At 40.5% G+C, this 144,179-nt stretch overlaps 1 protein-coding gene across 2 annotated transcripts; it reads left to right on the top strand.

Annotated features, from left to right (window-relative positions):
- Positions 1-27,192: 27,192 nt before the first annotated feature.
- HTR7 (5-hydroxytryptamine receptor 7) lies at positions 27,193-137,454 on the top strand. Of its 2 annotated transcripts, XR_010085446.1 has the most exons (5): positions 27,193-27,319; positions 27,503-28,308; positions 101,066-101,815; positions 108,110-108,220; positions 137,321-137,399. XR_010085446.1 is itself a non-coding variant. In XM_063433599.1 (4 exons), exons 2-4 carry the CDS (start codon positions 27,728-27,730, stop codon positions 137,379-137,381), a joined length of 1,392 nt encoding a protein of 463 aa, XP_063289669.1. In that variant the 5' UTR covers positions 27,193-27,349; positions 27,503-27,727; the 3' UTR covers positions 137,382-137,454. The 2 variants fall into 2 exon arrangements, 1 of the variants encoding a protein (XP_063289669.1); XM_063433599.1 differs by lacking the exon at positions 108,110-108,220 and having other exon boundaries at positions 27,193-27,349; positions 137,321-137,454.
- The last annotated feature ends 6,725 nt before the right edge of the window (positions 137,455-144,179 follow it).

Genomic DNA, 144,179 nt, shown 5'->3' with positions numbered 1-144,179 from the left:
AGCTATCAATACTAACAGCTGGTAGTTCATTGTGGCTATAAAATATCAACAGGTTTTCATGGTTTTATCATGTCTTTACTATCTAAATGCAGAGCATGTTAAATCTGCAATCTGTCTGTAGGACCTCTAGGCGCGTTGTCTGGAGCACATCGGCAAGCCATAGAGTCCACCACAGAACAGCCCTGATAATGCTGGCTGAAGGAATCACTACCTGTCATCAGCTTCTTAGTTTCTGATGACTGGTCTTGTGTCCAATCGGTTTATGTGCTTAAGAGGGGGGCAGGCAGGAGGGGTGATGCGAGGGCGACGCACACTTGTGAACATGCACAATGCCTGTGCAATGTTTCTCTGTTTGTAGCATTGGTTTAGTCAGTTGTGAAGCGCTTAAATGGGCAATGTCTATCACTAACTAGCGGTTAGTGCTTGTCAAAAAAAGAGGTGAATAGTTATTAGCTGCAGAAGCCAGTGACTAATTTTCACTGTGCATATAAAACAGAAAGATAATCTATTTAAAAATAAATTGTTTTGGGGGGCGTGGCCTGGACACCGACCGAGATGGCCGCATAACTCCAGAGCTCCGCTAAATCCACTCTCAATCCGGCACCAGCCATCAGCATCGAGGCCAAATAACTGGCTCAACACCCTCTACTATGCCAGGCATGCACTCCGGCATGAAGCAGAGCACAAAAAAAAGAGGCGACAGGAGAGAAATCGGCAGATCTGTGGCGGACATGCTGACAACTCCACGAGGCAGACAGGCCTCACAAGATGGCCGCCAGCACAGCCCGCGTGGATCCCTCTCCCCGGCCTCCACAACGGGCAGCGACCTGCCAGAAACGCAACCTGGGGACCCCACACAAATCCTGGCTAAGCTACAGGAGGTGAAAAGCTTTCTAGCCAAAGAAATCTCCAACAGCACGAGAGAGGTCAAGGCAGAAATCCAGGCGTTGGGCGCCCGGACGGCGGCCCTAGAGGAGAAAATGGATCAGGTCACACAGGCCCATAACAGCACCGTATCACATTCCAGAGCAATGGAACAACGGATCTGTGACCTGGAACTCACAGTGGAAGACCTCGCCAACCGTTCCAGATGCAATAATGTGAGGCTTAGGGGCCTCCCCGAAACAGCCACTGAAGGAAATCTGGTGAGCAAAATGGAGCACTATTTCAAGCACTTAATCCCAGACATCCCGGATGCCTACTGGGCGATCGATCGAGCACACAGAGCGCTCCGAGCCCGCAGAGCGGAGGGTCAGGCCCCGAGAGACATCATCATCCGCTTTCATTACTATTCCACAAAAGAAGCGGTGATGAAATTTGCCAGGACCAACGAGCTAAATTACCAAAACGCCATCATTACCTTATACCAGGACTTTTCCCCATCCACGCTGCAACACAGGCGAAACTGGAGACCCCTCACAACACTGCTTCAAGAGCAAGAAATCAAGTATACGTGGGGGCACCCCTTCAAGTTAGTGGCGTTTAAGGCCGGGACTACCTACACCCTGCAACCGGGAGGAGATCCACTAAGATTCTTAAGGAGCATCCAGATAGAACCACCAAGAGGTTTTGCCCTATCCGGAGAATCACTACCCGAACTTAAAGATCTGCCCGAGGACTGGACAGTTACCAAAGCAGCTAAAGCCTCCACGGACCGCCACACCTGAGACCCTCAGCGGACACCTCACGACCACTTTCGGTTCACTCTCCCAACTAGCCGGGACCCGGTTCCACAGGGGAGAAGGACTCTCTTGAACTGCCTAATACTCTGTCGCTGACAGCTAATCGGTATCGTATGTAGCCCATACCTAGATATATTCTTTTACAGGAGACTCGCACCCAGCTCTGAGGGGGCGATTACCGGTGGTGGGTTGTGCTTGTGTACTGTATGTTGTAGGTATGATGACCCCCACACGGAGGCAAAATGAACACTGGGGAAAATAAGGCCTAACACATTCGCCTCCGTTAGAGTACCCCAGCATGCGATACTCTACCAGTTATTGGGGCACCTCCCCCCCCCCCGTTAGGCAGTGGTACACAATCCATACCAGCAATATGCAAATATAGAAAGCACATAATGGGTACTGGAAAGCACCAAAAATATAAAAAAAAATATATTAAAAAAAAACCAAAAAAAAAAACAGAAAGCATAGTTTTGTAACCCGTTAACTACAAACCTGCTCCTGAAATAAGCGTACGTGAGACAATAGGGTTCATTATATTAGCATGTATAGCAGCACCCCAACAGTTTGCCTGTTATCAGTACAATAGATCGAATAGGACACTGGATCAACCAGAGACTCAGAGTTTCACACATAGCAATGGGTAATGTGTTCACCTTTATTGAGTAGGGCTGATAATCTGCATACCCCACTCCCCCCCCACCACCCCCCCCACCCCATTACGCCCGGAGGGCTTCAAGATATGGAGCCTGGCTCCACAACCTTATGGCAGCATAAGAGGCCTCATGCCGAGGCACAGTGGATTGGAGACATCCCCCCCCCCCCTGCGCAGGAGAAAATTTGGACCTGCGAAGGTGGGGGGCACCCCCAACCAACACTGGCGAACTATAAGACCAGTGCGCACAGATTACTATGTTACTATGTACAAAAGGTTAACAGTTATTTTATGTTTATGTTCATGTTTTCATTTATGATTTTGGGTATGACCAACGCAACTGGAGGACGGAACCAACTCTTATTAGAGGGCCAAGATATGCAGTTTGTCGAAGAGTGGGTGACCAACAGACAACGGACAGGTAGGGGAGTAACACATCCAGCAATCACACGCCACACGAGAGTAATAGACACATGACGCTGAAAATTCTATCCATTAACGCCAAAGGCCTAAACATACCGACCAAACGCAGACTTCTCCTAAGAGATCTAAAGGCAAAAAAGGCAGACATAGCAATAGTACAGGAGACTCACATACCGAAGGCCTCGCCAACCAAATTAGGGGATAACATTTACAATATTATTCACGAGGCCAGGGCGTTACATAAACACGCAGGAGTGGCTGTACTCATACATAAGCGCTGCCCTTTTGTGGTCACACACACACAGAAGGACCCTGAAGGCAGATTCTTGGCCATCACAGGCAACTACTACAACACCAAAATGCATATTGTAAATTTGTACGCACCTAACAAACCAGATAGCGATTACTGGAACACCATAGCATCCCTACTCTCCACCCTACAAGGAGGCATATTGGTGGTGGGAGGGGACTTGAATGCCGTACCCAGCCCAGCGACCGACCGTAGCTCTAAAGCAGGGACTCAGCGCTCACAGGGAAGAGGGGGTCAGGACAAACTCCTTCACACTTTTCTCCAACGCACCGGACTTATGGATGCGTGGAGACTCCAACACCCAGACACCTTAGACTATACGTACTACTCGGCACCCCACACTACATACTCCAGAATAGACAATCTGCTCCTCAATGGAGCTGGCATGGCTAAACTAATCCACTCAGAAATAAACAATATCACATGGTCGGACCATGCAGATGTAACTATAACCTTAGGTATAGGCCAACACCGCAACGCTTGGACATGGAGACTCAACACGGACCTACTCACTGACAAAGACATATCCACCACGACCCGACTGAAAATCTTAGACTATTTCACCACTAACGACACGGAAGATATCAACCCAACCACGTTATGGGCAGCACACAAATCAGTGCTAAGGGGACACCTCATACAGGCAGCCACACATAAAAAACGAACCAAAACGAAACACCTCCTAGAATTACAAACTACAATGCGGAAACTTGAACAACAACATAAGCAGATCCCCACCACCACCATATATACAAGACTGCAAACCGTACGCCACGCTATAAAAGAACTCACCATAGCAGACATAGCACACTCCTTAGTCTGGTCAAAGCGCTTTTTCTACGAAAAAGCCAACAAGATGGACACACTACTAGCACGGACCCTCCGACCCAGACCAGGACGTAAGCCCATAACCACACTACGAACCGCAGCCAATGACCTAGTCCACACCCCTAAAGACATCAACAACACATTCACTGAATACTTTCAGAAACTATACAACCACACCCCAAGAGAAGGGGACGCGCAGACTCAATATATCACGCGCATAACAGAATTCCTATCCCAATTAAACCTGCCCCAGGTGTCCACAGTGGAGGCCAATACCCTGGAGAGCCCCATCACACAGGAGGAGGTAGAATCGGTGATATCTGCCCTTAAAGGTCGCAAAGCACCGGGCCCAGACGGGTATGACATGGGCTATTACAAAAGATATAAGGTGGAATTAGCCCCCTGCCTCACCAAATTATACAACCACTTCCTCCAAGGCGGTACTCCGGACAGCGACATGGCCACTGCCAACATAATTCTAATCCCTAAACCCGACAAAGATGGTACACTAGCCACTAATTACAGACCAATATCCCTTATAAACACGGACTTAAAAATATTCGCGAAGATATTGGCGAGGAGACTAACCCCATTACTTCCAACATTAATACACCCAGACCAAGTAGGCTTCATGCCGGGACGCCAATTATACGAGAATACGCGCAGAGGCGCGGATCTGATGTGGCTCATGTCTAATTCTAAGTCACCAGCCCTGGCGCTTTCCCTTGACGCCGAAAAGGCCTTTGACAGGGTTCAATGGTCTTTTCTGTTCCACTTATTACAAAAACAAGGCTTCCCGGACACATACATCACAGCCATAAAAGCCCTATACACGGACCTTCAGGCACAGACCATAATAACAGGCGCCCCGAGGACACCGTTTCGGGTGAGCAATGGAACGAGACAGGGGTGCCCCTTGTTGCCGCTGTTGTTCGCGATAGTTCTAGAGCCACTCTTACATCTAATCAGAACTGATCCAAATATTAAAGGGGTGCAAATTGGGGGGGAGCAATTCAAAACAGCAGCATATGCGGACGATATTCTCCTCACACTCACAGATCCGATTCCCTCAATGGCGAATCTGGAAAAACTACTTCAAATTTACGGGGAGTTAACCGGGTACAAAGTCAACCTCACCAAATCAACAGCATTGCCATTTCACATTCCAGATCACGAGATACAATACATCAGACAAACGTACCACATTAAAACAAATACAACCATGCTCACATATCTAGGCGTTAGACTAACTGCGGACCACAAATTGCTTTACCAACACAACTACACACCACTGCTCAATAGACTTAAGACAGACCTAGACAACTGGACAGACAAGCCGATTACACTCAGTAAAAATGAATGTACTGCCAAGACTGCTATTCCTCTTCCAAGCGCTCCCAGTCCGGGTCACCAAAAATGACCTAGCAGATACACAAAAAGCAATAGATGCCTTTATATGGCAAAGAAGGAGACCCAGGATAGCCAAGGCAACATTATATAACCCCAAATGGAGAGGAGGATTGGGTATGCCCCATCTGCACCATTACTACACCGCCGCACAAATGGCTCAAATAGCCCACTGGCACTGCCCGACTAACCAACGCAGATGGGTGGACATAGAATCCCTCATGACTGGGGCAGACCTACCACAGTTCCTCATATGGGTGCCCAGAGAACACAGGGTACTCTTACGGACCGAATGCCCGGCAATCCTTAACTCCCTTAGCTTATGGGACCGAGTCGCAAAGAAACTTAAATTAACAGATTTACCGTCCTTAATGACTCCGGTCTTGCGCAACAGGGCATTCCCACCCGGATTGAGGGCGCAAGGTTTTCACGGCATAGAAGCCACAGGCCTACAACGTTACACACATCTGTTCACAAACAACCAACTAGTATCCTACCAACACTTGCAAAATTTGGCCCCACTAAAAACAAGTGACTTCTTTAAATATGTCCAGATACGGGACTTCGCACAGACTAGAGAAGTCAGAACGGCAATTGCCAAACCGATCACTTTCTTTGAGAAAATATGCTTGCAAGAGCGTATGCCAACCAAACTAATCTCACTACTATACAACCATATATGCCTACAATCGGGGACCTGGGGCACTCAGACGTACACAGACAAATGGGAGATGGACCTGGGGGAGACATTAGAGGGGACAGATTGGCAAGATATCTGGGAGGCTAACGCAAAAGTTTCCATATGCACGGCCCTCCAGGAACAAGCATACAAAATACTACTACGGTGGTACACGACCCCTGTCAAACAGTGCCACATGCAATTAAGCCCCACAGACACCTGCTGGAGGCTCTGCGGAGAAAAGGGCACGTACATTCATATGTGGTGGCACTGTGCCAAGGTTAAAGTGTACTGGGGGAATATTGCAGACCTAACCTCAAATATCCTACAACGCAGGATAACACCAGACCCTTGGGCATGCCTATTATCACGGCCAACAGAGGGACTAAACAAGCACGACCAAAAACTACTAAACATGCTTAACTTGGCAGCTCGTAGAGCGTTAGCACAATATTGGATTAAACACGAAGTACCCCCGATCTCCCTAGTTCTCTCCAAAATCAGGGATAATTACCTGATGGACAAGTTAACCGCACAGGTTCGCGACTCTAGCGCCACCTTCCAAAAAACTTGGGCACTCTGGGAACAATATGACATATAACATACTGAGCATAGTCCCAACTCCGCTTGTTCAGAAGTAAGAAAAACAGCATGACATACCCACTGTTACAGGTTTTAAGTATTATGTTTTATATTGTATATATATTATATTTTGTTTGTTATTTTTCCTTATCTATGTCTCGATGCTCAATTGTCACCGATGTATGCATAGAACCAGCGTATTGAGACAAAACCCAAATACACGTGGACTTGGCACAACACAACAATATGCTTAAAAGGCTTCTGCGCAAGCCTTATGTAAAGTATCATTATATGCACTAACATACCCTTCCTTTCTGTAATACACCTACTAAGATACTTCTTGTGATTGGGCCTCTGCGTAGGCCAAAAGTACTCTGATGCAATGTGCCGGTCGGCGTTTAAATAAAGAATTGAAAAAAAAAAAAATTGTTTCATATATGTAACAGAAATATTTTAGCAAATATATTACTTTAGTTGCTATGGAAATTAAGGAGCATGACCATAAACCTTTCACAGGCTTAGTCACACAGGCTTAGTCACACAGTCCATCCACCTAATACTGCTGTAGGAAATGTTTTTATAGTCTGTTTAGCAGTCATTCAATATTTATTAGAAGCAAAGTATAGTTTGTTATTTTGAGTTGTACACCTTATGGCCAGAGGGAACATTTACCTCATTATGTTTTTTTTTTTTTTTGGATTTATGTTTCCACAGTTGTTTAAATGGATATATAACCATTTCCAGTTGGCTCATGTACTTTGGCTTTTTTTCCTTTAAAGATGGGTTTAAGTACCCGTTTAACCACCATGTCCAAGAGGTTTCTGAAGGGCTACAAATAAGACAACCCCCAGAAAGCCAGGCGCATGGCAGAATCCATGGACAGGGCGAGTCCACTAGACCTTTCATCCAAGATGCAATCAAATTGCATGCCTTTTGTAAGTACATACTCCCCTTTGGCTACCAAAATGCAAAACATAAGTTGGTCACATTGGTACATCTTGCAATGTGACAAAGTGTGGACATTTTTTTATGGAACCCCGATTTTTGCCACAAAAAGATTCAGGAAAATCAGGGACATAGTTACAAAAGTTGATTTTCAGTCTCAAAAGAAACTTGTGTTTCTTTTAAAACCAGTCAATGGGACATATCCCTGTTTGAATGTTAGTCACTGTAGTGATATCATCAATGAGGGAACATGTATCTACCCAAGAACTGGGGAACAAATCCAACTGTGAGGTTTCTTCACGTTAAACTGACTTAAAATGTGAAAAACTGTTCGCCCATTGAAAGAACATATTTCTGAATACAACAGACTCTTCAGGGAGATGTGCCACAATGTGTCCCAACTCTGATTTCAAATCCTTGATATGGCTCCTCACTTAATAGAGGCAGAAATAGAGAGAATATTTTGCTACAAAGAGAGGTCAAATGGATGTGTAGACTGGACACGGTGTCACCTCATGGTGTTAATGAGAAGCTGGACTGGCACTGGTTCCTGTAATGCATATCCTTCACCACTATTGAGGGTGATGCAAGGTGAGTTTAGGTAGCCTCTTTTTTTATTTTTATTTACATTTTATTGGAGGTTTGATACTCAAAAATACAACATTTTCATTATATGTGGAAACAATAAAAATAAGTTTCTATAACTGTTATTCTGTAACATCGTTGGGTAAGCGTCCATTGCTGGTTACTCTATACAGTTATATATCTTTTATAGATCTTTTGTTTGGAGTTCTGATGGGGGACTCTTCCCTGTAAGTGACCCGTTGTTGTAATTTGTCTTGGGGCTGTATTGAGGCAGTTAGTCCACGCTTTTGGGGTTCTTGCGGGGTCCCCTGTTCTGTGCTCTCTGTAATTGGAACGTAAGGAGGAAGAAATTCTCTGACTCTAATTAGACTAGTGCACTCTCTGTGTTTTGGGGTATTTAACTTGGTTAGATATATGTTTCCTAACGTTGTGTTGTTGCGCGTGTGTTCCTGAGACTTTAGTGGTCCTCAGGGTGGGTGCTGTGGTAATCTGCTCAGGTGAGGGGTTGTCTATTCAACGTAGCTGGTGTATGGTAATTCTTTGTGGGCCCTGATTTGCTCTGTGTCTGTGTTTCTGGGCGTCGGCTTCTCTGGGTTCATTATTTTCGGCCTCGTGTGTTCTCAGCTGGTGGAGGTGAGGGTGAATGCCTGGTCTCCCCTTGTCGCTGTTAGGGATCCATCTGCCCCCCACCGGTATTTAATTGCTTCCGCTCTCAGTTTTTTGGCTACTGGCGCTAGTTGCCTCCACTCCATCAGGGCTGCGAACGGGAGATCTCCATAGGACACTGTGTTACCCTCTAGTTGTACGCTTCCCATTTCTCAGAAGCGGGCCATGATCGCTGAGCGGGTTTGTATATCTTTCTTGACCGCTATGATGTCTCTTGGCGATTCCGCTGATGCTGTGGCGGCCTTGCGGATTCTGAACGCGGCTACTATTTTGTATGGCTCGGTGCGCCCCCTGATTTCCATTCTAGTGATGAGGCGGTATATGTACCTCATTAGAGCTTCTTCCCCGATGGTCTCTGGTACGCTGCGGATGCGGATGTTTTGCCTTCTGTGGCGGGCCTCCAGGGTTGTGACCGTCCACTTGTGCTGCTGGACCTGTATGCAGAGGTCTTGCACAGCGTCTCTGGATGTCTGTTGCTGGGTATTCTGACTCGGATTGATGTGATAGCTGGTTTATTCTGAACATGACACAACAGGAATACAGCAGAATGAATGGATTTCAGTATTATGCGGTCAAAAGATGATGCTTTCCTTAGCTTAACATGTGAAAAACAAGAGTCCTAGTTTCATGAGGCAAATGTCAGTCGCCATGACACCGGAAGTACAGCAAGAACAGGGCGGAGTTTACATAGCAGGAAATTATGTAAGATGCTCACAGGAGGAACAAGAGCATTACCAAAACGGGCCAGAAGGTGGCAGCAAATACCTACCCATAGAAAAAATACAAGGTAAATAAATCACAGAATATGCTATGTAAATTGCATCTACAATAACGAGAATATTAACTGTGTAACAGCACACTGGGCGTCCTTGGCACTTTCTCTGGCTTCTACTTCGGTGAGCCTCTTCTGGATGGCCCCTACCTCCTTCCTTGTGGTCTGCAAGTCTGCCCTCCATACCTCCCTCATTTCCTCCAGGAGGTCTATGATATCCCTCTTTGTTACCAGGGATGAGTCGTCCTCCGATTCGGATGCCCGACATCGGGCTCTGTCTTCTGCCAGAGATGATGTGGGGCTTTCTCTACCCTCCTGGGAGTCATCCGAGGCCTCCTCCTTGCTGAGTGTGTCGGGCGCCATTTTGGCTGGTGCCGCTAGGTTAGGCCTCGTAAAAGAAAGCCGCATATTGGGCATTTTAGTCGGTTCTGGGAGGTGGAATTTCTTATTTTTTCACCCCATGTCTGTCACTGTGTGGGGGTTTGTTTGTTGCTCTTGGAGGGTCCCGTTTGCGGGTTTTTAGACTCTCTTTTCCGGTCTCTGTAACGGAGCTGCTCAAGAACGCGTCCTCCTCGTTAGACAGCTAGCCGCCCCACCAGGTAGCATCTTTTATTACCCATTTTGTCTGCAACATTCCTAAAGAATGCTGTGTACTCGCTCTGGCTTTGTCACATCCTGTTCCTGTTGCGGATCATTTCTGGCCTTGGCTTCTGATATCCAGTACTCTTTTTACAATTCTTGTTTAGTTTTTCTTGTTTTTTCTGGTACTCTTTTCTATGTCTGTTTTTCGTTATGCTGGGTTTTCTGGGTTCATTCCTTTATTCCGTTCCTAGAATTCCCTTGTCTCCTGAATTTCTTTAATGTTTGTTTTTTGTTGACACACCCGTACCTTTGCCATTAATTATTTTTGTTTCAGTGTTCCCTGCTAGCAGTGGTTTCCTTCCTATGCTCCTATCCTTGCAGGAAAGTACTGTGTGTGTTTTATTATTGTACTTTTAGTCATGCTAGGACCCACTGTAATTGGAGTACTTTGGCACAGTGGTGGGCTGCATACATCTTGGCCATTTAAGTATGTCTAAATCTCCAATGTTTACTACGCATATAGTACTTAGTTATTTCTCCTCTTGTTTTGCATTGCATCTCTTGTCTTGTTTTATTATGTCTTGTATTCCCAGTTTTTTGTCCTGCCCTGTCCATGTCTTGTTCTTGTTTCCCTCATGTCTCGTGTACATGTTCTGCTTTTTGTCCTGCTCCGGTTCTTTGTTCTTCTAGTCTTGTCTTGTTATCTTGTTTGGTGCATATTCTAGTACTGGATACATATCTGCATAATATCAAGTTCCTAGGATCCGCAGTAGCTGCACCAGGCCCTGATTGTTCATTTCCACGCTGTAACTCCTACCATCATTAGGCATACAGGGGTCCCGGTCTACAGACCGCCACCCGTGACAGGCTTTGAGTCTGTTACACCCATGCTATCAAACAGTTTATATAAACTTTTATATTGGTTGTATATATGTATATTTAGTTCATGTTTTTGTGTCCACTTGTTTCATTTAAGCACATTTTCCCCTGTCTCTTCATAGCTTTATCTTACATACAACTCTCTTTATAAATAGTATGTAACTCCTTTATCAATAACTAACCATCTTTGTTTGGCTGTCTAGGTTTCATTTCCAAGTTTCATGTATATGACTGGATTATCCTTTGTCCCCTTCACCTCTGAGGAATATATATATATTTTTTTAACAGTAAAAAGTGGTGTGTATATTAGGTTAAATACAATAAACAAACAGAGTGCTACAATCACCTATGTGGGTCACTCCACCACACATAAATAAGTGAATAAAATGGTACAAATGGTGAGCGCACACAAAATAAAATAACAAATTTGTTACCCCTATGTTCAATTAAAATCCTGTAAAAAATAAAATCAGGAAAAAACACATAGGGTAATAATGTCCAGATAATAAATGTGTAATTAAGTAAATGTACAAACTCACATATTCCTGAGCCACTGAAAATAAAAGCTGGCTCAGACTAAGAACGTTGAACAGATGATATGGTAATAGCTGAAGTAAAGTGCCAACTGCTTACTCGCTCCTTCTTTCAAGCAACCCAGGATGCAGGATCTTCATTTAAAAAAGGTTTTATTTTTCAAAGTAAAAACAGCAGCAAAAGTAAAATTCAGCAATCACACTGTCCGCACACTGACGCGTTTCAGCTGAAGCTTTTATCAAAGTGTAAATTAATCCAGTCCGTTCTTAGCTTAAGTAAGAGACTTTTCGCGCCCTTTTTCCGATCGGCAGTAAGCTCCTCCCCTTCAGATTAGACGCAACCGGCAGCCGGGCATCCTTGCGTCCATGGTTACCTTCTTTTACTTCCGCATTCGTCATGATGACGTTGGGGGGATCTGTTTACTTTTGCCGATTAGACTCTAATGTTGCAGAGAAAATTCTCTGCTACAGAGTGCAATATACATGTTATCGGTCCTTTCAATTAGAGACAATGTTACACTGTCTTTTCTTATTCTACTTTAACCCTAGTGGGTATATCTACATATAATTCAATTTATTTCCATTTTCACTCACCCTTAGTAGTAACAAACTGTATTGTAAAGTGTAAATTTTAATGACTCTATATACATTCACAATTTACAATACCCTGATGATTACATTTTCAACATAGGGATTGATTTTTCGGTTTAATAACAGCCATATAGGTTCGGGAGCAGCGCAGGGAGCTTTTTTCTCCTTATACTTATAATGTCACATATGTTTCCCCTCACTAACAATTCAGCCCGATCACGTAATCTTTGGCTCCCCCCCCTCGTGACGTGGCGCTACACAATTGGCCACAACAGGCTCGTGACGTGGCGCTTCAGAATTAGCTACAGGACGTCACATAAGGGGGCTGGTCTTGTACCCTTTAAAACCGTGGCGGTTTCTCGTGCATCTTACCGCTCTTGATAAAGGCGCACATAGCGCCGAAACGTGCGTCGAGTAGGACGCTAGGTTTAGGTTTATTTTTAACCACTATGGGTTTCTAAGTCTAGGTTTACTATTTATTTTCTATGAGATGGGCATTAAGCAATAGGATTCTCTTTAGATTTCACAGATCTCTTTAGCAGATGCAGGCATTTGTAGCAACTACCGTCTGTGTGTATCTCTCTTAGCACTGTTGCAACATTGTATTCGGACCCAGGCAATTAGACTCGAGGATACTATATATCAGTGTGTACAAAGGGAACGATACCTTATACTTCACACTAGGCAGCCTCTGGGCTCTTAAGTTGTTTTACTCTTTAACCCCTTAATGACACATGACATGTGTGACATGTCATGATTCCCTTTTATTCCAGAAGTTTGGTCCTTAAGGGGTTAATCTGCTTTGAAGATTGAGACACTGAGGAGTTTAAAGATGTGGGGGAAAACTATTATTTAACTGACTCTATGGGATTTTCCCTCTCCATCTACTACATTTCCTACGGTGTGTGCCTATTTAGTCATCTGCAATAGTACGTCAGAACCCTGTATTTTATAAACATACAAGATAGTCCTCTGACCGAGACTATAGAGAATACATACCACCCTATATAACTTCACAAGTATACAGGATAGCTTTTGTGTCTTAGACCAACGGTGTGTGCCTATTTAGCCATCTGCAATAGTACGTCAGAACCCTGTTTTTTATAAACATACAGGATAGTCCCCTGACCGAGACTATAGAGAATACATACCATCCTATATAACTTCACAAGTATACAGGATGGTTTTTGCGACTTAGACCAATGGGGATATATACTATTCAGATTTAGTAAATAGGAATTTCTATCTTTTCTATTTCTGACATTTCCTCCAATATTAGTAGCTGTCAAATACATAGGCAGATACCCCTGTCCTCTGGTCTAACTTTATCCTACAATTTCCTTGCTGGATATTTACCTACTTTATGATACTTATTACTAAGATAATTTCATCTCATTAGCTAGACCTAAATCTAGACTTGGACCCAGTGTATATAGCACTTCCTTTTTCACGGTTCTTTTTCTTTATTTACTATCGTGTTTCTATTTAGGGTGTAGGTATTCAGTTTGTATGTACTAATATATGTTTATCTATTAAAGATTTATTATTTTACAATTTATATACCAATGGATCTACACTATATACTTGTGTATATGGGCACACCCGTTTGGCAGCGTGTTTTGTAAGTGGGACTTTTTTGGTCCACTTTCAGAAACCCTGACTTTTGGGATTTCTCTAACTATGCTGTGCCAATCAAAATCTCCTCAAAGAGATGCACTGAATTAATGCATCTCTATGGGAAGCATTCAGCCTTTCCATGCAGATCATAGAGATGCTGAACTGTCATAGAAAGCACCTCTAGTGGCCGACTGAGTTACTGCCACTTGATGTGTTACTATGCAACAATATAAACACTGTCTTTTCTCTGAAAATGCAGTGTGTTCATTGAAAAGCCTGTAGTGACATGCTGTAGACACCAGAACCACTACATTAAGCTTTAGTGGTTCTGGTGACTATAGTGTCCCTTTAAAGTAGGTTTTGAGGCTTTAAATAATCCCCCTCGCCCCTCCCCCCATCTTTTTTTTCTTGTTGCTGTTCATATTATGGGAATCAAATGTTTGTTTTGGAAAGCAAAAAATTAACATTCATCAACATGTCCAGCTAAATGGAGCTAATGACTTCCTCTCATACCCTTATTTTGCCCTCCAATGCTCTTCCACAACCCCATTGTCATAAAGATGACATAGATGTCACTTTTTAAAGAAAAAACAAATACTACAGAACGTTTAAATATTAGTTACACTTTTTAGGAACTTTTAGTTGTCAAGATTCTTGTGAATACGTAGGAGTGAAACAGGATAATTTGTTCACATTGTGTATATAATTTTTTTTACAGTTTAGTGATTAGTAGGGGCTAAACTCGATAGTCTTGAAGTGTTTAAAAGAAGTTCTGGGCTTATATAAGCTATAATTTCCATATACTTTAAAATAGTTTTGCCAATTTTTTTTTAGCATAATTCAGGAGTGATGAAAGAATTAGTGGTCTTAAGGGTAATGTAATTACTGTGTCCACCTTCACTGCTAAGTGGTGAGGTGAAGCACATTTGCATGCAGAAAATGTATTAATATCTTTATAGATTGAACAAAAAAAACCAAACTGACATGTTCAAACGGAATATTTTGAGAAGAAAAGGCATTTACTGGTGATGTTAATTTAACCCCTTAAGGACACATGACATGTGTGACATGTCATGATTCCCTTTTATTCCAGAAGTTTGGTCCTTAAGGGGTTAAAGGGGCACTCTAAATAACATAACCAATGTGCTGTGGATAAATTGCCACTTTCACATTGCCAAGTTTTCATCCCCCTGACAACTAAGGTATTGTTAATGTGATATAGGAATATGTATTAACAGTAGTCCTACTTTGGGGTAATGTGGGTTTCAGGCTTCACCAGCGTATTGACATAGGTATAGAGTGTGAGATAGAGGAATATCTTCCAAACAATAGTCTCACTCTGGGGTAATGTGGGTTCCAAGCTTCACCAGCATAGTCACATAGGTATAGAGTGTGAGATAGAGGAATATCTTCTAAACAATAGTCTCACTCTGGGGTAATGTGGGTTCCAAGCCTCATCACCGTAGTGACATAGGTATAGCGTGTGAGATAGAGGAATATCTTCTAAACAATAGTCTCACTCTGGGGTAATGTGGATTCCAGGCTTCACCACCTTTGCGACTGAGGTGTAGAACGTGAGATACAGTATTATCTTCTAAGCAGTATCCTATCTGTTGGATATTATAGGTCCCAGATTCCATTTGGTTTCTTTTTCCTTTTCACATGTAGATTTCGATCCACGATCTTAATCTAGGATTAAGTAGGTCATATGACATACGCAGTATTAATTGTGATTTTATTACTTTGGTAGGGCTTAGTGCCCCCGCAGGATATTAGTAATATTGTACCTACTTTTCACTATTCAGCAAGGGGTAGGGTTGGGTGAAAGAATTTTTTTTTTATATTCTAATTATAAGAATACTTACATACAGCCAATTCATATTTGTGACGCTTATATCAGCTCTAAATTAGTGACAATACAAATAGTCTCTTATTGGCACTATACATCAACAAAGCCAGTGCAGAAAGACCATTTCTTTCTGTTCATGAATTAGGTGATCAGCTAAAATAGTTTGTTGCCAAAAGTAATTTTGTAAATATTGTTTGCTTCTTCTTCGTACCTTTTTTGTGTTTTGTTATATAAGTACCTAATGTAAGATTTTCACTAGGTCTCTAGGTCATGTGAAGATAGAACCACACTTTATGAAAACATTCGGAGACACCACGAAAATGGTATAATCCATGTACTGGAAAATATATACATAATATAAATACTATGTATTTATTATTCAGTACACTGATAATCACATATTACTTCAGTTTGGTTCACAGATCCTGTGCAAAAGAGTAACCAATAGATAAAACCAATAGATAAAAAATATATATATTTCTATATTATACATTTAGCAAATATACATTAATTTACTGCTCCTCATTTCTCCCCTCTATTGTTCACTTCTTTGATGAATAAAATCAATATTTAGTGATGGCCCCTAGCTATCAATCATTTTTTTTTCATCAATCATCTTTTTTTTTTTTTTTTTTTTTTTTGGCGCTACAGTGGAGCTCTAACTCCGGAATCTAACAAACATGTTTGGTCATCACGGCCAATTAGCCCAAATTTATCCAAATCATAATTCGTCCAAATACAAATGCACATGTTTGGTAGAATCTAAGCACCATTTAGGACTGTTTTTACAAAAAGCAGGGTTCTCCTCTGCACCCAAAAAACGTCCTCTTCTTACTGGTATTGAGGAAGAATTGATAGTTCTGCAAAAACCCGTTTTTTTTTGTCAAAACACTTCTAAATGTTTTTGACAAAAATATATACGAGACATTGCACAGAGACTGTTATCAACCTCACGGCAACACTTGGCTCTAGTGATTGTGTTGTTTAGAGGGATTTTCAGCCAGTGTGCCATGAGACACTGTTGTGCCTGAAGCCACCTCACTTGTGCCAAGAACACATTGACTTCAGGGCTATAATAAGTTGAATAAATTACTCAAAATTTGTTGTAACTGAGTGTCAGCATTACAAATCAGATTCCTATCTGACATTTAATTAAAACAATTGAGTATATTTGGCTCGAGGTATGTATATCTTGTTAGTAAGGCTTCCAGTAAATGTAACATTTATGAGCTGCTAATGACGGTAAAAAGAAAAAAAAACATGGTATGCTTTGGAAATGTTTCTCTCATTTTAGTGTGCCTTGGGAGCTCCCCGCTAACAGTGCCCATTTAAGGTGGCTCTCATGTGCCAGAGCCAATACATACATTTTAGTTAGCCATGTTTAAATAAATATATTATCTACTTTTTATTCTCATGTCTACATCCATACTCAGAGGAGAAGATGTCATTTCTCTATAGGTACAAATCTATTATATATTGTTCTATTGTTGCATGTCAAGAGTCAGCATAGAGTAATTGACTGTTTAGAGAATACGACAAACCATTGGAAAGTTTTGGGTGATTTGAGAAGGGTCTATGGAAACAGTTTAAACAGTAAGTATTGCAGTTAGCAAGTTTTTGTCCATGTTAAAGTATAAGCATTGGACCCACTAATATTGGGGTACTTTGACGTAGTGGTGAGCTTACCACCACATGGCCATATGGTGTAACTACTCCCCATATTTGTTTACTAAGATTTCTAGTAAATAGGTACGATTTTAAAACTGTATTTTGTTTATGTGTGCTGTTCCTTAATGTGCATTTTGACCCTGAGTAAAGATTGATTGCAAGTCCGAAAAGATAGACCTGACAACGTTTCAGTATCTCAGTAACTTTGTCAAAGACTAACAAGGTTTATTCACTAAAGTGAGAATTGTCTTTAATTCAAGATGGATTTAAAGGGAATTTCAATCTTAAAATGACACTCCAGGCCACTAAAGCACGTCAGCTTGTGTGTGCCGTCTTTTTTTTTATTTTACATAAAGAGCAGAGTTCAATAGAAATTGGCACTTTTAAAAAGTAACGTTGTTACTCCCCTCCCCCTTCTCGGCTGTCAATGTTACTTCCTGTTTGTTTAGCTCAGTGGAGCTAAAAGAAAGAACAATGTAGTTGCTCAGATGACCTGCCTTGCAAAGACTTCTATTTTCAGTCATTAAGCTGTATTGTGAAGTCTGAGATTGGATAGTTAAAAAGTCTGGGGATGGTTGGAACAGGAGAGCTTAAAATGCTTCAGGCAAGAGATCTGCAGCTTTTGCATGCTGTTCTGAGTTATACACACAATGAAAACATGCATAATTACATATATGCATGTTTTTATTAGGGAACTATATATTAATCAGTTATTTTTCCATTTGGGCAGTAGAGTGTCCTTTTAAGGCTAAAGTAGAACAAGCTGACTTGGAGAATTTCTTCAGTTTTGCTATTTTGGCCATAAAATTTGAAAGTCACTTCAAATTCATTTCGAATTTTCATCAAATCTCAGGAAGTTTGAGAAAACCTGTAATTTTGGGGTGAAATGCCGTAGTGTTTATTTCTTTTATGGTTTAGGATTTTATTTTCAATATATTTCATTATTTTTTAACCATATTTGGACCTTCTGTATTTTATCTAGAATATTTTATCCAGTGGATCCTGACATCAATTTTTTTGATGGGGAATATACCACCCAAGCTATAAGGATTGAGCAAAATCCATTTTTGTTCTCCACCAGTGAGTATATTGAGGTTTTTAACATCCTTTTTAATTTTAATACAGAGAGCTCTCTATATTTTTTTTTTATTCTTTATATGAATGGTGAAATTCTTGGTGACACTCTGCTATCCATTGAACAGCGCTACGGAGTTCCATTGTACAGCACTACGGAATTTGCTGGTGCTACATAAATAATAAAATAATAATGTATACTGAATACCTTGAACTAGGGAGCTCATACCGTATCAGCTACCAAAAAGCTACCATTAACTCCCACGCAGGCTAATTATCAGCTCCAAAAACATGTAAGTGCATTTTCTTTATTTATTTGAAAATACTACACCATATTTCGTATCGTGTCCTCTCTTTTGCATACTGACTTTTCATGACTTGGATTTTGAGGATGTGTTTAAGGCGCTGCTTCCCTTTGTCCCTTTCCCACACCATTTACTACCAGAAAGAAGAGACTCTTGTTTGGGTTGGTTGCACTACAAACAAGCGCTGTAGACCTCACCCATTGTACTATTTTTGGTTATCTGTCAGCCCTTTTGTTCAACAGACCAACTTTTTTTTTCACAATTTGGTGCAAATTTGGACTTTTCTCTGCACATCAGTCCTTATCACTTTAGACCAACATTAGTTGGTCTATGTCAGAGATTTGAAGCTATTTTAGATTAAATAGGCTCAACTTCTAAACTCAATTTAAAGTTTGTATAAAACAATGAAGTCCAGCAAATTCTTTAGATCATTCAAAGTGAACAAACGTTTTCCTACCAATTAATTTCAACTGATTTTTGTCAACAATTCTAACAATAATTTAAAGCATTGTGGGAAAACCCTGTTTTCTATTCTGTTTAAAACACAACTTGAGAAATCAAAACGACAGTCAAAGCACCTTAACAACTAACTACTGTTGTAGTGGATAGTGAGAGTAGACTGTGGACCCTGTCACCATCTTGGGTAAAACTGTGGAGCTGTTTGACCAACACGAGGAGCCCCTGATGCATTTGTGGCCTAGCCATATTCACATGTCGACGGTTGGCTGAGAGTGTAACTCTCAGCCTATAATTGCTGTCTACGTATGAACATTGCAAATGCGGACGTGGAATGCTCACATTTACAATACAGCGTTAAAAACACAGGACTGTTCTGAGAAGTTCTAGCTGACGTACTTATAGATTATACAGCTAAAATGTAATTTAGAACAATAACAACGTATCTTATCTGCACAGACTGACTCCTAAACACATTTATTGTAGTTTGAATACACATTATTATAAGAAGGCTATTCAGTCTTGCATTTGTTTAATCAGACGTGATGACCAGGAAAACTTAAACTGCTCAATATTCCAGATGCAATGATAATATTTAAATACCATTTATCATTATTATTCCAAACGTAGTAATTTATGTCCTTTTGCAGCATTAACATCCTGTTTCTGGTAGGGAAAAAAAAAATGTGTGCCTCGCTCACACATTTATTTTCCAGTTGCTGGCACTTGTTTTAAATAAGTTAGAACCACTGCATTTTTTTCTATCATTTATGACAAAAGAACAAACCCTTTCTCTGCAGTTGAGACTGAAACAGACTGGTTAGTTGGGGGTCAAACTCATTATGGTCACATTCTCATAGAATATTTCCCATGTTTATCTAGAGCTGTCAGACTGCTCTATGCCATACTGTGCTACATGAAGCAGTACAAATAGACAGCCTCGGGAACTCCAGCAGTTGTTTGCCGCTAATTCCCATCATCCACAGCCACTGGCTTGGGAACATAATATTTTGTATCACAAAAGGTATAGTCAACTTCAACACTACTTTAAACTAAAACTCTATTTGCTTTGCATGGTAAGTAACCATCTGTGGTTTTCATAAGGTTGTTGCTCTAAGTAAATATGCAACAACACTCCTTCTATTGTAGACTACAGTACCTATTAACGTCTGTCACCAATATTTTTTCTATTTAGTCATCCTTAATTAACATATAAGATAACCAATGACAGATGAACCCCATTGTTTAGAGGTTCATTATGTCACTAATGAGATGGAGCGCATTGGCAAATGAAAGTTACATAGTTACATAGCTGAAAAGAGACTTGCGTCCATCAAGTTCAGCCTTCCTCACATATGTTTATGCTGTTGATCCAAAATAAGGCAAAAAAAACTAGTCTGAAGCGCTTCCAATTTTGCAACAAACTAGGAAAAAAATCCTTCTTGACCCCAAAATAGCAGTCAGATGTCTCCTTGAATTAAGCAGCTATTACCCCACTAATTGGAAATTATATCTCTGTATGTTATGTTTTTGCAAGTATTTATCCAATTGCAGTTTAAACATCTGTATGGACTCTGATAAAACCACCTCTTCAGTCAAAGAATTCCATATCCTTATTGCTCTTACTGTAAAAAAAACCTTTTATTTGCCTTAGATGAAATTTCCTTTCTTCCAGCCTAAATGTGTGACCTCGTGTCCTATGTATAGCCCTGTTTATGAATAGATTTCCAGATAATGGTTTGTACTGGCCCGAATATATTTGTATAATGTTATCATAACCCCTCTGAGGTGCCGTTTGTCCAAACTAGAGAGATTTAGATTTCTTAACCTTTCTTCGTAACTAAAATGCTCCATTACTTTTATCAACTTTGTAGCTCGTCTCTGCACTTTTCCTAGTGCCATGATATCCTTCTTTAGAACAGGTGCCCAAAATTGCACAGCATATTCAAGGTGTGGTCTTGCCAGCGATTTATAAAGAGGCAAAATTATATTTTCATCCCGAGAATTTATGCCCCTATTTATACATGACAAAACCTTACTGGCCTAATTTGTTGTCTATAACATTTCCCAAATCCTTCTTGTATGTGGTTATCCCTAATTCATTACCATTTAGGGTGTAAGTTGCTTGTGCAATCTTGACCGCGAAGTGCATAACTTTGCATTTTTCTACGTTAAATTTCATCTGCCATTTTAGTGCCCAATCCCCCAATCTATCCAAATCCCTCGGCAGCAAAGCAATATCCTGCTCACATTTTATTACTTTACAAAGTCTTGTGTCATCTGCAATCACTAAACCATAGCTTTCAATGCCTATTTCAAGATAATTTATAAATATGTTAAATAGAAGTGGTCCCAAAACAGAACACTGAGGGACACCACTTACCACTTTTGTCCAGCCTGAAAATTTACCATTAATGACAACTCAAGTGACAAGTTAAAAAATAAAGTTCAAAATATAACATATCACAAAAAAGTAGCAATCAAAACAGATTTATGGACTTTGTGGATATAATATGTTATATATTGCGTTTGTTGGACATCAAATCTGTCATAATATCTCTGGAAGCACCTCATGTTCTGAAGAACATACACAACTACATAGATCACAAGAGGGAAACAAGAGTTTGACATTGTTGGCTGTCTACCAAGCATTTGATGTCCTTCAAAGTCATCATAATGGTTGCCAGGCCAACTTATCAGAGTACATCACAATACCTATAGAATTATATATATTATATTTAAATGTCTCCTTGTTGTTAAAAGTATTTTTTATCCACTTGATTCAAGGTGAAGCTGTTCAAAAAGAGGTGTTTGTTCTCATCAGTGAAAAAGGCACTAACTTTGGAAATGTGCTGTCCATAGACATCCTATGCTCATAGACATAGGACTATCTATTATTTCGAACAACAACAAAAAATGTATATATTTCCAATCCCTTCCCTCATCAGTATTAACTTGCATAAAAAACATGGCTTGTTTATGGACTATATAATTTAAAATGTTAATAGATAGATGAAAGTGTAATTTTGAGCAACTTTGTGTCCGACCCTATTCCTAATGGCTCTAATGTTTGTATTCTATGTTGACTTAGAAAAAGGGTTAAAAAAAACTCAATTTAGCCAATCAGGAAAAAAAAACATTCACTGCTGCTCCTTGAGGTTTGGTCCATTGTATAGCATAAGTATGAACATACACTTAGCACCTTGATTTTAGACACTGCATGTTATATTGAAAACGAAACACAGGCAAGAAACATCACTTAACGACAGTGCTTTATGCAACAGAAAAGGAGAATATGAGATCTCTGAGAATCACCCAAAGCTTAGAAAATACTCAGTAGCATTCCCTTTGGTTAGTCCCCACATCCAATAATTGCTCAGTTGTCCCATTACAGAGGGAACCTGTACCATTTGCATATTAGACAATCCATGTGTAAAATGCTGGCAAGTTCTCTTTGTATGAGAGATACAGAAACCCCGGACGGACATTTCAGCCTTCTTTGGGCATCAGTAAGGTGTACTGATACCCCTCAGCTTGCCCATTTCAATGACAAGCCTCTGATTAGTGCATTTTCTGGCAGTGACTTAAGTCTATTCTAGGGAAAGAGGAGAGGACTTGCAAAGCAGGTCTGCAGCTTTTACAAGCTGGTTTTCAAATAACCCCAAAGGAAATATAGCTACTAAATTTATATATATATATAAACAAAGTAAATTAAATCTTCCTTTAATGGCATAGTACAGAAACATGATTTTTAAACTTTAAGTTTTTTTTTTATTAGGCCTTGCTTGTTAACACAGAATATATCCCCTTTATACCTATAGTTTAAAGCATTTGACACTCTTGGGTGCATTCTCCCCAGGAAAGTCGCCAAAGATCTCAATGCCTAAAACTAACTGGAGAACATGCTTCTATGATTAAATTGTTCTGGCCTCCAAACCGGTATTTGCACAACAAAATAGACACCTGTCCATATTGCTATGTTTTAAAGTAATGCCCTCTCTCTTTCTAAATCTTTGTAAGTGACATAATATTTTAATATTAAATGTATCTTTACCCACATGCTAAATGTTAAATGTATCTTTACCCTCATGCTAGAATCACACCAAGCGTGCCTTTGTTTAGGTATCCTATGCTTCCAAAGCCCACTCGCAAGTTTTCTCTTATTTTGATTTTGGGATTGATTAAGGGGGCAAGTTAATACATCCCCATATTTTTTTCAGAACTACTTTAATGCAATCAAGCCTAAAGAAAAGAGGGTCTCACTGCACGTGACCATTACGTCTCAAGTCCCATTATGGTCTGACGTGATCTAATTAACACACACAGGGAAACATTTATCAAAGTGTTCTGTTCTAAAAAATGGTGAAAAAATGTTACAGGAGAAGATTCACCAATGGAATGTGCCTGTTTGTTTCCACTGGTTTCTACTTTGATTGCCCCACTTTTAATGTGCAAAACTACTTTTTAGAACAGAACACTTTGATAAATCTTCCCCAAAGTCTCTCATAGTAGCTACATCCAATGAAAAGTCAACTGTTATGTTTTAGAGGAACACATGAGAGTCTAGATTGTATAGCATTTTAATGGGTCAATGCCCAATTACGATGTACTGTGAATGTGATGGTTTATTTCTCAAGTCTGTCATTTACCCCGAAAGGCAATTAGCTAGTTGATTCTAACAAGACTGGTTTCCCTTCGGATTATATTATACTGCATGTGTTGATAATTTCCCTTACCCTTGAGTATGTTCAAGTAGTTAATATTTGTAATAATTAAATTCTGCTGTCCCTTGCAAAAACAAATTAGTTATAACTTTTGTTCCTCGCCCCACAAACCACTTAAAAACCACTTATGTTATATGAATTAATATTAGTATCTGCAACATTCATTATCATCATTGCACAGCTCAGCATGTTTATTATTACAAATATGAAATAATATGTCGCTTACAAAGATTTAGAAAGAGAGAAGGCATTTTGCAACTGGTTGGCCAAGCTTTTCAAAAGTTTACTACTAATGTATATAGGTCAACATTTTAACGTAGAATATTTATTAAAAGTGCATATAAATGCTTTGCATGCATTTTAGTATGAATCTACAGAATGTACTGTAGTCAATGTATTAAAATGCTAATCGGGTTGTTTAAGTTTCATGTACATACCCAGGGACAAGTAAATTGTCATCATAACAAGCCAAGTTCTAAAGGTCATGTTGGTGCAAATTTATAGTAAGGAGGTATTAGCCATAAAGTTGAATACAAAATGATACAGGTCCACAATCAATTTATGGATTATAACGCATACTTGCACACACAGTGTAAAAAAACAAAAAACATCTGACTAATTTAATTGGAATGAAATAATAGAAAAGATTTACTGCTAAATGAAAGTAATATTAAATAAGTATTTTTGCATTAATACACTAAAATTCATGAGTTAATTCAAAACACATGTTTAAAGTGAACCTGTCATGACCTACATGATTGGGGTCACTTTATTAAAAATCATTTTTCATCTATGCAATGTGCTGGAAAACGGCTTACTATTAGGGTTTGAACCATTAATTAAAGGTTTAACCCCAACGTCTTCAATCCGGCACCCATCAGCTCTGCATCGAACTTCTGTTTCAGTCCGAGGATCTCAACCTACCACTAGCCACTCTTAACAAAATTGAGTGGAAAATAAATAAAAAACTTTGGGGTTAAGCCATTCGTAAATGGTTACGAAAAAATACATTTAATTCTGCTGAAGTTGTTATAGTGCCCATATTGTCCCTTTAAGAATGAAATATTTTGGCCTTCCTATGTTTTCTTGCTATTCAATCAGTTGTGTTGTCAGCCTGATTCCTTCCTCCAGGCTGCAGGGTGTCATTGTAAGGTTGTGCTATTTCTGCATTCTGAGCTTTCACAACTTAAAAGACCTCGTGAGATAATGAGATTAAGATGAACTTAATCTAACATTAACGGGACGTTCCAATCACCACAAACACTTTAGCTTATTGCTAAGGTTATACGGCTACGAAGCTGTCCCTGAAAAGCTACCTTGTGAACCCACGGTTACTCATGATATTGATATATACGTATAATCATCACTGAACACTAGTACAGCTTGGGTATACTGTGACTGCTGACACTCTGCTAGCCAGTCTTCTTTACTTGCAGAAACTGTTCTCTTTGAGTAGTTAAGGGTTACATATCAAAATGTATATGGTTTGTACTTTTAGAATACTTGTGCATTCTTGTTTTTAGCCTCTCTTTTTACTTCTACCCCTTACTAGACTTACTATAAAGGTGATTAACTATATGTGAATGTCTGATTTTATTCCATTTACTTATGCTCTCTCATGTCTGGCTTTTTTCCAGGTATTACCTAACTCTTTGTATCTCTCACTCTCCCAGAACCATCTCTGCTCTTTACAAAACACCATTCCCACTCTCCCTAACTGGTATGTCACCTACGGTGGAGGAACTATCAGGGTCACAATGGTCACAGGCCATGTAGTTCTGCCAGATAAGGGGCGACCTAGGCCAGGCTGATGCCACCAACCCAGTAAAACCAGTATTTAGTTTATTGCCAATTCAGCGATATAATTAATACCAAATTAATGCAGGGAGCACTTTGTGTGCCGGCGCATAGTGTATGAGTGATACCATGGCAACGCTCTGACCCATTCACTGAGCACCGGAGCAGAAGAGCATTTATGTGGACTGCACCTGCTGGATATGTAGACCACATACTCATCCACGGGATCACCAATGCAGCAAGCACAATAAATAACAGTATTCAACCAGTGCTGGAAATATTTATAGTGACCTCATAGAATGCTCATATATTGAGAAAGCACAGAAAGATAAAATCAAGAAGAGACATATTACCCCAAACTGGCATACGCTTGATTTTAATATGTGTGACTGGAAATAGTTAAATTGATGGAGAATGAAATTCACCAAATCGAGGAGCCCTACTATATGTCAGCTCAGCAGCACCACAAGTGGACCACTGTGGACCATACCCCATTCCCTGCAGAAACGTTATCAGGAGGGTAATAAACACTTTAAAGGAGCATACACACAACCACACACACAAACACATTCAGCCAACCTCACACACAATAAAACACAGCTAGCTTCAGACTAAATCAAACTCAGAAAACCTCACACACAATCACACTCAGCCAACCCCACACTTAATCACACTTAACCAATCTCACACTCAGCCACTCTCACACACAATCACACTCAGCCAACCCCACACTTAATCACACTTAACCAATCTCACACTCAGCCACTCTCACACACAATCACACTCAGCCAACCCCACACTTAATCACACTTAACCGATTTCACACTCAGCCACTCTCACACAATAACACTCAGCCAACCTCACACAACTCCATAGTCAATCACACTCAGGCAATTCTACACACAATCATATTCAACCAGCCCCACATACAATCATAATCAGCCAACTCATATCACACAGAACCAACCAGCAAAAGCACATTCAGCCATCACACACACCCCAATTAGTTGTATTCCTTAGGGTCCAACAACAGGGGGCTTTTTTTTTATTCTTGCACCAGGGCCCAGTACACCCTACCAATATCCATGGTCACCAGTGTCAAGTTACACATTTTAACCCCTAATGGACACATGACATGTGTGACATGTAATGATTCCCTTTTATTCCAGAAGTTTGATCCTTAAGGGGTTAAACTCCATCATATTGATCAGTATTGCTTCTAAGTGAGTTTCTGAGAGGAAACTCTGAAAAGCTGCTGGTTCAATAAACAAGTAACCTTACATAATGCAATATCTGTTACCTTGAAAAAAATATGTTATTATAATTATCATCTTGCCTTAAGATTTTGTTTTACAGCTTTTATATTTGTCTGCTGTGTTCCAAGCACAAATGATCTCTGCAGTCTCTAACACAAGTCCAGCTTGTACTGTATGGTCATATCACAAATTGTCCCCTAGATGGCAGTAAACACATAAAGACTGATTGAGGTGGTTTGCTGACGGAGATACATTACATTGATGGAAACGGTGGATGTTCTGGATCTCTCCTCAGTGCAGAAACTCCACACTGTGCTTCAGAGTTGCATGCGAGAGGTTCATTGAAAAGAAGGGAAAGAATAACAGGACTACTGGCAGTGAGAGTCTTTCTTCTGTCAACCTCAAGACTTGACATCATGAAGGGTACATTTGATAAGAACAAGGAACAGTAAAGGTAATTCTCTGTGCAAAAAACTTGAGCAAGGTGGGAAATTATTTTTCCAAAACTTAATTGTTGGACCTGGTTTAGTGTTTTTTTTTTTAATTGTTTTTTTCTTAAATTTATTTTTACATATATATACATACATTTGAGAGTTTCTGTTCAGGAACTGAATGGCTACATTTTTGTCGGTTCTAGAACTGTTCTGTATCATCAATCTGGACTGAGAAGAATGTGACCAGAAAGCCACCATAAGAAGTCCTCTCCTCCTAGAATGCCTGTAAAAGACACTCTTTGACCATGAATGTGTGCCCTTGCCAGGGGCCCATGCTGTCCACTCAACAAATATTAAAAAAGGATGGCAACCAGAGAAGAACTGATAGTTTGATCACTGGCTTTGCAAGGTGACTGTGTTGGACCTCAATGTCTTCTTGGAGATATTCTGTACACACATGGGCTTCTCAACTCACAATGGTTATCGATATCAACAGCAGCCACCTATATGATAACATTAGATCCTTTCTGATAGAAGACCTGAGGGATTACAGCACCACTATAATGATTTCTGGTTCATTCAACCCACATCTTCTGAAGATCATCCAAGATGCAAGTGCCACCACCACGAATCCCATGCCAACCTCCAGTTTCCCCAGTGAAAATGACACCCAGTGTGGAGAGCAGATTCTTAACTATGGTCACATAGAAAAGCTGGTGATAGGAGCCATCCTCTCTCTTATCACTTTACTTACAATTGCAGGGAATTGCTTGGTGGTCATTTCTGTGTGCTTTGTGAAGAAACTTAGACAACCTTCAAACTATCTGATTGTGTCCCTAGCATTAGCAGACCTATCAGTGGCCATTGCTGTCATGCCTTTTGTTAGTGTAACTGACCTCATTGGGGGTGAATGGATCTTTGGTCAAGTATTTTGCAATGTATTTATTGCAATGGATGTGATGTGCTGTACAGCTTCCATCATGACTTTGTGTGTTATTAGCATTGACAGGTAAGAGCCTCTAAAATGATTTACCTTTTTTTCTGGTAATCCCTGCATGACCTTTCTTATTGGTGTTCATTAATTGTGTTAATAATATTTCCGCTGTTAAAATGTTGCTGCACCTGAGTTGAGTTTAACTTTTAAAGTTTAGGCAATATTCATTTTATGGCAAAGTATTCATTCCACCAATAATCACCTTATTCATCGACTATTTTTTTTTTATACAAGTAAAAAATAAATAAATCTCTGAACATAATAAATTATGTTTTAATTAGTGCATAACTAATTAATAATTAATTAATACTAGCAGAATCCAGATCAAGAACCATCCACTTCTCAAATTATCTGAATAAATAGTCTCTCAACCAAAAAAAGGGTAATGCATGAGCAATTTATTGTTGGTGATTTGTTACATTTTTTTTAAATTACAGATTTAACTTGAATTTATGAATTTGACTGTTTATTATATTTATTATATTTTTTTTATTTATTTAAGATTTTTGCATACCTAATGCTCATATATTAACTCAAGAAAATGCACAAAATGTAATGCATTAATGCTACTAAATAAAGGGACATTTGAAGAAAAATCAAACACATTATTGCACATATCCTACAGTCTATATATATATAATTCACGCTGGGTCCCGCACTCCTGCTCCCAGTCTTGTTTATTGCCTAGGCGCCACTCCGACCTCAAAATATAAAATACCTTGTTGGAAGTGCACTCACAGGACTCAATACTGTTGCCAAAAATGTGCCATTTATTCAAGCTGCAAAAGTTGATTACATTGTGTCGACGTTTCAGCCCACTAGAGACTTTTTTCTTGAAAAAAGTCTCTAGTGGACTGAAACGTTGACACTATGTTATCAACTTTTGCAGCTTGAATAAATGGCACATTTTTGGCAACAGTATTGAGTCCTGTGAGTGCACTTCCAACAAGGTATTATATATATATATATATAATTTTTATATATATATATATATATATATATATATATATATATATATATAGGTGAAAATCAGGAGCACTCGCTTAGATTTTTCAAATGTGAATAAACTGTTTAATCACAAGTCAGCATCAACATTTCGACCCTTCAGGATCTTTATCAAGATAAAGACCCTGAAGGGTCGAAACGTTGATGCTGAGTTGTTATTAAACAGATTATTCACATTTGAAAAATCCAAGCGAGTGCTCCTGATTTTCACCTTTTTATCTATTGGCCTGGAGGCACCCTGGTAATATACATTTTATATACTTGTTTTGGGGTTGAGTGCCAGAGTCTGGTCTGATATATATATATATATATATAGACATACACACACAAAATGTATGGTTATTATTTCTTTAACTGATGGTATGTGAATAAGGAAGTCAAAAACAATTATCTCTGTAGGACATTTTGGCAAGTTACATTCCATAAATAATATTTTACGATCATTTTAATGTTACAAGCTTCCTTAATAAGAAATAACATAAAAGTGAATATGTTTCATCCTGAAATGAAATTTACAGGAAATAAACATTTGTTTTAAATAGTGAAAAGTTTTGAGCTAATAAAATAAATTGTTCCAATAACTTTTTGAAACCACTGTATTTTCGGAACATCTTGAAATCACCTTAAAAAAAAACACATTTGTGTTTCATTAAGGAAATCATAATATGCTTTATGTTTCTGAATTAATTATTCATGCAGATACATAATGTTCCTTGAAGCGGAGTATTAACATTTCAGTGGTTTTCTTCTTTAATATGGATTTTTATGTCTTGCTTTATTACTATCTAATATTAAAAACATATCTTACAAGGAATACACGAATAGAGGTGAAAGCTTGGGAAGATCTGGTTTTATTTTACATTTCTCTTCTCTTTTGGTACCTTCAACATGTTGAAATGGCCAGATTAAAATGTATTTGTCAAACTCTGGTCCTGATGGGGTTACTTAAGGTGTCAAAATTGTCACATTAACATATATTTTTCTAACTCTGTTCTTGCAGGGGTAACATTAATGATAAGCATCCCACCTAATAGAATATAGAGTTGTTTTCAGTTATCTCCAGGGCTCTTGTGATTTCTACACTCACATATAGACATATGATTAGTTGCCTGCAGAATGTGTTTGTCTTATCCTTTGATAGACTTGTTACCTCACCTTCCTTACAAAGAGAGTGAGAGAAGGATAATTATGTACACTCTTTAAATGGGTGCATATGTGAAATTTGTCTACAGTACTTTAATGTAAATATGTGACATTTATGGCTCTATTCAATAAAACCGTATGCTTTATTTTGTTTTGGATCTGAAGACAGACCTACTATCAGTGGGATACAGCCGCTTTCAGGAGCATAGCGTCTTGGAGGAGTGGCAGGCTGGCGATGATTATAATAAGTTAGATAGTAATAATAATATAATAAGATAGCTTTGGACCCAAACACATGTTGCAGAACTTCTACATAAATTAGGTAAAGATTAGAAGTCAGAAAGTAATACAGTTTGAAAGAGAATCACTAAGCACTATACTCACTACAGCACACTGTAGTGTTTATGGTGCAAGGAGGTCCCCTGAACCATCAAACGATTATCTAATCCTAGACCAGTATTTACAATTCTTGAAGGAACACTATCGTGTTAGGGATACAAACTACGGTTACCTGTTCAATGTGTAGGTCCCCAGCCTCACTGCAAGTGCATGAAAACGTGTTTAAACTTCTTTTTCTCCATAGCCTCTCTCATCTTGCTGGCCCCGACTCCATAGCCGAGAACATCAATCTCTCCTATAGGAAAGCATTGGGAGGCTATTGCACATGTGTAGCAAAACACTGCGCCAATCAACATCTCCTCATAGACATGCATTCAATCAATTCATCTTTATGGGGAGCTTTTAGCGTTTTCATACAGAGCCTATGTCAGTGCAGCACTGACATAGAAAGCACCTCTAGTGGCCGACTGAGTGACTGCCACTAGAGGTGTTACTAGGCAGCAATGTAAACATTGACTTTTCACTGAAAAGGCATTGTTTACATTGAATAGCCTGCAGGAAAAGGCTATAGATACCAGAATCACTACATTAAGCTGTAGAGGTTGTGGTGACCATAGTGTCCCTTTAATGTATGTTTTTGTCTACGTACCCAACTGTGAGTGTGTGTCTCTATATATGTATCCATGAGTGTTCCAAGAGGTATATGTTGTAGGTGTTAAGGAGTTTAGTTATGGAAAAAACAGGGGTAGGATTTTGGAAAGGGTTCATTAATTAATTATTTTAGGAAGCATGGGAAAGGCCCTTTAGCCATGTGTATTTTTGATGCTAAAAAATGTCCCAGATTTACAATTTATCATACAAACTTATACTAGGTTTGAACATTATTCATTGACTGAGAGCCATAAGCTAACATTCTCAGGCAATGAATAATGTAAGAATCTGGTATGTGTTGGTATGATAATGCTGCAAGACGGACTATTGCTTTATTAGATCAACCAGGACCAATAGTGGACACCCGACAAAGCAAGGCAAGTGTAAAACCATTCGTAAAATGCTTGAGAAACATTTAATTAAATTTAAAAATAAAAGAAAAAAAATTACGTGAAAATTCCCCTTCCTCCCCCTCCCCCCAGATTGCACATTTACACACACACACTACACACACTGACACAACACACACACACTACATACACTGACACAACGAACACACTACATACACTAACACAACACACACACACTACATACACTGACACAACACACACACTACATACACTAACACAACACACACTGCATACACTGACACAACACACACACTACATACACTGACACAACACACACACACTACATACACTAACACAACACACACTCTGAATACACCAACACAACACACATTGTATACACTAACACAACACACACTCTGCATACACTGACACAACACACACTGCATACACTAACACAACACACACACACTGCATACACTAACACAACACACATTCTGCATACACTGACACAACACACACACACTGCATACACTAACACAACACACACTGCATACACTAACACAACACACACACTCTGCATACATTAACACAACACACACTGCATACACTAAAACAACACACACTCTGCATACACTGACACAACACACACTGCATACACTCATACAACACACACTGCATACACTAACACACACACTGCATACACTAATACAACACACACACTGCATACACTAACACACACACTGCATACACTAATACAACACACACACTGCATACACTAGCACAACACACACTGCATACACTAATACAACACACATTAACACACTCTGCATTCACTACACTAACACACACTCTGCATCCGCTACACACTAACACACTCTCTGCATTCACTACACATTAACACTCTGCATTCACTACACTAACACACACTCTGCATCCGCTACACACTAACACACTCTCTGCATTCACTACACATTAACACACACTCTGCATTCACTACACATTTACACACACTCTGCATTCACTGCACTAACACACACACTACATTCATTACACTGACACACTCTGCATTCACTACACACTAACACACTCTCTGCATTCACTACACATTAACACTCTGCATTCACTACACTAACACACACTCTGCATCCGCTACACATTAACACACTCTCTGCATTCACTACACATTAACACAATCTGCATTCACTACACTAACACACTCTCTGCATTCACTACACATTAACACACACTCTGCATTCACTACAAATTTACACACACACTACATTCATTACACTGACACACTCTGCATTCACTACACCCCAACACACACTCTGCATTTATTACACACTAACACACACTCTGCATTCACTAAACTATGCACACTCTCTGGATTCACTATACTGACACACACTCTGCATTCACTACACTAACATACACTCTGCATTAACTGTACACACAGCATCCACTACACAAACATCCTGTATTCACAGTACACACACTACATCCACCACAAATTGAAACACTCTGCATTCACTATACACAGACACTGCATCTAATACACACACTACATCCACTACAGACACTGCATCAACACATTTCATCTAGTGCATACAAACACTACATCCACTACACAAACACACACTACATCACTATACACACACTACATTCACTACTCAAACACTCTCTGCATTCACTACACATTAACACTCTGCATTCACTACACACTAACACACCCTCTGCATTCACTACACATTAACACACTCTGCATTCACTACACTAACACACACACTCTGCATCCGCTACACACTAACACACTCTCTGCATTCACTACACATTAACACACACTCTGCATTCACTACACATTTACACACACTCTGCATTCACTGCACTAACACACACACTACATTCATTACACTGACACACTCTGCATTCACTACACACTAACACACACTCTGCATTAACTGTACACACAGCATCCACTACACAAACATCCTGTATTCACAGTACACACACTACATCCACCACAAATTGAAACACTCTGCATTCACTATACACAGACACTGCGTCTAATACACACACTACATCCACTACAGACACTGCATCCACTAAGCACATTTCATATAGTACATACAAACACTACATCCACTACACAAACACACACTACATCACTGTACACACACTACATCCACTACTCAAACACACTCTGCTTTCACTATACACACTGCATCCGCTACACAAACACACACTCTGCATTCACTGCACAAACAGTATCCAATACACACAAACACTACATTCATTACACACATTCTAATTCACTTCCACTATACACACCACATTCAGTCCTGCATCATTGTCAGCGGACTAGGTAGGGCGCGGGCGGGCCCGGGAGGGGCCCAGACCTTGTGCTTTGTCAGGGGCCCCAAAATTTCTGATGGCAGCCCTGAACGGACCTGTAGGTAAACGGACCTACATATTTCCCTGTATACCTTTAAGAGTAGTGGGAGTTGTGGGATAGCCTACCCATAGAGTAAATATATATGTGTGTGTGTGTTTCACCTTTGCTCTTTGTCCCTATCCTACATTGTCTCTAAGGGATTTTGTCCACCAGGTTGATATATCCCTGTATATCTTTAAGAGAAGTTGGATTTATCCAAACATGTATTTGTAGGCAAATATTGCTTGCCTTTGCATTAGTTATTATATATATTTTACTTTTGCTCTTTGTCCCTGTCCACCTTGGCATTCGGGGATTTTATTTCCACATGTCTTTCTCTGATATGTAGGTACACCCTCTGCTTTATGGTGCACTAAGGTAGTCATAGGAAACTTTTTTAGGTCGCTTTTCCCTTGTATACTCTTAAGAGTTGTTGGATTATTTCCCACTCACAGATATCTGTAGGTGAATATAGTTTACCTTTGTATTAGCTGTAAATATATATTTTCTTTAGTTCAGTGAGTGGTTAGGAGGGTGAACTAATTGAGGGTTTAGTCTTGTTATCTAATAATTTTATTCCTAAGACTTCTGCTATAGGGTTTTGCCTTCTTTCATATAGCGCACGGCCACCTTCATTTACCACTCACGTTTCTCAGTTAACACTTTGTTCACCTTTTTTTGTGTATTTCCAGATATTCCCATATGTCTATTTTTTTATATACCTTTAATAAAGTAATTTTCAATCTTTTTAATTTCACTATTATTCTGCAGCCCATTTAGCTGTATAGGTTTATTTACCGTATAGCTTAATTTCAGTGCGTAAAAAACAAAGGACAGAGTATAGCATGTACTACTATAGAATACCCTACTAGCCTCAAAATCTGAAGAAAGGGATTTAGGGGTGATTATTTCTGATGACTTAAAGGTAGACAGACAATGTAATAGAGCAGCAGGAAATGCTAGCAGAATGCTTGGTTGTATAGGGAGAGGTATTAGCAGTAGAAAGAGGGACATGCTCATGCCATTGTACAGAACACTGGTGAGACCTCACTTGGAGTATTGTACGCAGTACTGGAGACCATATCTTCAGAAGGATATTGTTACTTTGGAAAGAGTTCAGAGAAGGGCTACTAACCTGGTTCATGGATTACAGGATAAAACGTACAAGGAAAGGTTAAAGGAACTTAATATGTATAGCTTGGAGGAAAGACAAGACAGGGGGGATATGATAGAAACATTTAAATACATTAAGAAAATCAACACAGTAAAGGAGTAGACTATAGTTAAAAGAAGGAAAACTACCACAACAAGAGGACATAGTCTTAAATTAAAGGGACAAAGGTTTAAAAATAATATCAGGAAGTATTACTTTACTGAGAGGGTAGTGGACAAATGGAATAACCTTCCAGTGGAAGTGCTAGAAGTTAACACAGTGAATGAGTTTAAGCATGCGTGGGATAGGCATAAGGCTAACTATAAATTAAGGCCAGTGACTAATGAAAGTATTTAGAAAACCTGGCAGACTTGATGGGCCGAATGGTTCTTATCTGCCGTCACATTCTATGTTTCTATGTTATACTATTAAATGTGAGTTGATATGTTAATACTACAGAATTAATTACTGCTTTATCAGATCAACCGGGATCAAAAGTGGAAATCCAACACAGCAAGACAAATGTCAAACCATTTGTAAAATGATTGACACATCACCGTTGGAAGTGCCCAGGCACCATAAGCACTACAATATGCTGTAGTGGTTATGGTGCCTAAAGTGTCTCTCTGAGATCATCAGATGAATAAATCAGAGGTTAACTAAAAAATATATTTTCAAGGTTAAATGAGTGGCAACATTTTAGTGCCAGCAGTGCAGGATAATTTTACGTATCATAACAAACAACAGCTCGTAGTAGTGCTATCTGCCCTTCATATCATTCATATGGTTTGGTATATCTGGTATATCCATTGGAAACATAATGTTTGCCAAAAGCGCCCTACCTTGAATTGTGTCTGCCGCCAAAAAAGAGACGAGATGTGCTTGTTTAAAGGACCACTCTAGGCACCCAGACCACTTCAGCTTAATGAAGTGGTCTGGGTGCCAGGTCCTTCTAGGGTTAACCCATTTTTTCATAAACATAGCAGTTTCAGAGAAACTGCTATGTTTGTGAATGGGTTAAGCCTTCCCCTATTTCCTCTAGTGGCTGTCTCACTGACAGCCGCTAGAGGCGCTTGCGTGATTCTCACTGTGATTTTCACAGTGAGAGCACGCAAGCGTCCATGGGAAAGCATTATGAATGCTTTCCTATGTGACCGGCTGAATGCGCGCGCAGCTCGTGCCGCGCGTGCGCATTCAGCCGACGGGGAGGAGAAGAGGAGGATCGGAGGAGGAGAGCTCTCCGCCCACCGCTGGAAAAAGGTAAGTTTTTAACACTTTCCCCTTTCCAGAGCCGGGCGGGAGTGGGTCCCTGAGGGTGGGGGCACCCTCAGGGCACTCTAGTGCCAGGAAAACGAGTATGTTTTCCTGGCACTAGAGTGGTCCTTTAAATTTTGATTCTTGTTTCGAAGCAGTTTATTTTAATTATTTCCTCTAACGTAAGCTATTAATTATTAATGGGGTACTCAAAACACTATAACCCTTGCAGCTTATTGTAGTGGTTATGGTGCTAGCAAGCAGTTCTTGGAAACATACTTATTATTAATATGCCTGCCTTTTCGTTCCTTTTTGCAGTGCTCAGTAAACAAGTTTCATCCTCAGCCACTTATGTCATATGGGTTAGTCTAGCTTCTTCATTGAACGACCAAGTACTTGGGTGATGTGACCATGCATGTAATGTTAGTTGCGGCTCCAGTCCTCGTGTGGCCTTAGATGAAATTCGAACATGAGGCCTTCATTGACACCCATAATGAAAAAAAAATATTGGTTGCATTTTGTGTGTATTAGGAGCTCTTGTGTGTTTATATGTGTAGAGGAAGTAGTGTGTGAACATAGGAGCTGTAGTGTTTGAGTGTAGGAGAACAGTGTGCATGTGTGTATAGTGTAGTATGTGTGTATAGGGTATTCTGTTTGTACAGGGGTTGTAGTGTGTGTGTGTGTGTGTATAGGGATATAGTGTGTGCAGATGCGTGTAGAGTTAGAATAAAGAAAGGGACTCTACAAGTGTCATTGCAAGACAATGTACCAGCAATAAAGAAGCAATAATACCCCCACGTGTTAGTATAAATATAAAAAATAAGATGAGATGCAGAGATATGGCAAGACATCAGCATAGTGACAAAAAAGACCAAAAGAAAATATTTATAGATGAATAACTCGTAAACCATGGCTTATTGCGTGTGGTTTCTCTTGAAACACATTTGTATTACTGATGCTTAGAAGTTGCGGGGCTTAACTTAATATAGAGAGAGAATAGACAAAGAACAAGCTTCAGAAGTAGTACAGAATAGCAACAACTTGGGTAAGCAAGCCAAGGTCAGGATTGGAGAGATCAGAGAAGCCAAAACAAAGCAAAGTTGATAACTAGTGATGTACCGAACTGTCCGCCGGCGAACAGTTCCCGGTGAAATTAGCGTGTTCGCGTTCGCCGCGGCGGGCGGACACATGCGCAGTTCGATCCGCCCCCTATTCGTCATCATTGGGCAAACTTTGACCCTGTGCCTCTCGGTCAGCAGACACATTACAGCCAATCAGCAGCACTCCCTCCCTTCCACACCCTCCAACCTCCCTCCCAGCATCCATTTTCGATTCATTCGGAAGATGCATGCTTAGTGAGAGGAGGGAAAGTTTAGCTGCTGCTGATTACATAGGGAAATTGATAGCTAGGCTAGGGTATTCAGTGTCCACTACAATCCTGAAGGACTCATCTGATCTCTGCTGTAAGGACAGCACCCCAAAAAGCCCTTTTTAGGGCTATAACATCAGGCTGCTTTTTTTTTTTTTTCCTGTGTAATGTAATTGCAGGTGCCTGCCTGCCAGCTTCTGTGTGAGGTTCACATTGGATACTGTGCCTATTTGCCCAGTGCCACCACTCATATCTGTTTTAACAATAGGTTAAGCTTTACATTTAAAATAATTTTTTTTTTTCACTGTAATAGAAGAGCAGTTGCCTGACTGCCAGCTTCTGTGTGAGGTTCACATTGGATACTGTGCCTATTTGCCCAGTGCCACCACTCATATCTGTTTTAACAATAGGTTAAGCTTTACATTTAAAATAAATATTTTTTTTTCACTGTAATAGAAGAGCAGTTGCCTGCCTGCCAGCTTCTGTGTGAGGTTCACATTGTATACTGTGCCTATTTGCCCAGTGCCACCACTCATATCTGTTTTAACAATAGGTTAAGCTTTACATTTAAAATAAATATATTTTTTTCACTGTAATAGAAGAGCAGTTGCCTGCCTGCCAGCTTCTGTGTGAGGTTCACATTGGATACTGTGCCTATTTGCCCAGTGCCACCCCTCATATCTGTTTTAACAATAGGTTAAGCTTTACATTTAAAATAAAAAAAATTTTTCACTGTAATAGAAGAGCAGTTAGTTGTCTGCAAGCGTCTGTGTTTCAGGCCTACTTCAGCGTGTGCTCTGCAGACCTGTGCCAGCGTGCTTTGACAGTTGCCAATCATATCTGGTGTCTCTATAGCGTGCTTTTACAACCAAAATTTTGTTTCCACTGTAATAGAAGAGCAGTTGCCTGCCTGCCAGCTTCTGTGTGAGGTTCACATTGGATACTGTGCCTATTTGCCCAGTGCCACCACTCATATCTGTTTTAACAATTGGTTAAGCTTTCGATTTAAAAGAAATAATTTTTTTTCACTGTAATAGAAGAGCAGTTAGTTGTCTGCAAGCGTCTGTGTTTCAGGCCTACTTCAGCGTGTGCTCTGCAGACCTGTGCCAGCGTGCTTTGACAGTTGCCAATCATATCTGGTGTCTCTTTAGCGTGCTTTTACAACCAAAATTTTGTTTCCACTGTAATAGAAGAGCAGTTGCCTGCCTGCCAGCTTCTGTGTGAGGTTCACATTGGATACTGTGCCTATTTGCCCAGTGCCACCACTCATATCTGTTTTAACAATTGGTTAAGCTTTCGATTTAAAAGAAATAATTTTTTTTCACTGTAATAGAAGAGCAGTTAGTTGTCTGCAAGCGTCTGTGTTTCAGGCCTACTTCAGCGTGTGCTCTGCAGACCTGTGCCAACGTGCTTTGACAGTTGCCAATCATATCTGGTGTCTCTTTAGCGTGCTTTTACAACCAAAATTTTGTTTCCACTGTAATAGAAGAGCAGTTGCCTGCCTGCCAGCTTCTGTGTGAGGTTCACATTGGATACTGTGCCTATTTGCCCAGTGCCACCACTCATATCTGTTTTAACAATTGGTTAAGCTTTCGATTTAAAAGAAATATTTTTTTTTCACTGTAATAGAAGAGCAGTTGCCTGCCTGCCAGCTTTTGTGTGAGGTTCACATTGGATACTGTGCCTATTTGCCCAGTGCCACCACTCATATCTGTTTTAACAATAGGTTAAGCTTTACATTTAAAATAAATATTTTTTTTCCACTGTAATAGAAGAGCAGTTGCCTGCCTGCCAGCTTCTGTGTGAGGTTCACATTGGATACTGTGCCTATTTTCCCAGTGCCACCACTCATATCTGTTTTAACAATAAGTTAAGCTTTACATTTAAAATAAATATTTTTTTTTCACTGTAATAGAAGAGCAGTTAGTTGTCTGCAAGCGTCTGTGTTTCAGGCCTACTTCAGCGTGTGCTCTGCAGACCTGTGCCAGCGTGCTTTGACAGTTGCCAATCATATCTGGTGTCTCTATAGCGTGCTTTTACAACCAAAATTTTGATTCCACTGTAATAGAAGAGCAGTTGCCTGCCTGCCAGCTTCTGTGTGAGGTTCACATTGGATACTGTGCCTATTTGCCCAGTGCCACCACTCATATCTGTTTTAACAATAGGTTAAGCTTTACATTTAAAATAAATATTTTTTTTTCACTGTAATAGAAGAGCAGTTAGTTGTCTGCAAGCGTCTGTGTTTCAGGCCTACTTCAGCGTGTGCTCTGCAGACCTGTGCCAGCGTGCTTTGACAGTTGCCAATCATATCTGGTGTCTCTATAGCGTGCTTTTACAACCAAAATTTTGTTTCCACTGTAATAGAAGAGCAAAGAGCAGTTGCCTGCCTGACAGCTTCTGTGTGAGGTTCACATTGGATACTGTGCCTATTTTCCCAGTGCCACCACTCATATCTGTTTTAACAATTGGTTAAGCTTTCGATTTAAAAGAAATGATTTTTTTTCACTGTAATAGAAGAGCAGTTAGTTGTCTGCAAGCGTCTGTGTTTCAGGCCTACTTCAGCGTGTGCTCTGCAGACCTGTGCCAGCGTGCTTTGACAGTTGCCAATCATATCTGGTGTCTCTATAGCGTGCTTTTACAACCAAAATTTTGTTTCCACTGTAATAGAAGAGCAGTTGCCTGCCTGCCAGCTTCTGTGTGAGGTTCACATTGGATACTGTGCCTATTTGCCCAGTGCCACCACTCATATCTGTTTTAACAATTGGTTAAGCTTTCGATTTAAAAGAAATAATTTTTTTTCACTGTAATAGAAGAGCAGTTAGTTGTCTGCAAGCGTCTGTGTTTCAGGCCTACTTCAGCGTGTGCTCTGCAGACCTGTGCCAGCGTGCTTTGACAGTTGCCAATCATATCTGGTGTCTCTTTAGCGTGCTTTTACAACCAAAATTTTGTTTCCACTGTAATAGAAGAGCAGTTGCCTGCCTGCCAGCTTCTGTGTGAGGTTCACATTGGATACTGTGCCTATTTGCCCAGTGCCACCACTCATATCTGTTTTAACAATTGGTTAAGCTTTCGATTTAAAATAAATATTATTTTTTCACTGTAATAGAAGAGCAGTTAGTTGTCTGCAAGCGTCTGTGTTTCAGGCTTACTTCAGCGTGTGCTCTGCAGACCTGTGCCAGCGTGCTTTGACAGTTGCCAATCATATCTGGTGTCTCTATAGCGTGCTTTTACAACCAAAATTTTGTTTCCACTGTAATAGAAGAGCAGTTGCCTGCCTGCCAGCTTCTGTGTGAGGTTCACATTGGATACTGTGCCTATTTGCCCAGTGCCACCACTCATATCTGTTTTAACAATAGGTTAAGCTTTACATTTAAAATAAATATTTTTTTTTCACTGTAATAGAAGAGCAGTTAGTTGTCTGCAAGCGTCTGTGTTTCAGGCCTACTTCAGCGTGTGCTCTGCAGACCTGTGCCAGTGTGCTTTGACAGTTGCCAATCATATCTGGTGTCTCTATAGCGTGCTTTTACAACCAAAATTTTGTTTCCACTGTAATAGAAGAGCAGTTGCCTGCCTGACAGCTTCTGTGTGAGGTTCACATTGGATACTGTGCCTATTTGCCCAGTGCCACCACTCATATCTGTTTTAACAATTGGTTAAGCTTTCGATTTAAAAGAAATAATTTTTTTTCACTGTAATAGAAGAGCAGTTAGTTGTCTGCAAGCGTCTGTGTTTCAGGCCTACTTCAGCGTGTGCTCTGCAGACCTGTGCCAGCGTGCTTTGACAGTTGCCAATCATATCTGGTGTCTCTATAGCGTGCTTTTACAACCAAAATTTTGTTTCCACTGTAATAGAAGAGCAGTTGCCTGCCTGACAGCTTCTGTGTGAGGTTCACATTGGATACTGTGCCTATTTGCCCAGTGCCACCACTCATATCTGTTTTAACAATTGGTTAAGCTTTCGATTTAAAAGAAATAATTTTTTTTCACTGTAATAGAAGAGCAGTTAGTTGTTTGCAAGCGTCTGTGTTTCAGGCCTACTTCAGCGTGTGCTCTGCAGACCTGTGCCAGCGTGCTTTGACAGTTGCCAATCATATCTGGTGTCTCTATAGCGTGCTTTTACAACCAAAATTTTGTTTCCACTGTAATAGAAGAGCAGTTGCCTGCCTGCCAGCTTCAGTGTGAGGTTCACATTGGATACTGTGCCTATTTGCCCAGTGCCACCACTCATATCTGTTTTAACAATTGGTTAAGCTTTCGATTTAAAAGAAATAATTTTTTTCACTGTAATAGAAGAGCAGTTGCCTGCCTGCCAGCTTCTGTGTGAGGTTCACATTGGATACTGTGCCTATTTTCCCAGTGCCACCACTCATATCTGTTTTAACAATAGGTTAAGCTTTACATTTAAAATAAATATTTTTTTTCCACTGTAATAGAAGAGCAGTTAGTTGTCTGCAAGCGTCTGTGTTTCAGGCCTACTTCAGCGTGTGCTCTGCAGACCTGTGCCAGCGTGCTTTGACAGTTGCCAATCATATCTGGTGTCTCTATAGCGTGCTTTTACAACCAAAATTTTGTTTCCACTGTAATAGAAGAGCAGTTGCCTGCCTGCCAGCTTCTGTGTGAGGTTCACATTGGATACTGTGCCTATTTGCCCAGTGCCACCACTCATATCTGTTTTAACAATAGGTTAAGCTTTACATTTAAAATAAATATTTTTTTTTCACTGTAAGAGAAGAGCAGTTAGTTGTCTGCAAGCGTCTGTGTTTCAGGCCTACTTCAGCGTGTGCTCTGCAGACCTGTGCCAGCGTGCTTTGACAGTTGCCAATCATATCTGGTGTCTCTATAGCGTGCTTTTACAACCAAAATTTTGTTTCCACTGTAATAGAAGAGCAGTTGCCTGCCTGCCAGCTTCTGTGTGAGGTTCACATTGGATACTGTGCCTATTTGCCCAGTGCCACCACTCATATCTGTTTTAACAATTGGTAAGCTTTCGATTTAAAAGAAATAATTTTTTTTCACTGTAATAGAAGAGCAGTTAGTTGTCTGCAAGCGTCTGTGTTTCAGGCCTACTTCAGCGTGTGCTCTGCAGACCTGTGCCAGCGTGCTTTGACAGTTGGCAATCATATCTGGCGTCTCTATAGCGTGCTTTTACAACCAAAATTTTGTTTCCACTGTAATAGAAGAGCAGTTGCCTGCCTGCCAGCTTCTGTGTGAGGTTCACATTGGATACTGTGCCTATTTGCCCAGTGCCACCACTCATATCTGTTTTAACAATTGGTTAAGCTTTCGATTTAAAAGAAATAATTTTTTTTCACTGTAATAGAAGAGCAGTTAGTTGTCTGCAAGCGTCTGTGTTTCAGGCCTACTTCAGCGTGTGCTCTGCAGACCTGTGCCAGCGTGCTTTGACAGTTGCCAATCATATCTGGTGTCTCTTTAGCGTGCTTTTACAACCAAAATTTTGTTTCCACTGTAATAGAAGAGCAGTTGCCTGCCTGCCAGCTTCTGTGTGAGGTTCACATTGGATACTGTGCCTATTTGCCCAGTGCCACCACTCATATCTGTTTTAACAATTGGTTAAGCTTTCGATTTAAAAGAAATAATTTTTTTTCACTGTAATAGAAGAGCAGTTAGTTGTCTGCAAGCGTCTGTGTTTCAGGCCTACTTCAGCGTGTGCTCTGCAGACCTGTGCCAGCGTGCTTTGACAGTTGCCAATCATATCTGGTGTCTCTATAGCGTGCTTTTACAACCAAAATTTTGTTTCCACTGTAATAGAAGAGCAGTTGCTTGCCTGACAGCTTCTGTGTGAGGTTCACATTGGATACTGTGCCTATTTGCCCAGTGCCACCACTCATATCTGTTTTAACAATTGGTTAAGCTTTCGATTTAAAAGAAATAATTTTTTTTCACTGTAATAGAAGAGCAGTTAGTTGTCTGCAAGCGTCTGTGTTTCAGGCCTACTTCAGCGTGTGCTCTGCAGACCTGTGCCAGCGTGCTTTGACAGTTGCCAATCATATCTGGTGTCTCTATAGCGTGCTTTTACAACCAAAATTTTGTTTCCACTGTAATAGAAGAGCAGTTGCCTGCCTGCCAGCTTCTGTGTGAGGTTCACATTGGATACTGTGCCTATTTGCCTAGTGCCACCACTCATATCTGTTTTAACAATTGGTTAAGCTTTCGATTTAAAAGAAATAATTTTTTTTCACTGTAATAGAAGAGCAGTTAGTTGTCTGCAAGCGTCTGTGTTTCAGGCCTACTTCAGCGTGTGCTCTGCAGACCTGTGCCAGCGTGCTTTGACAGTTGCCAATCATATCTGGTGTCTCTATAGCGTGCTTTTACAACCAAAATTTTGTTTCCACTGTAATAGAAGAGCAGTTGCCTGCCTGCCAGCTTCTGTGTGAGGTTCGCATTGGATACTGTGCCTATTTGCCCAGTGCCACCACTCATATCTGTTTTAACAATAGGTTAAGCTTTACATTTAAAATAAATATTTTTTTTTCACTGTAATAGAAGAGCAGTTAGTTGTCTGCAAGCGTCTGTGTTTCAGGCCTACTTCAGCGTGTGCTCTGCAGACCTGTGCCAGCGTGCTTTGACAGTTGCCAATCATATCTGTTGTCTCTATAGCGTGCTTTTACAACCAAAATTTTGTTTCCACTGTAATAGAAGAGCAGTTGCCTGCCTGACAGCTTCTGTGTGAGGTTCACATTGGATACTGTGCCTATTTGCCCAGTGCCACCACTCATATCTGTTTTAACAATTGGTTAAGCTTTCGATTTAAAAGAAATAATTTTTTTTCACTGTAATAGAAGAGCAGTTAGTTGTCTGCAAGCGTCTGTGTTTCAGGCCTACTTCAGCGTGTGCTCTGCAGACCTGTGCCAGCGTGCTTTGACAGTTGAAAAATCATATCTGGTGTCTCTATAGCGTGCTTTTACAACCAAAATTTTGTTTCCACTGTAATAGAAGAGCAGTTGCCTGCCTGCCAGCTTCTGTGTGAGGTTCACATTGGATACTGTGCCTATTTGCCCAGTGCCACCACTCATATCTGTTTTAACAATTGGTTAAGCTTTCGATTTAAAAGAAATAATTTTTTTTCACTGTAATAGAAGAGCAGTTAGTTGTCTGCAAGCGTCTGTGTTTCAGGCCTACTTCAGCGTGTGCTCTGCAGACCTGTGCCAGCGTGCTTTGACAGTTGCCAATCATATCTGGTGTCTCTTTAGCGTGCTTTTACAACCAAAATTTTGTTTCCACTGTAATAGAAGAGCAGTTGCCTGCCTGCCAGCTTCAGTGTGAGGTTCACATTGGATACTGTGCCTATTTGCCCAGTGCCACCACTCATATCTGTTTTAACAATTGGTTAAGCTTTCGATTTAAAAGAAATAATTTTTTTCACTGTAATAGAAGAGCAGTTGCCTGCCTGCCAGCTTCTGTGTGAGGTTCACATTGGATACTGTGCCTATTTTCCCAGTGCCACCACTCATATCTGTTTTAACAATAGGTTAAGCTTTACATTTAAAATAAATATTTTTTTTTCACTGTAATAGAAGAGCAGTTAGTTGTCTGCAAGCGTCTGTGTTTCAGGCCTACTTCAGCGTGTGCTCTGCAGACCTGTGCCAGCGTGCTTTGACAGTTGCCAATCATATCTGGTGTCTCTATAGCGTGCTTTTACAACCAAAATTTTGTTTCCACTGTAATAGAAGAGCAGTTGCCTGCCTGCCAGCTTCTGTGTGAGGTTCACATTGGATACTGTGCCTATTTGCCCAGTGCCACCACTCATATCTGTTTTAACAATAGGTTAAGCTTTACATTTAAAATAAATATTTTTTTTTCACTGTAAGAGAAGAGCAGTTAGTTGTCTGCAAGCGTCTGTGTTTCAGGCCTACTTCAGCGTGTGCTCTGCAGACCTGTGCCAGCGTGCTTTGACAGTTGCCAATCATATCTGGTGTCTCTATAGCGTGCTTTTACAACCAAAATTTTGTTTCCACTGTAATAGAAGAGCAGTTGCCTGCCTGCCAGCTTCTGTGTGAGGTTCACATTGGATACTGTGCCTATTTGCCCAGTGCCACCACTCATATCTGTTTTAACAATTGGTTAAGCTTTCGATTTAAAAGAAATAATTTTTTTTCACTGTAATAGAAGAGCAGTTAGTTGTCTGCAAGCGTCTGTGTTTCAGGCCTACTTCAGCGTGTGCTCTGCAGACCTGTGCCAGCGTGCTTTGACAGTTGGCAATCATATCTGGTGTCTCTATAGCGTGCTTTTACAACCAAAATTTTGTTTCCACTGTAATAGAAGAGCAGTTGCCTGCCTGCCAGCTTCTGTGTGAGGTTCACATTGGATACTGTGCCTATTTGCCCAGTGCCACCACTCATATCTGTTTTAACAATTGGTTAAGCTTTCGATTTAAAAGAAATAATTTTTTTTCACTGTAATAGAAGAGCAGTTAGTTGTCTGCAAGCGTCTGTGTTTCAGGCCTACTTCAGCGTGTGCTCTGCAGACCTGTGCCAGCGTGCTTTGACAGTTGCCAATCATATCTGGTGTCTCTTTAGCGTGCTTTTACAACCAAAATTTTGTTTCCACTGTAATAGAAGAGCAGTTGCCTGCCTGCCAGCTTCTGTGTGAGGTTCACATTGGATACTGTGCCTATTTGCCCAGTGCCACCACTCATATCTGTTTTAACAATTGGTTAAGCTTTCAATTTAAAAGAAATAATTTTTTTTCACTGTAATAGAAGAGCAGTTAGTTGTCTGCAAGCGTCTGTGTTTCAGGCCTACTTCAGCGTGTGCTCTGCAGACCTGTGCCAGCGTGCTTTGACAGTTGCCAATCATATCTGGTGTCTCTTTAGCGTGCTTTTACAACCAAAATTTTGTTTCCACTGTAATAGAAGAGCAGTTGCCTGCCTGCCAGCTTCTGTGTGAGGTTCACATTGGATACTGTGCCTATTTGCCCAGTTCCACCACTCATATCTGTTTTAACAATTGGTTAAGCTTTAGATTTAAAAGAAATCATTTTTTTTCACTGTAATAGAAGATCAGTTAGTTGTCTGCAAGCATCTTGGTGTCAGGCCTACTTCAGCGTGTGCTCTGCAGACCTGTGCCAGCGTGCTTTGACAGTTGCCACTCATATCTGGTGTCTCTATAGCGTGCTTTTAAAAACAAAATTTGTTTTTCACTGTTATAGATTGAATAGCAGTTACTTGTCTTCAAGAGGGTGTCTCAGGCCTACAGTGTGTGCTCTGCAGAACTGTTCCAGTGCACATTGCCAATCATATCTGGTCTCACAGTAGCTTGCACGCATAGTACCACAAATCTCCAAAAAAATTACAGGCAGAGGCAGGCCACCCCGCAGGGGCCGTCGTGGTCGTGGTGCTGTGATTCCATTTTGACCTAGAATAATGCCCAGTTTTCAGAAGCCACGTACCCTGAACTTGAAAAGTTCTGAGGACTTAGTTGACTGGCTAACACAGGACACCCAATCTTGTACAGCCTTCGCTCGGAACCTTGACGCACCATCCTCCTCCAGCTTAGCTTCAGGCACCTCTCAAGATAGCACTCACCCGCCTGCCGCCACCACCAAAACTAGCACCACAGCCGCTTTACTTGGTATGTCAGAGGAGTTATTCACACACCCGTTTGAAGAAATGAGTGATGCGCAACCATTATTGCTAGAGGATGTAGATAACAGGGATATGTCTCAGGCAGGCAGCATTAAACACATGGAGGTACGGTGTGATGATGATGATGTTGTACCCGCTGCTGCTTCCTTTTCTGAGTTGTCAGATACAAGCGAAGCGGTTGATGATGACGATGCGTCCATGGATGTCACGTGGATGCCCGCTAGAAGAGAAGAAGAACAGGGCGAAAGTTCAGATGGGGAGACAGAGAGGAGGAGGAGGAGACCAGTTGGAAGCAGGGGGGGGGTCGTCGCAAGGAGCTAGTGGCACAGTCAGACAGCATGCATCGGCACCCGGGGTCAGCCCGACAGCACGCCAATCAACGCATGCTGTGTCCACCTCCAGAATGCCGTCATTGCAGAGCTCAGCAGTGTGGCATTTTTTTTGTGTGTCTGCCTCTGACAACAGCGATGTCATTTGCAACCTGTGCCAAAGGAAACTGAGTCGTGGGAGGTCCAACACCCACCTAGGTACAACTGCTTTGCGTAGGCACATGATCTCACATCACAAACGCCTATGGGATCAACACATGAGTACAAGCAGCACGCCTACTCTAAGCCGCCATCCTCCTCCTGATCCAGCATCTTCAGCCACGTCAACCACTGCTGTCCTTCTTGCCCCCTCTCAACCATCCGCCACTCCGTCTCCCGCCTTGAGCAGTTCCCGCTCATCTGCCCACAGTCATGTGTCTGTCAAGGACATGTTTGAGCGTAAGAAGCCAATGTCACCAAGTCACCCCCTTGCCCAGCGTCTGACAGCTGGCTTGTCCGAACTATTAGCCCGCCAGCTTTTACCATACAATCTGGTTGAGTCTGAGGCGTTCAAAAAATTTGTAGCTATTGGGACACCGCAGTGGAAGGTACCCGGCCGGAATTTCTTTTCACAAAAGGCAATCCCCAACTTGTACTCGATTGTGCAAAAGGAAGTCATGGCATGTCTGGCACACAGTGTTGGGGCAAGGGTCCATCTGACCACTGATACCTGGTCTGCAAAGCATGGTCAGGGCAGGTATATCACCTACACTGCGCATTGGGTAAACCTGCTGACGGCTGACAAGCAAGGAATGCGTGGCATTGCAATGGAGTTGGTGACACCGCCACGAATTGCAGGCAGTCCTGCTGCCACCTCCTCTACTCCTCCTACTCCATCCTCTTCCATAACCTCCTCGGCTGAGTCCTCTTGTGCCGCTGCTTCTTGCTCCACATCAACGGCACCCCCCCAGCTCCCCAGGTACTATTCCACATCCCGGATACGGCAGTGTCACGCCGTCTTGGGTTTGACTTGCTTGAAAGCAGAGAGTCACACCGGACAAGCACTCCTGTCCGCCCTGAACGCACAGGTGGAAAAGTGGCTGACTCCGCAGCAACTGGATATAGGCAAAGTGGTGTGTGACAACGGAAAAAATTTGATAGCGGCATTGAAGTTGGGCAAGTTGACACATGGCACATGTGTGTAATCTGATCGTACAACGCTTTGTGCATAAGTACACAGGCTTACAGGACGTCCTGAAGCAGGCCAGGAAGGTGTGTGGCCATTTCAGGCGTTCCTACACGGCCATGGCTCACTTTGCCGATATCCAGCGGCGAAACAACATGCCAGTGAGGCGCTTGATTTGCGACAGCCCGACACGTTGGAATTCAACACTCCTAATGTTCGACCGCCTGCTCCAACAAGAAAAAGCTGTTAATGAATATTTCTATGACCAGGGTGCTAGGACAGCCTCTGGGGAGCTGGGAATTTTTTTGCCACGTTACTGGACGCTCATGCGCAATGCCTGTAGGCTCATGCGTCCTTTTGAGGAGGTGACAAACCTAGTCAGTCGCAACGAAGGCACCATCAGCGACATCATACCATTTGTTTTCTTCATGGAGCGTGCCCTGCGAAGAGTGCTGGATCAGGCTGTAGATGAGCGTGAAGAGGAAGAGGAAGAGTTGTGGTCACCATCACCACCAGAAACAGCCTTATCAGCATCGCTTGCTGGACCTGCGGCAACGCTGGAAGAGGATTGTGAGGAAGAGGAGTCAGAGGAGGATTGTAGCTTTGAGGAGGAGGAGGAGGAGCAAGACCAAACACAACAGGCATCCCAGGGTGCTCGTTGTCACCTATCTGGTACCCGTGGTGTTGTACGTGGCTGGGGGGAAGAACATACCTTCAATGACATCAGTGAGGAGGAGGAATGGGAAATGAGTAGCTCGGCATCCAACCTTGTGCAAATGGGGTCTTTCATGCTGTCCTGCCTGTTGAGGGACCCTCGTATAAAAAGGCTGAAGGAGAACGACCTGTACTGGGTGTCCACGCTACTAGACCCCCGGTATAAGCAGAAAGTGGCGGAAATGTTACCGAATTACAACAAGTCGGAAAGGATTCAGCATTTGCAAAATAAATTAAAAAGTATGCTTTACACAGCGTATAAGGGTGATGTCACAGCACAACGGGAATCTAACAGGGGGAGAGGTGGAAGTCATCCTCCTCCTCCTCCTCCCACGACCACGCCGGCAAGGACAGGACGCTTTAAAGACGTGTTGTTGATGGAGGACATGCGGACCTTTTTAAGTCCTATGCATCGCCACAGCCCTTCGGGATCCACCCTCAGAGAGCGACTCGACCGACAGGTAGCAGACTACCTCGCCTTAACTGCAGATATCGACACTCTGAGGAGCGATGAACCCCTTGACTACTGGGTGTGCAGGCTTGACCTGTGGCCTGAGCTATCCCAATTTGCGATAGAACTTCTGTCCTGCCCCGCTTCCTGTCCTGTCAGAAAGGACCTTCAGAGCAGCAGGAGGTATTGTCACTGAGAAGAGAAGTCGCCTAGGTCAAAAAAGTCTAGATTACCTCACCTTTATTAAGATGAATGAGGGATGGATCCCGAAGGGACTGACACTGGGCGATACATTCGCTTAAAAAAGGCCTGATGAGATGAGCTGCCTTGGGCTAAAAATGGTCCACTGCTGTATTTTAGCTCTGAATGACGTTTGACTTGCGTGACTTATCCGCCACCAACTAGGGTTCAAGCCGCCATGTTTTAGGGCACTTTCTGCCTGTGAAACAAACATCAATTTTTCTGGCCGCTGCTACAGCAGCGGCTGCAACAATACCAAATTTTTCAGGCATGTGTACATGCCTAATTTTTAGCCCCACTGGTGCAAGTGGACTGATTACAATTACAGGGCCTCTAAAGAGTCCTGTATTGTTATTTGTCGTCACTACCTTCCCGCGTCGGGAAGATTTCTTGCACAGGGCGCCCAAAGGCCTAAGGCTGGCCCTGCGCATGGGTCAGTGGCTCTGCACCAGACTTCCCTCCAATTGATCAAAGTTAAAGGATTTCAAGTGGACTGATTACAATTACAGGGCCTCTAAAGAGTCCTGTATTGTTATTTGTCGTCACTACCTTCCCGCGTCGGGAGTGGGTCATTTGCGCCCCTGCTGCCTTCCTTGCATGTGGTAGCTGTTTGTCAGGGATTTGTCAATCCATATCTGCCAAGTGACCCTATGTAGGGGGAACAGTCTCTATTCTGCTCTGTGTCAGTGTGTATCAGGGATCATTAGGATAGGTGTCAATCCATATCTGCCAAGTGACCCTATGTAGGGGGAACAGTCCCTATTCTGCTCTGTGTCAGTTTTTATCAGGGGTTTTGAGGACAGGTGTCAATCCATATCTGCCAAGTGACCCTATGTAGGGGGAACAGTCTCTATTCTGCTCTGTGTCAGTGTGTATCAGGGGTTTTGAGGACAGGTGTCAATCCATATCTGCCAAGTGACCCTATGTAGGGGGAACAGTCTCTATTCTGCTCTGTGTCAGTGTGTATCAGGGATCATTAGGATAGGTGTCAATCCATATCTGCCAAGTGACCCTATGTAGGAGGAACAGTCCCTATTCTGCTCTGTGTCACTGTGTATCAGGGATCATTAGGATAGGTGTCAATCCATATCTGCCAAGTGACCCTATGTAGGGGGAACAGTCTATATTCTGCTCTGTGTCAGTTTTTATCAGGGGTTTTGAGGACAGGTGTCAATCCATATCTGCCAAGTGACCCTATGTAGGGGGAACAGTCTCTATTCTGCTCTGTGTCAGTGTGTATCAGGGATCATTAGGATAGGTGTCAATCCATATCTGCCAAGTGACCCTATGTAGGGGGAACAGTCTCTATTCTGCTCTGTGTCAGTGTGTATCAGGGATCATTAGGATAGGTGTCAATCCATATCTGCCAAGTGACCCTATGTAGGAGGAACAGTCCCTATTCTGCTCTGTGTCACTGTGTATCAGGGATCATTAGGATAGGTGTCAATCCATATCTGCCAAGTGACCCTATGTAGGGGGAACAGTCCCTATTCTGCTCTGTGTCAGTGTGTATCAGGGGTTTTGAGGACAGGTGTCAATCCATATCTGCCAAGTGACCCTATGTAGGGGGAACAGTCTCTATTCTGCTCTGTGTCAGTGTGTATCAGGGGTTTTGAGGACAGGTGTCAATCCATATCTGCCAAGTGACCCTATGTAGGGGGAATAGTCTCTATTCTGCTCTGTGTCAGTGTGTATCATGGTCTCTGTGGACGGTGAACAGTCTCTATTCTGCTCTGTGTCAGTGTGTATCATGGTCTCTGTGGACAGGGAACAGTCTCTATTCTGCTCTGTGTCAGTGTGTATCAGGGGTTTGAGGACAGGTGTCAATCCATATCTGCCAAGTGACCCTATGTATGGGGAACAGTCTCTATTCTGCTCTGTGTCAGTGTGTATAAGGGATCATTAGGATAGGTGTCAATCCATATCTGCCAAGTGACCCTATGTAGGGGGAACAGTCCCTATTCTGCTCTGTGTCAGTGTGTATCAGGGGTTTTGAGGACAGGTGTCAATCCATATCTGCCAAGTGACCCTATGTAGGGGGAACAGTCTCTATTCTGCTCTGTGTCAGTGTGTATCAGGGGTTTTGAGGACAGGTGTCAATCCATATCTGCCAAGTGACCCTATGTAGGGGGAACAGTCCCTATTCTGCTCTGTGTCAGTGTGTATCAGTGGTTTTGAGGACAGGTGTCAATCCATATCTGCCAAGTGACCCTATGTAGGGGGAACAGTCTCTATTCTGCTCTGTGTCAGTGTGTATCAGGGCTGGGCTTTGAGGACAGGTGTCAATGTTAGGTGATTTCTGCCCTTTATGGATTAAAAGCAGACTCTGCATCAACTGTGCAATTTTCCATGGGAGTTTTGCCATGGATCCCCCTCTGGCATGCCACAGTCCAGGTGTTAGTCCCCTTGAAACAACTTTTCCATCACTATTGTGGCCAGAAAGAGTCCCTGTTGTTTTTAAAATTCGCCTGCCCATTGAAGTCAATGGCGGTTCGCGCGGTTCGCCGGTTCGCGAACATTTGCGGAAGTTCGCGTTCGCCGTTCGCGAACCGAAAATTCCGAGTTCGCGACAACACTATTGATAACCAGATAATTAGTGACATATAAAATGCAATGTCGGGCTATAATTGACCATGACATGACAAAGGCCTTGTGGTGGAGTGAGGTTCTAGTGTATGATGTTATCCGAATGAACACAGGACCTTCTTAAAAGTGTGATGCAAAAATTACGCTATACATCTGTCATTCTGGTTATATAAGGTAGAATAGCAATAGTGTTCTACTTCACTCTTGATGCTGAAACGATGCTTGGTATTATTACTGTGGTGTTGTGTCATGGATACATTTTGTGTAATTTTTTTATGCTGGATTGGCACACTGCGTCATCATTTTGTTGAGCAGCAAAGTGGTCTGTGTCAAATTCACTGCTGGAATAATGCACAGTGTCACAAGGAATGGGTAAACGATGCTGGCTTGAGGGTAGCACCTTGACATTTGCCAATTTATAAGCCGCCACCGATGAATATTCATCATGCCATTCTTCTTTACATGTAGGAGCTGTGCTGCTCACACAGTACTTTTTCTCTGCCCCTACTAAGTCATGGTGGTTTATTTTGACTTCCATCAATGGATGTGGGGGGGGGGGGGGGTCTGAGTTACCAATTTATATGCCAAAATGGTTAGAATGAATGTAAACAAAATGCATGAGAATAAAAAGTAAACTTTCTAGGGACAGCTTCTTCTGACTAACACACCAAAACAAGTTATAGTGGTTAAAGTGAACGGAGTGTCACTTTAAGGTCACTAGAGAACTGATTTGTTAAAAAATATTAAAAATAAATGATGTTCCCCGTGATTTGGGTTTCGTCCATATTGACAAATTTCAGCTATGCGATCATTTTCAGAAAAACGATTTACATGAACCAGTATGGAGCAGAAATTGGCCAATCAGATTACTGCAAAAGATATACGCAATATAAATATTAAACATATTTTTTGCAATACACTGCTGGTGCATTTTCACACCATTTGGTTCACAGATCAAGTGACCAATTGAGGGAAAAAAGGAAGATCAGTTCTTTATATGTTTTTATATTGATTAAATATATCATATGTAAATATAGAAAAAAATTTCTGCTCCTCCTTTATTCACTCTGTTGGTCACTTCTCACTTGCTGTGTGAATAAAATCCTCTAGTGGATGTCCCTATACATCAATCATCTTGTTTTCCTATCAATCATTTTTTTTATGCAGTGCTACGGAAACAAATAAAATGGTTCGCCCATTGCCTGTCTGGTTTGTTGAGTAATTTGTCCATATAGGATTTTGGAGTTTGGGATTTTGGAAGAATCATTGATCACCCAAAATTTGCATGAATCACAATTTGATTAAAAAAAGGCACAAGTCTAATAGATGAACAGACAAAGGTAATGCTACACCATGCCGTTTGTGATGCGTTTTTACACATTCACAAATATATCACCTTTATATACTGGTTGCATACATTGGAGATGTTCTATGGATACAAAAAAAAAAATGTGCTTTTCTTTTTTTTGTGTATTCATTTTGGTCATTTACAGCTGTGTAAAGGAATGTATGCAGATATGTTTGATATACTCACTAAATGATACTTTTGAGGGGGTAAAGAATGGCTTTGTGTAGTGATTATTATTCCTTTTAAATCTGCTGCCTTTAGAGCCAACTAAATCAATTACAAGCCAAGTAAAATGGGTGATAATGTCCATCCAGTGTGAAGTTCCTGCTTTGTCAAATTGGAATATCATCATTCACAGATTTTTTTTTAATAATCGTAAAGTGAAATCAGTGGTTAGATATACCTTAGTATGCTGTGGCGTATAGATAGTTCTTTAGTTGTTGTGGAATTATTTGCATTGTTACGCCTTTTTGCGCACTATTCTTGTTTGGCTGACTTCCCACCCATTACTTATACATATGGCCGTCAATGCAATTTCAGCAGTGCAGTTGTACGTAGGGAATTGTAAATCTTATGTTCTTTAACTTTGATTGTTTTATTAAAGAATGATGTCTGGTATATGTTATGATTTTTGTTGCAGTCATAATACTTCACTTTAAATAAAGTAATCCAGAGGAAATCGTAAATCTGCAGCCATAGATAAAAGATACGTGTTTGTATGCTAGTGAGTTATCACCAAGTTTTATAGATTATGACAGGTGTCTGAAGTCTTGGAGAAATATCCCGCGGGTACTAGATAATCTGGTTCATACCTGGAAAGCTCTGAGGAATAATAGACTGAAATAGTCATTTTCGGATATCTTTATCAAACCGATGCTTCACTGAAGCTTTTTTTTTATGCCTCAACCAGATTGATTTGTAGTTAATCAAGCCTTTTACCAATGTGCATTATTATAGTTAGAGAAGGATGACTCTTCTTAATATACCATTTCGTTTTTTATCACACTTCTCATTTTTCTTGCTAAAAAAAAAGAATAAATGCTACTGAAACTTTTCTTCATTTTGTATGGTTTTTCCTTTTGTACATTTTTATATGTTGTATCTTTGCACAGTTACGTAGAGATTAAGTACAAATTTTCACTTTTTAAACCATATTTCTGGCCAGCTGTTGCAAATATGAGGTTATTTAAGAGCACCCTGCAATGTAAAAGAGATGCATAGTCCTAGCCATGTAATTGTATTTAGTATATGTGAGTATATATCCATATACCGTGTTTGACAACAGTATAAATTTTGGGACACTATCCCACCATCCCAGATTTTCTCTAGTTCTCCTCTTTTGTGGTTCCCTAAATGTAATCTCTTGAGGCTTTTCAAGGGTTTCTGAATTACAAAAGTACTTAATTGCTCTGTATCTAGGTAATCCCTGGTTGGTTGATCTGAAATCTTATGGTCCATTTTTAAAGAAAAGGCACTTGTTAGTCAAAGAAGGTATCGGTAAGCAACAATGCACAAAGATTGGGAACATTTCATGGGCTATTCAAAGCATAAACAGTCGATTTAGGGATTAATTTCAGTCTTAACTGCAATTTATCTGAATTTGGGCCATTTGGGTAATCTGTCGAAATTCTGAAATCCCAGCTGAAAAGTATCTGAATCATGTAGCAACCAAAACGTACAATAGCCACGCATGTTCGTTTTGATTCGGGCTTCTGGATTCGACCTGTGACACCTCAAAAAAAGAGCTAATTGATGGGAAGAAAGGTGATTGATGGCTATGTCACTAAAGTCACTAAATGTTGATTTTATACACAGATCAAGTGAGAAGGGGGAACAAAAATCACAATTCACAATCAAAAAGTTGTAAAAACGGTGCATCACCAAAAACATTTTAACAAGTAATTTTGATGTAAAATAATTCCTTAGCTGTTTATGTTTGTGTGAAATAAATTCTATATTTCTATATTTCAAAAATACGGAATGTATAAAGATATATATGTATATATACATTTTTCGATGCTGAAATTCTGCCAAGCCGAACCGACATTGACAAAATTTGGGCATCCTGAAAAATAATGTATTTTGGTTTAAAATGGTAGAGCTGAATGTTCTTGATGCACACAAGTCTAAACAGCAGAATTGCTACTTCCAATTAACTGGAACTACCTATTTGATAGAAGGTCTTATATATAATTGAATAAAAATCCTATTTCCACTTTTGAAGACTTACCAAATCGAACCCTGAGTTGAAGACACCAACCAAGTAATTTCCTAGGGATTTTCAGAGCAAACGAAGCCAAAGATTCTGCCTTGTCACTTCTGTTTCTTTTGACATTTGACATACTGTCTTAATGGTTTTTGTTGTGTCTCTCTTCACAGTTATGTGGGAATGAAGACACTTGTTAGTAGTTTCCATATAACTACTGAATTCTTCTTTTTGGCAACATTGACATGAAAATGCTTCTTAAATTGTAAGGACTGCATTTCCGTCTAATTATCTTTTTAAAACATAGTGACAGATACAGCAAAGAGTATGAAAGATAAATGTTTCATTATTTGTTGTTTTTGAGATATAGAAAGCAGGATAAAAATGCTCCCTTACATTTTGTGTTTTTACAAAAGAAAAATTGATTGTACTTAAGTAATTATATCATTGTGTCCTCAGTTTGAGTAACAGAAGATTATTTGTCACAAATGTACACAAAAGATTTGCTTGTGAAAAACAAAAACTGAAAACAAAAATAAACTAATGTGGAAAGCTAAAAAAACGTTGAAACTAGCTTACTAGCTGAGTAGCAAGACGTGGAAGTCATAAAAATAGTACACTTGAAAATCAGTCAAAACTAGAACAAAACAAAATTATACTCTGTACTAAAATGTTGGTGGATCTAGCCATAGCCATACACCAGCATTCAGTATGCAAGAGTGAACAAGATCAAAAGAAAACAACTTGGAACATAAAGGGCTGACTGGACTATATAAGGCACTGGGCAAGGCTCATGGTGCTTATATGCCCCACCACTCCACTTATGCTCCAAAGTGCTAAAAACATGTGCCCCCTACAGGGCATGTGCCTGTAGATAGGTACTGCTATAACAAAGGAATTTGGTATATAATATATATATATACCTTAAGTGGAGCGCTATAGATGTTGAGGAATTACGTCACATACAGATATGGAAGATAAAAATATATAATATAGTGCAGATTGTAAAACACTTGTGCAAATTCAAATGAGGTAGATAAAGGGATCACTCACATTTTCCAGAGCCTATATTTTGGCTCTGTAAATTGGACCGGTATGCTTTTTAGGGCAGCATCCCACCACTATTTCCTGCTGAAATTTTTCTCCGGGAAGATAAAAACAATAGGAACATCCAATGTGTAGTATAGTCAATTCACAAATATTTCTGTTAGAATTTAAATAGGTACTATGCTCACCTGTTAAAGAGCCTTAAAATCCTGGCTCTGAGGGTGGTAGGCTTTGTGACACTCTAAAGGGGTTGGCACTTCCCCAAATGAAGATACTTAAGGCTTCTATGGACTCAGTATAAATGTAATCTATTTATTAATACAAATATGCTAAAAAGTAAATAAAAATGAAATACAATAATTAAGATAAAAAGTCCTGGTTGCCAATATGCATTTCACTCCTCCCGGAGCTTCCTCACTCAGCTGTGTCACTGCTATGCCTAATGAGAAATCCAAACCTAGCTCTTCCACAGGATGGAGTCCTCCATCTCCTGTCACTATGTGGAGCATAGAATAGAATACAGTGGAAGGGATTTATATGTTAAATACGAAATATGAACAATTAAAATTTATATATGGCATTGCACATTTCCAACAAACACAGAAAGACCACATTTAAACTACATCTGTAAGCTATGTATTAGACAATTCTTAACTATTTTTGTGAAGATGGCATAATAAATATGCATTTTTGCTTCCCTGCTAATATTGTATATCAAGTTTGAAATATGGAAGTTAAAGGGACACTATTGTCACTAAAACAGCTTAATGTAGCAGTTTTCTTGTGTAGATCATGCCTCTGAAGTCTCACTGCTCAATTCTCTGCCACTTAGGAACTAAATTACTTAGGATTCTGCCCTTGCACCTCCCTTTGCTGTGACTCACATAGCCTACATGAAAAAAAAAATGTTTTTATTTTCAATCAAATGTTAAAGTGACACTACACTGCCCAAATACAAAATAAATAAAAATTAATATTTAGTAGATATAGCCCAAATGAAAACGTGCATGCATTTAATTATTTTTCTTTATCATTCTGAATATATCTAAAATCAGCTTGCAAAACCTGCAGTTCTCTTGTTTTTTGTCTTTGCAAGCTCTCCCCTTCTAACTCACTTTCTGTGGCTGTCCAATCACAGACATCCCAATACAGTTGAACGAGAAGTCTTTGTCAAGTGCTCTGAGCTATTGCTGCATCTTGAGATCAGCTACATTGTACTAACGAAACCAGGAAGTAACATTACCCTTGTCTACTTAAAGTCCGGGTTAATTTATAAAAGTGTCCAAAAAAGCGAAATGAAAAAAAAAGAGAACACACTCTTCACACATAAAACTTTTCAGCCAACTAAAGTTGTTTATGAGTCAGGAGTGACTCTTTAACTTACTTTACAAACGTTATCTCTTGCTCTGTAAATTTTGCTTTAACCACATAAGGAGGCTCCTGCAAGGTTTAGCAAGCTATTAACAGTGCAGGTGATAAGAAATTCTAAATTAAGCAGAATTTACAATAAAGCAAGTGTAAACATTAGATTTAACTTTACAGGAAGTGTTTAGGAAGGCTGTGCACGCTACTTTCAGGGAGGTGTGACTAGGGCTGGGTAAACAAAGAGAATTGAGCAGTGAGACTGCAAGGGCATGATCTATACACTAAAACTGCGTCATTAAGGCAAACTTGTTTTGTTGATAAGGAATACTGTAACTCAACTACATATTGTCTAACAAGTTTGGGAGAATTGTCTTCCCTTTCTGGTCAAGTAATTGCACTAAATCACCAGTAACATATTGGGTGTTTTCAAAGCCTGCAAAATGATTTGCTGTTAACATGTTTAAACATAATTCTATAGTCAGCTCATATTTTGTGAATAATATAAGAAATATAAAAATATTTGTTGAAAATACAAAAAAAAAAAACATGTTTCCACTAAAGTTAAATTTGCACTAAAATAACACTTAAACACTACGAAAATATTTAAATATTTTAATGGTATTGCGGTAATATGTATTATAGTGATAGTTGCTAACTGGATGAGAATCGGAAACGGAAACAACTTTCTAAGCTTTGGAAACTGTTTGTTGCTTTAAAACATAATATTGCTCTGCTGTTCTGAGAAGAAATGTATTTGTTTACATTTAAAAATTATGTATGCTGTATAGAAAAAAGTAGAAAGAAAAGTCAAAAGTACTGTTGGATGCCCTGAAGGGTTATTTACTATCGTGGATTGTATGCTTTTAAGGATGACATGCTCCTGGCTTCATACCTTCTATATTATTATTATTATTATGATATTTATAGAGCACCGTCAAATTCCGCAGCGCTTTACAATGGGTGGACGAACAGACATGTAGTTGTAACCAGACAAGTTGGACACACAGGAACAGAGGGGTTGAGGGCCCTGCTCAATGAGCTTACATGCTAGAGGGAGTGAGGTAAAAAGACACAAAAAGGTAAGGATAGTATTAGACTAGAGACAGTTGCAGAAGAGGAATAAGTCAGGAGCTATTAACAGTTTAATTGATACGCTTTTATGAAGAAGTGGGTTTTTAACGATTTTTTGAAGGAGTGGAGACTGGGTGAGCATCTAACGGAGGAGGGAAGCGAGTTCCACAGGAACGGTGCAGCCCTCGAGAAATCTTGAAGGCGAGCATCAGAGGTGGGAGTACGGACAGAAGATAGACGTAAGTCTTCAGCAGATCGTAAGGGCCTAGACGGGACATACTTGTGTATAAGGGAGGATAGATAGGTGGGAGCAGCATTATGTAGAGATTTGAAAGCAAGAACCAGAATTTTAAATTGAGCTCTATATTTTATAGGAAGCCAATGTAGGGACTGACAGAAGGGTGAGGCATGGGAGGTGCGGGCGGACAGGAAGATGAGCCTCGCTGCCGCATTCATTATGGACTGTAACGGCGCAAGTTGGGAGCACGTAAGACCACTGAGAAGCGGATTACAGTAGTCAAGGCGAGAAAGGACAGTGGAATGGACCAACACCTTAGTCGCATCTGGCGTTAAGTAGGGGCAGATGCGGGCAATGTTTTTGAGATGGAAATGACAGGATTTGAGAACACCTAGGCAGTGAGCCTGCGTGGTGGAGCTGATGGTAGCACCATTGCCTTGGAGGAAGACAGACACAGGAGTAACAACACTTGAGGGAGGAAAGACCAGAATTTCAGTTTTGGTCAAGTTCAGTTTAAGGAAGTGGGCAGCCATCCAGTTAGAAACAGCAGAGAGACACTAGTCAAGAGGGACGGGGAGAGATCAGGAGAGGACAGGTAGATTTGCGTGTCATCTGCATAGAAATGATATTGGAAGCCAAAGGAGCTAATGACCAAGGGAGGCAGTATAGATGGAGAACAGTAGGGGGCCAAGGACTGAACCTTGGGGGACACCAACAGAGAGGAGTTGGGAGAAGAAGCAGAGCCAGAGAAAGAAACACTGAAAGAGCTCTGGGAGAGGTAGGAGGAGCACCAGGAGAGAGCAATATCTTGTAGACCGATATTGCTGAGGATGAGAAGAAGCTGTTGATGATCAACAGTGTCAAAGGCCGCAGACAGGTCAAGGAGAATTAGGATAGAGTAGTGACCATGAGATTTTGCAGCGAATAGATCATTGGATACTTTGGTCAGTGCCGTTTCCACAGAGTGCTTAGCGCGGAAACCAGACTGAAGCTGGTCTAGCAGAGAGTTGGACTCGAGGAAGTCTGTCAATCTCGCATACACAATTCTTTCAAGGATCTTGGATGCAAAAGGCAGTAGCGAGATAGGAGGATAGTTGGATGGGGAGTTATATATAGCAGCATGCAAAGCCCCATATAGTACAGATATTTGATATAGCTGTACTCACTGTATGTGGACATTATGCTCACATACAAACATTCTTTTTATAGATACATTGTATCTATAAATGGAAACTCAAGTAGCATATAAAACATCACATTACAGGAATACTGTGAATACTGTGTTTAATACAGTCATTAAAAGTTGCATTTCTAGAAATACCATTATATAAGCAAAGTGCTAGAAAATCAGTGGTGGAACTACCACTGGTGCAGTCTGTGATGCCCCTTGGGTAGCCCATCCACATAGGGCAAGCCTGATGGGCAAACAGGTGTGATAAGGGGCATGATTGGGTGCTGCAGCCCTTTAGCAGCATTACCGGGCCTCTTTAATGTCATCAGCCAGTGCTGGATTTCTTGTCACTTCCTTCCAGCTATCAGACTACGCAGGCTGGGAAGATGGAGGAGGCAAAGAGAGGGATGACAGAGAACACTGCAGGCAACACAGTATGACAGATAGAAATCTACCTTTAGGCCACACTTGCACTAGATGGGACCAAAATGTTTTCTTGGAACAGGGCCCTCTTTACATTAGTTCTGCCACTGTAGAAAATTCACAACAAGTGTTTTCAAAATTCGGTCATGAAATAAATAATGTATTTCTGTTTCTATGTTATTATTGTAGACTTAGTCTTAAACTCTGAAATATGGAAATTAAGGGATATTGTAAATTAATTACATGTAGAATAGCAAGTTGGTGAGAATCATGTTCACTTTCTAGCTATATAATTGCCCTAAAACACCAGTATAGTTTACAGCTCCACTTGTTTTCATGTAGCCAATTTGTTGTATGCAATGATGTTAGTATGGAAATGATGGGTCCAGTGGCGTACTAAGGGGGGGCGGAGGGGGCGGTCCGCCCCGGGTGCCACCAGGGTGGGAGGTGCCATGACCCTGGTCTGGGGGCTGGAGGGGGCTGTGTGAGCTGTGGCCGCACAGTGCCCCCCCATGTTAGTTAGGATGCCGGGCGGCCAGAACAGCTCTCACAAGCAAAGAGCTGCTGAACTGGCCTCACGGAGGAAAAGTGGGGGCGGAGCTAACACAAATCGGGGCGGAGCCAAACCGGCAGCAGGGGCGGGGCTTCATACGGCCCTTACCGGTTACTGCTGCACATGGAGGTGCAGTAAGATGGAATGTCTGCTTCTCCACAGGCTTCAGGGAAGGACTTCAGGGAATCCACTCCTCCTCCAGCCCACTGTCTGTAAGTAAGAGTGTGTGTCTGTGTGTGTCTCTGTGTCTCTGTGTCTTTGTGTCTCTGTGTGTGTGTCTCTGTGTGTGTATCTCTGTGTGTTTGTGTGTGATTGTGTGTGTGTGTAAAACTGTCTGCCTGTAACTGTGTGTGCGTGTGTGTGTGTGTGTGTGTAACTGCCTGTAACTGTGTGTATTTGTGTGTGACTGCATGCCTGTAACTTTGTGTGTGTGTGACTGTAAGTGTGTGTGACTCTCTGCCTGTGACTGTGTGTGTGCGTGACTGTATATGTGACTGTCTGCCTGTAACTGTGTGCGTGACTGTTGTGGGGATATTTATGGGATAATAATAGTAAACAGAGAGAATTTCCCACTATTTAAATTCTCAGATCCTAAAGATCGTATCGTGTAAGTGAAATGTATACCATATAAATAAAATTACAAATTGTTTATAAAAATAGATACAATTTATTTTTTAACAATTTAAATAATAATAATGAGTAACATGCATGACAATAATCAATGAATATTCAGTATAATATGAATATGCAATACAATATGGTAATTTAAACTTCCACTGGTTAATACAGTATAGAATCTACAACATTAGCTGTCAAGACTGATTTACGATAGGCTTCACAGAGAAAGAATGTGAAAGTTTCACACAGAGAAGAGAGTGCAGCGTGAAGTCGTAAAAACTTTAGCTGACAGAATAACCCTTTCAATGCTGGCTAGACCTCTTCTAGGCATTTAAGATCTATTCTTATGTGATTTTAAATAAAATAACATTTTACCAGTTCATTAGCCATTTTCTAGATCCATCCAATGAGAAGAAATCTATATGTTCTATAAGCTGATATTTTATTAATTTGCCTAAACAGATATTTAATCTTATTTTATAGCAAATCAATACAGCTGGATAAATATCACGATATGCTAACATGTGATATGTCACAGTAATACATACTTATCCTGATTCCATCTGCAGCATGGAATGGTTATAAATATATATTTCTTAGTTAATTAAGATTTCTGAATATCAAAATCTGATCGTGATTTATCCAGTCATATATCATGCTATTAGAAAATTTTAATTAATTTAAATTAATTAAATGAAGCCAGTATATTTACCAGTTAAATAGATATTCTCACCAGATGTTCTCAGGTAGCTAAGTGTCAAGGAATGTTTCTCTGTCTCTCTCTTAGCCTGCTTCCGACTCTTTTTCCCCCGACTGCTTTCTCTGCTCTTGATCTTTGATTGCCTTTGAATTCCCGATTGCCTTTGAATGCCCTGATTCTCTTGATCAATCTCTCTTCCCTTTGTCTTAACTTTTTAAAGGGACAGATTCTCTGTTCATCAGTGGCTAATGACCAATAGGAACACTGGGGTGTGGTTCCTTTCTAGATAACCATTTTAGTATTTGGACTATAGATGGCAGTCTCATCCCACTAAACATACCTATCCAGGAAAGAGTTAACTTTTCCTGGTGACTATTTTGACGTCATTTTGGCTTATCTATATGTTGCCATAATTGTAATTATCCTTTCACTTCAAAGGCTTTTTCTCAATTTTGTCCAGACTATGTGTCTGCAAATTCTGCTATAATTTCTAATATGACAGTTTGTGAACTAAGTTTCACCTTAAATTACAATGGGAATCTGTTAGATATAGAAAGTAAAATTAAATTATTTAATCTTCTGTGTCACCTATGTCTGGGTTTAGAATTTATTCTATTCCATTAGCAATTTAGACAGTCTCTTATATTCATCCCCCTGCTTTCATTGTATCACTGGGTTTGTATATACAACGCATTCCTTTAGGTTCAAGCTAAGGTTAGTGTAACAGAAAGGATGCACACTGCCTGCACACACACACACTGCCTGCACACACACAACATGCCTTCACACACAACATCCACACACACACAGTGCCTTCACACACACAGCGCCCACACACACACACACACACACAGTAGTGCGTATGTGTGTATGTATGTGTATGTATGTGTGTATATATATATATATATAATATAGTGTGTGTGTGTATATATATATATATATATATATATAGTGTGTGTGTGTATATATATTAAGCAGCGTGTGTTTGTGCTTCAGGGTGCACACCCTTATGCAATGGGCTGCGCACGCCTATGACTATCTGTCTGTGACTGTGTGCATGTGACTGTCTGCTGCTGCCTTTAACTGTGTGTGTGTGTGACTGTCTGCCTGTGACCGTGTGTGTGTGTGTGTCAATGTATATGTGACTGTCTGCCTGTAACTGTGTGCATGACTGTCTGTGACTGTATGTGTGACTGTCTGCATGTGACTGTGTGCATGTGACTGTCTGCCTGTAACTGTGTGTGACTGTATGCCTGTAACTATGTGTGTGTGACTGCTTGCCTGTAAATGTGTGTGTGGGGCTGCAGGGATTTTGTAGAAGGGGCAGGGGTTTTGTATTGGGACAGGAGTGTTTATAATGGGGGATAAGCAGGGGATTTGTAGAAGGGGGTTTCAGGGGTTTTGTAGACGGGGGCAGTACAGGATTTGTAGAAGGGGCAGGACAGGGGTTTTGTAGGAGAGGGCAGGGCAGGACAAGGGTTTTGTAGGAGGGGCTGGCAGTTTACAAATTGTAAAAAAAAAAGAAAACATGAAAAAAATGTACAGGTTCTTTTGGGGGGGTGGGGGGGGAGATGCCAATCAATGGATCCGCCCCAGGTGCCAAATGCTCTAGGTACGCCCCTGGACGGGTCTAAAATAATATTAAATACTTATAATACTATTGTCGTGAAATATACTTTATTTATATTTTGATGTGAGTTGGATATGTGGATATTTTGTAGTAATTCCAGAACCTTTGAAACTGGGAACAGTCCGGTCTCACAAAATCATTGGTTTCAGCCTTCTCCAGTTGTACAGCCTCTAATCCTGGCATGGGAAACTTTTTACAAAGAGCCCCCTTCTCAAGGCAGATAAACATACCATATAGCAACTGGTCCAGCTACCTTGTCATAGATACAATCTATTCTCTATAGATGTAAAAATGAAGAGTTAAGTGCATACATACACATAATTGAAATATTTAAGTAACATTAAACAGTAATGTATACATGATAATGTTCTGACCTTTGTGAAAAGGACCAAGGATAAGTCTGGAATGTGGTTATTTTGTGTGGATGCATTGAAGGATTTTGTTCTGTTGTTACCTACCCTGGGCAGATGGAATACCAGGTGATGTTTTTATTTTATGTATTGGAATAGCATGATATTGACTTCCATCCAACTGAAATGTTGTGGAATGACTTGAAGTGCATAGTTCATGCAATTATATGTAGGAGTCCTGTACAAAGGAATAGGCCAGAAATGTCAACGACATTTAGCTGTTCGATAAGATGACAAAAACACCCCAAGCCAATATGTTGGACTGAGCATTTAGATCATGCCTGTTGAAGAGTTGTCATTAACTGCTAAATCTAAGAGTTACATACTTACATCAAAACCCGCAGTGAATGCAGGATGAAAGTGTTTAACAAAAATAATAAAAACAAGATGCAAGAACATTCAGTGTTGTTATTCTATCTATAAACACATAGATAAAATTAGATCCATGTTAGGTCAATGTAAAGAAGAAATTCACATAATTCTGAAGGACGTTCCATACGTTAGCCGGCTCGCTGTTCATTGTGACACAACACACGATTCTTAATCTTCCTTATCAATGTCTTGACGGGTCTAAAATAATATTAAAACCTTGTAATATTATTGTTGTGAAATCTACTTTAGGTATATTTTGATGTGAGTTGGATATGTGGATATTTTTTAGTAATTGCAGAACCTTTGAAACTGGGCACAATCCTGTCCCACAATTTATGGGTTTCAGCCTTCTCCATCCGTACAGCCTCTAATCCTGGCACAGGAAACTTTTTACAAAAAGCCCCCTTCTCAAAGCAGATAAACATACCATATAGCAACTGGTCCAGCTACCTTGACCCTCATAGATACAATCTATTCTCTATAGATGTAAAAATGAAGAGTTAAGTGTATATGTACTAAAAACAAGATGCAAGAACATTCAGTGTTGTTATTCTATCTATAAACACATAGATAAAATCAGATCCATGTTAGGTCAATGTAAAGAAGAAATTCACATCATTCTGAAGGACGTTCCATACTTTATCCGGCTCGCTGTTCATTATGACAAAACACACGATTCTTATTCTTCCTTATCAATGTCTTTATTTCAAAGCCCTCCCTACTTTGAATGTGCTTGAGACAATGGTGTGGAAAGTTCCACCTACAATCTGTCCCAGGACTCATTTATTTCTATAGATGAAGGTAGGGAGAACATTTCTAGGGAAATAAATACAGAAAGGTCCCGGGTATTGTAAGGAAATATTTAAAAGCATAGATTAGCAATAAACATTATATTCTGTTCCACATAAATCTGGACCTCAATTGTTATTTTACAGCGGATTTTATAATGTATTCAACATTAATGGGACCATAATGTTCTGGAAATCACAGCATTCCCTTTGTACTATTCATAAAATGAATACACAGTATTTTGAAAGATGGCAATTAATATAGTTAATGAAGCTGTTTGTTTTAAATCAAGTCAATGCATCACAGAATAAGAAGATAAATCTCTCCCTGTGCCAAAAAAAAGTAATAAATCTGAATGCCCAGGATTCTATGGGATTCTATTGTTTGCTACAATTAAGGTTTATATTGTCTGTGTGAAAAACAGCAAATAAATAAATAAATAAAAAATGCTACAGCAGCTGGGATAATTCATGCATAAGTCAATTTGAAAACTTTAGTACAGATATAAATGTCATGAATGAGTTTCTGCATAATTTATCTAAACCCATGCTCAACCCAAATATATCAAATTGAATCATTATTTTACCTTACAGAGAGAAAAAAAGATAAACTTTTTCATGATCAAGAGAACATGTATACCAAAAATTATACATAATTTATATTTATTCAATTAATAATACAAACCCTCTAGCCAATAATGACACTCAGTTGGATGACAGGGATATTGTAATGCTAGTAAGGGCTGGGTCAAGTGTGCTGGGTTTAAGTGTGCTGCCTGGGTCAAAGCCACTCATCAAAACCCAAAATTACTGTCTTAATGTGCCCCACTTGTGTATAAATAGGTGCAAGGTGCAAGGTATTGCCCCCATTGATCAGATTTCTTGTTCAGCACATCCCACAGATGCTCAAGATCTGGGGAATTTGGAGGTCAAGGCTACACCTTGAACTTTTTCTCGTTTTCCAAACCACTCTTGAACACTGCCTTTCGCCAGCCTGCCTTCTTCCCATTTCCCCAGGTAAACAATGCACTTGGCCATCTACCTGATCTAAAATAAAACATTCATCAGACCAGGCAACCTTTTTCTATTGCTTTGTTGTCTAGTTCTGATGCTCACTTCCCCATTGAAGGTGCTTGTGGCGGTGGACAGGGATCATCATGGGCAGTCTGACCAGTCTGAGCTACAGTAGCTCTTTTGTGTGATTGGACCTGATGGGCTACTCTTCGCTCCCTTCATGCATCACTGAGACTTAGTCGCCCCTTATCCTGATGCCGGTTCACCAGTTATCCTTCTTTGATCCAGTTTTGGTAGGTACTAAACTCTGCATACCAGGAACACCACACAAGCCATGTCGTTTTGGAAATGATCAGACTCAGTCGTCTAGCCATCACTATTTGGCCCTTGTCAAAGTCACTCAGATCTTTTCGCTTGCTTATTTGTCCTGCTTCCAACACATTAAATATATTCCACCCCTTGACAGGTGCAATTGTGACAATATATTCTGTCATTCACCTTATCTGTCAGTGGTTTTAATGTTGTTGCTGCCATACGGTAACTGGCACAGAAGTGCAGAGTCCTAAAAAAGCATGCTTGCTCTTAGGAATCTCTTTTGGATGCTGTCTGGCCATGCTACAGAAAAAAAAGCAAAGTGGTTTGCAAGTGTGACAAAGTCCCTGCTGTCCTCACCTGCATTATGCATTTCTTATCAATTACAATGTAGCACCAAACAAAACACGCAGGAACTATTGTGAGGTTTGCTCGCTGCTTTGTTCATTCTATTCAATGGATTTTGCCCTTGCTGGTGTTTAAATCAATGGTGCAGAGACAAGGATGAAATAACAAAAAAGCCGATAGCTTTGGTAGATTTCCTGCAGACCGTATACAAACATTGTGTTCAATGACTGCTGCCTTTTTTAAAAATAAATAGTTAATTTCGATGAAGTGTGTATGACAGGTTCAATATATTAGTAAAGTATCAACATATCCTGAAGATTTAACATATAAAGATGTTGGATATTTCTGTAGAATAAAGAACGGCTTTTTAAAACCACACGTAACAACAAAAAAAGAAGCAAACTTGTTCACATAAATATTGGAAGCAATTCTGGGACAACATCTAAAAGCTTAAAAGCTGAGTTGAGGTTAGGACTCTATCAGATATTTTGTATTCTGCCCTTGGGTTTTTACGTCCAAGATGCATTATCTTGCACTTATCCAAATTAAATGTCAGTTGCCACAATTCTGACCATTTTTCTAGTTTACCTAGATCATTTGCCATTTGGCTTATCCCTCCTGGAACAGAAACCCTGTTACATATCTAAGTATCATCCGCAAAAAGACATACCTTACCATCAAGACATTCTGCAATATCACTAATAAAAATGTTAAAGATAATGGGTCCAAGTACAGATCCATGAGGTACCCCACTGGTGACAAGCCCATGCTTCGAATATACTCAGCCACTGCCTTACCCATTCAACAATATTGGAATCCAAACTTAAAGATTGCAGTTTATTGATAAGCCTTCTATGTGCAACAGTGTCAACAGCCATACTGAAATCTAGGTAAGCAAAATCTACTGCACCACCCTGATCTATTATTTTAGTTACCCAATCAAAAATTAAGATTAGTTTGGCATGATCTCCCTGAAGTAAACTCATGTTGTCTCTGATCTTGAAATCCATGTGATTTTAGATCTTCAACAATCATATCCTTTAACATGGTTTCCATTACTTTCACCACTACTGAAGTAAGGCGTACTGGCCTATAGTTGCCCGACTGCTCCCTACTACCTTTCTTGTGAATGGGAACAACATTCGCTAACTTCCAATCTTCTGGGACTACTCCTGTTAACACTGATTGGATAAAGACATCTGTTAATGGTTTTGCTAGTACACCACTAAGCTCTTTCAATAACTTTGGGTGTATTCCATCAGGTCCCATTGACTTATTTGTCTTTACTTTTGACAGTTGAAATAGAACCTCTTCCTCTGTAAACTCACATGTAACAAATGACTAATTTATCCTTTTTTTCTAAATGAAGCCCCTTTCCTTCATTTTCATCTGTAAATACTGAACAAACATATTAATTGAGACAGTCAGCTAGACCTTTATCCTCTTCTTCATACCTTCCTTCTTTTGTTTTTAATCTAACTAATCCTTGTTTTACTTTCCTTTTCTCATTTATGTATCTGAAAAAGGTTTTATCCCCTTTTTTTACTGACTGTGCTATTTTCTCTTCTGTGTGTGATTTGGAAGCTCATAACTTGCGTAGCCTCTTTCTGCCTAATCTTATAGATCATTCTGTCTTCCTCACTCTGTTTTCTTTTTTTTTTTATAATTACTAAATGCTAACTTTTTGTTTTTTTACTATTTTGGCCACATCTGCGAAGTACCACAGTGGTTTCTTGAATTTTTTGCTTTTACTGACAAGCCTAATGCCATTTTCTGTTGCCTTCAGCAGTGCAACTTTTAAATAATCCCATTTCTCTTGGATTCTATTTAAATTACTCCAGTCTGATAATGACTCCTTTACACAAATTCTAATTTTAGAAAAGTCTGTTTTTCTAAAGTCTAAAACTTTTGTTTTTGTGTGGTGTGACTTAGTCACTGTTCTTATATTAAACCACACTGACTGATGATCACTGGATCCTAAACGTTCACCTATAGTAATATTTGATACCAAATCTCAATTTGTTAACACTAAATTTAGTATGGCCTCTTTACGAGTTGACTCCTCAATAACTTGTTTTAGAGACAATCCCAGTAGGGAGTTTAGAATATGTGTGCTTCTGGCACAAGCAGCTATTTTGGTGTTCCAATTCACATCAGGAAGATTAAAGTCACCCATGATGATAACTTCCCCCTTCATTGTCATTTTAGCTATTTCCTCAACTAGTAGATTATCTAACTCTTCTATTTGTCCTGGGGGCCCAATAAATCATACCTACAAGAGTTACTGTGTGATTACCAAATTCTAACGTAACCCAAACAGACTCACTAAATTTTATTAGGCTAGATTTTATGCTGTCCTTCACATACAGGGCCACTCCTCCCCCTTTCTTGCATTCCCTGTCTTTTCTATATACAGAGTACCCCAGTATTGCTATGTCCCAGTCATTTTTCTAATTATACCATATCTCAGTAACAGCGACTAATCTACATTATCAGTTGCCATTATTGCCACAAGTTCATGGATCTTATTAACCTAAACTGCGAGCATTTGTAGACATGACTCTAAGCTTATACTTTTATAACACACTTGCTACAGTCACCTTCTGTCCTTGTTTTGGGGGGGCAATTGGATTGATGTTTTATCACCCTTTTGCCCCCCCCCCACCTAGTTTAAACACATCCTAGCAAAACATTTGTTCCCTTTTGAGAAAGATGCAGACTGTAATGCTCAATTGTTGATAAGATGGAAACAACTGCAGATTTCTGAGTTTGATAATGTTTATTACTTTAAATAAAAAAGATAATCAAATTGAACTGTCTCTTTAATTCCTGGCAGGTTATAAACAGCAGCGGTGTTGAAGTTGTTTTAAGATAAGGTAAATTTAACACAACCAGCGAGAAGTTCCAAATTAGGATGCAGATAATTAATAAGTAGGTGTTGAAAACAAGGTTAGGAGTTGATGTGGAGCAGATAGCGAACCCCTTAGAATTAGGATGGTTATATATTAAGTGTGAGCCAATCTGGTTTACTTAACTTCTGAAGGAGCGATAATCCAAATTGGTGATAGAGATTCCACAGAGAATCGAGGTTGCAGCAGGCAAGAGAATATCCAAAAACAGTCCGAGGTCGTAGGAGAGGAGAAGGAGGGTAAACGATTAAACAGTCCGGGTCCGATACACAGTAGAAGTAAATATTCAGTTTGAATTTCGCGGGAGCTTTCGAGTTGATCCAGCACTGTGGTGTTGACGCGGTCTCTCTATGAACCCTGGGAACGACCACGTCATAGGAGGGGGAGTGGCCGCGCTCCGAGAACCCGGAAGTCCACGGGTAACGAATGCCGGAAGGTCTGACAGAACCCCCCTCATAAGAAGCAGCCACCGGATGCTGTCAACGAGGTCTGGATGGGTAGCGAGCATGGTACGCATTGATAAGTCGACGAGCATGCACCGCGGAGGACGACACCCATGAGTCTTCGTCAACTCCGTAGCCCTTCCACCGGACAAGATATTGTAAGGAACCACGATGGATTCGTGAGTCGAGAATCTTCTGGACCTCGTATTCCTCTTCACCTTGTACCAGAATAGGATCAGGAGTGGTAAGAACATCCCTCATGAAAGGGTCGGAGTGGTATGGTTTAAGCAATGACACATGGAAGACTGGATGTAGTTTCATGGTAGGTGGAAGTTTCAATCTAACCACGTTTTCGTTGATGAGAGACAATATACGAAAAGGGCCAAGGAAGAGTGAACTCAGTTTCTTTGAGGGACGGTTGGTGACAATGTTTTTTGAAGAGAGCCATACTAGATCACCAACCTTGTAAGTAGGGGAAGGTCGTCTACCAGTATCGAAAAACTTTTTCTGAGCAGATGATGCATTTTTAAGGTTATCACGTAACCTGAGGAAGAGGGCAGACATGAACGAGTTATGGTTGGAGACGTATGGATTAGAAGAAGGAAGTCCTTGATCGGGGAATGAAGAAGGATGGAAACCAAAATTTGAGAAGAATGGAGTCATTTTGCTACTAGTGTGTACCGAGTTGTTGTATGAGAACTCTGCCATTGGTAACCACGTGATCCAATCATCTTGTAAATGAGAGCAATAACACCGCAAGTATTGTTCAACACATTGATTAACTCTCTCTGTTTGTCCGTTGGTTTGGGGATGATAGGCTGAAGATAATTTACGTTGAATGTTGAGGGAGGAACACATCTCATTCCAGAATTTGGAGGTGAACTGTGTTCCTCTGTCTGATATGATTTCTTCAGGAAGACCATGGAGTTTCACGATGTTGTTGATGAATATTTTTGCAAGTTCAGATGAAGAGGGTAATTTCTTTAAAGGAATAAAATGGGACATCTTGGTGAAACGGTCTACCACTACCAGAATGGTGGTATGATGTTGTGAAGGAGGGAGTTCTACCAAGAAATCCATTGAGATGGACTGCCAAGGTCTTTCTGGAACAGGTAGGCTCAGTAATTGACCGAATGGTGGATGATGGTCAGATTTTGATCTCAGACAGGTTGGGCAGTTTTTGACATAAGATTCTATGGTTCTGTCCTGGCGAGGCCACCAGTAATATCTTTTAGACAGCTCCAGTGTTTTCCTTGTACCAGGATGACCAGCCAGAGGGGAATCATGAATCAAGGAGAGTATTTTATTCCTAAGCAAGGGAGGAATGTATAGCCTGTCTTTGAAGTAGTACAAACCGTCCTTTTTTGATAGATTGCCTTGTTTGGGAAGTTCAAGATCTTCTTCTTTAAGATGTTTAATATCATCAATTAATGACGAAATAATACCTATGATTTTAGGAGGTTGAGTTTCGGTTACAGGAAGATCTTGGTGAATTCTGGACAGGGCATCGGCCTTTTTGTTTCTGGATCCAGGTCTGTAAATGATTTGAAAATTGAAACGGGAAAAGAAAAGATTCCAGCGTACTTGTCTGGCAGAGAGTGTTTTGTTGGAATGAAGATATTCAAGGTTCCTGTGGTCGGTATAAACAATTACAGGAGTGCGTGTGTCTTCAAGTATGTGACGCCAGTTTTCGAATGCAGCTTTAATACTTAATAATTCTTTTTCTCCTACAGGATAATTTCGTTCAGCAGGAGACAAAGATCGTGAAAAAAAAGCTACTGGATGGAGAGGATCTTGAGGCGTTTGGTGTTGAGAGAGGACAGCCCCGATAGCTGTGTCAGAAGCATCCGTTTCCATGACGTAGAGAAAAGCAGGATTAGGTAGTTGAAGAATGGGAGCACTTGTGAATCTCCGTTTTAATTCATCAAAGGCTGCTTGAGCCTCTTCGTTCCAAGCAAAGGACCGTTTACTGCTATTGAGCAGGTTGAGGGGATGAGCAACCTTAGAGTAATTTTTAATGAACTTCCTATAGAAGTTGGCAAATCCCAGAAAACGTTGTAAGTCTTTAGTATTAGTAGGAGTAGACCAGTTGACAATGCAATCTATTTTGGAGGTATCCATACTTATTGAATGAGGGGAGATAACATATCCCAAAAAAGTGATTTCATTGACTTCAAATATACATTTTTCTGGTTTTGCGTATAATTTGTGTGTTCTTAATCTGGATAATACCCATCTCACGTGTTTTCTGTGTTCTTCAAGGTTGTTGGAGTAGATGAGAATATCATCTAAGTAAATGATGACACAAACGTCTAGGAGATCTCGGAAGATATCGTTAATGAAATGCTGAAAGGTTGCAGGGGCGTTACATAGCCCGAAGGGCATGACAAGATATTCGTAAAGACCATATCTGGTTCTGAACGCCGTTTTCCATTCATCATTGGCCTTGATTCTAACAAGGTTATATGCCCCACGAAGGTCAAGTTTAGTGTAGATGGTAGCTGTTCTTAATCTTTCAATCAACTCATTGATCAGGGGAAGAGGGTAACGATTCTTGATAGTTATTTTATTTAAAGACCTGTAATCGATGATTGGCCGAATAGTCTGGTCCTTGTTTCTTACAAAAAACATGCTGGAAGCGGCTGGTGAACAGGAAGGTCTAATGAACCCCTTACGGAGGTTTTCATCTAGGTATTCCTTGAGGGTTTTTAGCTCTGATTCAGAGAGAGGATAAATATGTCCAAAAGGGATAGGAGCACCAGGAACAAGGTCAATCGGACAATCATAGGGTCGATGAGGAGGAAGTGTCTCTGCTTCCTTTTTACTGAACACATCAGCGAACTCTGAATAGCTGGAAGGTATAGTGGATTCCCTAGTAACATGCAAAATGGGGATGTGTTGTAGACATGTTCCCTGGCAATATGCAGAGTTAAACGTGAGAGAGAAAGGAGCCCATGTAATAAGTGGGTTGTGAGTCCGTAACCAGTCTATCCCTAATATTATTGGATAAAGAGGAGAATTTATGACATCAAAAACAAGAAATTCAGAATGGACATAATTAGTAGTAGTCCTTAAAGGGACAGTTTCAAGGCGAATGGGCCCCGAGGAGATTAAGGAGCCATCAATAACTCTGACAGAGACGGAATTACGTTTTTGAACACAAGGAATTTTATTTTTTGTAACAAAGGATGAGTCCAGGAACACCCCATTAGCACCGGAATCAATAATGGCCTTAGTCGTAATTCTTTCTTTGTCCCACTGTAATATGAGAGAGACAGAGGAGAAATGAGAGGTTGGTTTAGAAGGAAGTACACTCATTACAGTCGTGGTAGAACCATGCTTACCGCCTCTTGGACGTTTCAATAGGGGACAGTCTGGGACCACATGTTCTTGCGAAGCACAGTACATGCAGAGGTTCAGTTGTCTTCTTCTGGTTCTCTCTTCTGGAGTAAGAGGACTTCTCACAACCCCTATTTCCATAGGTTCAGCGGGAGTTATAGGTTTCTCCGGTGCCTTTGAAGAGGTGAAGGGTTTTTTCCATAAAGAGCTAGTGAGTGATTTCTCAGCTTTTCTTTCCCTAAGTCTTCTGTCGATACTGATTGACAGTTGAATAAGTGTATTTAGTGTAGTAGGTAGTTCAGTTCTGGAGAGCTCATCTTTGACAGCTTCAGATAACCCAATACGGAACTGGTTACGTAGAGTTATGTCATTCCACTGAGTTTCTGGTGCCCATCGTTTGAATTCAGCAATGTAATCTTCAACAGGCCGATTTCTTTGCTGCAGTGTTCTAATGGTTAAATCTGCAGTCGCTTGTTTGTTTGGGTCTTCGTAAAGGAGAGACATGGCTTCAAAGAATTCATCCAGAGAATCCAATATGGGATCATCATTCTCAAGAAAGGAATGAGCCCAGGCCATGGGTTCACCTCTCAAAAATGAAATAACAGAACAAACTTTAGATCTTTCAGTGGGATATGATCGGGGTTTTAATGCAATCAACAACTTGCAAGAATTGATGAACTCTCGGTATTGGGACCTGTCTCCAGAGAATTTTTCGGGGTTGGAGACAGCAGGATCACTAGCCGAGTGTGTAACTGTGTGAGGAGTATGGGTTTGCAAGTCCCTTACATAAGTAAGGATTCTTTCATTGGTGATCTGTAGATCTTGCATGCCTTGAGTAAGAGTATCCACTCTTTGGTTTAATCTGGTGATTTCAGAAGTGAGATCTGCTGTATCCATTAATTAGGCTGGATCAATCTGTAATGCTCAATTGTTGATAAGATGGAAACAACTGCAGATTTCTGAGTTTGATAATGTTTATTACTTTAAATAAAAAAGATAATCAAATTGAACTGTCTCTTTAATTCCTGGCAGGTTATAAACAGCAGCGGTGTTGAAGTTGTTTTAAGATAAGGTAAATTTAACACAACCAGCGAGAAGTTCCAAATTAGGATGCAGATAATTAATAAGTAGGTGTTGAAAACAAGGTTAGGAGTTGATGTGGAGCAGATAGCGAACCCCTTAGAATTAGGATGGTTATATATTAAGTGTGAGCCAATCTGGTTTACTTAACTTCTGAAGGAGCGATAATCCAAATTGGTGATAGAGATTCCACAGAGAATCGAGGTTGCAGCAGGCAAGAGAATATCCAAAAACAGTCCGAGGTCGTAGGAGAGGAGAAGGAGGGTAAACGATTAAACAGTCCGGGTCCGATACACAGTAGAAGTAAATATTCAGTTTGAATTTCGCGGGAGCTTTCGAGTTGATCCAGCACTGTGGTGTTGACGCGGTCTCTCTATGAACCCTGGGAACGACCACGTCATAGGAGGGGGAGTGGCCGCGCTCCGAGAACCCGGAAGTCCACGGGTAACGAATGCCGGAAGGTCTGACACAGACCATCTTTTTTGTACAGTTTATTTCCATTCCAAACAGAGCTACCATGAGAAATGAAGCCAAATCCTTGCTCCCGACACCATTCACCAAGCCACAAGTTAAAGTCTGTAATATGCCTCCGCCCTTTTGTTCTAAATGTTATGCACAGGCAGAACTTCAGAGAATGACAGTGTGGAAGCGACCTGCCGTATATCATTGGCAATAACACTAAAAACTTCCTTTACCTCTGAAACCTCATTGCAAGCCAAGTCATTTGTCCCTATGTGGACAAGTACATCAAAGTCCCCTTCCTGCTTTGTTCGCTTAACAATATTACAAATACGTTTCCTGTCTCTGTGAGCAGTAGCTCCGGGAAGACATGTCACAAGACCATTATTGCCCAGCTCCACACCTCTTATGATAGAATCCCCAAACAACAACTGCTTCCTATTAGGCCTCACCATAGTCTCCAAGCCTGTCTCCACAACACCACTACACTTGATGCCTGAGCCTGTCTCCATAATACCACTACCCTCAGTGCCTGAGTCTGTCTCCACAACACCACTACACTTGGTGCCTGAGCCTGTCTCCACAACACCACTACCGTCAGTGCCTGAGCCTGTCTCCACAACACCACTATCTTCAGTGCCTGAGCCTGTCTCCATAACACCACTACTCTTGGTGCCTGAGCCTGTCTCCATAACACCATTACACTCGGAAAGTGCTAAAAATGAATAATGTAGAGCAACAGACTGTGCAATATGCCTTTTTCCACAACTCTAAGTCTACCAGATCCTACAGTAATCCATCTGCCATTCCTAGTGCGTCTCTGCGGCAGTGGCTTTGCAGCAGTTCCAGCCTGAGTTTGTTTACCAGATGATTTACAAATCTAAGACTTAAAAAATACAATCTCCTGCCGCAATATAGAAAACTGTCTACAGATTAGTCAGCATCCAAATCTCCAAAAAGTGGAACGTGAAACAAATGCATAACAACTATTACACTGAACTAAGTCTGCCATTTTAATGAGGTGAATAATTTAAATCAAACACATCTTTTTTCCCCCTCCTGTATACCTCAGATTACGTCCAGTTTATCTCCAATCACACACTTAGAAGCAGAACTTAGATGTAGCAACCAAGCTATGTTAGCCAAGCTAATGACCACAACCCTTATATAACTCCTAAAATTACCACCCACTAGGAATGTTTAACACCTGGGCAGGCCTATGCTTATTTGCAAACAATAGCTAATTAACCAACAATCATTAGCAAACAACTAGCTAATCAAATGCCTTACCAATTACCAACAGGAAATCAAACCTTGTACAATCAGTAACCCTTTCCTATAGATGAATCTTACCTGTAACAGTAAAAATAAAGAAAACTCTTAGAAAAATCTTAGACAGTTGAAGATTCTGTAACCACTCTCGGGCAGAATAAACCATGATAGGGCAATGATCTCCAGAAAGAGGGAAGTTTAAATAGGGAGAACAAAAATCTTATTGGACAGCATCATCACCCTGCACCAAATCACACCTGTGAAGGGCTCATGATGTGTCCCAATAATATGACCTGTCACTTTAAAGCTATACAAAGCCTGCGCCTACAGGGTCCTGTAATTTCCAAGGACTCCTGTAGGTGGCGTGAGGCTGTCATAATGATCTGGAAGCCTTGCCAGAAGACAGATCATGCACTGTGGCCAGGACGGTGTGGGACGGGAGACTTCGTGGCTGCCATGCGGTACCCCCTGGAAGCCGCATGTGCTGTGCGACATACCAAGGTATGACAATTTGCATCTGTGGGCTAACAGAGGGGGAGGGACCGCAGCTCTCTATGCAGGCATAAGGTATAGTCAGTTGTGGAATGTATTTTGTGGGTAAATCAAGTTAAATGCTTAACTGTGAGGGACCACCTGATGTGGGAGCCAGCAAGTCTACATGTTACCTACTACAGCAAAGGGCTGTATTGATGTAACCAGAGATTGTTCTGGAGAACCAGTGGGTACAATCAAGATAACCATTTGTTGTCAGAGTGGGCTTGCAAATGGGGGAAAAAAACTAGTGTAATGAATCGCTTTGTAGCCAGTTCTTTCCTGTGTGTTCTATTTGCCCTGTTCTGTATTCCCACTGGTGAAATTGTCAGTACAATGTTTTTTTACTGTATGCTATGATCTTTGTAAGCTGGCTCCTTATACAATAAACGGAGTCTGAGTTATTTTGAGTTGCCAAGAATGAAGAGGTTGTCTCTTCCTTGAGGTCTCACAAGTTATGGCTATTCATTGTCCTCTATAGAATAATTACTAAGAATATTGCCAGAGAACTAGATGAATAGAAGGTCATATAGTAACCAAACACCAGCACAGTATATCCTGCATATGCAATCAAAGATGAGTCCTAGCATTTAGTGGAGCAGTTTAGTGGTACAGGTTATGTAAAAAGAATACCCACGTGCGATATTAGGCCGTATGGTCACAATCACCAAAGGTGTATTTTTAGAAAAAAAAGGAGATGCATTTAAAGAAAAAAACTAATTGACAACTATTAATGTGGCAATGTCACGCCGAACTTACCTTTCTCCTATTATTTCCTCTTCTTTTCTGAGAGAGGAAGAGAAGAGGAAACAATAAGAAATAGGGACTACTTTGTCTTATGTATTTTTCCTATGTCTGACTTTGACCAAAGGAGGAGCTTAAGTTAGACTCTGGGTGAACTTCCACATTTTATTTGACACCTGTGGGCCAAGACAAGATCCACAAATCAAGCTAAACACCTAAGCTTCGATGGGGCCAATCAAATCACCTAATCTGTTTAGGCACCTACTGTTGCCTCTCAAGATATTATTTTGCATTCTTGATGAGCAATATATAATAGCTGCACTTCAGGGGAAAGTGCCATATAGCTTTGAATAAGAAGGCTTCATGTTTTTTCATGGTCTACACCGATCCAACAAACCATTGCGTTTCATCTGGAATAGACTTCTTCAGGAATATGTCCATCTGGGAAGTTGCTCCTAATTTATATGCTAGGCTTAATTGGGGTCCTCCAATTAAGCCTAGCATATAAATTAGGAGCAACTTCCCAGATGGACATATCCCTGAAGAAGTCTATTCCAGATGAAACGCAATGATATATAGGAGATAGGTGACATGGGAAAATGTACATAAATAGAGAAAATAGAGAAAACCATGATAATGTGTCCAGCGAACAAAATATACAACACTATAGAAAAATTATACATACAAAAAAAGAATAAAAAAGAATAAAAAGTGAAAAACAAATAAAAATAAACCAAAGAGTGGTTATTGGACTTTTGGACAGCAGCCATCAAAGGTCTGGGACCCCGATTTCGTTCCCAAACCAAATTTTTGGCATTAAACAGAAATGTTAGAAAACAAACTGAAATAGCTTGTTGATCCAATTAGATATCTAACTGCCATTCTGGGGTCAAGAAGGATTTTTTTCCTAGTTTGTTGCAAAATTGGAAGAATTTCAAATAGGGTTTTAGCCTTCTTTTTGATCAACTGCAAAAACAAATGTGAGAAAGGCTGAACTTGATGGACACATTTCTTTCCCGATATGTAACTATATGTACAGTGAACATTTATACAACCTATACATGTTTAAAACGTGTACAATGCACATTGCACAGACATTACTGCATTATCTATGCTGTAAATGTTAACAAGTGTACATCTCTCCTCAAAGGATCTTATGTTCTCTTCAAAATTGATGTCTAATATTTGTAAAACTGTGCATTTTTGAGATGTCGGTCAATTCTTTTTAATGTTATATTATTTTGGTATGCTATCATATTTGTGCTGTAGTCTGCCACCCACGAAAATAATAAATAAAAAAAAATGCATATCTAGAGTTTAAGTTTATATTTCCCTAGAGAGCGTTAGATTCTTTTGCACTTCGAAAATTAACACAATATTTTATTTTTTATTTAAAAGTTTTGTATATACTGACAATACGATTATATGTCCTTCTTATTAAACATAGCTTTCAACATAACTAATACAGATGTCTACATATCTGCATTTTCTGAGATTTTTATAGGCATTGATAAAAAAAGATATATATAAAAATAAAGCCCTATTTACATTCTTAAATGTTTTAATTCAATATATTTTAGATCTAGAAATCACATTTATGTCACTTGGTAAAAGAGTGCTTTTACATGGAGAAAAATAGAACTTGGGTTAGAAAATAACAATTCACATTTTCTGTCATCAGCATTTTTTTCTTTATAAAAATATGTGGTGTCTTCACTTCTATTACACAGAAAGAATTACCACCAAGTCTAACTGAATTTTTAACTAATGACTGTATTCTTGGGACCATATTTAATTGTATCTGCCAAATGCAGATATTGCTTTGAATAAGAGCTACTTTAGAATTCACAAAGAGTACTGAAAACAGCCTGTGCACACAGCTGTTTCATGGATTAAAATGGTTTTCTGTTATGATAAATTAATTTACAAACTATGCATAATACATAAAAAGATAACATTAGTTACTGAAGTTAGTAACACAAGTTGTTTGAAATCATCTGGAAAATGAATTAATAATTCTAATAAATTAATACTAAGTTAAGAGGTTAAAAATACATTCTGACACACCTGAAAAATACTTAATATTTCTAATGAAATAAGCATTCTTCTATAGAATGCTTCCAATCAAGACCGGGCTGGGGAAAAAAAAAATCAGCATTTTTCAATCACAGCGGCCCCCTGAGAAGGGGGCAGGGCCAGCGCCATGGACGGTGTGTTTTGTCATCACTAATGACAAGCATGCCCCCTCTCAAAGTGAGCACGTTGGTTCAATGCGCAGAGCCCCGTTGAAGAGCTCTAGCATGAGAAAAAGGCCCTGTATTTGTTCTGCGCAGCGCAAGCAAATTTAATAGCATGCTGGCACTGTGTTTGCTTGTAACTTGTCTCTGGTGTCTCCATAAGTGGGATACCAGAGGACGAAAGGGCCAGAAAAGCGTATTGTGCATGTGTTTGGAGCCTGCTTGAGGGATTGCGTTTGTGTAGAGTGAGCTGATTGTGGCATGGTATTGTGTAAATAGGTCGATTTCATTCATGTTTGTGGTGTGATATATGTGGCTAGGGGCTGTAGCGAGTGTGTGTATAGGGGGCATAGTGTATATAGGAGATATAGCGAGTGTGTGAATACGGGGTGTAGTGTGTGTGTGTATAGGTGACGTAGTGTGTGTAGGGGTTGTAGATAGTGTGTGCTTGCTTACAAGGAATGTAGTGTGTGCATAGGGGATCCAGAGTTCGTATGTCAGGAATGTTGTGTGTGTAGGTGGTGTGGTGTGTATAGGAGATTGTGTGTGTGTGTGTAGAGGATTCAGAGTGTATATAGAGATCTAGTGTGTCTATGTGTAGATTAGATAATCCAGTGTTGGGTAAGGGATCTACAGGGCCGGACTGGGGATACAAAGCAGCCCTGGAAAAAAATCAATGCCAGCCCCATAAGAAAGTACGCCATGTATTGTCACATGTAATACGTATGGCTATGTGTTGCCACCCGAGATGATTGAGTAATATATATATATATATATATATATATATATATATATATGTGTGTATATTACTCAATCATCTGGGTTGGCAAGACATGCATACATATGCCTTACATATTATTGGTATGTGTGTGTATATATATATCTCTATCTCTCTAATATGGTGGGGATGGGGGACTGTGAGGTGGGTGGGGGGACTGTGAGGTGGGTGGGGGGACTGTGAGGTGGGTAGGGGAACTGTGAGTGGGTAGAGGGGCTATATGGTGGGTAGGGGGACTGTTAGGTGGGTAGGGGGACTGTGACTGTTAGGTGGGGGGGCAGTATAGTGGGTAGGGGGGCTGTATAGTGGGTAGGGGGGCTGTATAGTGGGTAGGGGGGATGTGAGGTGAGTAGGGGGCTGTATAGTGGGAGGGGGGCTGTATAGTGGGAGGGGGGCTGTATAGTGGGTAGGGGGGTGGTGAGGTGAGAGGGGGGCTGTGAGGTGGGTAGGGAGCAGTATAGTGGGTAAGGGGGCTGCGAGGTGGGTAGGGGGGCTATGAGGTGGGTAGGGGGGCTGTAAAGTGGGTAGGGGGACTGTGAGGTAGGTAGGGGGGCTGTGATGTGGGTAGGGGGGCTGTGATGTGGGTAGGGAGGCAGTATAGTGGGTAGGGGGGCTGTGAGGTGGGAAGGGGGGCAGTATAGTGGGTAGTGGGGCTGTGAGGTGGGAAGGGGGGCTGTGAGGTGGGAATGGGGGCTGTGATGTGGGTAGGGAGGCAGTATAGTGGGTAGGGGGGCTGTGAGGTGGGTGGGGGGGGCAGTATAGTGGGTGGGGGGGGCTGTATAGTGGGTAGGGGGGCTGTATAGTGGGTAGGGGGGCTGTATAGTGGGTAGGGGGGATGTGAGGTGAGTAGGGGGCTGTATAGTGGGAGGGGGGCTGTATAGTGGGAGGGGGGCTGTATAGTGGGTAGGGGGGTGGTGAGGTGAGAGGGGGGCTGTGAGGTGGGTAGGGAGCAGTATAGTGGGTAAGGGGGCTGCGAGGTGGGTAGGGGGGCTATGAGGTGGGTAGGGGGGCTGTAAAGTGGGTAGGGGGACTGTGAGGTAGGTAGGGGGGCTGTGATGTGGGTAGGGGGGCTGTGATGTGGGTAGGGAGGCAGTATAGTGGGTAGGGGGGCTGTGAGGTGGGAAGGGGGGCAGTATAGTGGGTAGTGGGGCTGTGAGGTGGGAAGGGGGGCTGTGAGGTGGGAATGGGGGCTGTGATGTGGGTAGGGAGGCAGTATAGTGGGTAGGGGGGCTGTGAGGTGGGAAGGGGGGCTGTGAGGTGGGTAGGGGGGCTATGAGGTGGGTAGGGGGGCTGTATAGTGGGTAGGGGGGATGTGAGGTGAGTAGGGGGCTGTATAGTTAGAGGGGGCCTGTATAGTGGGTAGGGGGGTGGTGAGGTGAGAGGGGGGCTGTGAGGTGGGTAGGGGGGCTATGAGGTGGGTAGGGGGGCTGTATAGTGGGTAGGGGGGATGTGAGGTGAGTAGGGAGCTGTATAGTGGGAGGGGGCCTGTATAGTGGGTAGGGGGGTGGTGAGGTGAGAGGGGGGCTGTGAGGTGGGTAGGGGGGCTGTGAGATGGGTAGGGGGGCTATGAGGTGGGTAGGGGGGCTATGAGGTGGGTAGGGGGGCTATGAGGTGGGTAGGGGGGCTGTGAGGTAGGTAGGGAGGCAGTATAGTGGGTAGGGAGGCAGTATAGTGGGTAGGGGGGCTGTGAGGTGGGAAGGGGGGCAGTATAGTGGGTAGGGGGCTGTGAGGTGGGAAGGGGGGCTGTGATGTGGGTAGGGGGGCTGTGAGGTAGGAAGGGGGGCAGTATAGTGGGTAGGGGGGCTGTGATGTGGGTAGGGGGGCTGTGATGTGGGTAGGGGCAGTATAGGGGGTAGTATAGTGGATAGGGGGGCTGTATAGTGGGTAGGGGGCAGTGAGGTAGGTAGGGGGGCAGTGAGGTAGGTAAGGGGGCTGTGATGTGGGTAGGGGGGCAGTATAGTGGTAGGGGGGCTGTGAGGTGGGAAGGGGGGCTGTATTGTGGGTAGGGGGGCTGTATAGTGGGTAGGGGGCTTTATAGTGGGTAGGGGGGCAGTACAGTGGGTAGGGGGGCTGTGAGGTGGGAAGGGGGGAAGGGGGGCTGTATTGTGGGTAGGGGGGCTTTATAGTGGGTAGGGGGGCAGTACAGTGGGTAGGGGGGCTGTGAGGTGGGATGGGGGGCAGTATAGTGGGTAGGGGGGCTGTGGTATTGGTAGGGGGCTGTATAGTGGGTAGGGAGCTGTGAGGTGGGTAGGGAGCTGTGAGGTGGGTAGGGGGCCTGTGGTATGGGTAGGGGGGCTGTATAGTGGGTAGGGAGCTGTGAGGTGGGTAGGGGGGCTGTGGTATGGGTAGGGGGGCTGTATAGTGGGTAGGGGGCTGTATAGTGGGTAGGGGGCTGTATAGTGGGTGGGGGCTGTATAGTATGTGGGGGGGCTGTATAGTATGTGGGGGGGGCTGTGATGTGGGTAGGGGGGCTGTATGGTGGGTATGGGGCTGTAAAACGGTAAATACCTTCAGTTTCCTGTTGGTCCGGTGGGCAGTTTTTCAGCACCATGCGTGGGGGCGGAGCCTGTTAGTGGGAGGCGGAGCTTCCGTTTGGGGGCGGGGCATGCGGCCGAAATGATTGGAGACTGTGCAGGGAGACTGACAGGTCTCCCTGCAGCTGCTGCCAGCCACACCAGCCCCCAGCTCCTCCCTCCCCTCGGACTGACAGGCTGGCACAGTCCGAGGGGAGGATTTATCATAATAATCATTAGGGCTGTCAGCCCGGCCCCAGCTTAATGCGGCCCACCGGGAAATTTCCCGGTATCCCGGTGGGCCAGTCCGGCCCTGGGGATCTAGCATGTATCTGGAGAGTAATGTGTGTATTGGTGCAGTGTGAGGGGTGCTGTAGTCAGGGCCGACCTTAGTGGTGTGCGAGCTGTGCGGCCGCACAGGGCGCCGTGGAGCCTGCGGCCAACACAGCTCACACATGGCCAGCTACCCGGGTGGAGAATTTCATTATTCTCCACCCGGGATTAGAAAAAAAAACTCCCAGCATTGTGGCGGGGGCGGGGCTTACTTTGCAGCAGGGGGAGCTAATTGACGACAGGGCGGAGCTAAAATGACGGCTGCATGGGAAGCAGGAAGGACTCCCTGCTTCACCAACAACCAGACCCCAGGAGCTGCCTGCACTGCCTTCACTCCTCCCAGACCATAAAGGACAGAGGTAACCATGTATGACTGCTTGTTTGTGAGTGAGTGTGTGTATGTGCAACTGTCTGCCTCTGTGTGTGTGAGTACCTGTGTGTGTGGCTGTCTGCCTCTGTGTGTGTGTGTGTGTGTGTGGCTGTCTGCCTGTGTGTTTGTGTTTAACTGCCTGCCTGTGTGTGTTTGACTGCCTGCCTGTGTGTGTGTGTGTGTGTGTGTGTTTAACTGTCTTCCTGTGTGTGTGTGTAACTGTCTTCCTGTGTGTGTGCGCTTGACTGTCTGCCTGTGTGTGTGTGTGGCTGTCTGCCTCTGTGTGTGTGAGTACTTGTGTGTGCGTGTGTGTGTTTAACTGTCTGCCTGTGTGTGTGTGTTTGACTATCTGCCTGTGTGTGTGTGAGTACCTGCGTGTGTGGGTGTGTTTAACTGCCTGCCTGTGTGTGTGTTTAACTGTCTTCCTGTGTGTGTTTGACTGTCTGCCTGTGTGTGTGTGTTTAACTGTCTGCCTGTGTGTGTTTGACTGTCTGCCTGTGTGTGTGTGTAACTGTCTGCCTGTGTGTGTGACTGTCTGCCTGTGTGTGTGTAACTGTCAGCCTGTGTCTGCGTGTGTGTGACTGTCTGCCCGTGTGACTGTCTCCCTGTGTGTGTGGCTGTCTGCCTGTGTGTGTGACTGCCTGCCTGTGTGTGTGGATGTATGTGTGTGTGTGAGTACGTGTGTGTGTGTATGTGGCTGTCTGCCTCTGTGTGTGTGTGGCTGTCTGCCTGTGTGTTTGTGTTTAACTGCCTGCCTGTGTGTGTGTGTGTGTGTGTGTGTTTGACTGCCTGCCTGTGTGTGTGTGTGTGTAACTGTCTTCCTGTGTGTGTGCTTGACTGTCTGCCTGTGTGTGTTATGTGGCTGTCTGCCTCTGTGTGTGTGAGTACTTGCGTGTGTGTGTGTGTTTAACTGTCTGCCTGTGTGTGTGTGTTTGACTGTCTGCCTGTGTGTGTGTGTGTGTGGCTGTCTGCCTCTGTGTGTGTGAGTACCTGTGTGTGTGGGTGTGTTTAACTGCCTGCCTGTGTGTGTGTGTGTGTGTTTAACTGTCTGCCTGTGTGTGTTTGACTGTCTGCCTGTGTGTGTGTGTTTAACTGTCTGCCTGTGTGTGCTTGACTGTCTGCCTGTGTGTGTGTGTGTAACTGTCTGCCTGTGTGTGTGACTGTCTGCCTGTGTGTGTGTAACTGTCAGCCTGTGTCTGCGTGTGTGTGACTGTCTGCCCGTGTGACTGTCTCCCTGTGTGTGTGGCTGTATGCCTGTGTGTGTGACTGCCTGCCTGTGTGTGTGGATGTATGTGTGTGTGTGAGTACGTGTGTGTGTGTGTGTGTATGTGGCTGTCTGCCTCTGTGTGTGTGAGTATGTGTGTGACTGTCTGCCTGTGTGTGACTGCCTGTGTGTGTGGATGTCTGTGTGTGTGCGTGTGGCTGTCTGCCTCTGTGTGTGTGTGTGGGGGGGGCTGTCTGCCTCTGTGTGTGTGCGTGTTTGACTATCTGCCTGTGTTAGAGCGTGTGTGTGTTAGAGAGACTGTATGTGTGGCTGTATGTATGTGACGGTCTGTCTGTACCTGTGTGTGTGGGGGGGGGGCACTGCGAAGATTTTTCGCACAGGGCACCTAAGGGCCTAAGGCCGGCCCTGGCTGTAGTATATATACAGGGAGTGCAGAATTATTAGGCAAATTAGTATTTTGACCACATTATCCTCTTTATGCATGTTGTCTTACTCCAAGCTGTATAGGCTCGAAAGCCTACTACCAATTAAGCATATTAGGTAATGTGCATCTCTGTAATGAGAAGGGGTGTGGTCTAATGACATTAACACCCTATATCAGGTGTGCATAATTATTAGGCAACTTCCTTTCCTTTGGCAAAATGGGTCAAAAGAAGGACTTGACAGGCTCAGAAAAGTCAAAAATAGTGAGATATCTTGCAGAGGGATGCAGCACTCTTAAAATTGCAAAGCTTCTGAAGCGTGATCATCGAACAATCAAGCGTTTCATTCAAAATAGTCAACAGGGTCGCAAGAAGCGTGTGGAAAAACCAAGGCACAAAATAACTGCCCATGAACTGAGAAAAGTCAAGCGTGCAGCTGCCAAGATGCCACTTGCCACCAGTTTGGCCATATTTCAGAGCTGCAACATCACTGGAGTGCCCAAAAGCACAAGGTGTGCAATACTCAGAGACATGGCCAAGGTAAGAAAGGCTGAAAGACGACCACCACTGAACAAGACACACAAGCTGAAACGTCAAGACTGGGCCAAGAAATATCTCAAGACTGATTTTTCTAAGGTTTTATGGACTGATGAAATGAGAGTGAGTCTTGATGGGCCAGATGGATGGGCCCGTGGCTGGATTGGTAAAGGGCAGAGAGCTCCAGTCCGACTCAGACGCCAGCAAGGTGGAGGTGGAGTACTGGTTTGGGCTGGTATCATCAAAGATGAGCTTGTGGGGCCTTTTCGGGTTGAGGATGGAGTCAAGCTCAACTCCCAGTCCTACTGCCAGTTTCTGGAATACACCTTCTTCAAGCAGTGGTACAGGAAGAAGTCTGCATCCTTCAAGAAAAACATGATTTTCATGCAGGACAATGCTCCATCACACGCGTCCAAGTACTCCACAGCGTGGCTGGCAAGAAAGGGTATAAAATAAGAAAATCTAATGACATGGCCTCCTTGTTCACCTGATCTGAACCCCATTGAGAACCTGTGGTCCATCATCAAATGTGAGATTTACAAGGAGGGAAAACAGTACACCTCTCTGAACAGTGTCTGGGAGGCTGTGGTTGCTGCTGCACGCAATGTTGATGGTGAACAGATCAAAACACTGACAGAATCCATGGATGGCAGGCTTTTGAGTGTCCTTGCAAAGAAAGGTGGCTATATTGGTCACTGATTTGTTTTTGTTATGTTTTTGAATGTCAGAAATGTACATTTGTGAATGTTGAAATGTTATATTGGTTTCACTGGTAAAAATAAATTATTGAAATGGGTATATATTTGTTTTTTGTTAAGTTGCCTAATAATTATGCACAGTAATAGTCACCTGCACACACAGATATCCCCCTAAAATAGCTATAACTAAAAACAAACTAAACTACTTCCAAAAATATTCAGCTTTGATATTAATGAGTTTTTTGGGTTCATTGAGAACATGGTTGTTGTTCAATAATAAAATTAATCCTCAAAAATACAACTTGCCTAATAATTCTGCACTCCCTGTGTGAAGGGTGTTTTTATCTGCTGTCACTTTCTTTGTTTCTAATTATTTTTGTATGTTAATTACCTTAGGGTTATTTTATATATTATATATGTGTGTCTGAGGGTGCTGTGTGTGTGAGGGTGCTGTGTGGGTCTGAGCGTGCTGTGTGTGTCTGAAGGTGCTGTGTGTGTGTGAGGGTGCTGTGTGTGTGAGGAAGATGTGTGTGTGAGGGAGATGTGTGTGTGAGGGTGCTGTGTGGGTGTGGGTGATGTGTGTGTGAGGGTGCTGTGTGTTTTAGGGTACTGTGTGTGTGTGAGGGTGCTGTGTGTGTGTGTGAGGGTGCTGTGTGTGTGAGGGTGCTGTGTGTGCCTGAGGGTGCTGTGTGTGCCTGAGGGTGCTGTGTGTGTCTGAAGGTGCTGTGTGTGTGTCTGAGGGTGCTGTGTGTGTGTGAGGGTTCTATTAGTGTGAGTGTGTGTGTGTGTGTGTGTGTGTGTGGGTAATGTGTGTGTGAATATGTTTGGGATTGTGTGTTTGTGGGGGGATAGATTTAAATATATTTAAATCTACAAAAATTGATATCCCCCCTCCCTTCTTACCTCTAGCCTGGGAGGGGGGACCGTGCTACCATCCATGGTGGTCCTAGTGGTGAATGAGCTCTAGCCTACAAGGCTAGAGTTCACTCGAGCGAGATCGAGCGAGATCTCAGCTTTGCCGTGGTAACCGCGGCAACACTCCGACCTTGCGAGAGGAATCTGGCGGAACTGCAGGTAAGAGCTCCACTGGGTCCTCCTCTCCCTCCCTCCCCAGCCAGTGGTCGCTTGTAACTGCCTGTGGGACAGTGAGGGAGATCTTTGATCTCCCCACCAGCCCAAGAAGGCACACAGCAGGGACGGCACTATCTCCCCTGCCGGCTTAGGCCCATGGCCATCACGGCCCACTGGGCATTTGCCCTGTATGAACGATGGCCAGTCCGGGCCTGCTTCCAATGTATTAAACTTCCAATTGCCTTTAACCCCTTAAGGACCAAACTTCTAGAATAAAAGGGAATCATGACATGTCACACATGTCATGTGTCCTTAAGGGGTTAATACATTAATATACTCTTATTGGCTTATTTAGTAGTGGGTCATAATAATTAGTCATAAACTTGAGTGTAATTTATTCTTACTTTTCATTTTTTTTTTATCTTTGCTTTTACTCAACAATCCACCTCTACTATATTACATCTAGTCTTATTTAATGCACAGTATGATAGTAAAATAAATTCACAGTTTATATGGTTTTCTTGATGATTTACATATATTATATAAACATGTATTATTTAATTAATTAACAAGTCATTGTTAGTGCAGGGACAAACAAAGTTAATTAAATGCCTTTTAAATAGATACCATTGCATATTCGATATAACACAATGTAACTGTACTTTAGCTGCATGGTGTATTAGAAATGATTGTGAAACGTCTATTAAGTAGAATTGTGTATGGCAGAAAAAACAGTGTTCAGTTGAACCATTTTTTTCTGATAATTACATTTATTTTGGGACCACTGACACTCGTTCATGTGGCGGTTTGAGTATTCTGAGCATCGTCCGGAAAAAAGGTTTGGGAAAATGATTTGTATGAGCCAAAAAGGGCATGAAAATAGGGAAATTAGTGTACTGCTAAATTTTTACACAATATAAATATTCTGTCTATATTTTGCAATAAACGGATAGGTACATTTTCCCACCATTTGGTTAACAGTTCAAGTGAGAAAAAACAACCAACAGAGGGACGGAGAGGAGCAGTAAAAAAAATAAAAACACAATTATGTATATATTATTACTATATATATGTATAAAGAAATGATTCGCTACACACAGAAAATAAATAAATTAAGTAAAACTGAAAAGATAAGAATAGAATAGGCATTTAAACTGCAGGCATTGTTCATTTAAGAATATTTATGATTTAAATAACAATGTAGCAGGATTCTGCAACCATAGAAAAGGGTGAATTAAATGCGCAATCTATTTTATATGTATGAAGTGGTTAACTGTAACTGACCAATGTGCCTAATGAGAAATCTAGCTGTTCATCACCCAGTTTACCAGTTTATCAGAACTATGCAGTGATCGCGATTTTTTTTAGTAGCAGACACTAATCCTGTAACAATTACATTTATTATAGATTTAGGGGAGTTAGGGTTTATTATAGAGTTAGGGGAGTGTCATGTCCTGAAAAATGGTGCAAAGTTCTAAAAAATAGTCAGTAACCATGGAAACCAGTGGAACCAGCAGGCACACATCTATTGGTGATTTCATGTTTATAACTTTGCACCTTATTCTAGAACATGACACTGAAACCTCTCTCCCATTATGTCTGATAATGTAACATTTATGCACAGACAATACAAAGATGCAACGAACAGAGGTCTCCAATGTAAGAAAAAAACATGTGTTTTTATATCAAAAGTAAAACTTCTTAAAACTGCAGTAGATGTAGTCCAAGTAGTCTAAGGATAGCATAAAAGTCTTTATGTGTTTTCCCTCACATGGTATATAAATTATCTTCTGCCATTTGGTCCATGAATAATAAAGATCCCACTAGAGAATATGTTATGCTTTCAAAATAGGAACAAGAAGCAATAAAAAAAAAAAAAAAAAGAAAACAGAAAAACAAAAACAAACAATAAAAAAGCGGAAAATGAAATCTTCAACACTGTAAGACAATAACAAACACAACACAATTGGAAATTAGCTAAAGATAATTATTGCATGTTAAAGGACCACTTCTTTAGGCATTTTGTGTAAAGACTACATTGAAGCACCCTGCCTCAGTGTTATAATTAAGCAACGCTACCTATTAATTTAGATGGAGAAAAACTCAAGGATAATTGAGACTGTAATTCACTGTTTGTACAATTCTGTTCACAGTTATTTGATTGTTTACATTTGATGATTTATTGTATTTCAGGTTCATGACAGCTACCTTAGAATACAGTAATTTAACTGATAAGTAGTGATGTCGCAGACATAAAATTTTCGGTTCGTGAACGGCGAACGCAAACTTCCACAAATGTTCGCGAACGGGCGAACCGGGCGAACCGCCTTAGACTTCAATGGGCAGGCGAATTTTAAAACCCACAGGGACTCTTTCTTGCCACAATAGTGATGGAAAAGTTGTTTCAAGGGGACTAACACCTGGACTGTGGCATGCCGGAGGGGGATCCATGGCAAAACTCCCATGGAAAATTACATAGTTGATGCAGAGTCTGGTTTTAATCTATAAGGCATAAATCACCTAACATTCCTAAATTGTTTGGAATAACATGCTTTAAAACATCAGGTATGGGGGGGTGGAGCCTGACCTCCGAGCGAGCTGGACGCAGCAAGCCGGAGCTCCTGACTAACTGGCTTAAATGAACGCTTAAATACGGCAAAAAACTACTGGCACTCAAGCCTGATATTCTCATCAGGACGGGGGATCCCAGACAAGCAGACCGACACCAAACTCGGGTGTATCTTTTGTTGAGTACCTGGGAACCCTGCTGCGGCCTACCTGGAGCGGAGCTGAGTGGATGCGGCCGATCCTCTCGTGCTCTGGTAACGAAGCCTGCAGCACTCCTACCCCCCCCTCTGGACCGGTGGGGTCATCCCGGTCCCTCTCAAGCGACCTAAAGACTCAGTCCACAGCTACCAACTGCACCAAGCCACGCGGCCTTGATTGGGGATCCAAAATGGCGGAGCTTTTCCCCTTAATACCGCATGGCGAGGGCTCCAAGCGAGAGGTAATGCAAGACAAACTGAGCCCGGCCAAGATGGCGGCTCAGGAGCAACCTATTACCAAGCGAACACCCATTAAGCCACCTAAGCACACAATGGAGTTTGTGATCCGGCTAAGCACCTATCTCTGGGCGAAGTTTAAAACCCAGAGACAAAGCTACAAACTAGCGATGAGAGAAGTAAAGGCGTGGATACGCCCAGCCACCCGGCGCCATCTGCAGGATAACCCACCTTGTAACCCACGAGCAGCCTTCGGAGGGAAGAAACACCGAAGCTCAGCATGGCGGGGAACAGAACCGGGGCCCTTACACAGCAGCGCCCACGACCCCAAGCCTCAGAGTAGGACCCGACGATCCACCCGTCCATCCTTCCACCCAGCAGCACAAACAGCTCCGAACCAGCACAGAGGAAACCCTCACGACACTGACCAGTCTCACAGACTACACTCCTGGGACGCACGGGACCAGCACTCAGCAGCACCACCGGCAGACTCGATGGCACTGGCCTCACGCAGGGGCATCGGCTGAATAGGTTCACTTGGCCTATCCAAACAGCCCCAAGCATAGCATACAAGGACACAATGCCCATACCTCATCCATTCTGAACTATGAAGCTGCTGTAATATGCTGAGACTTGGGTGAATTCTAGCTGACGTTATACCATCAGACCCAGTGGTTTCAGTATAACTCGCAATTTTACCAAGTTCCAAATTCCTGCGGACTCCCTCTTTCTTACCTACAGAGAACTGAGTACCTGAGGTTTTTCATACTACTAACCATATATAGATCGCATTTAAACTATGTTTATATCTAGTCTGTATATACTTTTGCTCATCACTCCCACCAATAACTAGACAGGAGGTAACCCCTTGACGAGCGACATTAACCCATAATCTGTGAGCCTGTTTGTCTTCTTTTGCAAAATCCAGCCTATAACCTATGGCGCACGCTAATCTTGTATACCCCTGAATGCTACGTAATGTCAGTTAATCGGTTAAATAAGCTGGTTCCTATTCTTGAAACGAGCGAATACTTATGCTAATCCATAACGTGTGAAAATCTGCCAATACGCGTAGCTTGCTCATAAATAAACTGGGGACCTAATCTCCTGCTACTTCATGTTATTCCATGTTGGTATATATTACTTGCTCAGTTGATGACACTATGCCATCGGTTTAATGCCATACGTACGAGCAACCGAGATAATACTCTCAGCCAGTTAGGCAAAGTTAAAACGGCTCTAATTGCTATTGTACCGGATAGAATCATAGCCTGTAGTATGAATAAAGCAATGTGACCCACCTCAATAGACAGGCTCTGCTAGTCAGCACACAAGAAGTTTAAAAACCTAAATGTGTTACTAACCTGTGTTTTTCTATGCTTAAAAAAAAAAAAAAAAAAAAATTGTGCGGTTAAGTTATGCCATGACTATGTATGCCTATGAAACGCCTGTAAACGCTGTTGTGGCGCTGCAGGTATCTCTGTTGTAAACTCTAATGCACAAGAAAAATAAAGAATTTAAAAAAAAACAAAAAAAAAAACATCAGGTATGATGTTGTATCGATCAGGTAGTGTAAGGATTACGCCCGCTTCACAGTGACAGACCAAACTCCCCGTTTAATGCACTGCAAACAACCGCAAACAGTCCATTTGCACAACCGCAAACTCCGCATTTACACAAGGTTGGATACCAAGCTAGCCATGTCCTGTTCCTTGTCCTCACTGATGTCATTGAAGGTCTTTCTTCCTCCACCCAGGAAGCGGGAGATGGAAAAAGATGCTTGGTCGGTCCTCCTACTTCAAATTTGGGGCACTGCGCTTGCAATCGAATGTGCCACCAGATAGGAGTGGTGTGTTAAGTAGTACTATTCCTATCAGTTTAATCCCTGTTACGTCCCCTATCAGAGGACGTGTATATAAGGCATCGATTTTAGGAAGCGGGAGATGGAAAAAGATGCTTGGTCGGTCCTCCTACTTCCAATTTGGGGCACTGCGCGTGCAATCTAATGTGCCACCAGATAGTAGTGGTGTGTTAAGTAGTATTATTCCTATCAGTTTAATCCCTGTTACGTCCCCTATCAGGGGAAGTGTATATAAGGCATCAATTTTAGGAAGCGGGAGATGGAAAAAGATGCTTGGTCAGTCCTCCTACTTCAAATTTGGGGCACTGCGCGTGCAATCTAATGTGCCACCAGATAGGAGTGGTTTGTTAAGTAGTACTATTCCTATCGGTTTAATCCCTGTTACGTCCCCTATCAGGGGACGTGTATATAAGGCATCGATTTTAGGAAGTGGGAGATGGAAAAAGATGCTTGGTCGGTCCTCCTACTTCAAATTTGGGGCACTGCGCGTGCAATCTAATGTGCCACCAGATAGGAGTGGTGTATTAAGTAGTACTATTCCTATCAGTTTAATCCCTTTTACGTCCCCTATCAGGGGACGTGTATATAAGGCATCGATTTTAGGAAGCGGGAGATGGAAAAAGATGCTTGGTCGGTCCTCCTACTTCAAATTTGGGGCACTGCGCTTGCAATCTAATGTGCCACCAGATAGGAGTAGTGTGTTAAGTAGTACTATTCTTATCAGTTTAATCCCTGTTACGTCCCCTATCAGGGGACGTGTATATAAGGCATCGATTTTAGGAAGCCGGAGATGGAAAAAGATGCTTGGTCGGTCCTCCTACTTCAAATTTGGGGCACTGCGTGTGCAATCTAATGTGCCACCAGATAAGAGTGGTGTGTTAAGTAGTCCCCCTCATCAGGCCTTTTTTAGTCGAATATATCGCCCACTGTCAGTCCCTTCGGGATCCATCCCTCATTCATCTTAATGAAGCTGAGGTAATCTAGACTTTTTTTACCTAGGCAACTTCTCTTCTCAGTGACAATACCTCCTGCTGCACTGAAGGTCCTTTCTGACAGGACACTTGAAGCGGGGCAGGCCAGAAGTTCTATCACAAATTGGGATAGCTCAGGCCACAGGTCAAGCCTGCACACCCAGTAGTGAAGGGGTTCATCGCTCCTCAGAGTGTCGAGATCTGCAGTTAAGGCGAGGTAGTCTGCTACCTGTCGGTCAAGTCGTTCTCTGAGGGTGGACCCCGAAGGGCTGTGGCGATGCGTAGGACTTAAAAAGCTCCGCATGTCCTCCATCAACAACATGTCTGTAAAGCGTCCTGTCCTTGCCGGCGTGGTCGTGGGAGGAGGAGGATTACTTTCATCTCTTCCCCTGTTAGATTCCCGTTGTGCTGTGACATCACCCTTATACGCTGTGTAAAGCATACTTTTTAATTGATTTTGGAACTGCTGCATCCTTTCTGACTTGCCGTAATTCGGTAACATTTCAGGCACTTTCTGCTTATACCGGGCGTCTAGTAGTGTGGACACCCAGTACAGGTCGTTCTCCTTCAGCTTTTTTATACGAGGGTCCCTCAACAGGCACGACAGCATGAAAGACCCCATTTGCACAAGGTTGGATGCCGAGCTACTCATGTCCTGTTCCTCGTCCTCAGTGATCTCTCTGAAGGTATGTTCTTCCCCCCAGCCACGTACAACACCATGGGTACCAGATAGGTGACAACGAGCACCCTGGGATGTCTGTTGTGGTTGGTCTTCCTCCTCCTCCTCAAAGCCACATTCCTCCTCTGACTCCTCTTCCTCACAATCCTCTTCCAGCATTGCCGCAGGTCCAGCAAGCAATGCTGATAAGGCTGTTTCTGGTGGTGATGGTGACCACAACTCTTCCTCTTCACGCTCATCTACGGCCTGATCCAGCACTCTTCGCAGGGCATGCTCCAGGAAGAAAACAAATGGTATGATGTCGCTGATAGTGCCTTCGGTGCGACTGACTAGGTTTGTCACCTCCTCAAAAGGACGCATGAGCCTACAGGCATTGCGCATGAGCGTCCAGTAACGTGGCAAAAAAATTCCCAGCTCCGCAGAGGCTGTCCTAGCACCCCGGTCATACAAATACTCGTTAACGGCTTTTTCTTGTTGGAGCAGGCGGTCGAACATTAGGAGTGTTGAATTCCAATGTGTCGGGCTGTCGCAAATCAAGCGCCTCACTGGCATGTTGTTTCACCCCTGGATATCAGAAAAGTGCGCCATGGCCTTGTAGGAATGCCTGAAATGGCCACACACCTTCGTGGCCTGCTTAAGGACGTCCTGTAAGCCTGGGTACTTATGCACAAAGCGTTGTACGATCAGATTACACACATGTGCCATGCACGGCACATGTGTCAACTTGCCCAAATGCAATGCCGCCAACACATTTCTTCCGTTGTCACAAACCACTTTGCCGATCTCCAGTTGGTGCGGAGTCAGCCACTGATCCACCTGTACGTTCAGGGTGGACAGGTGTGCTGGTCCGGTGTGACTCTCTGCTTTCAGGCAAGTCAACCTCAAGACGGCGTGACACTGCCATATCCGGGATGTGGAATAGTACCTGGGAAGCTGGGGGGGTGCCGTTGATGTGGAGCAAGACGCAGCAGCAGAAGAGGACTCAGCCGAGGAGGTTATGGAAGAGGATGGAGTAGGAGGAGTAGAGGAGGTGGCAGCAGTCCTGCCTGCAAGTCGTGGCGGTGTCACCAACTCCTCTGCAGAGCCACGCATTCCATGCTTGGCAGCCGTCAGCAGGTTTACCCAATGCGCAGTGTAGGTGATATACCTGCCCTGACCATGCTTTGCAGACCAGGTATCAGTGGTCAGATGGACCCTTGCCCCAACACTGTGTGCCAGACATGCCATTACTTCCTTTTGCACAATCGAGTACAGGTTGGGGATTGCCTTTTGTGCAAAGAAATTTCGGCCGGGTACCTTCCACTGCGGTGTCCCAATAGCTACAAATTTTTTGAACGCCTCAGACTCCACCAGCTTGTATGGTAAAAGCTGGCGGGCTAAGAGTTCAGTCAAGCCAGCTGTCAGACGCCGGGCAAGGGGGTGACTTTGTGACATTGGCTTCTTACGCTAAAACATGTCCTTGACAGACACCTGACTGTGGGCAGATGAGCAGGATCTGCTCTAGGCGAGAGACGGAGGGGCGGATGGTTGAGAGGGGGCAAGGAGGACAGCAGTGGTTAACGTGGCTGAAGATGCTGGACCAGGAGGAGGATGGCGGCTTTGAGTTTGTGTGCTGCTTGTACTCATGTGTTGATCCCATAGGCGTTTGTGATGTGCGATCATGTGCCTTCGCAAAGCAGTTGTACCTAGGTGGGTGTTGGACTTCCCATGACTCAGTTTCTTTTGGCACAGGTTGCAAATGGCATCGCTGTTGTCAGAGACACAGAAAAAAAATGCCACACTGCTGAGCTCTGCAATGACGGCATTCTGGTGGTGGCAACAGCATGCGTTGATTGGCATGCTGTCTGGCTGACCCCGGGTGCCGATGCATGCTGTCTGACTGTGCCACTAGCTCCTTGCGATGACCTCCCACTGCTTCCAACTTGTCTTCTCCTCCTCTTCTCTTTCTCCCCATCTGAACTTTCCCCCTGTTCTTCTTCTCTTCTAGCGGGCACCCACATGACATCCACGGACGCATCATCATCATCAACCGCTTCACTTGTATCTGACAACTAGGCAAAGGAAGCAGCAGTGGGTACAACATAATCATCATCACACCGTACGTGTGTAATGCTGCCTGACTGAGACATATCCCTTTTATCTACATCCTCTGGCAATAATGGTTGCGCATCACTAATTTCTTCCAACTGATGTGTAAATAACTCCTCTGACATACTAAGTGAAGCGGCTGTGGTACTAGTGTTGGTGTTGGCGGCAGGCGGGCGAGTGGTAACTTGAGAGGTGCCCGAAGCTAAGCTGGAGGAGGATGGTGCGTCGAGGTTTCCGAGCGGAAGCTGTAGAATATTGGGTGTCCTGTGTTAGCCAGTCAACTATGTCCTCAGAACTTTTCAAGTTCAGGCTACGTGACCTCTGAACACTGGGCATTATTCTAGGGCCAAAGGGAATCACAGCACCACAACCACAACGGCCCCTGCGTGGTGGCCTCCCTTTGCCTGTCATTTTTTTTTTTGATTAGTGGTACTATGCGTGCAAGCTACTGTGACAACAGATATGAGTGGCACTGGTGTGACACTGTGCCCTGGCAGGCCCTGAAACGCACACTCGTGAAGGAAACTGACTGCTATTATATTACAGTCCAAAAAGTTTAGTTTTTTTTGTTAAATGCAAGCTATTGTGACATCAGTGAGTGAGTGGTGGGACTGGGCAGGCCCTGAAACTCATACTAGTGAAGGAAACTGACTGCTATTATATTACAGTCAAAAAAGTTTAGTTTTTTTTAAATGCAAGTTATTGGGACACCAGTGAGTGAGTGGTGGCACTGGGCAAGTGGGCACAGTATACGCTGTGAGCCTGACACACAAGCTGGCAGACAACTAACTGCTATTCAATCTATTACAGTCAAAATTGTATTTGTTTTTTAAAATGTACACTACTGTTACACCAGATATGAGTTGCACTGGTGTGACACTGTGCCCTGGCAGGCCCTGAAACACACACTCGTGAAGGAAACTGACTGCTATTATATTACAGTCGAAAAAGTTTTGTTGTTTTTAAATGCAAGCTATTTTGACACCAGATATGAGTGAGTGGTGGCACTGGGCAGGCCCTGAAACGCACACTAGTGAAGGAAACTGACTGCTATTATATTACTGTCAAAAAAGTTTTTTTTTGTTAAATGCAAGCTATTGGGACACCAGTGAGTGAGTGTTGGCACTGGGCAAGTGGGCACAGTATACGCTGTGAGCCTGACACATACGCTGGCAGACAACTAACTGCTATTCAATCTATTACAGTCAACATTTTTTTTTTAATATACACTACTGTTACACCAGATATGAGTTGCACTGGTGTGACACTGTGCCCTGGCAGGCCCTGAAACGCACACTAGTGAAGGAAACTGACTGCTATTATATTACAGTCCAAAAAGTTTTTTTTTTGTTAAATGCAAGCTATTGGGACACCAGTGAGTGAGTGGTGGCACTGGGCAAGTGGGCACAGTATACGCTGTGAGCCTGACACACACGCTGGCAGACAACTAACTGCTATTCAATCTATTACAGTCAACATTTTTTTTTTTTTAATATACACTACTGTTACACCAGATATGAGTTGCACTGGTGTGACACTGTGCCCTGGCAGGCCCTGAAACGCACACTCGTGAAGGAAACTGACTGCTATTATATTACAGTCCAAAAAGTTTTATTTTTTTTTAAATGCAAGCTATTGGGACACCAGATATGAGTGAGTGGTGGCACTGGGCAGGCCCTGAGATGCATGCTAGTGAAGGAAACTGACTGCTATTATATTACAGTCAAAAAAGTTTTGTTGTTTTTAAATGCAAGCTGAAAAATATCAATAACACAAATATCTGACCATAAATAGGAGTGTCATAATTGGATACTGCTTTCAACAACAAAGCACATGTTAATATAACCCTTTTATGTCCAAGATATCACTTTCAGCCTGAAAAAGATTCCAATTATTCTCACGCAATTATGACTTGCCAAGCACCACTGCGGAAAACCTCTGTAAAGACAGAGTAGACAGAGTACAATACATTCTAAACAACTACAATTATATTAGCAAATTATTTTCATTCATGAAATGTTCCTCATGAGTGCCAGACTTAACAAAATCAGGCATTAATAGGCTTATCTGGAAAATCATAATCTTTGTCATTTTCTAGAGTTGGATGTACAACAATGGCCATTAAACTGTTATTGGACTACAACATCCTTAATAATTTTACACTGAGCCCACTGAGCTAGCACGATCCAGTTCGGCACACACTGGCCATGTAAACTCACTAACCAGACTAAAACATACTGATAAAATCTGAGCAGCATGTCAAATTAAACCACAACTAATTTGCTCAGAAACACACACAACGTCGTAGAGTTCTGAATTAAAAAAGTATAAAAGGCATCTCGAAAGAAATAAAAATAAATTGTATAGGTCAATTTCTTCAGACCTGAGGAAGAGAGGAAAACTCTTGAAAGCTATTTTTTTTTTTATATATTTTTATTTAAAATAAATGTGTATGCTGTCATCTGAGTAGCTGAGTGGGAGTTATTTATGATACCGGTGTAGATTTTAATGCAAATTTACTATTTCGAAGCAACCTTACATTTCACTAAGTTAAAGAGTTAGAGTTGAGATCCTTCTAATATTAATGTGTTTTTATCTCAGAAATTCAACTAATCATGAACACTTACCTTTGAGTTGAGCTTCAGTAGTTTTTTATTAACCTTGAAAAGCCATCACAATAATTTAAAACTTTTGAAATTAGTTATCAGTTGTTATTGAATACATGTCTTCTGTATGGAATATGTTTAGCTTTCTACTGAAGCTATTTTTTGAAGGCATGTTATGATCATTTTTCATGTCTCTTTCTGTATTAGATATCTTGGAATTACCAGACCATTGACGTATCCTGTGAGGCAGAACGGAAGATGCATGGCCAAAATGATCCTTTGTGTCTGGCTTCTTTCTGCCTCCATCACTTTACCTCCACTATTTGGATGGGCCCAGAATGTAAACGATGATAAAGTTTGTCTCATAAGCCAAGATTTTGGTTACACCATTTACTCTACAGCTGTGGCCTTTTACATCCCAATGTCAGTGATGTTGTTCATGTACTACCGAATTTTCAAAGCGGCAAAGCAAAGTGCTGCAAAACACAAATTTGGTGGCTTTCCACGCCATGAAGAAAGCGAAGGGATGATCACGGCAAACGGGGTTGTGAAAATGTACAGAGAATCAGAAGAATGTTCAAATTTCTCCAAGTTACTCAGAAATGACAGGAAAAATATCTCCATCTTTAAGAGGGAACAAAAAGCTGCTACAACACTTGGAATTATTGTAGGAGCATTCACTGTTTGCTGGTTACCCTTTTTTATACTTTCAACAGCGAGACCCTTTATTTGCGGAACTGAATGCAGTTGCATTCCACTGTGGATGGAGAGGACATTTTTATGGTTGGGATATGCAAACTCTCTAATAAACCCTTTTATTTACGCATTTTTTAACAGAGATCTGAGGACAACGTATCGAAACCTGTTACAATGCAGGTACAGGAACATCAACAGGAAGTTATCTGCTGCGGGAATGCATGAGGCTCTAAAACTTGCAGAAAGGCCTGATCGGATTCTGTAAGAACAACTCTGATATCTTTTATCTATACTTTGTAGGTAGCATCAGGGATAAAAAAAAAAAATTCTACTGGAATTCTGGAGCTTAGACAGATTACAAAATATTTAGGACAGGCTGTGGTATCTAAAAGATAATTCAACCCTGTTATTCTTCACTAAAGTGAGAATTCAAAGTTAAAACAAAGATAATTTAAAATAATCAGGGATATTCACAAGTGTGAATTCAAAGTGAATTTAAAAATTAGCCGAATTGGAAAGTTTCTTTAACCCCTTAAGGACCAAACTTCTGGAATAAAAGGGAATCGTGACATGTCACACATGTCATGTGTCCTTAAGGGGTTAAGCCACCTGTGCTTCAAGTTTAGCTACTCTGGTGTTACATTTAAAATTCACTTTTAATTCTTACTTTACTAAATAACCCTATTGAAGTCAAAATAGTCGAAAAATCTCCAAATCAGCTAGGCTTGCAGTTTGGCTACCCACGACCTTCACTTTGAATTCTCACTTTAGTGAATAAACTTGTAAGTCTGCTCTAATGAGCTTGTGAATACTTTTGTTTTCTTAAAGGAACACTATAGGGTCAGGAACACAAACACATATTTCTGAACCTAGTGTTAAAGCCATCATCTAGCCCCTCTGCCCTTGCCCCAATAAATATAGTAAACTCTTACTTTTATTCAAGTCTGCAGCTGCTGGCTCTGCCCCTGATCTATCTGATTGGCTGACATCATCAGAAGTGATATTCTGAGCCAATCACAATGATTTCCCAAAGGAAAGCATTAGATTGGCTGAGACTGCTAAGGAGGCAGATCAGGGGCAGAGCCAGCACAAGTCAAACACAGCCCCGACCAATCATCTCCTTATAGAGATACATTGCAACAATGCATCTTTGTAAAGAAAGTTCAGTGTCTCCATGCCATGTCAGTTACACTGTGCAGCACTGCCCCAGGAAGCACATCTAGTAGCCATTTGAGGATTAGTCAGTGGGGTTATCCCTAGGCTGTAATATAAACACTGCATTTTCTATGAACATCTAGACATTGTTTACTGCAAAAAGCCTAAAGGGAATGATTCTACTCACCAGAACAAATACAATAAACTGTAGTTGTTCTGGTGACTATAGTGTCCCTTTAAAAGAGAGTCATAACTTTCCAAGACTTTGAATGTTTAATACAATATTTACTTGCCACTTTATTTATCAAAAATGTGTTAGCTTTAAAAAATAAAATTCAGTGTAGGAATTAAACTGTCCTGAAAGAAGTGATTCAGTAACAGTATGCCACGATGCAGACCATCATAATAACGTTATGCAGGGCTGTCATCTTGAAGGCATTTTTCGTATTACCAAATCCTGTTAATTCTAAATGGCAGCGCCATAGGCTACATTTTGTCTCCATGCATGCATAAAATAGTTTTGCAGCATAACCAATTATCGACTAAGTCCTCAATTTTAAATTGTCAGATAAGCTTTTCAGATGATTTAATGTTTTGAATAAACTGTTACAGTTTTTTTAAAATTTTTGTAATATTCTTATTTTTTCATGTACTGTTTGTTTGTTTTTTTTGTATTAAATCATTTTAAAAGCTTATCCAATAATATTAAACTGAGGCCCCAATATCAGCCAATTGCCTGGTTGTAAAAAACATAATTACATATTCTTTATTCCCTAGTGTGTTGTAAGTGTTCTAATTTTATAAATATGTTTTTTTTTATTGCATCTTGTACAAATGTGCATAGTCTGTTTTTTGACCCTGAAATGTTAGGATTCTCTCTGTTTTTACTTTGACTCAATCAATTACTGTTTAGGCTTACACTTGTATGGTTTTCTACTTCTATGTCTCACTAAATTATATATATATATATAACTGATTCTAGTGTCAGAGATGGCTGGGCGCAAAAACATGGTGGGCATGGCGATCTTACTAACTTTTCTCTTTTTGCAAATGTCACACACTCTCACTAAGAGAAACACACTCTCACTGACAGACATGCACTCACTGATTTGGCACACACTGACACAAACTCTCACTGATTTGACACACAATGACAGACACACTGACACACTCTCAATGACAGACACACACTCTCACTTATTTGCAAAATACTCACTGACAGTCACACATACTGACAGACACACTCACTGACAGACACACAGTAATACTCACATATTTAAAAAAGGGGGGAGGGGGGAATTCAGCACTTGTAAATTACTGATACAGTTCAAAAGGCAGCTTAATCACCAGATCCGGTGTCTCTCTTGTCGGGTAGAGAATGAAAAAAAATAAAGGAAACATCTAAATAACATAGTGCAGTATGCCAAACCAAATAGCAGTAGAAAAGCAATATAAAGATGTGCACTGACATGTTATGGAGCCTAAACGATCATTCCACAGGTATGGCATGAAATGCTATGATCCCCACTCAAGAATATAGGTGATAATGGTATATCTCTGTATGTTTACATAAAAGAGAAATAAACCCACAAAAGTGTACACCGTAAAATATGGAGTGAGAAGATAAAATAGATAAAAACTTACTCACATTTAGTAGAGCAAAATTAGGTTTACTCAAAATGGGGGTAATCCAGATAGTATTATCATTCCCACCAGGATATATGTGTTTAGGAATCCAACAGCAATCAGTAATGTCCTATAAAAAAGTATTTTTATTTGTAAAAACAAACAATAACACAATAAGAAGTAAAATAAGTTAATATAAAACAGTATTTAGATACACTTAACGTTTTTCACCATTAACTGGCTTTATCAAAAGTGTTTGCAGAGTAAAAGGACCATAGGGGAGTAAAATATGAAAATAACAATATGACCAAAATTAATTAGAATGAAAAATCTTAAAAGAAATAAAAGTTTTAAGGTTGCTTTACGGAGGTATGGTCAGAGTAGATTAAGGTATTTATAAACCCAACAAGCATTTATTTAAAATATAAATATTGAAATAAACTAAGAGAAACAGTTAAAAATTTGTCAGAGGCTTCGTGAGGGGCTGTGGGAAAACTCACTAACTAGAAGAGGCCTCAAAACGAAGCCTCTGTAAGAGAGCCAAGCCTCTGATAGAGAGGTGCGGCTCTAGCAAAAAGTGCATGGTAGTAGAGAAGGCTAAAGCCGAAAACATGGCGGGTGGAGAACCCAAGTACAGAAACTTTTAAATACTATTGCCACCACGCCGTAGTATGGTGCATGTGTCAATTACATAAAACTTTAAAAGATTATGATTTCTATTATGTATTAAAAAGTGTTCTGACACTGTGTGGTTAATAAAACCTTTTGCAATTGTTAGCTTTTGTTATTTTAAGACACCGGTATGTGGTCATACCAAAATATTACAGGTTACAAGGACACTCCAATACTTTAACAACCTTTTTAGTGTTGAAAGTTATAAAGCTTTTTATTTCATATTCTTTCTTAGTAACATCACAGTTAAATCTGTTTACAAGCAGAACACATTTTGATTTAAAAAAAAACCTTGTTTGTTTAAAAAAGTAGATTTAGCATTTATTGTTTTTTTTTCATGTAGTTTTTGGTTAACCCCTTAAGGACTGAGCCAAATGTACAAGTTGTGAACAAAACAAAACGTAAACAAAACCTGGGATTTGCGCTATATGTCTGTCCAACCGTAATTCACCTCTTTCATATTACATGCACCCCCCCTTATTATATATCATTTTATTCAGGGGAAACATGGCTTTAATTTAATATCAAATATTTAGCTATGAAACATAATTTAATATGAAACAAATGGGAGAAAATAAGAAATTGTGTTATATTTTTAGTTCTACATGACATTTTAACTGTCAATGTCATAATACGGTTTGCTTTTACTGCAATAAAATACACATATTTGTATTCAGCAAAGTCTCACATGTAAAACAGTACCCCCTATGTACAGGTTTTATGGTGTTTTGGGAAGTTACAGGTTCAAATATAGCATGTTACATTTGAAATTTAAATTTGCCAGATTGGTTACGTTGCCTTTGAGACTGTATAGTAGCCCAGGAATTAAATTTACACCCATAATGGCATACCATTTGCAATAGTAGACAACCCGAGGTATTGCAAATGGGGTATGTCCAGTCTTTTTTAGTAGCCATTTGGTCACAAACACTGGCCAAAGTTAGCGTTAGTATTTGTTTGTGTGTGAAAAATGCAAAAAACGCCAATTTTGGCTAGTGTTTGTGACTAGGGCTACTAAAAAGACTGGACATACCCCATTTGCAATACCCTGGGTTGTCTTCTATTGCAAATGGTATGCCATCATAGGGGTAATTTTCATTCTTGGGCTACCATAGGGTCACAAAGGCAAAGTAAGCAATCTGGCGAATTTTAATGTGAAAAAAATGAAACACAAGCCTTATATTTGACGCTGTAACTTTTGAAAACACCATAAAACCTGTACATGAGGGGTACTGTTGTACTCGGGAGACTTCGCTGCACACAAATATTTTGTTGTTTCAAAACAGTAAAAAGTATTGCAGCAATAATATCGTTCGTGTAAGTTCTGTTTGTGCGTGAAAAATGCAAAAACCGTCACTTTTACTGGTGATATCATCGTTGTAATACATTTTACTGTTTTGAAACACTAATATTTGTGTTCAGCGAAATCTCCCGAGTAAAACAGTACCCCCCCATGTACAGGTTTTATGGTGTCTTGGAAAGTTATAGGGTTAAATATAGTGCTAGCAAATTAAATTCCCTATGCTTTCGGCATGGGTTGTCAGGCAGGTACCGCTAATTGTAATTAATTAGGATACCTAATTATGTAAAAATATTACATAAACATATGTGTAGAATTAATATATGTATATATATATACATAAGTGTGTATATATACGTGTATATATATATATATATATATATATATATAATTTTTTTAAAATATTTTTATTTATATATAGGTATATATATATAGTGATATATACGTATATATTTATGTATATAGATATATATATATATTATTTCGTTCTACGTGTATTTTGATATAAATATATATATATATATATATATTAATATCACAATACAGTTAGAACGAAATAACACACATCTATATATTTTTTAATTATTTATTTGTAATTATTTTTTTAATTAAATTTTTTTACGTATTTACATATATTTTTTTATATTATATATAAATATATATATATATAACAATAATTATATATATTTAATCAGTATCAGTCTACGTGTAATTTGATATTAATATATATATATATATAATTATATATATATTAATAGTAAAATACACCTAGACGGTGTATGTGTGTGTATGTATTTGTGTATATATATATACTTAGATCATATATATATATATAATATATATATATGATCTAAGTATATAATTTTTTTTTACACTTATTTTAATTTATTTTATTTTATTTCCAGCCAGCAGGGGGACTAACTGTCATTACAGTTAGTCCCCCTGCTGGCATTGCTGCAGCCAGCTATACCGGCCATGTGATTGTGAGGACCTCACTCTCACATGGCCCGGGGGGGCTGAAGAGGGCGGACGTGCCGCGGGGGGCTCCCTGGGAGTCACCCCAACCGCAATCGCTGGCGTGAGATCGCCAGCGACCGGGTAAGTAAAAAAAACGGAGGGCGTACAATTACGCCCGGCGGCGTTTAGAGCCGCTTAAAAAAGGACGTAATTGTACGACCTCCGGTCTTAAGGGGTTAAAACTGGTCATAAATTAGGGGCTCCTCTAAAAACAATGTTGATTTTAGGTGGTAAAATTTCTTTTATTATGTCATTCTCTTTAAGAATGTCCCAATATTCATTTACAGGTTTTTTTTTTTTTTACTTTTTTGCTTTTATTATTGTAGTCAAATACTATAGGTAGAGTCATGTCCTTTTTAATTTTTAGGTTATAATTTAAAATTCTTTTGAGATCTCAAATTTTATCAAATAACAAATTAAGGTTAGTAGCATTATAAATATTTTCTACTAGTTTATTTTTTAGAATATTTGCTTGAGTGTTAAAGACAGTAGGGTCAGTACAGTTTATTTTTGTAATAATTGGCTTTTGGGTACACTGCTAAGCCAGGGTCCATAATTACAACTTCTAAGGTCAATGAAGGTTTTAAAATGGAACTTTTAGAAAAAAGTGAGTTTTTAAAATATTATCCTCAACATAGATTTCTAAGTCCAAAAAATTGATAGAAGTCTTAATATAATTGGTACTTAGTTTAATTCCTCTGTTGTTAAGATTTACGCTTTTCTGCTGCTATTTGGTTTGGCATACTGCACTATATTATTTTGGTTTTCTTCCACATATCCACGAGGAAACCAACCATTACAAGGACCACGCGCAGATCCTGCACCACACCATATCCCTAGGAGGGGATCATTACGCCCAAGCATTCAAGTTGGAGCTGAACCGACACTCCCAAAAAGTGAGAGTGGACCAATTTTTATTATTTTAATTTACTGTATATTATGTAATACACTATTGGTTTCTTCCTTGTTATTACATACACCAACCATTCTGTTTTGCACACACATATTTACATATTCTTAAACACACACACACATTCATAAATAAATGTTATTTTGTAGGCCCATCCAGCTTTCTTTCCTTTAGGACAGCTGGTGTGGGTCCTCTCCCTGGGCTCCACTGGGATCTTCTCCCTGGGTCCAGTGGTTCCTGTAACCTTTCTGCTCTTCCAGTTTCTCACTGCTCCCAGTGAGGGGCTGGAAGAACATCAGCAATCCCTCCACCTGCCTGCTCTCACCCCCAGTATATTTTGTTAGAGTAGGCACCTGCCTTACAGGTAAGCAGGTGCCTGCTCTTACTTAGTGAATAAGCGCCTTCTTCAGGGGGCCCTAAGGTGGACAGCCTTCCAAATTCTGGGGCCTCTGTGGCAGGCGGAGCATAGTGGCCCATTCGCAATTGTGACCCCTGTAGTTCCGCCATTGGCTTGCTCCTGTCGGCGTCAACCCTCTTCTGGCCCCCTACCCTGTGCACAAGCTCAGGAATGGCCCTGTATATATAAAATACATTATTACAATCCTTTCTACTCTAAGCTCAGGTAATATTACTGTTATGTGTTACTTGTCTGAAGCTAGGCTCACATATTGCAAAAAATGGATCTTTCTCAGTGTAGACAACATTTGTATCTCTCTCTGTCTAGACGTCTCTCTCTGCCCTGTAGTATGTAGAATTCAGAAAAAAGGTGTATAAGATTAAATAATTAGGCAATGAAGAATCCTGCAGCATATGCATTATACATTATATGTATAGTCACAGTATAAAAACTATTTAAATTCAGATTACAAGTATGTTGTTTTAAAAAGAAATAAAAAAGTTATTTTCACATGAAAATTTTTATGTTTTCAAAATTTTAAATATTTGTAAATGTAATTCTAGGTAAATAAATTGTTTTAATGAAATATTACATTTGAAGATATTCATTGGCTGACACTATGTAAATTACAAGCCGTATACAATGTATTTATTTTAATATATTCCTTGTTTATTTTATATTATTTTTTTATGTATTTCATTTTCATGTACTGCTTTAAAGCATTTATTGTTGAAATTATATGTATTTGTTTATAAATATATGCTTATATATTTATTTTGTCTCATCTTCATTCATACCCGTTATAACTAAGTGTGATGTGAAGCATATTATAGTATACATGTGTGCTGTACAATTTGTATTTATTTATTATTTGTATGTATTGGTGATGTGCTTTTATCACTCAAATGGTTTTATGTCCTTCCATCATACTGTCTTTGTGTTCATTCATATTCTATGTATTGTTCATGCTGTAAATAGAGGTTTTACACTCCTTACATTGCATCTATCTAGTGCAATATAATGAAAGTTTAAGTTCATATCATGACCGCTGACTATTTTTTCCATACACCCAAGCGTTGCTCCCCAGTAAAGAGACCAGACACGTTCTTAGAGGGTAAGGGCAATAGCCACAGCTTTATTCAAACCAGAATAATAATTGTATAAAACCTGTCAGCTGTTGGGTGATTAGCCTTACAGAATGTTCTGCTCCAACCGTCTTGCCATGAGCCCAAGTAGCCTCGTCGAGACTGTAGTCTCCCCAAATCGACTCAGCATTTTACTCCTTCCTGTGGCTGTGTTGTTCAGGAAAACTTGCTAGCTGTGACAAAACAAATACAAAGAAACACCACAGCAATTCTACCAACACCAGGGACTGGGAATGACATCATATTCCGGTTCCCGGCATTACAGAAGGCGCGCCTGTATCGTCCCCCTCTCCTCCGGTCACCGGCATTTGATGGCGAAGCAGGCACCTGCCATCAAGGTAAGCAGGTGCCTGCTCTGCCTTGCCTAATACAGCTTTGGGGCGCCCTGAGGTGGCCAGATGGCCACCTCCTGGCCCCCTGTGACAGGACTCCTCTCGGCGCCCCCACCTTCAGGCGCCTTGAGGAACGGCTTGGAGTTGGAAGCGGCTCAAGAACCGCTCTCCCAGAGCTGCGGCCCCAGAAAGAGGGAGCCCACCAGGAAACCTAATTGTGGCACCGGGTCTGGTTGAATTGTTTGGTTGGATCACTTCAAAAGCAATTAGCAGCAAAAAATTTTTTAGATGAGGATCAATGTCCGTTAAACAGTTCCAATGGAGTTGTATAAATTCTATTTTATATCACATGGAACAATAAAACTCTGCACTCTGTTACTAAATAATTATCATAAAAGTTCAGTGCTTATAACTCTTTTTTTAAAATTGTATTTTCAATAATTTCCTCATAGTAGATTGTCAGTTTTTTCTCTCTTCATTCCACTCATAAATTTAGTTTAGGCACTTAGCATCACAAAGTGATTCCGGAAACACAGAATTAAATTCCGAGCCCACTTATGTAATCATTATCACACAGTGCAGTGTTTATAGATAGTTATTATGAAAATTGTATTTTAAATAATTTTCACATATTATACTGTCAATTGTTGCTTTTTCTTTGTCATTATTAATTTGCTATGCAGATTTACCCAGCATTACAATATAAAATCAACATGTGCCTAATAACTAGTTTTCCACAGAGGTGTACAGATAAGTCATGACTGTCTGTAAGAAGACTATACAATTGTTAAATGTGTACATATTGGTCTATTTTGAGTTGACTAGAAACAACTGAAGTGCAAAAATACAGAAGTCTTGTAGTAGTAGTAGCTGTGGTACCATTGTGTTTTTCTAGGTTAACAAAACATTTAATAAAATACTTACTATAACTCGCCCAATCAATTTCAATGTTACGAATAAATACCTACAAACACACAAATATATCTGCAAAAATCTACCTATAAACTTGAATAAAGCGAAGACAAAAATACAACAAAAAACAGGAAAAATGTCCAAATGTAGCATAAGTAACACAATTAAGCTTATGTTTTATAGAGTACAATAAGACACTCTCCAGTCCCTGTCTCACACAGTGATAGTTATGTGGAAAGAATTGAATTACACATTTTCAAAAGCTTTGGACTAATCATGGAAGACAATTAAATGTTCCTAATGGTTGTTCCATTTTTAAAACTGTGGATCAGAATGTCTCTTTATAAATATGTACCAAAATACCATTAAATATACTTTAGAGATGCATTCTTCCACTTCTGAACAAACTTTAAATGTGACATTCAGGAATGTAAGTTTAACCCCTTAAGGACAGAGCTTCAGAAGCTTGACTTACGCTTAATGACACAAGCAATTTTTGCATTTTCTTGCTGTTTGCGTTCAACTGCAATTTGCATCTCTCTCATTTATTGCACCGGCACATATTATATACTGTTTTTTAAAGGACAGAAAGGGCTTTAATTTGATATAACATATATATATATAAATGCTTACTTATTATAAAAAAAATACAGAAAAATGCAAAAAAAATGAAAAATATTGGTTTTTTTTTACAGTTTTTGCAATAATAATGTGTGCATAATTAGTGCAGGTTAAGGAAAGTAATTAAAAATAAATTCATTTATTTGTTCTGATTTACAGAATATATAATGTGTCTGGGATTTTAAGTTTTTTTTGGTAGTTACAGGTCACAAAGCACAAGGAGTAAAATAAAATTTTAATGTGGAGCGATTTTAGAATTTGGTATGTTTGTCTTGTAAGCCTAATAGCCATAAAATAAAACAAAATTGCCACACAAAAGTATATATTTATATAAAGTAGACACCACAGGCTATTTACCTAAGGTTGTTTTGACACTTTCTACGTAGCCATTTTACCGCCAACCTCTGCTAAATATTGGAGTAAAATTGTGTTTTTGGGGGGTTTTCGCACACAAACTTATAGCAAAGAACTTCTCAAATGTATTTTGTAAAGTTGGTGTGTGCTATTCCTGTACAAAGTTTTATTATGTGTTCAGTTACTTCTGCTGAGTACAACGGTACCCCCATTGTATGTCGTTGGCACTATTTCGTGAAGTTACAGTGCCATATAGGAGACCTATCCATTTCAGTATTCACAGTAGAATTTTGAGAGACGAATTTAATGAGCCTATGTGTCCATTTGGGGTATTATAACAGTTTGACTGTTCAAAAAAAACCCACAAAGGCCTACCATTTGTAAAAGTAGACACTCCAGGGTATCTCATAAGGTGCATATTGTGCCTTAACATGCCCCCATTATTTCACCAATATATGCCAAAGTATGTGGTAAAAAATAATTTTGTGCGTTTTTTACATATGGATTGCATTTTTGCTAGGCATTGTGTATATTTCACATGTGCCACTAAGTTCAAACCCCCCAAATTATGCTCAGCTAAGTCTTCTGAGTAAAATGACACCCCCATTGTATGTCTTTGGCACTATTTCGTGAAGCTACAGTGCCATATAAGAGACCTATCCATTTCAGTATTCACAGTAGAATTTTGAGAGACGGATTTAATGAGCCTATGTGTCCATTTGGGGTATTATAACAGTTTGACTGTTCAAAAAAAACCCACAAAGGCCTACCATTTGTAAAAGTAGACACTCCAGGGTATCTCATAAGGTGCATATTGTGCCTTAACATGCCCCCATTATTTCACCAATATATGCCAAAGTATGTGGTAAAAAATAATTTTGTGCGTTTTTTACATATGGATTGCATTTTTGCTAGGCATTGTGTATATTTCACATGTGCCACTAAGTTCAAACCCCCCAAATTATGCTCAGCTAAGTCTTCTGAGTAAAATGACACCCCCATTGTATGTCTTTGGCACTATTTCGTGAAGCTACAGTGCCATATAAGAGACCTATCCATTTCAGTATTCACAGTAGAATTTTGAGAGACGGATTTAATGAGCCTATGTGTCCATTTGGGGTATTATAACAGTTTGACTGTTCAAAAAAAACCCACAAAGGCCTACCATTTGTAAAAGTAGACACTCCAGGGTATCTCATAAGGTGCATATTGTGCCTTAACATGCCCCCATTATTTCACCAATATATGCCAAAGTATGTGGTAAAAAATAATTTTGTGCGTTTTTTACATATGGATTGCATTTTTGCTAGGCATTGTGTATATTTCACATGTGCCACTAAGTTCAAACCCCCCAAATTATGCTCAGCTAAGTCTTCTGAGTAAAATGACACCCCCATTGTATGTCTTTGGCACTATTTCGTGAAGCTACAGTGCCATATAGGAGACCTATCCATTTCAGTATTCACAGTAGAATTTTGAGAGACGGATTTAATGAGCCTATGTGTCCATTTGGGGTATTATAACAGTTTGACTGTTCAAAAAAAACCCACAAAGGCCTACCATTTGTAAAAGTAGACACTCCAGGGTATCTCATAAGGTGCATATTGTGCCTTAACATGCCCCCATTATTTCACCAATATATGCCAAAGTATGTGGTAAAAAATAATTTTGTGCGTTTTTTACATATGGATTGCATTTTTGCTAGGCATTGTGTATATTTCACATGTGCCACTAAGTTCAAACCCCCCAAATTATGCTCAGCTAAGTCTTCTGAGTAAAATGACACCCCCATTGTATGTCTTTGGCACTATTTCGTGAAGCTACAGTGCCATATAGGAGACCTATCCATTTCAGTATTCACAGTAGAATTTTGAGAGACGGATTTAATGAGCCTATGTGTCCATTTGGGGTATTATAACAGTTTGACTGTTCAAAAAAAAACCACAAAGGCCTACCATTTGTAAAAGTAGACACTCCAGGGTATCTCATAAGGTGCATATTGTGCCTTAACATGCCCCCATTATTTCACCAATATATGCCAAAGTATGTGGTAAAAAATAATTTTGTGCGTTTTTTACATATGGATTGCATTTTTGCTAGGCATTGTGTATATTTCACATGTGCCACTAAGTTCAAACCCCCCAAATTATGCTCAGCTAAGTCTTCTGAGTAAAATGACACCCCCATTGTATGTCTTTGGCACTATTTCGTGAAGCTACAGTGCCATATAGGAGACCTATCCATTTCAATAGTCACAGTAGAATTTTGAGAGACGGATTTAATGAGCCTATGTGTCCATTTGGGGTATTATAACAGTTTGACTGTTCAAAAAAAACCCACAAAGGCCTACCATTTGTAAAAGTAGACACTCCAGGGTATCTCATAAGGTGCATATTGTGCCTTAACATGCCCCCATTTTTTAACCAATAGATGCCAAAGTATGTGGTATAAAATTATTTTGTGCGTTTTTTACATATGGATTGCATTTTTACTGGGCATTTTGTATATTTCACATGTGCCACTAAGTTCATACCCCCCAAATTATGTTCAGCTAAGTCTTCTGAGTAAAATGACACCCCCATTGTATGTCTTTGGCACTATTTTGTGAAGCTACAGTGCCATATAGGAGACCAAGCCATATCAGTTTTTACCGAACTTTGAATTTTGACGCTGGGCCTATGTGCAATTTCCAAGCATCTTAGCAGGTTTTAAATTCAAACTACCCCACAAAGGCCTACCATTTCTTAAAGTAGACACCCCAGGGTATTTCAAAAGGTATATTCTAAACCTTAGTGTAGGATCATTTTTTTGTTAGTTTGTACCAAGTCTTGTTGCAATTAGCATTTTTGTCTGCCTTTTTGACACACACTTGGAGATGTTATTGTATATTTTGCTATCCTTATGTGTGCTGTGGCAGTATAACACCTAATATGTTGCTCAGCTATGTCATCTTAGTGCAACAATACCCACATGTGTACCTTTTTCATGGTTATGTGGATGTTGAAGGGGCACATTGGAGACCATGTCATATGAGTTTTTACCAAACTTTGAATTTTGACGCTCGGCCCATGTGCAATTTCCAAGCATCTTAGCAGGTTTTAAGTTCAAACTACCCCACAAAGGCCTACCATTTCTTAAAGTAGACACCCCAGGGCATTTCAAAAGGCATATTTTAAACCTTAGCGTAGGATCATTTTTTTGTTAGTTTGTACCAAGTCTAGTTACAATTAGCATTTTTTCTGCCTTTTTGACACACACTTGGAGATGTTACTGTATATTTTGTAATCCTTATGTGTGCTATGGCAGTAGAACACCTAATATGTTGCTCAGCTATGTCCTCTTAGTGCAGCAATACCCCCATGTGTACCCTTTTTGGGGATATGTGGATGTTGAAGGGGCACATTGGAGACCAAGCCATATCAGTTTTTACCGAACTTTGAATTTTGACGCTCTGCCCATGTGCAATTTCCAAGCATCTTAGCAGGTTTTAAGTTCAAACTACCCCACAAAGGCCTACCATTTCTTAAAGTAGACACCCCAGGGCATTTCAAAAGGCATATTTTAAACCTTAGCGTAGAATCATTTCTTTGTTAGTTTGTACCAAGTCTAGTTGCAATTAGCATTTTTTTCTGCCTTTTTGACACACACTTGGAGATGTTACTGTATATTTTGCAATCCTTATGTGTGCTATGGCAGTATAACACCTAATATGTTGCTCAGCTATGTCCTCTTAGTGCAACAATGTGTCACGGGCAACGCTGTCACGGATTCCAAAACACAGACAGACCACAAAGAGAGAGAACACAGAGAGAGAAACTTGTAATACCGGTCCTTAGAATGGCCGGGCTATACAAGCAGAGAATAGTCAAGGTACAAGCCGAAGTCAAAGGGGTAAAGAGAAACGGAACAACGATAGGACAAGCCGAGGTCAAGGATCAGAGAAGACAGGATAAACGGGAGACAAAGCCAAGATTTGGTAACCAGACAGTTGACTATTCGGCCTGGGTGTGGAAAACTTTAAAACAATGGCCAATACATAGGCCAGGCTGAGAGGGGCAATCAGGGCAGTAATAGCTTGTCTCAACTCTTACGCCCCTCTTGTAACACACCCTGCACCTTTTCTGGGGGTTTTGTTTTTTAGGGGTTGGTGGAATCTTAAAGCAGAAGTGACCTGCCTCCATTCTTCTGCTAGGCTCCACTGATGGTCCCCCTCTTCGGCACTCAAGTAACCCAGAAATGAGCTGAAATTTAAATGAAAGGAATGTGCATTTCAGCTCAGCATTTGCCTTTTTAAAAATAATAAAGGCATTGTGGACTGCCGTCTGCATTATATATATGCCCACTTTTTTGTACCATGCCCTGGTTTTGCGCATGATTAGATACGGCTGCATTAGTTGATCGGATAGATCAACTCCCCCCATGTGCCGATTATATTGCTGAATGCAGACTGGCACACGTTTATGTTCCTCTCTGCCACGAACTGCGACCCTGCGAGTGTTTTCCCCATGGATCGTAGTTAGGATGAAAACCTCCTTTTTATCGCGGTACTTGAGTGCCAGCAGTTCATTCTGGCAGAGAGCTGCTGTTTCCCCCTTTTTTAATTTTTTTTCTGCTAGAGCCTTTGGGAAACCTGTGCGACTCTTCCTGATAGTGCCACAGGCCACGGTCTCAAAACAGTACAGCATTTGTAAGAGTGGGATGCTGTTATAAAAGTTATCGATGTATAAGTGATAACCTTTGTTGAGTAATGGCATTATTAAATCCCAGACAATTTTCCCACTTGTCCCTACTGTATCTGGGCAACCTGGGGGATCAAGGTGGCTATCCCTTCCTTCATATACACGGAAGGTGTATACATAGCCACTGCCACTTTCACATAATTTATAGAATTTTATCCCATACCGGGATCTTTTGGATGGGATGTATTGTCTAAATCCCAGTCTTCCCTTATATTTCATGAGGGACTCATCAATTGAAATGTGTTTTTTGGGGGTGTAAATAGTGGCAAATTTTTCATTTAAGTGGGTAATTAGAGGGCGTATTTTATAAAGAATGTCATACTGCGGATGACCTTTTGGGGGGCACTTCATATTGTCATTAAAATGCATAAAACGCAGTATGTCCTCATATCTCTCCCTATGCATAGTCTGGGAAAAAATGGGGGTATTAAAAATAGGATTTTTAGTCCAGTACATTCTAATTGTGGGCTTTTTAACTACCCCCATTAACATGGTCAGTGCCCAGAATTGTTTAATTTCTGGCACACTGGTTGGGTACCATCTCTCTGTCCTGGCGATTCGGGAGTCTTGGTTGCGTGCAAGATATTGCTCCGCATACAGATTCGTCTGGGTAACTACCTCCCCAAAAAAATCATCCCCCAAAAACAGCTCCATACAATCCAGCGCATTATAGCCAGACAGGTCAGCCTGTATGCCAGGATTGGCAGTGAACACTGGGATGTCTGGCGAAAAATGATTAGGGGGTACCCAGTCATCTGCGCCATATTGAACATTAGGGGAATCAGCGATTTCCTCTGATGTTACTGCACTATCTGGCACATAGTCCCTGTCCCCTGCGTCACTCCCTGCGTCACTCTCTGAGGCAGTGTCGGTCGCCTCTGAGTCGGCGGCTAACAGGGCATAAGCCTCCTCTGCGCTATACTTTCGCAACATTTTTAATACAGTTAACACAGCTAAGAAAACTTTAACTAAATAACTAAACTTTTTTTTTTTTTTTTTTTTTTTTTTTTTTTAAACCCCTAACTAAATTCCCCAAATTACCACTAAATTCCACCCACCAACTAACTAAATCACAAATTAATAAAATAAAACAATAAAATTTAACCCCTTAGGGTTACAAAAAAAATAAAATTTAACCCTTAAGTGTAAAAAAAAAAATAGATCACAGTAAAGTACTGTGACCTGTATATTGATCACTGCTAGCAGTGATCAAGCAGCAGGGAAAGGGTTAATATTTTTTTTTAAGGAAGGGGAAAGGGATTAGGAACTTTTTAAAGATATTCACTATTCTTCTGGAACACAATGTTGCAACGATCCGTCTCTCTCCACTTCACAAACCCACACGAGGTGGAGGGAGGCGGATCAGATATCCCAGCAGTATTGTGACCGCTGTGACTGGCTGTTACAGCGATCACATGTGCTGGGACATCGCGATTTGCTGTTGCTGGTCTGCCCCTGACTCAGAGGGACCCAGCAACAGCGTTAACCCCGCGATCGCCGGCACTGCGCGATCGCGGCGTTAATTTTACCGCGTGACGGACGAGGTCCGTCACCCGTCGTTAAGGCCATCCCCAGGATGACGGACCTCGTCCGTCACCCGTCGTGAAGGGGTTAAACACTTGGACTAGATTAACACTAGAAATACTCCGTCTAATCTATAGCCCATTAACATGCCCAAAGAGAATACTTGAATATTTCCAGAATAGCTTGTACATCTCTGATTTAAACAATATTCCACTGAGCTCGGAGATGCACATATTCAATATGCATTAACTCTGTGTCTAACAATGCATTTTAATAACTGTCCACATTTTACTTGACATTTCAAGCATATGCATTTGAAAACCATCTAAAGAGAGATAATGTGGAAATTTAACAAGTTGTAGGAAAGAAAAGGGGGGGGGGGTAAACGAAAAGAAGAAAGACATTTTCCAAAAGGAACTCTGTATTAAAATGTAACTTTAATTATTATAATCAAGTCAATAAAAAAAGTGGTAATTAAAAAATCCATAGAGTGGCATCAGTTAGCCAAGCATTCTCAAGAGTAGGCAAAATCAGTAGAGTTAATTCAAGAGAAAGATTAGGTTTTGTGATAGTAACACTGTAACATCAAAAAAATGTGATAGTATCCAAATGCTTCGAATGTCAACGTAAATGTAGAAATTATTTAATAGCTACTGCTGATGGGGGCCTTATAGATGCTGAATATTTAAATAATCCTGTATCTAGTAAATGAAAGTAGAAACTTTGCACTATACAAGTAGCGGCAAAAGATGCAGAGATTCAAGTTTCAGTATAATAGTATGAAGTTAAGTTTAACTCACTGGTGGGAACACAGCAACAACAAAAAAAGGAAACAAAATAAAGAAAATAAATCCAAAGGTTGTCTAACCAAGAGACAACCATGAGGAAAAGTACCCAGTCCAATTCCGATAGTAAATGTTTAAGGGAAAAAATAATAAATAACTTTATTAAGGTATATAGTACAATGTATACATTAGGTTCCAATCTAAATAGATAGAGTCAGCCAAAAAGAATAACCCACCATCAAAAATAGAGAGAGTGGCTAAATAATAGCCTACTATATATAATCCTTCTAAAAAGAAAGGAAAATAACTAAATTATGCTTGGGCTGAGGGTATAGAAGCATTAATAGGGGTGGGGAGAATAGGTGGAGAGAAGTGGGTAATAGGATGTGTAGGTTGAATATGGAAAAAACCATAGTATCGTATTCACATCTCCCCACATATAGTAGACTCCTCCACAGATAATCTCCCTCTGTGCTCTAACCCTACACTCCTGGGAAAAACCTTCAAGGGTGTTCTAATCTAGACTCAATCTATAATAGAAAAATACACAAAACTGAAAAATATATAAAAACTAATGGTAACCAATCTAAATAGAGAGAGACAGAGAGAAAAGGGAGAGACCAAGCACAAAATAGAAAGTGGCTAGATAATAGCCTACTGAAAAAACTACCTTTCTAAAAAAGAAAGGAGGTATACTAAATGGTGCTTAGGCTAAGGGTATACAAGCAGTAAGAGAGGAGGGGAGAAATAAAGGAGAGAGGTAGGTACATAGGCATATATAGGCGTATAGGTTAAGTATAAAAAACAACCATAAGGTATAAACCTCTCCCCCCACTTATAAACTCCCAGCAAACAATCACTCTCTGTGCTAAACCCTATACTCCTAAAGAAACACCTTCGAGGGTGTTCTAATCTCAACTCAAACTAAAAATAGAGAAGGTTCCAAGAGTTTAAATTAGTGTGAGATCATCCGTGCAAGGTGCTCAAATCGTGAGTGAAGTGATGGCTAAAACCCGACGCGCGTTTCAGCGTGTTCCACACGCCGTCATCAGGGGTAACGCAAGTGCAGCTAGCCCAGCAGTCTGTTTTATACCCTGCTTATTTGACCGGCATCGGTGAGTCCACCAATCACCGATCGTCCCGCTAATGACGCAAACGGGGCGTGTCTAAAAGTTCCGTTGCGTGACTCATTCGGCGATCGGGTGGACTGAGAGCATTGTAGGATTAACCCATAGAGTGATCCAGGATTAACCCATAGGGTACACGATTGTAATATTACATATCAACATAGAAAATGTTAGGTACACTGTATATCTGCAAAAATAAAAATAACACCGAAGAGAAATTAGCAGATGAAGCTATATATCCGGCTAATTATATTGTGTTATGCCTGTACTGATGTAAGTGACAAACTTTACCTACATAAGTTTCAAATGGCATATACACTGTATATAATTGTAAATAACCAAATTACACAAGTTGTGCCAGTATTGATGTAACAAACTGTACATGTATCAATTACAAACGGCATGAACAGTGTATATAATAGTAAGCAAACAAATTAAACAAGTTATGCCTGTATTGATGTACATAGCAAACTGTACATGTACCAATTACAGATGGCATGAACAGTATATATAATTGTGGGTAAGCAGATTAAACAAGTCAATGCTCCATTCAAAAAATAGGGTATAAATAAAGGAGAATCTTAAAGTATCAGTGTTAAAGTGATATATACATGTATGAATAAACTTAACTAGAAATATCATTGGTAATAAGTTTGTCAAATAAATGGGGAATAGGAGAAGCCTTCATTTAGCCCTGATGGTGACAGGGTTTTTAATTGGTAAATCCAAAAGGCTTCTCTCTGTCTCAATTTCAAATCCCAGTTCCATTTGCGTGGCGGTTGTGGAACATGTTCAAGGCCCATGAACCGAATACCAGCAGAGGAGTGGTTATGGTGTAAATGCAGATGTCTCGACACAGGTGTCTCTAGGTGTCTCCTGACAGAGTTCACGTGCTCGCGTATCCTAAATTTAAAGTGACGGAAGGTCTTGCCTACGTATTTTAAACCACAGGAGCAAATTAACAAATAAATTACTCCTGTGGTTAGGCAATTAAAAAAGGAACGAGGTTTGAATTGCCTCATACCACTACTGTCAGTGGTTAATTTGGAGTGTCTCTTGATAGAGGGGCAAGCACTGCAACGGCCACATTGAAATGTGCCTATTGGTAGGTACTTCTGGAAGTAACCAGAAGGTGCAGTAGTCTGGAGGTGACTGGGTGCTAGCATATCCCTTAAATTTCTCCCCCTCCGTGCTGTAATAGAGGGGGAGGGGGGCAATACATCCTTGAGGTGTTTATCAGAGTATAGAATAGGCCAGAATTTTTGAAAAGTTTTTAGCATAACATCCCATCCTGTGTCAAATGTGCCGATACAACGTATTTTTGTGTCTTCGGTCTTAGTAATCCTATCAGTAATCAGGGTTTCACGTTCTGAATGGATTGCCCTAAGGTAGGCCCTCTTGAGGACTCTATTGGGGTAACCCTTGTTTTTGAACATGTGTCGCAATTCATTGGCTTTTGTTTTAAACTCCTCCAAAGTTGAGCAATTGCGGCGAAGTCTCAGGTATTGGCCTATTGGAATTTCTGATTTAAGTGACACCGGGTGATGACTTGTCCAACACAGAAGGTTGTTGGTGGCTGTCTTCTTTCTATATAGTGTAGTTTCAATTCTACCTTCTTTAGAAATCAGTAAGGTTAGGTCTAGAAAGCAGAGGTTTTGGCCCCCAACTTCACTAGTAAAATGTAATTTGAAATCATTATCGTTCAACAGATGTACAAAATCATGGAATCTGTCTACTGTATCTAACCATACTAGAAACACGTCATCAATGCATCTCTTCCAATAAAAAATCTGATCAATGTATGTTTTGAGCCTAGGGTCTGCCCTAATGCATCGTTCCCACCAGCCTAGATGTAAATTTGCGTATGAGGGCGCGCAAGACGTCCCCATAGCGGTACCAGTGGTCTGGTGGTAAATTTTTCCAGAAAAATGTTATGGGTTAGAATGAAATCCAATAGTTCCATTACAAAATTGATAACACTTTCAGGTAGATTGATTTCAAGCTTAAGAAGTTCACCGACGTGTTGAATGCCCAGGTGATGGGGGATGGAGCTGTAAAGAGCTTCCACATCCAGGCTACATAGTGTGGCATTTGGCGGTAAGGTTAAATTGGTCAGAAGCTGCAGCAGCTGTTTGGTGTCTCTAAGAAATGAAGGTAATTTCTGTACCACTGGAGACGAGATTTTATCAACGTAAATGCTCGCAAAATGCAACTTAACCCAAAATGCGAGCAATACGTTGATAAAATCTTGTCTCCAGTGGTACAGAAATTACCTTCATTTCTTAGAGACACCAAACAGCTGCTGCAGATAAGGAATATGCTAGCACCCAGTCACCTCCAGACTACTGCACCTTCTGGTTACTTCCAGAAGTACCTACCAATAGGCACATTTCAATGTGGCCGTTGCAGTGCTTGCCCCTTTATCAAGAGGCACTCCAAATTAACCACTGACAGTGGTGGTATGAGGCAATTCAAACCTTGTTCCTTTTTTAATTGCCTAACCACAGGAGTAATTTATTTGTTAATTTGCTCCTGTGGTTTAAAATACGTAGGCAAGACCTTCCGTCACTTTAAATTTAGGATACGCGAGCACGTGAACTCTGTCAGGAGACACCTAGAGACACCTGTGTCGAGACATCTGCATTTACACCATAACCACTCCTCTGCTGGTATTCGGTTCATGGGCCTTGAACATGTTCCACAACCGCCACGTAAAGGGAACTGGGATTTGAAATTGAGACAGAGAGAAGCCTTTTGGATTTACCAATTAAAAACCCTGTCACCATCAGGGCTAAATGAAGGCTTCTCCTATTCCCCATTTATTTGACAAACTGATTACCAATGATATTTCTAGTTAAGTTTATTCATACATGTATATATCACTTTAACACTGATACTTTAAGATTCTCCTTTATTTATACCCTATTTTTTGAATGGAGCATTGACTTGTTTAATCTGCTTACCCACAATTATATATACTGTTCATGCCATCTGTAATTGGTACATGTACAGTTTGCTATGTACATCAATACAGGCATAACTTGTTTAATTTGTTTGCTTACTATTATATACACTGTTCATGCCGTTTGTAATTGATACATGTACAGTTTGTTACATCAATACTGGCACAACTTGTGTAATTTGGTTATTTACAATTATATACAGTGTATATGCCATTTGAAACTGATGTAGGTAAAGTTTGTCACTTACATCAGTACAGGCATAACACAATATAATTAGCCGGATATATAGCTTCATCTGCTAATTTCTCTTCGGTGTTATTTTTATTTTTGCAGATATACAGTGTACCTAACATTTTCTATGTTGATATGTAATATTACAATCGTGTACCCTATGGGTTAATCCTGGATCACTCTATGGGTTAATCCTACAATGCTCTCAGTCCACCCGATCGCCGAATGAGTCACGCAACGGAACTTTTAGACACGCCCCGTTTGCGTCATTAGCGGGACGATCAGTGATTGGTGGACTCACCGATGCCGGTCAAATAAGCAGGGTATAAAACAGACTGCTGGGCTAGCTGCACTTGCGTTACCCCTGATGACGGCGTGTGGTGTTTCTTTAGGAGTATAGGGTTTAGCACAGAAAGTGATTGTTTGCTGGGAGTTTATAAGTGGGGGGAGAGGTTTATACCTTATGGTTGGTTTTTATACTTAACCTATACGCCTATATATGCCTATGTACCTACCTCTCTCCTTTATTTCTCCCCTCCTCTCTTACTGCTTGTATACCCTCAGCCTAAGCACCATTTAGTATACCTCCTTTCTTTTTTAGAAAGGTAGTTTTTTCAGTAGGCTATTATCTAGCCACTTTCTATTTTGTGCTTGGTCTCTCCCTTTTCTCTCTGTCTCTCTCTATTTAGATTGGTTACCATTAGTTTTTATATATTTTTCAGTTTTGTGTATTTTTCTATTATAGATTGAGTCTAGATTAGAACACCCTTGAAGGTGTTTCCCAGGAGTGTAGGGTTAGAGCACAGAGGGAGAGTCTGTGGAGGAGTCTACTATATGTGGGGAGATGTGAATACGATACTATGGTTTTTTCCATATTCAACCTACACATCCTATTACCCACTTCTCTCCACCTATTCTCTCCACCCCTATTAATGCTTCCATACCCTCAGCCCAAGCATCATTTAGTTATTTTCCTTTCTTTTTAGAAGGATTATAGATAGTAGGCTATTATTTAGCCACTCTTTCTATTTTTGATGGTGGGTTATTCTTTTTGTCTGACTCTATCCATTTAGATTGGAACCTAATGTATACATTGTACTATATACCTTAATAAAGTTATTTATTATTTTTTCCCTTAAACATTTACTATCGGAATTGGACTGGGTACTTTTCCTCATGGTTGTCTCTTAGTTAGACAACCTTTGCATTTATTTTCTTTATTTTGTTTCATTTCCCTAGGGTTACCCCCTTTTTACCCAGTCTAGGTGAGCATCCTTTACCTAAGAGACGGTAACAGGGTAGAGGTTTTCCTCCCTGTTTTCTGGTCCCTCAAGGTCTCATCTATAAAAAAAAAAGGATCTGTCAAAATAAATTACAAGTAATTCTTACCAGGGCACCTAATAGTTTGACTCAATACAAAGTAGCACAAACTCAGAAATATCTAATTGTGCCTTTGGGGGCACCTAACACTAAAGATATGCAGAGCAATCTGAAAAATGTAGCTGACAATAACTGTCTCTAAGATATCCCTACTCATGCCTTTGAGGGCACCTATCACTAAAGCTGTCCAGAATAACACGAAGACGATCCTAGCATAAATGGCACTATTTCTAACGAAAAACAGCAACTAGCTGAACACTATATTCTCTATCCTCCTGAAAAAAAATAGAAGTAAGGGCTGCGCCAATTCTTATAACAAAATATAATGAGCAGTGAAAATCACAACACAAAGTGAGTACAAAAATCCAAATATCAATAAAAAAAGTCCAATAAAAAGGATCTTATTCAGATCAAATATATTTGATCTGAGTAAGATCCTTTTCATTGGACTTTTTTATTTTTTTTTACTGATATTTGGATTTTTTACTTACTTTATGTGTTGTGATTTTTACTTATTTTATGTTGTGATTTTCATTTTATCTCAATTATTTACTAAAGTGGGAATTCAACAATTGCACCTGTCAAGGTATAGTAGGCAGCAAGTGAACTGTCAGTTCTTGATTTTCATTTGTTGGAAGCAGGAAAAATTGGCTAGCGAAATGATCAGAATTACTTTTACAAGAACCAAATAGTGAGGGCTAGATGACTGGGTAAGAGTATCTCCACAACCACATGCCTTGTGGGGTGTTCTCCGTATGCAATGGCTCGTACCTACCAAAAGTGGTGCAAGAATGGGCAACTGGTGAAATGGCGTCATTAATGCACGTGAAAAGTGAAGGCTAGCTCGTCTGGTCCGATCACACAGAAGAGCTACTGTATCTCAGATTGCTGACAAACTTAATGCTGGCCATGATAGAAAGGTGTCAGAACACAAAGTGCATCGCAGTTTGCTGTGTATATGGCTGTAAAGCTGCAGTCTAGTCAGAGTGTCCATAATGACCACTGTCCACCACCGAAAGCACCTTCAATGTGGATGTGAGAGTCAGATCTGGACCATGGTACAATGAAAGAAAGTTGCCTGGTCTGATGAATCACATTTCCTTTTAGATCAGGTGGATGGTCGGGTGTGTGTGCATTTATCTGGGGAAGAGATGGTAGCAGGATGCACTGTGGAAAGAAGGCAGGCCGGTGTATGCAGTGTTACGCGCTGGTCAATGTTCTACTGGGAAACCTTGGGTCCTGGCATTAATGTGGATGATACTTGTGGACATTTACCTAGAGATTGTTGCAGACCACGTACACCCCTTAATGGCAACGGTGTTCCCTGATGGCAGTGGCCACTTTCAGCTGGATAATGCACCTTGCAACACTGCACAAAATGTTTAATAAAGTGTTCGTTTTTGGTTATAAAAGATCAGCTAATTTTGCTTGCATTAGCTTAGAAATTATATTAGAAAGGCAATATTTTCCACTGTAAAAATATGCAATCATTTTTTAATAATCCGCGAATGGATCACTAATTAATCCTGATATTTTCAACATTATTTCAACAGGAGATAAAGCTTAAGAAACCTATATATAACTTATCAGTATATCAGCCCACATTCAATAGATTTCATTCTATAAGCTAACATTGCATTAATAATTTATGTAGAGGAGATGAATTTGCATGCAAATTGAATTCTGTTCCTTTTAATATATAGAAGATACATTCACTAAATCGTGAATATTCTATTTCTCTCTCTTTCGTAAACTGGTGTGTGACATTGTGCATGTATGTTAGTAAGAGCATCTGTGTTAGTGTGTAAGTGACATTTTGTGTGTATGTCAGTGAGTACATGTCACCATGTAAATAGTCCTTATATATTAAAATATATTCATAATATATATTATATTCTACAAAAAATGTTTTACATAACATGAGCCTATCAGACAAGTTCACTGTAGCAGAAATTAAATTCATTTTTATGAATTAAATCCCACCAAATGCATTAAATTACTTTATCACAGCAATAAATTATGTATGCAAAGAAAAATGCATGCATTAGGCAGTATGTTTGTGTGTGTGTGTGTGTATGTATGTATGTATCTATCTATCAGGCAGTATGTTTGTGTGTGTTTTTGTGTATGTATGTATGTAGTGGGCAGTATGTGTGCATGGATGTGTGCACTGGGCAGTATGTGTGTAATGGGCAGTGTATGTGTATAATTGATTGTAAGTATTAGTCAGCATGTGTGTATGGATGTTAGCATTGGGCAGTGTGTGTGCATGAATGTATGTATCAGGCAGTGTGTGTATGGTTAATTGTATGTATTAGGCAGTGTTTGTGTAAATATAAATATTGGGCAGTGTGTGTATGGTTGTATGTATTTGGCAGTGTGTGTATGTCAAGTGATCTACATGATTTTATATAATGATTTTTCTACCTCCTATCATTATATATAATACTATGTGTATACATTTCTTTTTGATACCTAATATTTTATTATACATAATTGATTAACTATCTATAAGCAATAATATTAGATTTTGGATATACCATATTAGGATACGCTTACATTATTCCCTTCACTTTTCATAGTAACTATATGTAAACTTCTCCCATTTTTTCATTATAAATACAGATACTGTATTTGCATTTGTATTATTAGTATTTTATAATATTGCTATATAAAAGATTTTTAGCCATTTTTGTTCAATCCCCTTTATATTTTACTCATCAACACCTGCTACATGCTGTATGAGAGACTGATATACCAGACGAGCGAAGTGGAATGCAAGGATGTGTTCCACCATACAGGAAATAGAGTTATGATACATGCGTTCCACAGATGGAACGCAAAACCCGGAAGCGGAAGTACAGTTCGAACGCACGAAATGGGGTCATCAAACAAGCGCGAATTATGGACTATTTAAATGGTTATTCACAGCCAGCAACTTAATAGCAACTGAGGAAGCCTCTAAATGAGGTGAAACGCGTTTTGCACCACCAAGGACTATTTCTACAATTTACTTTCATTACTGTAAGGTCTTGTTTTTTTAAATAATTTTACTTATAATTATTTGTGCACTTTCAATAAAGCACTTTACACCTATACCTACCTTTGAGAGGACATTTGACTACTTGAAACCTCCTGGCAGTATAAAGAAGGTAGTGGGAACCTAGATATCCCACAACGCTGAAATATTGAGCCTTATCCAAAGGCTCTCTTTCTGAATATTAACCATTACCATCTGTTTTAACCCCTTCAGGACCGCTGATGGTTCAGGACCGTCAGCGGTAAAACGTGCGTTTGGACCGCTGACGGTCCTGAACCGTCATAACGGTCTGGGGCTACTTACCTGATCGCCGTCGGTCCCACGGCGGCGATCAGCTCTCCTCCTGGTCCAGGGGGGTTGCCTGTCTGCCCGGGCAGTCCCCCCTCGGCAGATCAGGACCCCACGGCCATGTGATCACTCGATCACATGACCGCAATAGGGGTCCATGTGTCTGCCTGCAGGGGGACTGTCTGTGCTGACAGGCAGTCTCCCTGCAAGTGAAAAATCATTAAATAAAGTAAAAAAAAATAGCAATCAGTGTAAAAAAAAATATAATATGTATATATATATATATATGATATATATACATGTATTATATCTATAGATACCTATATATAATATATGTATATATATCATATATATAATGTCATACTAAGTGTATTTTTATATTTATATATACGTATATTAATATAAAAATACACTTATATTTAAATTACACACGAATATATACAATATATATATAATAACTATATATATGGTATATATATATATTATTATAAAATACAAATAATATGTTAATAAAAATAAATAACAAAAAATAAAAATAATTTTTAATAATTAAAAAAAATTATATATATGCAATTTTATTCTAACAGTATTTTGATATTGATATATATATATATATATTTATATCAAAATACACTTAGAATGTAATGATATATATATCTATGTATAAATAAATAAATAAAAATAATACGAAATATACATATGTCCACATACATAATTACATAAATAATTTCATAAATATACACGTAGACGTCAAATATATAAATATGTATATATATTAAAATTATACGTGCGTATTTATGTAATATTTTTACCTAATTAAGTAATTTTAATGATTGCAATTTGAGGGACCTGCCTGCCAACCCAGGCCGAAAGTCCAGATAATTTAATTTGCTAGCACTGTGTTTAACCCTGTAACTTTCTATGACACCCTAAATCCTGTACATGGGGGTACTGTTTTACTCGGGAGACTTCGCTGAACACAAATATTAGGGTTTCAAAACAGTAAAACATATCACAGCGATGATATTGTCAGTGAAAGTGAAGTTTTTTGCATTTTTCACACACAAACAGCTCTTTCACTGAGGATATTATTGCTGTGATATATTTTACTGTTCTGATACACTAATATTTGTGTTCAGCGAAGTCTCCTAAGTATAACAGTACCCCACATGTAGAGCTTTTATAGTGTTTGTGAAAGTTACAGGGTCAAATATAAGGCTTGATTTTACTTTTTTTTTTATTGAAATTTGGTTAAGTTGCCTTTGAGAGCGTATGGTAGCCAAGGAATGAGAATTAGCCCCATGATGGCATACCATTTGCAAAAGAAGACAACCCAAGGTATTGCAAATGGGGTATGTTCAGCCTTTTTTAGTAGCCACCTAGTCACAAACACTGGCCAAAATTAGCGTTTTTTGCATTTTTAACACACAAACAAATATAAATGCTAACTTTGGCCAGTGTTTGTGACTACGTGGCTACTAAAAAAGGCTGGACATACCCCATTTTGAATACCCTGGGTTGTCTACTTTAAAAAAATATGTACATGTTAGGTGTGTTTCGGGGATTTATGACAGATAACGGTGTTACAATGTCACTATTGATACATTAAAAATATATATATATTGAAACAGCAATTTCCTACTTGTATTTATAGGCCTATAACTTGCAAAAAAAGCATGTAAGCACTGGGTGTTTTTAAACTCGGGACAATTTTTTATCTATTTAGCAGTTTTTTTCATTAGCTTTTGTAGATAAGTAAAAGATTTTTCAAGTAAAAGTCCAAAAATATGTTTTTTTTTTTTAATTTTTCACCATATTTTTTTATTTTTTTGTAAATACAATATATGACATAATACAAATAATGGTATGTAAAGAAAGCCCTTCTCGTCGTGAAAAAAACAATATATAACTTGTATGGGAACCGTAAATGAGAGAGCGGAAAATTACAGCTAAACACAAACACCACAAAAGTGTTAAAACTGCTCTGGTCCTTAACGTACAAACATCGCAAAAACAGGCCGGTCCTTAAGGGGTTAATAAGAAGATACTTCACCTTTAACTGTATGTAATTTTCTTTTGTTGTGAGGGTAAAGGGAAACTCACTAAGGTGTTTTGAGTATCTTTTATTTTCTGTGTGTCTCACTGGAATACTGTTACTATCTATTGTCTTCCCCCCCCCTAAATGTCTTCCCAGTCTAACTGGTCCATCTCTCTTCCCTAAATTTCTCCCCAGTCTGTCTCTGTTTCCTAAATGTCTTCCCAGTTTCCCAGACATTTTCTACTAGATGTCCTGGCCTGCATCTCTTAAACAAGAACAGGCAAATAGACACTTGGGAGTCTATTCACTAAACACTGATTTGAAAAATCTTTTAAAACTTAATTCAATATAGCGGAGTTGAGATGGTGATGTTTTACAATTCTTCTGGTTTGGCCTAAATGTTGCAAGTCATATTTCAAGTCACTGTTTAACCCCTTAATGACCGTGGACGTACCAGGTATGTCCGACAAAAAACGGTTGTTAAAGACTTTGGATGTACCTGGTACATCCACAGCAAATGTGTCAATGTCGAGGCATCCTGCAATACTTCCCCTGACTGCCGTGCCGCCGGGTGATCGCTCCCCAGGCAGTGTAGCAGAGCACCGGAAGCCATCGGGCAGGATTCTGATGCTTTGACTGTGTGTTGAGTGGCTCAAGGGGTCGAGGCACTCAGTGAAGAATAAAAAAATAAAGAGTAGCTAGAGTAGGACCTGCCAAGAATGGGGTACATTGACATTGTGGCAGGCTTATGCAATATATGATCATATAATGTAACTATACCCCCATTGTTTTTTCCCTAGCTGAGGTGTTTTTAAATAAAACTATTACAATCTGTAAGATTTGATATTGTTTTTCAGTGAATAAGCGAGTGCGCTGGATTGTGTATTTTGTATTTAATATATATATATATCTTATAAATAATGTTATACTAAGTGTATTTTTAAGTGTATTTTTTATTAATAAGAACATATATTAATATAAAAATACACTTGAAGTAAAATTACACACGTATACAGGGAGTGCAGAATTATTAGGCAAATGAGTATTTTGACCACATCATCCTCTTTATGCATGTTGTCTTACTCCAAGCTGTATAGGCTCGAAAGCCTACTACCAATTAAGCATATTAGGTGATGTGCATCTCTGTAATGAGAAGGGGTGTGGTCTAATGACATCAACACCCTATATCATGTGTGCATACTTATTAGGCAACTTCCTTTCCTGTGGCAAAATGGGTCAAAAGAAGGACTTGACAGGCTCAGAAAAGTCAAAAATAGTGAGAAATATTGCAGAGGGATGCAGCACTCTTAAAATTGCAAAGCTTCTGAAGCGTGATCATCGAACAATCAAGCGTTTCATTCAAAATAGTCAACAGGGTCGCAAGAAGCGTGTGGAAAAACCAAGGCGCAAAATAACTGCCCATGAACTGAGAAAAGTCAAGCGTGCAGCTGCCAAGATGCCACTTGCCACCAGTTTGGCCATATTTCAGAGCTGCAACATCACTGGAGTGCCCAAAAGCACAAGGTGTGCAATACTCAGAGACATGGCCAAGGTAAGAAAGGCTGAAAGACGACCACCACTGAACAAGACACACAAGCTGAAACGTCAAGACTGGGCCAAGAAATATCTCAAGACTGATTTTTCTAAGGTTTTATGGACTGATGAAATGAGAGTGAGTCTTGATGGGCCAGATGGATGGGCCCGTGGCTGGATTGGTAAAGGGCAGAGAGCTCCAGTCCGACTCAGACGCCAGCAAGGTGGAGGTGGAGTACTGGTTTGGGCTGGTATCATCAAAGATGAGCTTGTGGGGCCTTTTCAGGTTGAGGATGGAGTCAAGCTCAACTCCCAGTCCTACTGCCAGTTTCTGGAAGACACCTTCTTCAAGCAGTGGTACAGGAAGAAGTCTGCATCCTTCAAGAAAAACATGATTTTCATGCAGGACAATGCTCCATCACACGCTTCCAAGTACTCCACAACGTGGCTGGCAAGAAAGGGTATAAAAGAAGAAAATCTAATGACATGGCCTCCTTGTTCACCTGATCTGAACCCCATTGAGAACCTGTGGTCCATCATCAAATGTGAGATTTACAAGGAGGGAAAACAGTACACCTCTCTGAACAGTGTCTGGGAGGCTGTGGTTGCTTCGCACGCAATGTTGATGGTGAACAGATCAAAACACTGACAGAATCCATGGATGGCAGGCTTTTGAGTGTCCTTGCAAAGAAAGGTGGCTATATTGGTCACTGATTTGTTTTTGTTTTGTTTTTGAATGTCAGAAATGTATATTTGTGAATGTTGAGATGTTATATTGGTTTCACTGGTAAAAATAAATTATTGAAATGGGTATATATTTGTTTTTTGTTAAGTTGCCTAATAATTATGCACAGTAATAGTCACCTGCACACACAGATATCCCCCTGAAATAGCTAAAACTAAAAACAAACTAAAAACTACTTCCAAAAAAATATTCAGCTTTGATATTAATGAGTTTTTTGGGTTCATTGAGAACATGGTTGTTGTTCAATAATAAAATTAATCCTCAAAAATACAACTTGCCTAATAATTCTGCACTCCCTGTATATATAATACATATAATAATTGTATATATATATTATTATAAAAAAAAATAATTTATTAAAAATAAATGTAAAAATGTAAAATTAATAATAATAAAATATATCTATCTATCTATAAATCTCTATATCTATAGATATATATCTATATCTATATCTATATCTATATCGATATCTACATGTGTATATATATATATATATATATAAAAACAGAAATAAAGAGATGCAATCCAAGGACGTGGTAGATGAAAAAAGGGGTAGTTTATTCCAATAGGTATAGCATTAAAAACTAGCCGATGTTTCAACCTATTCGGGTCTTTCTCAAGACCTTGAGAAAGACCCGAATGGGTCGAAACGTCGGCTATTTTTTTATGCTATACCTATTGGAATAAACTACCCCTTTTTTCATCTACCTAGTCCTTGGAGTGCATCTCTTTATTTCTGTTTATATATTTTCAACATGGGATTGCACCCAGGCTTAATTGAACTATACACATGAAAGGGTGAGTGCCAACCAAGGAACACTGTTTGTGTATATATATATATATATATATATATATATATATAATTTTATTCTAACTTTTTAAATTTTATATATATTTATATCAAAATACACTTAGAATGAAATTATATATATATATATATATATATATATATATATATATATAAATAACACGAAATATACATATGTCCATATACATAATTACATACATTATTTTATAAATATTCACGTAGAATTCAAATATATAAATATGTATATACATTTAAATTCTACGTGCATATTTATGTCATATTTTTACTTAATTAAGTCATTTTATTGATTGCAATTTGGGGTACCTGTCTGACAACCCATGCCGAAAGTCCAGGGAATTTTATTTGCTAGCATTATTTTTAACCCTGTAACTTTCCAAGAAACCCTAAAACCTGTACATGGAGGGTACTGTTTTACTTGGTAGACTTCGCTGAACACAAATGTCAGTGTTTAAAAACAGTAAAACATATCACAGCGATGATATTGTCAGTGAAAGTTAAGTTTTTTGCATTTTTCACACACAAACGGCACTTTCACTGATGATATCATTGTTGTGATACGTTTTACTGTTTTGAGACACTAATATTTGTGTTCAGCGAAGTCTCCTGAGTATAGCAGTGCTGCCCATGTACAGGTTTTATAGTGTTTTTAATAGTTACAGGGTCAAATATAAGGCTTGATTTTCCATTTTTTCACATTGAAATTTGCCAGATTGGTTATGTTGCCTTTGTGAGTGTATGATAACCCAGCAATGAAACTTACCCCCATGACGGCATACCATTTGCAAAAGAAGTCAACTCAAGGTATTGCAAATGGGGTATGTTCAGTTTGTTTTAGTAGTCACTTAGTCACAAGCACTGGCCAAATTTAGCGTTCATAATTGTTTTTTGCATTTTTAACACACAAACAAATATAAATGCTAACTTTGGGCAGTGTTTATGACTAAGTAGCTACTAAAAAGACTGGACATACCCATATTGAATACCCTGGGTTGTCTACTTTAAAAAAAAATGTACATGTGAGGTGTGATTCAGAGATTTATGACAGATAACAGCAATGTCACTATTAATACATTTTTAAAATATATATTTTGAAACAGCAATATTCTATTTGTACTTATAGCCATATAACTTGCAAAAAAAAGTTAAGAACGTGTTAACATTGGGTATTTCTAAACTCAGGACAAAATTTAGCAACTATTTAGCATATGTGTTTTTTGTGGGTTGTAAATGCGTAACAGATTTTGGGGGTCAAAGTTTGAAAAAGTGTTTTATTTTTTCATCATACTTTATAAGTTTTTTATAATAAATTATATGATATGATGAAAATAATGGTATCTTTAGAAAACTATTTAATGGTGAGAAAAACAGTATATAATATGTGTGGATACAGTAAATGAGTAAGAGGAAAATTACAGCTAAACACAAACACTGCAGAAATGTAAAAACAACCCTTAATGGTAAGAAAATTGAAAAATGGTCTGATCACTAAGGGGTTAAAGAATAGACAGGGAAGAGAAAATAATAGAACCTGACAAAACACAATGACAGGGTTGTTCACTAAGGTTAGATTTGTTGGGGATTCAAAATGAATTAAAAGTTAATTTCACATGTAAGGTCAAATTCCAGAGGATATTTCCATTTTTTTTTTATCTTAAATTAGAAATTCGATTTGAATTCCCAACAATTCTCACTTTAGTGAATAACCCTATCAGAATAAAGAGAGACAGACTGTAGAGAATCAGTTATCCATATGTAAGTTGTGGAACTGCACTAAGACCCTTCATCTAAGGAATCCTTGGGTGCTAACCGGATCAGTCCCAGTACCAAAGGACCAAATGTATAATTTAGAAAAATAGAAAGTAATCCAGGCACTCTAAAGTATCCCAAAAAAGGCAATATTATTGGACCCACAAATCAAAAAACAACGTTTCGACCCTGAGGTCTTTGTCAAGCTTGACAAAGACCTTAGGGTCGAAATGTTGTTTTTTGGTTCGTGGGTCCAATAAAATTGCCTTTTTGGGGATACTTTGGAGTGCCTGGATTACTTTCTATTTTTTTGGGGCAGAGAATCAGTGACATAGAGCGAGAAGAGATATCCTGTACATAGAGACTGCAAGCTTCAGGAAAATGAAACAGAGGTAAAAAAATGGGGATAAAAGCTGACGAGAAAGAGAAAAAACAGTTAAGAGAGAAAGGGGCACTGTGGAGAAAAAGGACAACCGATTAGACCTAATTGGAAACCAAATGGCAGGAATCCTTGCCATTGCCAGTAGGAAAATCACGTCCTGTCAACACAGATATCTCCTCTCAGTGTTTATTGAGACAAACTATGAACAGCGTAATGATACACCCAGCTAAACCTATTTGCAGTGATGCTTTTGTGAGTATGATCTCCGCACAGAGCTATACATAGAGTAGTCTCTCTCGATTGAGTGCTCAGGCAGATACCTACATCTCTGCATTTCCTGAAGCCACAACATTCTGAGCTTCCTAGACTATCATAAGGTACAGTTTGGAAACACATTTGTTTTGCAATAAGTTAATTTTATTTGCAAGTGTATCAATTTGGGATTATTCAAGAAATGGGGACACTGGAATTAGAAGGTTTTAAGAAATTTAATTAAGAAATAAAATTAAAAAAAATAAAACCCTTAAGTTAAGATTTGAAAATCTCTATTCACTAAACATTTAGAATTTGTAAAAATGTTTCAGGAAGAATGATTGTCCATATTGATTGCACTTAGAATTCTAATACCTTATGTAGGATTAGCAATAACAGCAAAATAGCTTCAATGCTCCCCTTCTATACATCCTTATATCTATTTGCATGTGCAATGGGGAATTTAACAAAAGATCCATGTGTCTCAGGTTCTACTATTAACCAGGAGAGAATGATGGGTAAAAATTAGGAGTGTTGCTAAGTGGTAAAAATACCAACGGCTTCAGCCCAAGTATAACATGTGCAGATCTTTTTACTTATGTTGACTTAAGCCACTGCCCAAGCCACACACATGCACGTATGCACACATGCACAAACTTATTCTTTAAATAATGGGTTAGGGGTATCTAAAACTCTGATCCAGAAGTTACACATGACAGGGGAATACCTAGCCAGGCCAAAGTGTCCTCCCTGATTATAGTGCTAGAGTAGGGGATTAGATCCCAGGCAAAATTAGCGCTAATACCATCATCCCAAGGAAAAGTGTTGATTCCCCTGAAATTAAATGGTTTCTGAAATGCCCAATATATACTACCTGGGCCCTTTGAATAACTGGACAATACACATTAATGGATGAACACATTAATAAGTAGACCCCATTCTTTTTTTTATCATCATTTTCATTATTATCATTTTTTTCTAAATCAAACCTTACCGAAAAGGCACATTTAGCCCAGAATGTGACTGAGAATTTTAAAAAGCAGAACAAATACCGATATTATTAGTGATATGAATATGAATGCAGTGGATATAGATCAGATTGGAATGAAATACAGGCACATCTAAATGAAAAGGTGTCAGAATTATTTATTTTTTCTTTATTTGTCTTAAGCACCTTTTTATTCCTAGCGCTCTTATTAATTGACTGATAAGCTGACAAAAGCTATAATTCCATAAAGTCCAATACCATGTTTTCAGTTTCCATGGCGATTTTGCCTTGCTCTCAGGTCTTTCATGTTTTATTTATCTTTTATTATATTATTATTTTTTGCTTTCATGGATTTGCAGTTAATTTGAAACGATGCTCAGGAAATGGAATATTAATATTTTTGGAGTTCAGATTATCTAGGTCATATGTTAACTTGTTTTGCAGTAAAGCAGGCTTCCCCAAACTCCGGCCCTCCAGAGGTTGCTGAACTACAACTCCCATGATTCTCAGCCTATCTATTTCATTCATAGAATCGTGGGAGTTGTAGTTCAGCAACATCTGGAGGGCCGGAGTTTGGGCAAGCCTGCGGTAAAGTCTTGAAGTTTTCAAATTATCAGTTGCAAATAAGTGAAATGCTTGTATCAATGTATGGGAACTCTTATTAACAACAGTGGAATTTTGTGTTCCGTTATTAATATTTCATATTCCTCTATTCTTTTTTTTTTTTTTTTTTAGAAAAAAATGCTCTCAAGAAGATCTTCTTCAAGAACAATTCATCAACAGGATGCATTTGTAATCCATGCTTAACATGTACACTCCCACTCCGAAGACACAAAGATCTTTTTACACTTTAAATTATATTTTAAATAAATATCAAATGGGGTGCTGTGGTCATCCTTCCTCTGACTCTTTGCAAGTGGAAACTATGATGTGAAGTACATTGCATTCTTCTGTTTATGAAACTAAAGTTATAAAGTCTATGTACCAAATAAATAGTTTTATAAATATTATAATACACTGTGTTTTTTTTTTTAACAATGATATAATTATATACCGTCATTGTAGGTGACTTACTATATATATATATATATATATATATACACATATATGGTAAACCACCTGCACTCACGGTCTATCACTGAAATTAAAATCTTTATTGTAGAATCATTAAAAGAGAATCAATGTTTATCAGGCTCAAAGAAAAGATCTTTTAAGTTTATGGAGTCCAGGTTGAATAGTAATGATATTATAAGTGACTTGTCCAATGCAAAGTGAAAAAAAAGGTATTGAAGAAGAAACTAAGTAGGCTATTCACATATGGTATTTTAGTTGTAAAGGCACCTATTGCAACTGACTCTGACTGCTGAGGTGTAGAAGTTTGGAAGACTTGAAAAACAGCTGAACAGCAAGCTAATTATTAGAAACCAGCTCTTAGAAAAGGGCTAGTCTTTAGATATTATCATTCTGATCCAAATATTCTGGAAATTTGTGGTTCTCCTATACCACTACATTTGCATGTATGCATAACATTCCATGTTTAATAATATGTTTCAGCTGACACACAAATTCTAACATTTTAATTTATAGCAGCCAAACATAATGTGTTGGGGCCAGTGAAATTCATGTTGTGTCATCAAAGGTTGGGCAAAAGTTCTGCCCAACTTGTAGAATTAAGCCAAACACGGAAAAAATAATAAACTAAAGAAACACGTATTACCGGGCCTTATAATGACTGGAATTAAGAATAGTATATAGAATAACCAGGAACTAGCCGAGATTAAGAATACAGATAGAAGCATAAATAGTAACCAAAAGCCAAAGAGTCAGGAAGCCAGAAGTCCAGATAGTTAGAACAAGCCAAGATCTAAAACTAGAAATAACAATATACCGAAAAGCGCTCTTGGATAACCAAACAGGATGGAAACCATGACAGGGCAAAGAGGAAACACAGTAAGGGGTTGAAATAGCCTATTCCTCAATGTTATTGGTAGGCAGGGATCATGTGATTCCAAAACGTACGGGCGTTTGATCCCCCAACCCTGCCGGAGACAGAGCTACATAGGACTGCGGCATCGCAGCAGCCGGCGTCCATGGGAACACTGCGATCGCTGAGGAAGAAGGCTCCAGTGGTTTGGGCTGTGATCTACCACGTCACACATAAGTCTGTGGGTTCAGCTGAGTTACTGCAACGATCAGGTATGGTCGATTAAAGCGTCCTGTGACACCGCCGGGTACATGTGGTGTTGCAGCAAGGCAATGTAATAACATGAGCGCTATACCTCTCATCAATATTGTTTTTCAGACTTGTAAAATACTGATACAGTTCTAAGGCAGCTTAGTCATCAGATCCAGAGTCTCTCTTATCTGGTAGAGAATAAAGAAAGCAGAAGGGTTGGTGTAGAAAATTAAGACAGAATAGTATAGTATGCCAGATTAAATAGAGCAATATAGCAGTATAAAAATATGCATATTATGGAGCCTGAACAGTGACTCCACAGTTATGGTGTGAAGTGGTATGATCCCCACTCAAGAATATAGGTGGTGTTGGTATCCCTTTGTACATGTAAGATAAATGAAACCACAGTAGTGTATTCCGTACAGATGGAATGAAAGTATAGAATAATAAAAATTTGCTTGCATTTAGTAAAACAAATACAGAAAATGTTATCATACTTACCGTAATTTTCTTTTCCTGGCTATTATTCATGGCAGCATCATTATGGGTAGCTCCACCCCAATCAGGAACAGGACAGGAAAAAAACAATTAATCTGGACCAGACTGGGGTATAAAAGGTCCCTCCTCCTTCCATCCCACAGTCGAGTTCCAAAGCTTAAAATAATCTTAAGGGGGGGGGTTGCTGATGCTGCCATGAATAATAGCCAGGAAAAGAAAATTCCGGTAAGTATGATAACATTTTCTGTATTCCTGGCTAATCATGGCAGCATCACTTATGGGTAATACCCAAGCTTCACCATAGGGTGGGAAAATCATAAATAACAAATACTCCAAACCTTATAATGCTGAAAAAGTTTAATTTAGTTAGATTCCACAGAGGACAGAACGCCTCTACCAAAAGCCGTAGAGGAAGATGCCAAATACAGTTTGTAGTTAGTGTTGTCGCGAACCCGGAATTTTCGGTTCGCGAACGGCGAACGGGAACTTCCGCAAATGTTCGCGAACCGGCGAACCGGCGTACCGCGCGTACCGCCATTGACTCTTTCTGGCCACAATAGTGATGGAAAAGTTGTTTCAAGGGGACTAACACCTGGACTGTGGCATGCCAGAGGGGGATCCATGGCAAAACTCCCATGGAAAATTGCACAGTTGATGCAGAGTCTGCTTTTAATCCATAAAGGGCAGACATCACCTAACATTGACACCTGTCCTCAAAGCCCAGCCCTGATACACACTGACACAGAGCAGAATAGAGACTGTTCCCCCTACATAGGGTCACTTGGCAGATATGGATTGACATCTGTCCTCAAAACCCCTGATACACACTGACACAGAGCAGAATAGAGACTGTTCCCCCTACATAGGGTCACTTGGCAGATATGGATTGACACCTGTCCTCAAAACCCCTGATACACACTGACACAGAGAAGAATAGAGACTGTTCCTTGTCCACAGAGACCATGATACACACTGACACAGAGCAGAATAGGGACTGTTCCCCCTACATAGGGTCACTTGGCAGATATGGATTGACACCTATCCTAATGATCCCTGATACACACTGACACAGAGCAGAATAGAGACTGTTCCTCCTACATAGGGTCACTTGGCAGATATGGATTGACACCTGTCCTAATGATCCCTGATACACACTGACACAGAGCAGAATAGGGACTGTTCCTCCTACATAGGGTCACTTGGCAGATATGGATTGACACCTGTCCTAATGATCCCTGATACACACTGACACAGAGCAGAATAAAGACTGTTCTTCCTACATAGGGTCACTTGGCAGATATGGATTGACACCTGTCCTAATGATCCCCGATACACACTGACACAGAGCAGAATAGAGACTGTTCCCCCTACATAGGGTCACTTGGCAGATATGGATTGACACCTGTCCTCAAAACCCCTGATACACACTGACACAGAGCAGAATAGAGACTGTTCCTTGTCCACAGAGACCATGATACACACTGACACAGAGCAGAATAGGCACTGTTCCCCCTACATAGGGTCACTTGGCAGATATGGATTGACAAATCCCTGACAAACAGCTACCACATGCAAGGAAGGCAGCAGGGGCGCAAATGACCCACTCCCAACGCGGGAAGGTAGTGACGACAAATAACAATACAGGACTCTTTAGAGGCCCTGTGATTGTAATCAGTCCACTTGAAATCCTTTAACTTTGATCAATTGGAGGAAAGTCTGGTGCAGAGCCACTGACCCATGCACAGGGCCAGCCTTAGGCCTTTGGGCGCCCTGTGCAAGAAATCTTGCCGACGCGGGAAGGTAGTGACGACAAATAACAATACAGTACTCTTTAGAGGCCCTGTGATTGTAATCAGTCCACTTGAAATCCTTTAACTTTGATCAATTGGAGGGAAGTCTGGTGCAGAGCCACTGACCCATGCGCAGGGCCAGCCTTAGGCCTTTGGGCGCCCTGTGCAAGAAATCTTCCCGACGCGGGAAGGTAGTGACGACAAATAACAATACAGGACTCTTTAGAGGCCCTGTGATTGTAATCAGTCCACTTGAAATCCTTTAACTTTGATCAATTGGAGGGAAGTCTGGTGCAGAGCCACTGACCCATGCGCAGGGCCAGCCTTAGGCCTTTGGGCGCCCTGTGCAAGAAATCTTCCCGACGCGGGAAGGTAGTGACGACAAATAACAATACAGGACTCTTTAGAGGCCCTGTGATTGTAATCAGTCCACTTGAAATCCTTTAACTTTGATCAATTGGAGGGAAGTCTGGTGCAGAGCCACTGACCCATGCGCAGGGCCAGCCTTAGGCCTTTGGGTGCCCTGTGCAAGAAATCTTCCCGACGCGGGAAGGTAGTGACGACAAATAACAATACAGGACTCTTTAGAGGCCCTGTGATTGTAATCAGTCCACTTGAAATCCTTTAACTTTGATCAATTGGAGGGAAGTCTGGTGCAGAGCCACTGACCCATGCACAGGGCCAGCCTTAGGCCTTTGGGCGCCCTGTGCAAGAAATCTTCCCGACGCGGGAAGGTAGTGACGACAAATAACAATACAGGACTCTTTAGATTTTCCAGACCCTGGGGTTGACATTAGTCCAGATTTACATCTTGTGACCCATGAGGATGTTCCAGGCACTACTTGTGAAATAAAGACAGATAATAAAGTGAATGATCCTTCTCCTTGGGACTTGCACCCTGTCGTTGAAGGTGGAGTAGGCAATGGCAAGAGCATGCTGTGGGTAGTCAGTGCAAACACTCTCTTCCCGGTGAATAATGAGGAGACTAACTATGATGACGTTATTTGCGTTGAAAGTAATGATGCCAGAGATCTTTTGAAACCATATGGAAGGAACGAATTGGTTAAAAGAAAGGCAAGAGACCACCTGCATATAGACAAGAATACGCATAAGGGAAAGAAGAGAACAGGTGAAAAAGAGAAGCTGCAGACTGCCTATCTGCAAATAGTTGAGTTATGTCCTGAAGATGTCCGTGTTACCACAGTGCAGACTCTGTTTGATACACTACTGAGGAGAGTCAGAGAAACCCCAGATCTTCACGTATTGGATGATTCGGTGCGTGGAGTTGCAGAGAACGTAGAACAAGAAATATTTAAACTTTTCCTGTGTACTGACAGCAGATATACATAGGGTCACTTGGCAGATATGGATTGACACCTGTCCTCAAAACCCCTGAAACACACTGACACAGAGCAGAATAGAGACTGTTCCTTGTCCACAGAGACCATGATACACACTGACACAGAGCAGAATAGGGACTGTTACCCCTACATAGGGTCACTTGGCAGATATGGATTGACAAATCCCTGACAAACAGCTACCACATGCAAGGAAGGCAGCAGGGGCGCAAATGACCCACTCCCGACGCGGGAAGGTAGTGACGACAAATAACAATACAGGACTCTTTAGAGGCCCTGTAATTGTAATCAGTCCACTTGCACCAGTGGGCCTAAAAATTAGGCAAGTACACATGCCTGAAAAATTTTGTATTGTTGCAGCCGCTGCTGTAGCAGCGTCCAGAAAAATTGATGTTTGTTTCACAGGCAGAAAGTGCCCTAAAACATGGCGGCTTGAACCCTAGTTGGTGGCGGATAAGTCACGCAAGTCAAACGTCATTCAGAGCTAAAATACAGCAGCGTGTGGACAATTTTTAGCCCAAGGCAGCTCATCTCATCAGGCCTTTTTTAATCGAATGTATCGCCCAGTGTCAGTCCCTTCGGGATCCATCCCTCATTCATCTTAATAAAGGTGAGGTAATCTAGACTTTTTTGACCTAGGCGACTTCTCTTCTCAGTGACAATACCTCCTGCTGCACTGAAGGTCCTTTCTGACAGGACACTTGAAGCGGGGCAAGCCAGAAGTTCTATCGCAAATTGGGATAGCTCAGGCCACAGGTCAAGCCTGCACACCCAGTAGTCAAGTGGTTCATCGCTCCTCAGAGTGTCGATATCTGCAGTTAAGGCGAGGTAGTCTGCTACCTGTCGGTCGAGTCGCTCTCTGAGGGTGGATCCCGAAGGGCTGTGGCGATGCATAGGACTTAAAAAGGTCCGCATGTCCTCCATCAACAACACGTCTTTAAAGCGTCCTGTCCTTGCCGGCGTGGTCGTGGGAGGAGGAGGAGGAGGATGACTTCCACCTCTCCCCCTGTTAGATTCCCATTGTGCTGTGACATCACCCTTATACGCTGTGTAAAGCATACTTTTTAATTTATTTTGCAAATGCTGCATCCTTTCCGACTTGTTGTAATTGGGTAGCATTTCCGCCACTTTCTGCTTATACCGGGGGTCTAGTAGCGTGGACACCCAGTACAGGTCGTTCTCCTTCAGCCTTTTTATACGAGGGTCCCTCAACAGGCAGGACAGCATGAAAGACCCCATTTGCACAAGGTTGGATGCCGAGCTACTCATTTCCCGTTCCTCCTCCTCACTGATGTCATTGAAGGTATGTTCTTCCCCCCAGCCACGTACAACACCACGGGTACCAGATAGGTGACAACGAGCACCCTGGGATGCCTGTTGTGTTTGGTCTTGCTCCTCCTCCTCCTCCTCAAAGCTACAATCCTCCTCTGACTCCTCTTCCTCACAATCCTCTTCCAGCGTTGCCGCAGGTCCAGCAAGCGATGCTGATAAGGCTGTTTCTGGTGGTGATGGTGACCACAACTCTTCCTCTTCCTCTTCACGCTCATCTACAGCCTGATCCAGCACTCTTCGCAGGGCACGATCCATGAAGAAAACAAATGGTATGATGTCGCTGATGGTGCCTTCGGTGCGACTGACTAGGTTTGTCACCTCCTCAAAAGGATGCATGAGCCTACAGGCATTGCGCATGAGCGTCCAGTAACGTGGCAAAAAAATTCCCAGCTCCCCAGAGGCTGTCCTAGCACCCCGGTCATACAAATATTCATTAACAG

This window comes from Pelobates fuscus, chromosome 10 (assembly GCF_036172605.1).
Source record: "Pelobates fuscus isolate aPelFus1 chromosome 10, aPelFus1.pri, whole genome shotgun sequence".
Classification (NCBI taxonomy): Eukaryota; Metazoa; Chordata; class Amphibia; order Anura; family Pelobatidae; genus Pelobates; species Pelobates fuscus.
This window is presented reverse-complemented; position numbering and strand designations above follow the sequence as displayed.

What these genes read in the sequence shown, in the direction of transcription:
- HTR7 (XM_063433599.1), top strand. Translation starts at nt 27,728, where the DNA reads ATGTCTTCTTGGAGATATTCTGTACACACATGGGCTTCTCAACTCACA. An exon ending in TGTGTTATTAGCATTGACAG is followed by an intron (nt 28,309 to 101,065) that starts GTAAGAGCCTCT and finishes TTTCTGTATTAG; the next exon opens with ATATCTTGGAATTACCAGAC. An exon ending in GAAAGGCCTGATCGGATTCT is followed by an intron (nt 101,816 to 137,320) that starts GTAAGAACAACT and finishes TTTTTTTTTTAG; the next exon opens with AAAAAAATGCTCTCAAGAAG.